This window comes from Aspergillus fijiensis (assembly GCF_003184825.1).
Source record: "Aspergillus fijiensis CBS 313.89 unplaced genomic scaffold BO72scaffold_57, whole genome shotgun sequence".
NCBI classification, from domain to species: Eukaryota; Fungi; Ascomycota; class Eurotiomycetes; order Eurotiales; family Aspergillaceae; genus Aspergillus; species Aspergillus fijiensis.
The window spans coordinates 1-128,735 of NW_024469033.1; the positions used below are offsets into that span (position 1 = coordinate 1).

The 128,735-nt window shown below is 53.1% G+C and overlaps 36 protein-coding genes and 1 non-coding gene across 37 annotated transcripts in view; 22 read left to right on the plus strand and 15 right to left on the minus strand.

Annotated features, from left to right (window-relative positions):
- The first annotated feature begins 669 nt into the window (after positions 1–669).
- On the plus strand, positions 670–2,964 carry BO72DRAFT_228977 (SH3 domain protein). Its single transcript, XM_040939836.1, has one exon. The coding sequence runs from the start codon at positions 774–776 to the stop codon at positions 2,847–2,849; it is 2,076 nt and encodes a 691-aa protein (XP_040797636.1). The 5' UTR covers positions 670–773; the 3' UTR covers positions 2,850–2,964.
- BO72DRAFT_228994 (uncharacterized protein) lies at positions 2,965–3,642 on the plus strand. Its single transcript, XM_040939837.1, has one exon. The coding sequence runs from the start codon at positions 3,080–3,082 to the stop codon at positions 3,422–3,424; it is 345 nt and encodes a 114-aa protein (XP_040797637.1). The 5' UTR covers positions 2,965–3,079; the 3' UTR covers positions 3,425–3,642.
- On the minus strand, positions 3,643–6,490 carry BO72DRAFT_451452 (OPT family oligopeptide transporter). Its single transcript, XM_040945487.1, has 2 exons — positions 5,478–6,490; positions 3,643–5,419 (listed from the first exon to the last, which is right to left on the minus strand). Exons 1-2 carry the CDS (start codon positions 6,342–6,344, stop codon positions 3,860–3,862), a joined length of 2,427 nt encoding a protein of 808 aa, XP_040797638.1. The 5' UTR covers positions 6,345–6,490; the 3' UTR covers positions 3,643–3,859.
- Positions 6,491–7,477: 987 nt separating this feature from the next.
- Positions 7,478–8,707, plus strand: BO72DRAFT_480044 (putative oxidoreductase,short chain dehydrogenase; the record flags this gene model as incomplete). The annotated part of the gene is made up of 3 exons (XM_040947608.1): positions 7,478–7,586; positions 7,668–7,798; positions 7,878–8,707. 3 exons carry the CDS (start codon positions 7,478–7,480, stop codon positions 8,703–8,705), a joined length of 1,068 nt encoding a protein of 355 aa, XP_040797639.1.
- Positions 8,708–9,024: 317 nt separating this feature from the next.
- BO72DRAFT_499791 (uncharacterized protein) lies at positions 9,025–9,382 on the plus strand (the record flags this gene model as incomplete). Its single annotated transcript, XM_040948864.1, has 2 exons — positions 9,025–9,250; positions 9,303–9,382. The coding sequence occupies 2 exons, from the start codon at positions 9,025–9,027 to the stop codon at positions 9,380–9,382; spliced, it is 306 nt and encodes a 101-aa protein (XP_040797640.1).
- A 103-nt stretch (positions 9,383–9,485) lies between these two features.
- Positions 9,486–12,181, minus strand: BO72DRAFT_488789 (ankyrin). The gene has a single exon (XM_040948056.1). The coding sequence runs from the start codon at positions 11,967–11,969 to the stop codon at positions 9,822–9,824; it is 2,148 nt and encodes a 715-aa protein (XP_040797641.1). The 5' UTR covers positions 11,970–12,181; the 3' UTR covers positions 9,486–9,821.
- A 424-nt stretch (positions 12,182–12,605) lies between these two features.
- Positions 12,606–13,200, minus strand: BO72DRAFT_530818 (uncharacterized protein; the record flags this gene model as incomplete). Its single annotated transcript, XM_040950320.1, has 2 exons — positions 12,606–12,692; positions 12,763–13,200. 2 exons carry the CDS (start codon positions 13,198–13,200, stop codon positions 12,606–12,608), a joined length of 525 nt encoding a protein of 174 aa, XP_040797642.1.
- Positions 13,201–15,242: 2,042 nt separating this feature from the next.
- BO72DRAFT_347611 (putative alpha-1,3-glucanase) lies at positions 15,243–17,048 on the plus strand (the record flags this gene model as incomplete). Its single annotated transcript, XM_040940675.1, has 1 exon — positions 15,243–17,048. A coding segment is annotated over one exon (1,806 nt), but the record flags the coding sequence as incomplete, so codon positions are not given.
- Positions 17,049–18,936: 1,888 nt separating this feature from the next.
- On the plus strand, positions 18,937–20,175 carry BO72DRAFT_451456 (uncharacterized protein). The gene is made up of 2 exons (XM_040945488.1): positions 18,937–19,268; positions 19,356–20,175. Exons 1-2 carry the CDS (start codon positions 19,111–19,113, stop codon positions 20,155–20,157), a joined length of 960 nt encoding a protein of 319 aa, XP_040797644.1. The 5' UTR covers positions 18,937–19,110; the 3' UTR covers positions 20,158–20,175.
- A 934-nt stretch (positions 20,176–21,109) lies between these two features.
- Positions 21,110–22,211, minus strand: BO72DRAFT_386580 (D-isomer specific 2-hydroxyacid dehydrogenase family protein; the record flags this gene model as incomplete). Its single annotated transcript, XM_040941641.1, has 2 exons — positions 21,110–21,624; positions 21,695–22,211. The coding sequence occupies 2 exons, from the start codon at positions 22,209–22,211 to the stop codon at positions 21,110–21,112; spliced, it is 1,032 nt and encodes a 343-aa protein (XP_040797645.1).
- Positions 22,212–22,411: 200 nt separating this feature from the next.
- Positions 22,412–24,857, minus strand: BO72DRAFT_229048 (putative phenol 2-monooxygenase). The gene is made up of 6 exons (XM_040939838.1): positions 24,726–24,857; positions 24,461–24,674; positions 23,943–24,406; positions 23,840–23,874; positions 23,555–23,784; positions 22,412–23,487 (listed from the first exon to the last, which is right to left on the minus strand). The coding sequence occupies exons 1-6, from the start codon at positions 24,755–24,757 to the stop codon at positions 22,531–22,533; spliced, it is 1,932 nt and encodes a 643-aa protein (XP_040797646.1). The 5' UTR covers positions 24,758–24,857; the 3' UTR covers positions 22,412–22,530.
- Positions 24,858–25,876: 1,019 nt separating this feature from the next.
- Positions 25,877–27,154, plus strand: BO72DRAFT_530822 (uncharacterized protein). The gene is made up of 2 exons (XM_040950321.1): positions 25,877–26,056; positions 26,137–27,154. Exons 1-2 carry the CDS (start codon positions 26,042–26,044, stop codon positions 27,013–27,015), a joined length of 894 nt encoding a protein of 297 aa, XP_040797647.1. The 5' UTR covers positions 25,877–26,041; the 3' UTR covers positions 27,016–27,154.
- Positions 27,155–27,216: 62 nt separating this feature from the next.
- Positions 27,217–32,029, minus strand: BO72DRAFT_451460 (WD repeat protein). The gene is made up of 7 exons (XM_040945489.1): positions 31,788–32,029; positions 31,504–31,692; positions 29,151–31,406; positions 28,659–29,102; positions 28,358–28,604; positions 28,048–28,298; positions 27,217–27,992 (listed from the first exon to the last, which is right to left on the minus strand). The coding sequence occupies exons 1-7, from the start codon at positions 31,866–31,868 to the stop codon at positions 27,480–27,482; spliced, it is 3,981 nt and encodes a 1,326-aa protein (XP_040797648.1). The 5' UTR covers positions 31,869–32,029; the 3' UTR covers positions 27,217–27,479.
- Positions 32,030–32,394: 365 nt separating this feature from the next.
- On the minus strand, positions 32,395–35,945 carry BO72DRAFT_229117 (Sfi1 family protein). Its single transcript, XM_040939839.1, has 2 exons — positions 35,739–35,945; positions 32,395–35,663 (listed from the first exon to the last, which is right to left on the minus strand). The coding sequence occupies exons 1-2, from the start codon at positions 35,800–35,802 to the stop codon at positions 32,470–32,472; spliced, it is 3,258 nt and encodes a 1,085-aa protein (XP_040797649.1). The 5' UTR covers positions 35,803–35,945; the 3' UTR covers positions 32,395–32,469.
- Positions 35,946–36,157: 212 nt separating this feature from the next.
- Positions 36,158–36,450, plus strand: BO72DRAFT_436890 (uncharacterized protein; the record flags this gene model as incomplete). The annotated part of the gene is made up of 2 exons (XM_040943334.1): positions 36,158–36,259; positions 36,346–36,450. Exons 1-2 carry the CDS (start codon positions 36,194–36,196, stop codon positions 36,448–36,450), a joined length of 171 nt encoding a protein of 56 aa, XP_040797650.1. The 5' UTR covers positions 36,158–36,193.
- Positions 36,451–36,571: 121 nt separating this feature from the next.
- On the minus strand, positions 36,572–40,186 carry BO72DRAFT_451462 (isoleucine--tRNA ligase ILS1). Its single transcript, XM_040945490.1, has 2 exons — positions 39,652–40,186; positions 36,572–39,543 (listed from the first exon to the last, which is right to left on the minus strand). The coding sequence occupies exons 1-2, from the start codon at positions 40,078–40,080 to the stop codon at positions 36,739–36,741; spliced, it is 3,234 nt and encodes a 1,077-aa protein (XP_040797651.1). The 5' UTR covers positions 40,081–40,186; the 3' UTR covers positions 36,572–36,738.
- A 9,505-nt stretch (positions 40,187–49,691) lies between these two features.
- BO72DRAFT_517922 (pentafunctional protein ARO1) lies at positions 49,692–54,841 on the plus strand (the record flags this gene model as incomplete). Its single annotated transcript, XM_040949633.1, has 2 exons — positions 49,692–54,368; positions 54,440–54,841. The coding sequence occupies 2 exons, from the start codon at positions 49,692–49,694 to the stop codon at positions 54,560–54,562; spliced, it is 4,800 nt and encodes a 1,599-aa protein (XP_040797652.1). The 3' UTR covers positions 54,563–54,841.
- A 7,264-nt stretch (positions 54,842–62,105) lies between these two features.
- On the plus strand, positions 62,106–64,301 carry BO72DRAFT_386665 (stress-regulated transcription factor RPN4; the record flags this gene model as incomplete). Its single annotated transcript, XM_040941644.1, has 2 exons — positions 62,106–62,997; positions 63,064–64,301. 2 exons carry the CDS (start codon positions 62,106–62,108, stop codon positions 64,299–64,301), a joined length of 2,130 nt encoding a protein of 709 aa, XP_040797653.1.
- Positions 64,302–68,318: 4,017 nt separating this feature from the next.
- On the plus strand, positions 68,319–68,425 carry BO72DRAFT_t244. The gene has a single exon. It is a non-coding gene; the product is annotated as a tRNA-Met (tRNA).
- A 3,910-nt stretch (positions 68,426–72,335) lies between these two features.
- Positions 72,336–72,669, minus strand: BO72DRAFT_386662 (histone H4; the record flags this gene model as incomplete). Its single annotated transcript, XM_040941643.1, has 2 exons — positions 72,336–72,361; positions 72,426–72,669. Coding segments are annotated over 2 exons (270 nt in total), but the record flags the coding sequence as incomplete, so codon positions are not given.
- A 686-nt stretch (positions 72,670–73,355) lies between these two features.
- Positions 73,356–74,709, plus strand: hhtA (histone H3). Its single transcript, XM_040939842.1, has 3 exons — positions 73,356–73,700; positions 73,841–73,948; positions 74,011–74,709. The coding sequence occupies exons 1-3, from the start codon at positions 73,676–73,678 to the stop codon at positions 74,286–74,288; spliced, it is 411 nt and encodes a 136-aa protein (XP_040797655.1). The 5' UTR covers positions 73,356–73,675; the 3' UTR covers positions 74,289–74,709.
- Positions 74,710–78,686: 3,977 nt separating this feature from the next.
- BO72DRAFT_229447 (MFS transporter) lies at positions 78,687–81,078 on the plus strand. The gene is made up of 3 exons (XM_040939841.1): positions 78,687–79,437; positions 79,508–79,762; positions 79,828–81,078. The coding sequence occupies exons 1-3, from the start codon at positions 79,068–79,070 to the stop codon at positions 81,030–81,032; spliced, it is 1,830 nt and encodes a 609-aa protein (XP_040797656.1). The 5' UTR covers positions 78,687–79,067; the 3' UTR covers positions 81,033–81,078.
- Positions 81,079–81,579: 501 nt separating this feature from the next.
- BO72DRAFT_451474 (Mpv17/PMP22 family protein) lies at positions 81,580–82,903 on the plus strand. The gene is made up of 2 exons (XM_040945491.1): positions 81,580–82,391; positions 82,476–82,903. Exons 1-2 carry the CDS (start codon positions 81,868–81,870, stop codon positions 82,879–82,881), a joined length of 930 nt encoding a protein of 309 aa, XP_040797657.1. The 5' UTR covers positions 81,580–81,867; the 3' UTR covers positions 82,882–82,903.
- Positions 82,904–83,219: 316 nt separating this feature from the next.
- On the plus strand, positions 83,220–85,488 carry BO72DRAFT_451477 (exonuclease V). The gene is made up of 2 exons (XM_040945492.1): positions 83,220–83,679; positions 83,768–85,488. The coding sequence occupies exons 1-2, from the start codon at positions 83,548–83,550 to the stop codon at positions 85,274–85,276; spliced, it is 1,641 nt and encodes a 546-aa protein (XP_040797658.1). The 5' UTR covers positions 83,220–83,547; the 3' UTR covers positions 85,277–85,488.
- A 105-nt stretch (positions 85,489–85,593) lies between these two features.
- On the minus strand, positions 85,594–89,637 carry BO72DRAFT_517950 (uncharacterized protein; the record flags this gene model as incomplete). The annotated part of the gene is made up of 7 exons (XM_040949634.1): positions 85,594–86,362; positions 86,439–86,562; positions 86,645–86,697; positions 86,772–86,874; positions 87,805–88,042; positions 88,102–88,896; positions 88,945–89,637. The coding sequence occupies 7 exons, from the start codon at positions 89,635–89,637 to the stop codon at positions 85,594–85,596; spliced, it is 2,775 nt and encodes a 924-aa protein (XP_040797659.1).
- A 347-nt stretch (positions 89,638–89,984) lies between these two features.
- BO72DRAFT_451479 (RNA-binding snoRNP assembly protein NAF1) lies at positions 89,985–92,244 on the plus strand. The gene has a single exon (XM_040945493.1). The coding sequence runs from the start codon at positions 90,053–90,055 to the stop codon at positions 92,042–92,044; it is 1,992 nt and encodes a 663-aa protein (XP_040797660.1). The 5' UTR covers positions 89,985–90,052; the 3' UTR covers positions 92,045–92,244.
- Positions 92,245–92,364: 120 nt separating this feature from the next.
- On the minus strand, positions 92,365–94,161 carry BO72DRAFT_386565 (U4/U6-U5 snRNP complex subunit PRP3; the record flags this gene model as incomplete). Its single annotated transcript, XM_040941640.1, has 1 exon — positions 92,365–94,161. The coding sequence occupies one exon, from the start codon at positions 94,159–94,161 to the stop codon at positions 92,365–92,367; it is 1,797 nt and encodes a 598-aa protein (XP_040797661.1).
- Positions 94,162–94,342: 181 nt separating this feature from the next.
- On the plus strand, positions 94,343–100,023 carry BO72DRAFT_451480 (DNA-directed RNA polymerase I core subunit RPA190). Its single transcript, XM_040945494.1, has 4 exons — positions 94,343–94,692; positions 94,815–95,306; positions 95,382–98,151; positions 98,212–100,023. Exons 1-4 carry the CDS (start codon positions 94,508–94,510, stop codon positions 99,796–99,798), a joined length of 5,034 nt encoding a protein of 1,677 aa, XP_040797662.1. The 5' UTR covers positions 94,343–94,507; the 3' UTR covers positions 99,799–100,023.
- A 32-nt stretch (positions 100,024–100,055) lies between these two features.
- Positions 100,056–102,951, minus strand: BO72DRAFT_480062 (TFIIH/NER complex ATP-dependent 5'-3' DNA helicase subunit RAD3). The gene is made up of 4 exons (XM_040947609.1): positions 102,868–102,951; positions 102,331–102,787; positions 102,165–102,281; positions 100,056–102,102 (listed from the first exon to the last, which is right to left on the minus strand). Exons 1-4 carry the CDS (start codon positions 102,882–102,884, stop codon positions 100,276–100,278), a joined length of 2,418 nt encoding a protein of 805 aa, XP_040797663.1. The 5' UTR covers positions 102,885–102,951; the 3' UTR covers positions 100,056–100,275.
- Positions 102,952–103,104: 153 nt separating this feature from the next.
- Positions 103,105–108,631, plus strand: BO72DRAFT_436937 (ubiquitin-protein ligase RKR1). The gene is made up of 8 exons (XM_040943335.1): positions 103,105–103,588; positions 103,657–104,050; positions 104,106–105,837; positions 105,892–106,739; positions 106,787–107,203; positions 107,257–107,630; positions 107,690–107,989; positions 108,042–108,631. The coding sequence occupies exons 1-8, from the start codon at positions 103,286–103,288 to the stop codon at positions 108,561–108,563; spliced, it is 4,890 nt and encodes a 1,629-aa protein (XP_040797664.1). The 5' UTR covers positions 103,105–103,285; the 3' UTR covers positions 108,564–108,631.
- Positions 108,632–108,784: 153 nt separating this feature from the next.
- On the plus strand, positions 108,785–110,513 carry ppm1 (protein C-terminal leucine carboxyl O-methyltransferase ppm1). The gene is made up of 2 exons (XM_040950322.1): positions 108,785–109,086; positions 109,161–110,513. The coding sequence occupies exons 1-2, from the start codon at positions 108,816–108,818 to the stop codon at positions 110,243–110,245; spliced, it is 1,356 nt and encodes a 451-aa protein (XP_040797665.1). The 5' UTR covers positions 108,785–108,815; the 3' UTR covers positions 110,246–110,513.
- Positions 110,514–110,540: 27 nt separating this feature from the next.
- Positions 110,541–113,923, minus strand: BO72DRAFT_386520 (DUF1446-domain-containing protein; the record flags this gene model as incomplete). The annotated part of the gene is made up of 5 exons (XM_040941638.1): positions 110,541–112,112; positions 112,175–112,545; positions 112,733–112,767; positions 113,034–113,374; positions 113,531–113,923. The coding sequence occupies 5 exons, from the start codon at positions 113,921–113,923 to the stop codon at positions 110,541–110,543; spliced, it is 2,712 nt and encodes a 903-aa protein (XP_040797666.1).
- A 2,100-nt stretch (positions 113,924–116,023) lies between these two features.
- Positions 116,024–118,132, plus strand: BO72DRAFT_451487 (aldehyde dehydrogenase family protein). Its single transcript, XM_040945495.1, has 4 exons — positions 116,024–116,387; positions 116,459–117,660; positions 117,715–117,784; positions 117,842–118,132. Exons 1-4 carry the CDS (start codon positions 116,326–116,328, stop codon positions 117,999–118,001), a joined length of 1,494 nt encoding a protein of 497 aa, XP_040797667.1. The 5' UTR covers positions 116,024–116,325; the 3' UTR covers positions 118,002–118,132.
- Positions 118,133–118,831: 699 nt separating this feature from the next.
- Positions 118,832–120,558, plus strand: BO72DRAFT_451489 (wax synthase family protein). The gene is made up of 3 exons (XM_040945496.1): positions 118,832–118,979; positions 119,081–119,700; positions 119,821–120,558. Exons 2-3 carry the CDS (start codon positions 119,114–119,116, stop codon positions 120,422–120,424), a joined length of 1,191 nt encoding a protein of 396 aa, XP_040797668.1. The 5' UTR covers positions 118,832–118,979; positions 119,081–119,113; the 3' UTR covers positions 120,425–120,558.
- A 248-nt stretch (positions 120,559–120,806) lies between these two features.
- BO72DRAFT_386687 (uncharacterized protein) lies at positions 120,807–123,569 on the minus strand (the record flags this gene model as incomplete). Its single annotated transcript, XM_040941645.1, has 4 exons — positions 120,807–122,146; positions 122,291–123,005; positions 123,124–123,270; positions 123,297–123,569. The coding sequence occupies 4 exons, from the start codon at positions 123,567–123,569 to the stop codon at positions 120,807–120,809; spliced, it is 2,475 nt and encodes an 824-aa protein (XP_040797669.1).
- A 3,270-nt stretch (positions 123,570–126,839) lies between these two features.
- Positions 126,840–128,077, minus strand: BO72DRAFT_451493 (uncharacterized protein). The gene has a single exon (XM_040945497.1). The coding sequence runs from the start codon at positions 127,629–127,631 to the stop codon at positions 127,149–127,151; it is 483 nt and encodes a 160-aa protein (XP_040797670.1). The 5' UTR covers positions 127,632–128,077; the 3' UTR covers positions 126,840–127,148.
- A 262-nt stretch (positions 128,078–128,339) lies between these two features.
- The window catches only part of BO72DRAFT_451494 (blue light-inducible protein Bli-3), a 1,315-nt gene continuing 919 nt past the window's right edge, over positions 128,340–128,735 (plus strand). The window contains exon 1 of the mRNA XM_040945498.1: positions 128,340–128,735. This exon is cut by the window's right edge and continues 255 nt beyond it. The gene's annotated coding sequence lies outside the window, so the exon portion shown is untranslated.

Consider the following 128,735-nt stretch of genomic DNA (forward strand, 5'->3'; position numbering starts at 1 on the left):
GGGTAAAGGAAGAGATTACCGTCACGAAACCAGGGACGGTAATCTGCTCTTACCAATGAGACACCAGATGTGCCTGAGTGCAGCGGGGATCCCGCATCAAATTGCACCATGAAAGGTTAGTTGAAAGTTAAGCAGTACTGGGTGATACACGGGCTGATTGGGCCATCCCCCACTCAATTTATACTTTGGCCTTCATTTCGGTTCTTTTGGTTTGTCCCGCCGCTCGTCTGCGCCGATTGTAATTAGATTAGCCTCGTATCTCGCTCAAACCCGTGGTTGCCAATGTCCTCGGACTCTTTTCTCTCTTTCCTCTTCTTCTGTTTTCATACCTTCAATCATCTTCTTTAGTCTCTCCTTTCTTCTTCTTTTCACCTTCCCCCCTGTACACTCTGCGGCCTGGAAGCTGTCTGTCCTTCGTTTTGTCCATTTTGACCGGGTGTGGCCCAGCCCCGCTCCCGAGTATACTGTACATCGGCTGTTTCTCAGCCTTCCATTCCTTCCAATCCACACATTCCTGAACGCGCTTTGTCTTCCTTCTCTGCATTCCGTGGCTGGATTTGAGTGATCTGGCTGACGAACTGAAGAAGCAATTCGCGATTCTTTTTGGTCTGGCACCTGTTTTCGGGCTAGTACCCTTTCACTCTTTTCTCTTAGTTTGACATTGATCAAACCCCGCCATCTTTGCATAGGACGATATTTCCAGCAAGTCGCGACAATCATTATCATCACAACACTACACACACCCAAGCCACAGCATAACAACACCTTCCATCATGGTGCATGCGCATGCGCATGCGCATCGTGACCATGTCGCCAATCTCCACGCGCGAAACCCCGACAACGATGTCACCGTGGTCTATGTCACTCTATCTGCAGACTTCGATGGGCCTATTGGAGGGTATGTGACCATGTCACAAACTTCCTCGGACAAAAGCGACAAGGCAACCGCCGGTCTAGGTGCCCCGATTCAGCAGACTCGGTCCTCTTCGAAGGAGGAAACAACCACGATCCAGACAAGCGAGAAGACGAAGGTCGAAGCCACAGCAACCGCCACGAAGGACTCTGATCGCCAATCCACCACCACACAGAAGGCAGAGCAGACGACTCACGCATCGGAGACAGCGATTACTGAACAGGTTCACACATCGACGGCCCAAACTACATTTCAAACCAGCTCCTCTTCCTCGACTTCGGCTATTACTGGATTAGAGGATGCTGCTGTCACTGCATCGTCCACAAGTGTTCCCGCAGCATCGGCCTCTCCCACGGCTATGCCTGCTTCGCAAGGCCTTACTGGTGGTGCGAAGGCAGGAATCGCTATCGGTGTGATAGTAGCAGTCGGTGCGATTGCAGTTTTCATCCTCCTCTGGCTCCGCAAGAAAAAGCAAGGTCAGCACATTCAGGAAGTCGAACGTGAGAATGAGAAGTACGTGCGCCAGGATGATATCGCACCCCCTCCCCCTCCGAAGCCGGAATCTGTGACCTCGCCCAGTCCGCCCCAGCTCAACATTCGCCCTGTGACTCAATTTGCACCCTTCGCATCGGATTTCGCGTCGAACAGTGGTGCGGCTGGACTCTCTGTGGGTGGCAGTCTCGCACCCGTTGCTGAATCTGCTGTTGTCAGTCGCTCTCTCACGGATCATCCTTCGCCGCCCCAAACACCAAAGTCCAGCTCTCATGGTTCAGATCCATTTGGCGACCCTGTCAACCCCTTCAGCAATGGTGCGGAAGCCCCATCTCCTCTCGCCTCGAGCACTGCACTTAGCATTGCATCTGCACCTGTCCCACAAGCTACCGAGGAGGCCGCTTCTACTCCAGAAGAGACAGCTGCTACTGCGGAGACCGAGCAGATTTCACCAGTTGTGAGTGCCGCTGAGTCGGAACCGGTTGCTGAAGACGCCATCGTTACTGGGGTTGCGGCCGCAGCTGCTGTCGTTGGCGTTGCAGCTGTAGCTACTTCTACGTCGAAAACACAAGAAGAGCAACTGCCCGTGTCTCTTGAAGACTCCGAAACAGGTCCCCAAGCTATTTCCCAAGAGGCCGTCCTAGATGGTACTCCCACCGCTGCTACTCCAAGCACACCCGTCACTGTTCCTGTCGCCGCCCCTGGACCACGCCCTCCGCCTTCCGGGCCTGCTCCTCCTCCACCAGGAAACGTGCATCGCGTGCAAATGGACTTCAACCCTTCAATGGAGGATGAGTTGGAACTTCATTTCGGTCAGCTTGTCAGACTTTTGCACGAATATGACGACGGGTGGGCTCTATGCACTAGACTTGATCGATCGCAACAGGGTGTTGTCCCTCGATCATGTCTATCTTCGCGGCCTCTGAAGCCCAGACCCCCTCCAGGTCCTGGAGCTCGTGGCCCGCCGATGGCAGCGCCCAATCGTCCTATGCCCCCTAGGCCCACCACGCCATCGTCCAACTTCAATCCTCCGGTGCCTCGGCCACAGTCGCCTGCTCGTCCGATGTCGCCTGGCCAGCCCAGCTACGCCGGTCCCGGTCCTATGCCACTGCGTCTCCCCAACCAGCGTCCCATGTCCCCTGCTCAGGGACCACCTGCTCCCAGATCATTCTCGCCGGGGCCAGGCCCTAGACCGATGGCACCCAGATCAATGAGCCCTGGACCTTACGGTCTTCCAGGGATGCAGAAGCCTTCCATGCCGGCAAGCCAGCGGTCACGAAGCAACAGTACGGGTGCTGCTATGGGGCCCAACCCTCGCCAAGGCGGGTTTCCGGGTCCGAGTCCCTTAGGAGGTCCGATGATGCCACCAGTGTCCACCATTCCCAGGGCCACACCGACCGTTGTCGAAAGCCCGATCTCGGAGACTGGCAACCGCGAGTGGTGATTGCCTTGCTCAACTCGGCCTGAACAAACGGAGTCACAGCTTGGTTGACTTCTGCGATACGCGCATAATACACGCCACTATGCTGGAAGCCTGGACATAGCTTCAGCTGCAGTACACATCCCCTTTACCTTTTCACCTTGTCACTTATTTTCTATTCTTGAACCCCCACTTTTTTTTACCTTTCTCCTGAACAGATATGTCATCATGATTTCTTCCCCAGGTACGCTTCTATGGAGATGATACAAGATACCCACCCCACCCCCCCGGTTGCCGTCCACACTCACAAAGACTACTGCGTACTCTTTTTTTCTTTTCGAGAAAGGACATGGGAATCTGGAGTGATTCGATGTGTGAAATGCGTGATACGATATGTCTGGATACCATTTTGGATTCAAACCCGGGCTGTCCAACGCTTCTCGGTTCTAATCTTTTCTACTTTTTTTCTCGCTATGCTATTCCAATATACCACTTGCTTCTCGATTCAGCCTCTCTCAACCCGTACAGTCTTTTCTATCTTTGACTCTCACAAGTATATCGAGACGAATTTATCTAACTTCCCGCTATTCTGGCCTTAAGTTTGATGTCTGCTGCTCTGCACGAATAATGGTCTTCCTTTCGAGTTTATTGCCGTGCGTGCTGCATGAGACAAAACGGGGGTAGAGGCACCACGACGAGCAAAATATGGAGGAAAAGGTACAATCTAATCACACTACTTTTTTTCCCGAAGAAAATGTCCTCCTGTAAGTGAATGTTTAGTGTGTGTTGACATGTATGTAATGTTTGAAGTGGATGTGTACAAGTACAGTTCAACCCGGAGCGGAGTTGCAGCTGATGCTGAACCTAGCTTAGAAAAGATCAAGTCTGAGAATTGCCATTTCTCTCGTTCCAAGAAGAACTCTTCACGGTCAAAGTAGGAAAATTCTCTTGTCTATAGGTAGTTGTATGTACCAGAGAAAACCGAGCCCGGCGGGGCTCGGCTTGTCTATAGTTCTCCGATTTATAATCTAATTTTAAAGATGAGGCACCTTGCCGCTCGCGAGCAGGAGGTTCACAATGCTGATGATACCTTCCCCGAGGATCAGGCCGGATGCCAGAACGACGACGGTCGAGGACGCCGCGTCCGCATCCGCGTCCTTGCTGGCTTGTTCAGCAGATCTTGTTCCTGGCACGCCGGGGGGTCCGCCATCCGCAGCATCCGGGGCGGTCGAGTGATCCGCGTCAGGATGGCTGACAGCAGCAGCAGCAGCAGCGTGGCGACGGGCCCACCACCAGGCGATCAGGCCTCCGATGGCGCGCGCCAGGGTGAAGGAGGGGACATTGAAGATGCCGACGGCGACGGCGATGCCGCCGGGGATCCAGTCGCGCCAGGGCGTGGTGACGCCGCGTTGGCCGGCGTTGGCGACGGGGGAGGCGGCGACGATGCGCAGGATGGTCACGGCGACAAAGACGACGCCGGCGACCAGAGAGGCCTGCCAGGCCATCGGCGGGAGGCCCTGGCCGGTGACCAGGCGGGCCGTGAAGATCCAGACGTAGGCGGTCGGCGTCTGGAACATGGGGCCGGGGACCTCGTAGACGCTCACGTACATCTTGTAGACCGCGGTGGAGAGCACCGCACCGATCAGGCTGCCGATCATCTGGCCGTAGAACTGCGCCTTGGGGCTGGCGCCCAGGAGGTGGCCGGTCTTGAGGTCCTGCATCATGTCTCCGGCCTGCAGGGCGCCGGACTCGGAGACGGCGCCGGCGAGGAGATTGGTGACGAGGGCGGTGCGGCGGGAGAAGTGCGAGGCCGGGGTCGCGAGCGAGAAGATGAGCTGGGTCAGCTTGCTGATGCCGGAGACCGGGTTCAGATCGGTCTCGCCCAGAGCGCGAACACCCATGATGGAAAGAAGGACTGCCAGTAGTGTGGCAAGACTTGATAGGAGGGGCGACATCAAGTCGCCGAACACGATGTGCATGCAAACCACGTTCAGGATCAACGTCAACGGTAGTAATATAAGTACCGTGCGGGTGGAGATAAGCTGCGAGGGCGGCGCATCTTCTTCGTTGTCGTCGCTGGTTTTCGGGCGACTCTCGAGGGGCGGAAAGAGACGGCTTTGGTAGGATGATTCTTCGGTGATAGGGCTTAGGGCAGAATAACTGACATACGAATGCTGATGCGAGCGGGATGTTGCTGCTTCAAGAAATAGGCAACGTGCGACACGACTGGAAAGCACTTTGTCTTTCACTTGGGGAGCGTACGACAAGAGTGGCCGAACCACCAGCCAGCCGAGACTGACGATGGAATCTGCAAGCATGATAGCCAACGATATCCACACAATCCACGCCTTGCTTCCGTCTTCCCAGCTGTCCACAGGGCCGGGAGCCCAGCCACGAGCTTTCGCAAGCGGCGACAGTATACCCCAGCCCAAGACAGCCCCGAAGAGCATGTGCATGCAGGTGGAAGGACCCATAATGATGCCCTGGCCAACGTAGGCGGGCGATGGGTTGAGGGTCCACAGCCAGTTCCGTGCGAGGTAGAGACCAAGAATAGGAATGTCGCGGACTTGAGGAACAAAGTATGAAAACAAAGTCTGGGGATAACTGTGTCAGCTGGAAGATCGAATCGCACACGGAAGGCTAAACCCTTACATATACGCCGGACACGACAAACGCACCCACCAAGAGACGCATCTTCGCTCTCCAATCTTCCCTATCTCTTGCTAGATCGGCCGGGTCATCTTTTGCGAGAATGTCGTCATTCTCCGATTGTTGCGCCAACAAAGGCGCCTCGGATTCCTCTCGGAACCTTTGTGCCTCACCCGCTTCACTAGCTTGGGCCTCTGTTTTCTCACTGCGCCAGCCGCCACCGTGCAGCACCTTAAGCATCAGTGCCGATGCTGTACCGCTGGGGAACTTCAACTTCTCCCGCACGATGACTTCTTTCCTCAAGGGGACGGCGAAGACAACGCCAAACAGGCAGACCCCGAGACTCCAGAGCACCAGTTTTCCGAAACCAAGCTTGAGCGGACCCCCCTCTCCTGTACCACCGTCCCCCGATGGACCATCTGGTCCGTCCTTGATCAGGAATTCCAACGCAGGAACCACACCCACAAAGCCGCACCCGAGTGGCATGGTACCGACCGCGCCCGCAACCGTTTGTATGAGGACATTTTCGATGGGGGTGAACGGGTAGGACAGGTATTTCGAGAAGACTTTGAAGACCGAGAAGCCGATCAGGGCCGAGGGCATGGCCATTGTACTGATCCATCCCGTCTGCAGGCCGAAGTAGGTGTTCGAGAATGTGATCAAGACGCCAATGAGGATCCCGACCAGCAAGGAGCGGATTGTGAAGCTCTCCGCGAAAATCTCAGACGACTGTTGTCGGTGAAGTTTGGGATTCGAGCTATCAGCCCCAAATCTGCTGGGATCACCATCGGCATTCGTGGATGGGATCGACGAGACCTCTGGGGCCTGGCGATATGGGCCGGAGGCATTGGGGGAGGCATCGCCCGCCATGTTGATGGTTTGGTAGTTCATGCGGTGCAAGCACGCCCAAAGTTCATTCCCAAGTCCAACACGCTGTATTCAACCTTCTTCCATGACCGTTAAACAGGAGAGAAGCCGCTGGCCATGTTGCGAACGAGGAAAAAAAATGGATGATGGGATGGATGGAAGGGAAGGAGGAGATAAGGCGCGAGGATTGGATTGATAATCGGGGTAAAGAAGCACAGACCGCCACTTGCAATGACGCGATATGACTAAGCCACGATAAGGTAAGATAACTAGGCTCTTCTTCTCTCCTTTGGGAAAGCAACTGAAGCGACTAACTGCTTCACTACAAATCCCGGACTTAATACGCACAATCTGCCCTTACTGCGCGTGTGTGCTCTTGATCTGGAAATGCTTGCCCGCTCTCTTAGGGATCAGAACGAAGTACCCCCATCAAGCGCCATCAGGGCGGCCAGCTGAGGACCGGGGAACTTGGCAATAGGGCTGAAACAGAGCCGGTAGATCCCCACCCAGACCATATGGCTCAGGAGGAGGAAAGGGATTCTGGTTAAGAGCGAGCTAGCATACAACAAAGTTGAACACTAAAGACGACCTAGAACTAATCGAATATGTCCTCCTACCCATCTAGCAATACCTGTCATCGAGGTAGCAGGGTGGCGCCAGCTAGAAAGGCCACCATAACTAAGCCTTAGACCAACCCTAATATCTGTCTCTGTTAGCTTGTCCTGTGCACAGCAGTAAGTACCCTGTAGTACTGTACCAAGCCACAAGATACTGACCGTACAGTCAGCACTTTAACAGTTCTTTGACATAGCTTTCACCTCACCATTCTTTCTGATCGTATGCAAACAAGCAAACGAAGCCCTTACTCGGTTTATTTATACCCATCAACAACCCCAGAGCTCTAAGTTAAAACATAGTGGTGCAAGATCCTTTCCATGGCACATCTCACACCTGCCCCGGGTTTAAACCAACAGTGGGGAGCTTATCCCCGCATCTCATCACACCACACCCAGCCAAGCAACCGGAGATAAGTCTACGCAACCGACTCAGACAGATTGCATGCGTGTCTTTCTGCCTAGCGCTTAGAAATCGTCTCGCCTGACTTACAAATCCATCTGAAGCTCGAGCTCCCCAAAATGGGGGAGCTATCACCTAGCCCTAGCTGGCTTTCCCCAGTTTCTTCCTCCACATTAGACCAAACACTTGATCTAGAGATTCAACCCCTAGCCACATATAGTGTAGAAAGTACTCAGCGATGGCACCTTTTACCGGCCTACGGGCCGCATTGACCCAGATTTACCCCCCAAAGCCCGTTTTTCACCGAAGCCGATGTCCCCGCCGGCTCGTTACAGGGCCGGGTGTATATCGTGACCGGTGGCAATGTGGGGATCGGTCTGGAGCTGGTCAAGATCCTCTATGCCGGTGGCGCTACAATCTACATAGCCTCTCGTTCCAAAGTGAGCATGCGCAAAGCTATCCCGTTGCATACCTACAAAACAAACTCTGATTGTCTCTCTCATCAACTGCCGTGCACAGGCCAAAGTCGAGGCCGCCATTCAAGCCATCACAAGCCCGTCATCCAACACCCCAACCACCAGCGGCAAACTCAAGTTCCTGCATCTGGACCTCAACGATCCAAAGACCGTGACAGCCGCGGCCGCTAGCTTCGCGGAGCAGGAGTCCAAGCTGGATGTGCTGTGGAACAACGCCGGCACGGGCGCCAACACGGTCCCTCTCGGCGAACGCACCGCGCAGGACTTCGAGCTGTTCATCGGCCGCCACTGCATCGCGACCCTGCTCTTCACCCACTTGCTTCTCCCGCAACTCCGCGCCGCCGCTGCGGTCGCCTCCCCCGACAAGGGCCAAACGCGCGTGATCTGGACGTCGAGTGCGCTGGCGGAGGTGGGCTCGCCGCCCAACGGCATCGACTGGGCGGTCATCGACCAGGGGACCAACAAGCTAGCGCAGAACTACGGGGTGTCGAAAGCGGGCACCTGGTTCCTCAGCCGGGAGTTCGCGCGGCGGTACAAGAAGGATGGGATTGTCAGTGTGTGCTTGAACCCGGGCTACCTGAAGACGGCATCGTTCAACGGGACCCCGGCCCTCGTCATGTTCATCATCAACCGGCTCATGCTCTCGGAGTCTATCTACGGGGCGTATACGGAGCTGTTTGCGGGGCTGTCGCCTGAGGTCACGCTCGAGAACAGCGGGGCGTATATCATCCCATGGGGACGCGTTCGACCGGACTCGGCCACGGGGCGGCAGGATCTGATCAAGGCGGGTGCCTCCACGGAGGAAGGGGGATTGGGGTATGGAGCGAAGCTTTGGGAGTGGTGCGAGAAGCAGTGGGCTCCGTATGTCTGAGGACGGGGGGCGGCGGCGAGGGAGGGAGGGAGCTACTCCGTAGGCGTGCTGGCCATTTGAACGCGGAGTTACCAAGTTTATAATATTCATCCAACCTTCTACTGTTGATAGAGAAAGAACAAAAGCACAGGTACCCTCACCACGTCAGTCCATAAAGTGACATAGTTCTATTTCCGAATGATAATTCATCAACCTAGAGTCGAATGGACTCGACTCTAATAAGATCCTGCAACAAACATCCATCATACCACCGAAACCCAACCCTGCAACGCATCAAAAGCACCGCGAGAGCAGAATCAAGCAGACCCTAACCATCAACATGTTGATTCTCCTTCTTCTTTTGAGCCGCCATTTCCGCGATCTCCCCTTCATCAAGGTTGCAAATGACATCCAGGGCATCCTCCTTAAGGACCTCGAGGACTGTCGCATTACCGTTGGAGCCATCAACGATGTCATCCTCCACATCACCGCCGATGTGATATCGCGCCCACACTGCATCGCCACACCTCCCATCGCGGATGGCATCCCAGAACCGCAGATAAGCCGTAGGCTCGTGTTTCTTCTTTCCTGTTTCCTCTTCTTCTCATGGTTCGATAGTTTACGTCTTTAGCACCGCGCTGGTAGGAATATCGTCATATTGCCTCTTTCTAATCTATCAACGGGACAAATATAAGTAGCCTATTTGTGTATAGGTAAACTGGTTTACTGTTATTCCTATTTACTTACCCTATGAGGGTACCACCACTTTTTTAAGGACAGCACGTAAATCATCTGTGTATACTCTAGAATACTTCTAAATTACTTATAGAAGATATATCTGGGAATGCTAGTTAGTTTTAGATTATACCACATTGCCTCGATTACATCTCGCAAATTGACCTCTGGGCCAACTTGGTCACCTCTTTGGATGTTCGGGTTCTGGATTATGTCAATGATGGACGTCATTGCCATGACAACTGTGTGCCACAGTTCAGCGGGGGACTCCGTCCACCCGCAACCAGGCGTTTCTTTCCATCGTGATGGTGAGTCATTCATTCAGTTATCCATATCCTGGGTACCTTTCTCACTGTTACCACCAATGTGAGGCAGAGCCTCCAGCACATACAGGAAGCGAGTTCAAACAGGGTACCGCACTCGCCACGAGTGCTGTGTGATGACCCGGACATGCTTCCAATTCTGGCGCTCGCGCGCACGATGGTCCGCCCACCTGAACAGATGTTTTACCACCGACCACGGCTCACGGCGTGCCTCCAACTCCTGAAAGATCATGACGTCAAGCTCAGGGTGCTGACCGATGAGGCGGATGTTAAATCCCGAGAGGGTGTCGTAGCGCGTGGCCTGCGGGAGGCTTTGGGGCGGCAACAGAGTGGCACCGCGCTCGAGCAGCATGCGCGAGCGCACGCGAAAGCGTTCCGACTCGCCATACAGGTGATAATGCCGGGCCACACTCTGCAGCGCGGTTGTGTAGGCGATCGTCTCATCGATGTCTAGACCGGCCTGCAGAAGGAGATCCAGAGTGGCCGCGGCGTCCTCATCGGCCGCCTTTGTGAGTGCCGCAAGGCTCAGGAGATGGACCTTGGGCGGCGGCGACTGGGCACCTCGGACTGGCAAAAACCCTCGATCCAGCAGCCACTGCAGAGCCTCGACCTGCGCGGTCTCCGCGGCAATCCCGAGAGCTTTCTCGCAGATGGAAGGGTCCAGATGGCCGGGCGAGAGCAAGGAATCCCATTTACCGGTATTGAGGAGAAGCTCGAGAACCGCGCGGCCGCCGCGGACGGCTTCGTGCAACAGGTTGGAGCGAGTCAAGTGGAGCGAGAGATCCAGATCCTCATCGATAAGCATCTGGACGACGACCGTCCGGCCGGATCTTAGGACATGGGCAATGACTGAGTACTTCATGCTGTCAGCAGCGGTAGGGTCAGCCCCGGCGACGAGCAGGCGGCGGAAGATGCTCTCGAATGGGATGGCATGCTTCAGCGCCGGAGCTACAAGGTGATCCAAGTTGTGACTTCGATCCTGGTCGTTTGGGTTTACCCCGGCGCGCAGAAAGAGAGAGACCATGGTATCTGAACCGTGGACAATGGCCTGGATGAAAGGATTCCGGTACTCCCGTGTCTGCGCCGGCAAAACCTCAGCACTATGCGCGAGGAGTACCTCGACCACCTCGACGCGAGCTCGGGCGGCAGCCCAGCAAAGAGCCGTCGGTAGTTCGTCCCACCGCGTTCGAATCAGACTCAATCGAGCATTGGGATCGTACTCATGGTTCTCAAGCAGGTCCCGAATTAGGGACGTATATCCAAGGCCCGCAGCCACGCATAAGAGTACACCCTTATCGGATGGGTGACTCGTCCTCGCTGCATAGTCCCATTTCTTTAGAAGCAGGGCGACTACCTCGTCGTGCCTTAACCATCCGCTCCACCCGAGGGGACAGATGGCCGCGTGATGCCGCGCCGACGGCCCCAAAGTGTGGCAAGTCAACCGTGTAATCACATCCTCCTCGAGCAGGCAGCGAACGCTCTCGACGTGCCCCCTCCCCGCTGCCCAACACAGGGCAGAGCAGCCGTTCGGTTGGGTCACGGTGGGGTCAGCGCCCTGTTGCATCAAGAACTGTAGAACCTGCAGATGACCGTGCGCCGCGGCTAACATGAGCGGGGTCATTTGACTGCGATTCTGGACCTCGAGATTCGCTCCCGCCTCGACTAGCAGGTGTACGATGGCTAGATGCCCCCCTTTGGCAGCCGCCATCAACGGCGTTCCTTCACCCGGATCCGCTGGATGATCGACATGGTACGGCCGCGGGAGGTGATTCACGAAGAAGCGAACGAGGCTCTCATGACCATTCTGGGCGGCCAGCAGCAGCAGACTGCCGGGATATTTGCCATATCTCTCATGACAAGGATTCATCCATCCCCACGTGCGACGAATATTGACCCTACAGTGTTCATACAAGTACCACACAATGTCCTCGTGGCCTTCGACCACCGCCAGCGCCATCGGTCGCCATTCAATCTCGGCATCGCCGCACTTTTCTGCCGAGGCGCCGGCCTCAAAAGCTCGTTGCACGGTCGCCAGGATTCCATGTTGGACCCCCCAGCCTAACGCCGAGCCTTTCCCATGGCGCACATTGTGTCGGTACAGCATCGGGTTCCCAAAATGGTAGAAAGCCCTATGGGTACGAGCGAGAGCATTTATGTCACTCTCATATTCAAGCCAGCTCGCAATCTGCTCAAAAATCTCAAGAGGTAAGATTGAACTTGAAGCCATCAGAATTGTTGTTGAATCAAATTTCGAAGGGTTCGAATGGCCCGGTGGAGCTGAGGTTGAAGAGCACGCCACGCCTTTGGTGCTAGAGACGCTCGGGATGGAAGCGGGACGGGATTAATTCAATAGGTACTACCTTAGTTTTAACATTGAAATACCGAAAGAAACTACGTGGTTGGTTGGTCGGTCGGTCGGTCGCTTGCTGACTAAAGAACATTGTGCTTTGTTCATCCCTGCCAAGGTTTTGATTGAGGGCAGGTAGGAGTTAGGGTTAGAATACTTAGAAAGCTCATAGGAGAAAACACACGAGTCCCCAATGTGTACTGAATTACATATTTGGAGAATCACTGCCCTACACAAGGGAATTTACTGCTTGCTGGAGCTTAAGCAATGTGACGTATTCTCCCCTTGATGAGCAGGATTTCTCACCACAGTAGCATTTTACCAACACACGGCCAACACTTATGTACAGCACATACATGAAAGAATTCCCCATGTCATTGCTAAGACCAATATCCCAGCTCCATCTGACTAGGGTCGCTGTTTTTTGGGGCTTTCCTGGCTTGACAACTTGACTAGACCCCGTGCTTCGGACGAGTGTCCATGATGGACCTGCAACCTCCCCCCCCCCCCAGATATCTACCTTGCATGCCCATGTTGGTGGTGACTGCCGGCATAGCGCTTATGCTTTCTGAGATGTTCAGCATCGATAGTAGCACCAGGTGTCTAGAAGTTAGGATCGGATCAGATTAGCAATGACCACTAATGCTTCAAGCCCAAGAGAGATAGAACTTACTACTGATGCCTCGTGTGATGAAGGAACTGCCGCATGGGATCCCGAGAGACTTGCCATGGGCGAGCTGGACGACGGATTCATCGAGACCGAGGTCAGTCGGGATGCCGCTGCGTTGATCGTGGAGCTCAGGGGATCAGTATCTCCGCACACGCCGTAGGAAAAAGTCGGGTTGCTCGCGGTAGCCAGTGCGGGCCGGCGATACAGCTGACATTCGCCGGGCTCAGTGAACAGCCACGCCTGGCAACGCTCCCACTGACTGCACCGCGTAGCACAGTCAGACATCGACGGGAAGTTATAGCCAAATGTCAGGGGAGCGCTACTGAAAAAGGCAATGGTATCGTTCTGCACATTTTGGTCGCACGAGGAGGCCGCGGCAGAGACCGTGGGGAATCCGGTCGAGAGAAGTAGCCAGACGGTGCTGATGAGAGGGAACAACATCACGCCAGTGCTGAAGAGACACAATAGGGAAGAAAGAAGGATGGTCAACAGGGGCTTCGTCTCTGATAAGTTTCGTGTGATCTCAGGGGTCAGGCTAAGGAGCTGCGAAATTCCAGTCAACACGGAAGCGATGGTCTGCTGAGGTTTGGCCCCGAAGCCGAATCGGAATCATTTCCATCGGATTGTTGAACACTAACTTCAGATTAATCTGTTCTTTCGAGGACTGTAAAGCATGGACGCAGGCTAAGCTTGTGAGATGTCTCAATTGCCCGATGTCCGACCAAACCACTAGCTCACCTCACGATCTCGCTTGGAGATATGTGCCTCGGATCCTAAGCTTGTGACGCGGAGATCAAGCCACATCCGTAACTGATGAGATGCCATCCAGAGTTTCCCTGGAAGGGTGTTGGTGGGGAAAGGGCTGTTACTAGAACCGCTAACCATGGTCGGAAAGTCGGATAAGGTCTCTGATTCCTGGAAGAGACGGAGGTGATTCAGGAGACCCTTGTGATTAGGTCAGTGGATCAGATACAGATCAAGTCAACTGACTATGATTAATTAGCTTTACCCTTTCTCAAGTGATTGGTTTGCCTGAGAGAGCAAGATTCCTCCTTCTCCTGCTGCTGCTGCTGCTGCTGCTGTGGTTGCTATTTTTGATATTCTCCCTATTTTTCCATTTCTTATTGTTCTTTTTGTTAGAGTTCAACTCTCAACTTTTGGTCGAGAGTATCTGTCGGAAAATCCAGGCTTCTACTCCGTACATTCTTTGGATAATGCAACAGATTTAGGCACCAGTTTCATATCAGACGCCAAATTGCTTGTCTGCCGTCGGATGGGGACCCTTTAGCGAGGAGTCTAGTGACTACTAAGAAGCCTTGACCCATGGAAACCCTACCCAGAAGGCTAGAAAGTTATTTGAGCGACTCAAATTGGATAGGCGTTCGAATCTCATATTTCCTCTTTGAGGCTCGTTCAGCAAAAATCCCTCGCTGCGGTGGGTCAACTAACCCTAAAAAGAACAACCGCAGGTCAGTGTCCGGCAAATGTCTCCTCCGCCTATTATCACAAACTCTTAGTTTCAACTTGCTGAAATATGTCGATAGTGCGCACATGTATGATTATCAACCATAGATACAGCACGATTTCTGCTCTAATAAAAGTCAACTTTGTCTTCAATTGCTCAGATCCAGTCCGTTTCTTTCAACCGATCAGGCTTCAAGTCATCCCATCCCAGCCCTTTACCCTCGCTAGTGCGGTGAATGCAGGCGGAACAGGGCGAGCAGCCTACCAGTATGCTAACAATCCACTTGCTGACAGAACTAATTTAAGGTTAAATAGTTGCAGCAATTTGAGCCACTCTGTCTGGTCATCATAGTAGGCTTCCCTTTGCGAAGTGGATTTGTGTCATATCCGACGTAACTAGTATGTGGGCTTTTGGCCTCGTCCCGGACTTCGTCCTCGATATAGCTCCAGAGGCTGTGGTAATTTCGGACCATATGGAGTACCTGCCAAGGATATCGTTCGTTCAATTGCTTTTATCTCTGGGCTCAACGGACGAAATGGGCCCCGCGACCATCTTAGCTGGGCATGTGGCCCACTAGACTGATGATCCGAATGGTCGACTTTTTCAGAACTAGAGCAGGCACAACTAAGGGGTAAGAAGGCAATGAGGAAGATGACTGGGGTCGGTAGAGATATTTTGGTTTCAATCGAAAAGGGGGACACAACGGCAGGGAGGCCATAGAAGATGGAGGTGGTCGTTCAGCGCCGACAGCACATGTATAAAGGAAACGCCACAAGACCGAAGAAAGCTTCGTTGCAGTTCATTGCTCCCTCTCACACAGTGACCTAAACCATATGTCTAGCCATTCGCAATGAGGGTTATTCACCTGATTCTGGGGTGCCTCTGTGCATCCCAGGTGAGTGCCTATGCTGTCTTTGCCCACTTCATGGTAGGTTTTACCACTCACACCCCCCCACCCCTTCTTGATTGGTACATGATCACTTCAACCACCGAATAGCCATGATTGACTCGCTTCTAGGTGACAAACACGGCCAATTACACGCTAGAGGATTGGGAAGAGGACATCAGACTGGCCCGAGATGCATCAATCGACGCCTTTGCACTCAACATGGCATACGAGGATCCCACCAATGACATTGCCTTACCGCTAGCATTTCAAGCTGCGGCTAATGTAGAAGGCTCCTTTCAACTCTTCTTCTCATTCGATTATGCGGGGAATGGTCCCTGGTCCAAGGCCGTGGTGGCTGCACTGATCCTCCAATACAGCAGCCACTCGTCATACTATCTATACAACTCTCAGCCTTTCGTCTCAACCTTTGAGGGACCTGCAAATGCAGAGGACTGGACCACAATCAAAGAGCAAACAGGCTGTTTCTTTGTCCCAGACTGGTCCTCTCTCGGAGCCAAAGAGGCCCTAGAGGCCGGCGGGGGAGGCATCGTCGACGCCCTCTTTAGCTGGGCGGCGTGGCCCTGGGGACCACAAGACATGGACACCTATACGGATGCATCCTACCTGCAGTATCTCAACGAGAGTGGGCAGGCTCTTCCCTACATGATGCCGGTTTCTCCGTGGTTCTACACAAATCTACCGGGCTATAAGAAGAACTGGCTGTGGCGCGGTGACCATCTCTGGCATGACCGATGGTTGGAAGCCTGGTACCTGAGGCCGGACTTCATTGAAATTATTAGTTGGAATGATTATGGCGAGTCTCACTACATTGGCCCACTCCGAGATAATGCCATGGCAGCGTTTCAAATTGGTGAAGCGTCCTACAACTATGTGGCTGGAATGCCCCATGATGCCTGGCGTGACCTCCTGCCGTACGTGGCTGACACCTACAAGGACTCAATCGCCACGGTTTACACCGAAACCCTAGTGGTGTGGTATCGTGTGCAGCCGGTCTCGGCGTGTGGCACCGGGGGCACCACTGCCAACACAGCCAGCGAGCTGCAGCTTGAGTTCACCCCAGCCGAAGTACTGACGGATATGGTGTTCTTCTCTGCGCTCTTAGAAGATACGGCGGACATCGCGGTGACAATCGGTGGGGTGTCAGTGGAGGCCGTCTGGCGGAACGTTCCCAACGAGAAAGGTCCTCAGACGGGCCTGTACCATGGACAAGCTCCATTTGGTGGGCATACTGGGGAAGTGGTTGTTACCATTTCCAGGGATGGAACGACAATTGCCCAGGTGGCTGGTGAGACTATTAGCACCAGTTGCACTGACGGCCTCGCGAACTACAATGTGTGGACAGGCTCGGCCAAGGCGTCCACCAGCGTGAACGCCATCACCCCGGTTCTCCTAGACAATCAGGTGTGCATCAATGGCACCGGGGCAAACAACTTTGCTGGCCTGTGCGAGTTTGCTTGTATGTACGGTTACTGCCCCGTCAGTGCATGTACGTGCTTGGATATGGGGGTCCAAAAAACGCTACCCAATGCCACCGGTGTGCAGGGCTATCCACTCGAGGGTCTGGACGCCAGTTATAGTGGTCTCTGCAGTTTCGACTGTAACTACGGATTCTGTCCTGACACAGCCTGTGCCACCGTCTCGGCACCGCTGTCCGTGCCCACCGTCTCTGACTTTGATCCTCCGGCTTGCGTGTCAGGGACAGGGAGCGGCAACCTGGCGGGACTGTGCAGTTTCAGCTGTGCCTTCGGCTTCTGCCCTATCAACGCCTGTACATGTACCGGCCAAGGTGCTTTGACGGTCAAAAACCCAACCTCGTCGGACGTGGGAGTGGCCATTGACCCGGAAGATGAAGCTATCTATGGTCCACTGTGTGAATTCGCCTGCCAGCGCGGCTACTGTCCCGAAGGCGCCTGCAAAATCGCCTCAAGCTCTTCCTCTTCGTCCTCTTCTTCTTCGTCGTCATCATCATCGTCGGACACGGCCAGCGATGATGATGGCAACAACATAGTCTACATCGATCCCACTATCTGGGGAAGTCCATCACCCACTGTGAGCTGCGTACCCCCCTGTACCTTCATTTTGCCTCCCTACCCTATCAATCCCACAACCATTCATTGGCCGCCTGTCACCACGACATTCTACTCCAAGAATCCCGAGGACAATCAAACCTCTACTGTGACCTCGACCATTACCATTAGCGATTTCCCGGAGAGCGCAATACCATGGTGGCCAGTGACTGTTGGCGCAAACGATCCTAACACTACCACCTTTACTCCTGAGCAAAGCGTTACACCCCCAGCGACTGTGATAACTCTTGGACCCTGGGAAGCTCCCATTCCCCCCAGTGTGACCCCATACCCGACCTCAAATCCCTCCGCCACCAACAATCCTTCCTCCAGCAAGTCGTCTTCAACCTCGCACACGCCGGCCCTCATTGTCTTCCCCAGCACCTCTCATCCAGTGATCGTTCAGCCGCAGCCTACCGTCTCAATCGACTACCCACGCGTAACCCCACCAACCGTGCACTATACTCATGGCAGTGACAACGGACCCGCAGTCACGCCCTCATGTGCTGGGTGCGGGACCTACGACTGCGGGCCCTTTGGCTGCCCTGGTCAAGGATGCGGCTCGTTCGGCTGCAATGGCGGTTGTGGGACCTATGGGTGCCCGGGGTCCAGCGGATCGGCTGGCTGTGGGCTCAGTGGATGCAAAGGCGATTGTCCTCTGGAGGTGTGCGGCGGCCTGGGCTGTGAGGATGGCTCTTGTGGGGATACCGGTTGCCCTAACGGCGACTGCTCGATCTCCTCATGTGAGCCCACCACCGCGACCAATTGCGTCAAATACTGCACGGTGACTACCAATGCGGTGGCACTGGCAACAACGTCGTGCACATCATCTACGTGCTATCCCTTCGTCGGGTGCGACGCCACAGCGACTACCAGGACCGTGACCTCTACCAGCGACGCTGCCTGTCCGGCCTTCACTACCACCCCGCCTGCTACCGTTGGTGAGGACCGTTTCGAAGGCTGCAGCCCGTGTGCCTGGGCTGAAATGCCCCTGACGACCGATGAGACGGACTATAATCTGGAAAAGCGATATGCAGAGCCTACCGCTTACCGTGCCATGATGGAGCCCCCCTCACCCGAAAAGCGAGCAGCAAAGCCCAAATTCAATCCAATTACGTCCGCTACTATAGGCGGCTGCGCCTTGCCTACTCCCCTGACGCTGACATGGCTAGGGGGGCCCTCATTCCTGAAGAGTGCACTCAACAACAGACTTCAACCCAACCAGGAGAATATGCCCCGGTGGTACTCAAAAACAGTCGAGAATTGTGTCCCGACTGTGACACAGATCAGTGACCAGCTTATGAGTACCAACAGCAAGAATAGCCCGGGCAAAGCCCAGCAACCCACTAATGACCATGTTTGTGAGTTTTTCGAAGCAGTGCCACACTCAATTCCCTCTGCTCGATCTTTTCGCGCGTATTCCCTCGGTGGCGGTTGCTTTTTTCCTTGTGGACGCAACTCATGGTACTTGCAAGATTTCTAACCGCATTGCGCCACAACAGGGGAGCGTAATTGGTTCAATGCTTTCTGGACTTCCATCATCGCCCAGGAGAAATGGAACTGCGACCTAATGAACAGCGTGATGTTCGGCGAAGGGTGCTCGACCAATCTCCTACAGAAAGTCTTCAACGCGGTGGCGAACAATAAGGAATGGGACTTCATCGGTATGACTCATGAGGTCAATAGCGACTACAAAGGCTTGGTAAGTACCTTTCGATTACAACCGTCCGCCAACTCTCCCATTGTTGGTATCGAAGCGAGTGGCCGATAGAGCGGCAAAGAGGCGATTTGACGCGGACTTTTAAGTCCACCGAAAGCAGAGAGTTAACAAAATCCACCAGATCGGGAGCTACGAGTCCATCCCCGGCGTCAAAGACAATATACTCAAGAGGAACAGGATCTCGGCTACGATGCCGTGGGGTCCGGACAAAAATGAGATCGGGGTTCGACAAAAGCTAGCCACGAAGCTGAACTTCCTGGAAACGTTGGCGATGAGCTGTTATGTCTGGACGGAGCCGTGGCTGACCCCCGTGCTCGACTCGACCAACAACAAAGTCTATACTGAGCTGTAAGTTCGCGCCACACTTACCGTCCTACCTCGAGTCAAGTGAAAAAAGAAAAAAGAAGCTAAGGAATGTTCGCAACCCGAATCCAGTCTTGCAGTCGACGAGTATACCGCGGACAATAAAGAACTGGAAAATACTAACCTAGCTACCCTGTATCGAGACTTTATGACTGCTCGTATGGTGGACATGATGGAAGAGGGACTGAATACGGCGAACCTCATGGTCCAAAACCTGGACACGAGCTTCATCACTGCTGCGAGTGTTGCCACAGGGGCCGGGGATGATGGCATCTCAGAGCTCACCGCGTTACAGAAAGCATTCAACACTTTGGTCACGCAATTCGAGCTAAAATCCACGTCAGAACACGTATGTTCCAAATCCATCACCTTGAGTTGGACGAAGCTGGACAGCGCCAAACGCGACCTGGGCGATGAGATTTGCGAATTACCTACCACCACCACTTCATCGTCCAGCACGTCGAGAGCCACCACCACAACTACTACCACTGCCGCGCCGTCTCCCGACCCCACGGCACAAGTGGTGATCGCACTTGCCGAAGACGCCAGTTCCCTCACCCCTTTCAGTTGGCAGTTCTTCGATGTCGCAATTGGGGCAACTCTGGAAGCGTGCGACGGCACTGGTGAGATCTTCGCGCCCAACGACGAGGATAGCGACGGATATCCGTATCCGGATGGGGACTGGACGCTGGGCTTCAACGTCGACGGCATGAGTGGCTGCAGCTACTCCGGCACGAGCGACGGGCCTGGCACGTTGACCTGCCCCGCTCTGTCGGCCCCCGTGCAGTGCCAGACTGCAGGCAACAAGGACACCGTCTACTGTTATGGCGTGGACGTCACATCCATCACTCCGATGGTCGTGTGTTTGTGGTGATGAGGCGGCGCTCTCGATGGTGTGCATGTGCGTGTGGGTTTGTGTTTGTAAGGTACATAGATGTGCATAAAGTTTTGATGTTGTCGTATTATTTAGATGGAAAATCCAGTACCCCCTCGTTTTGTTTTAACAGGTTGTCCGCAACCGTACCGTTAGAGCCAGGCCCATACCGCCTACTACTAAGTTCTGGGCACCAGGCAGTCAGTCTGTTTGGATCAACACCATCTCCTTGGGAAGAAAATCCTAAGTAGCAGACCTTGATGGCTGGGGAAAACGTAACTATGGAGCAAGTAGCAAGGCATTTCGGAAAATACTGCACCGATAATAGGGTCAAGTCATGCAAACTGGCATTTATACGTGTAATCTACTAGATAAAATACTTTGCATACGAATTGCAGCCGACTGTGGGTCTCTGATGTAAATCTGGTTCTGCTCGTGCCAATATCTTGTATACATTGAACAAGCTACTGAGCGCAGAATTTGTTCCAATAAAATGATTGATTATTGGTACAACAGCACAAAACAAAATCTGTAACAAGGAAAGATACTGATGGTCAAGATTATGTGGATATTGGTGGAATAAGCAGCTAAGATATTTGGAGTTTGGTTGCAGCTAACTGCTCCGGTCCTAGATTAAAGATAGGTTGGGATCTAGAAAAGACTGCGACGGAAAACTACTTTCTCCGGCTTTAACTATTACTGGATGTTATTAAATATATCCAGGTGACTTTTGAATAATATAAGCCAACTACTATCCGACCGTGCTATTCAATCATTTATAGAAGCTTCCGTAGATTAAACAGCTAGTAACAGTCTACCAGTATTAGTCGACTCAAGCCACATTCCGCTACTGACTATTTGTATACTTATCTTATACTTCAGGCTAATTAGTGAATAACAGGCATCACTAAGTGCAATCTCTATGGTCATGTCGAGTGAATTATAAGCAGAGCTAAGTAACCACATTCAAAGGCCTCCCCCTGCACCACTCCTCCACCGACAGCTTCAGCCGCTGCGAGTAGTTCGCCATCGTCCTCTGGGCCAACCACGCCAGATGCGGCGTCACGATCAGATTCAGCCCCTCGGTCCCCTCCGCCAGCAAAGGCGAGTTGTCCGGCCCCGCGGGCTCCTGGAAGAAGACATCCGTCGCTGCGCCGGAGATGCGATCGTCCGTCAACGCGCGGACCAGCGCAGGCTCGTCGATGACGCCCCCGCGCGACACGTTGACCAGCACCGCATGGGGCGACATGGCCTCGAACTCGGCCGTCGAGATGAGATTCCGCGTCGAGTCCAGGAGGGGCACCGCCACGAAGAGGACCGTGCTCTGCCTGACGACGGTCTCGAACGGAACCCGTTCGAGCCCATCCTTGCCGATAGTTGTAGATGTCGTTCCGCCACCCAGTGGCTTGCGGTCGGAGATGATCACTTTCATCCCCATGCCGCGGGCGAGATGAGCGATTCGCTTGCCTGTTTCTCGACTGTCAGGAAAATCACATGAAAGAATAAACAATTATTCCTGGGTCAAAGAGGATCTCACCAACGGCCCCATTGCCGATAATGCCCGCCACCTCCTCCTGACAAGTCAAGGGGGGCGCGCCCGCCTTGTCGAGGAAATCGAACATCAGCGTCTTCCGCCGCGGCCATTCGCCGGCGCGCGTCAGGGCGTTCATCCCCAGGATCTTCCGGCGCGCGGCCAGGTGCAGTGCGATGGCGTGCTCCGAGACGGATTCGGTGTTGGCTCCCGGGATGTAGGAGACGACGATGCCGCGGTTGCGACACGCCTCCAGGTCGATGCAGTCGGTGCCCACCGCCACGACCATCACCAGCTTGAGATTCGGGCTGACCTCGGCAGCGAGGGCATTGGCGTCGACGCGTAATGCGGAGAGGACGATCACTGATGCATCGTGGATGCGCTCGTGGAGCTCTGAGGGAGAGGTCTGCGGGTAGACGGTCTTGGTGTAGGTGTGAGGGGCGGGAAGGTCGAAGTCGAGGATCTCCACGAAATCACCCTGGAGGTAGACGATGTGATGTTGGGTGGGAGAGATTTGTGTCATTCTTGCGGCTGAGTCACTCAGAGATGTGTACAGTAAGACGGACTACTTCGTCGGTGGTTGAGGGACAGTGTCAAACTTCTTATACTGACTCGAATTTCTTCCCCTCTTCGATCTTCCTTCCGCGCCTTATCAGTGACATCTGACCCACCGTGTTCGGGCGAAGCGCTTCGGGTCTCATCGCCTCCACGTCTCGAGTCAATTACACACAGGTGCATTAGTTATCACGAGCTTCATCGAATGACTATAATTAGAAGATCGCATGCATGAGCCCGGATTCAAGCCGTCTGGTCAAGCAATCGAACGACTTCATGAAAACTGCTTACAGCATGGGGCGGGCCTCCCTCTTCACAAATATCCCCTGGAGGTAGCGAGCCAAATCAGCAACATCCTCCAGCTCACCCATCCATCCGATATATTGATCGGGCCGCATAGCGATCAATCCTCCCCTCAATCGATCTACTCCCCAGGTTTCGTATCCTTTACCGTCGGATTGTTGGCCCCAACTACATGCACTATCACTCCATACCTTGGTAAGGTCGCAGCCCTCATTCTCATCGAAGTGGTACACAACACTGGGAAACATATCCAACTCTACATCCGCGAAGGGTGCGCTGTGAATTGCTCTGACATCGATGAGTGAGTCCAGCTTGTCTTTGGCCGGGGTGAATTGCCTGAGCAGACGAGCCAATCCATCGCCGCATACCCATACACGACTTGCTTGTTCCCTTGATCGCACGTCTCCAGCTAGAAGCAGGATCCGGAAGCGTCCGTCACTCTCCAGCATCTTCGTGGTCCATGAAGGCAGACCATTGGCTTGACTTCGAAGTCTCACCGGAACAAGTTTCTCGCCGGGGGTAAGGTGTTGGGCTACTGCCTTTGACTGCTTGCAGACTAATGGACTCTCGCGGTAATACGAAGTGTGGCCCTGAGAGAAGTGCTCTGTCTTGCGCAGAACGTCCCTCATCGCTATCAATGTCTCTTGTGCCACCGGGGCTGCGTGACTCTTTTGCTGTTCCTGCTGTAAGAAAAGTGCAGACCATTGACGGTCAAAATCAAGGAGCATTTCGGCCAGGGGGTAGCGTTCGGACTTGTACGTATCGAGGATCGAGGGCTTTGCGAGACCCTTTGCAACAAGGGCGACCTTCCAGCCAATGTTGAATCCGTCCTGCATGCTCATATTCAAGCCCATGCCCACCTTAGGCGAGTGAGTATGAACTGCATCTCCAGCCAAGTACACGCGACCCTTAGCGTTCGTTTGTGCAATTCTCCGACCAACCTGAAGGCACAGGCCCAGAAGACACAAGTTATTGATGAGTCCAGGTATGGGCTAGGGTTGAACATGCCTGGTATACGGTCCACCAATCACAAACATCGAAGTCGAAATAGAAAGGACTCATTATCTTCTTCACCCTTTGTCGGACTGATTCTAGGGTCACTGCCAACCGATCAAATTTCTGAGAAACCTCTAGTTCCTCCTGCAATGGGACATAAAAGCGGACCAGGTTCTTTTCTCTCGGGACGATGAGCACTGTGCCTGATGCATTGGTTAGGCTTCCAATCCGACGCATGTCCGCTGTAAATCATATTAGCATCGTAGTTATCCTTCTTGCCTGGAATCGGACACTGACGGTAGTTTGTGATGGGAACGATGTCAATAACTCCCCTGGAGCACAAGTACAATGTTAGTTCCCAGCAGCAAGCTTTGTAAACGACAGCGCTTCGCTCACCCACCATATGTGATCTGTGGTCGAGCCTTCGAAGGGGATATTGAGCTGTTTCCTAGTCCAGCTGTGCGCTCCATCGCAGCCAATCACATATTTGGCCTTGAGCGTCTCAACCGTCCCAACCTTGTGCTTGCGACGCTGAATCGTGTCCTTCTGATCATCAACATCCACCGCATGATTGAGAGACCTGTCCGAGACACCGTGAGCCGGCGCCGGAGAGGCTTCTTCTTCACTAAGTGTCCTCAGCTTGAGCGTAATAGGATACGCATGTGGATCGCTCTCAAGTCCTTCATCATATTCCAACGACTCGCCGATGACGCCCCTCTCCACTTCGAGGTTGGAATGTTCTGCGATGGCGTCTAAGAGGAAACGCTCGATACGACCCTGGCTCAGCGCAGCGATAGCGTATGGTGGACTAGGTTCCAGGTCCGTGGTAACTTGGCGGCACAGCTTTCCGTTCTCATCAGGCCCCTACATCCAAGGGTCAGTTATGTGGTCTGAGTCCTGCGTTTGTAAGATACTGACCCAAGACGTCATACTAAACACTTCATGGCCTTCTTGAAGGACCCGCTGGGCAACGCCAATACTGTCGAGCAATTCCAGGGTTCGGCTCCTGAGTCCATCTGCATGGCCTTTGAAGACCTTGGTCCCTTTCTTGTCGATGACGCGAGCATTAACACCACAGCGCGCCATCCAGTAGGCAGCCATCAGCCCCGATGGGCCTGCCCCGATGATCAGCCTGCGCAACAGTAAGTGACAGACTTTCAAAAGCGAATTGAAGAGAACGTACACATCGGTATAAGACTCGATTGTCTTGGCCATGATAGAGAATCAACAGTTTCAGAGACTTCTGTCGCCCAGAAAGCAACGTAGAGCAAAATTGGCGTTGGTTTCGAAGGTGAAGTCGGGGGAAATTGAGCTATTGTAGCGTCGGAGGGAGGTGGACAGCACGTACATATAGTGCCCGAACAACTCAAGAGGTGACCTGGATCATACGTCGTGTCGGCGGAGGGTTTAACTCGTCCACTAGCGATTCACGAGGTTGGCGCCGACCAATAGTTCACGGATGAGCAAGGACACTCCTGATCGACATCATCTTTCTCATAGTTTGTGGCACCCTAAATCGCCGATAGGCTCTTCGGCTCCAGCATAAAGGACAGCATTCGTGGTGTGCGTGTGTGGTTGTGTGTATGTATGTGTCTTTCTCTCCGATCGTCATAGATGGGCAGGAGGCAGGCAAGGGCTGTGAGTTAGTGGGCCAGCGACGTACATTAGTCGAGCTGAGGTAGGCGATAGTATGCAAGTAAGTGGCTTGGGCGCAAAACAGTGCTGACTGACTGACACATTGGGAAGGGAGGCCGAAGCTGGCCTCAGGCAGTGCGGAACTATGGTTGGACTAAAGACTAAACTATAGTTACACACCCACCACCTTAACACCTTAACCATGTGAGTATCTCAGTATCCTACCTCCCAACACACTGCTGTCTACTTATTTCTCACCTACCTGAAATCTCAGAAGCTTCCTTCTCCCACATTCACACACTCTCCATCTCCCACAGACGCGCTGCGCCTGAATATGTGGCTGGCAACCCGCGCGCCACCACGATCTCGAATGCCACGACACGACTAACCCTGCCGAAGAATTTGCGGTGCAGATTCGCACCAGATGAAAACGTCAAGATCGTCAGGGCCGTTACTTGATCCGGAATGATGATCGGACGCGCCTTGATGGCAAATCGCCGGAGAATGTGGGAGCGCGGCGTTTGAATGGACGATGAACCGATTGCCCCGGAATGCTGGGCGTGCAGATGATGCACTTGACAGATTCCTTCTCGTGGAGGTGGAAAGTCTTCTGTCGCATAAACATAGAGGCTGGTATACGGGCCAGAAGGCTATAAAATGATGGTCAAATTCGTGGTTCGAAGAGAAGAAACAATCAGATCTTATTCAGCATCTTCACCAGACAGAACTACTATATCTTCCTTCGCTGGCTTGAGCTCAAGCTCTTTGTCTTTGCAAACCATCTCCACAGTTCTTTGAACTGCTCATCCTCCCTCGTCTTGAGAATAAAAAAATAAACAAAAACCACCCCCCACAACTATCAACATGCAGTGGTCAACCGTGAGCACCCCACCATCCTCCCTCCAACCAACCCAAACCACATTCCCCAAGTACTAAGCTAACCCCCACCTTCTCAACAGATCACCACAATCCTCACCCTCCTCCTCCTCAACACCACCCAAAGCTCAGCCTTCAGCATCGCCCGCGTCTGGGCAAGCTTCTACACCGAATGTCCCGCCGACGACTCATCCTCCGACACCCCGGCCCCATCATCACCATCCGATGACCCCAGCACCAAAAGCACCAGCAACACCAACAGCGTCCTCGCCAACTTCTTCGCCTCCTTCTTCCAGCGCACGGACGACCAATCGGCCACCGTCGTCATCGACGTCTACTCCGGCACCTGCCAGGCCTTCCCCGTGGGCCGGCGCTACAACGCCGACGCCATCTCCTTCAACGCCGAGGCCGTCTACACGGGGCCCTACGACCGGTGCAACGTGACCGTGCACGAGGTGCCGGGCTGCGTCGACGCGCCCTTGATCGAGGTCCCCATCCAGGCGGACGGCAGCGCCGCCGCCACCTGCACCGAGCGCGAGTTCCACTCCCTCTCGCAGATGTGGATCATGCTGCACTGCGAGACCGACAAGAAGTCCTCCTCCACCGGCACAAGCATCGGAAAAAGCAGCACCACCACCACCACCAGCAGTGGCGGCGGTAGTGGTCAGCAGAAGCCCTCGCAACAGGCGCAACCTCACGGTGATGATGATGATGATGATGATGATGATGACGAGTCTCAGTCACAATCGTCCTCGTCCACGGATCCCAAAATCCCCGAGATCCCCGCCATCCCTGACATCCCCAAGCTGCAACCCACGATCTTTTCGAAGTTGCACGCCGCGCTAGAAAATGTCACCGCCGCCACCAATGCCGGTGCTGGGAAGGCGAACTCGACGGCTCCGGTTCTGTCGCGGTCAATGCGCCTGCGGCGCGCGGCGCGCACTCGCTTGTCGAATCTGTGAATCGATTTCTGCACTTTTTCCTGTTGTTGATGTTCTTGATTTGAGTTTTTGTATATTCTGGGCCTCGTGTATCTTGTATATTTGTCAGCCTTTCAGCGATTGGGTGATTGATTTTTGTGGCGTCTGGAGAGTACAGTACAAGTGTGCACAGATCTATAGAAGTGTTATGTATCATACAACAATATAATAAAGCTTTATGTTCAACAACGAAAACCATAATTATCATCTTACATGACAACCGCTTATTCACATACCGGGCTCTGAACCGAACTTTAATATACACGAGGGTCCGCAGACGCAACTTTGCCCATATCACCCTTATCTTTTGGGCAAGTAACCTCGACAAAAGACTACGAACGAGGTACTCAGAAGAGAAGCCACAGGTCAACCGATCTGAACAATTAGGACGCATAAACGCACAATAGAACGCCGTATAACTGCCGCCGCTGAAGACCTAGGATGAATCAAAAGCCAAAGCTGTCAAGTAGGGAGTTCGCATCAGGCTCATGGAACATCGTGGGCGGCGGTTTCGGCGTCTTCTGTGATGCATCAGCCGGGGTATGCGGTTTAGGGGCCAGGCGCTCCTTGGCCGGCAAATCTGCCACCACGAGACTACTCCGGCGTCGGAGCAGCTTCCGGTAATCAGGCTCCTCTTCTTGCAGGTCCAATGGAATCTCTTTCGTCTGTTTGGGGATTGGCAGCCCACCGAGGAACTCCCAGTGTCGAACGAGATCCAGTGCAAGAAGGTCACAGCCCATACGATCGTATAGACGAGCGTTGCGGGTGACAAAACTCCATTCCGCCTGCGGGGAGATTTTCGATGCTCCCTTAAGTGTTTGCAAGGTCTTTTCACGGAGCTGCTTGTAGAGGACGACCAATGCAGGATCGTTGGAGAGGTATGACTTGGCCTGCAGGGGAATCATCCCCGGTGGCCCAGGTGAAGATGGCGTAGGAGGTATGAGCGACTCGACGGGAGACTTCTCATTATTAGTATATCTCGCCACGTTAGGGTGGCAGGAGTGAGTGACTCACGATCAACGATTGGACGGCCATCCCGCGACGTCCTAGCATCCAGAACGCCCAAGAAGCCATCCATCGATTGCCATCGGCAGCAGCCTCAGGAAGCACCCTTTCCTCGAGAAGCTCCTTCAGAACAGGCCCATCATCGCCTTCATATGCACGGGTGATGGCAATGGCAAGCTGAAGATCGCCCACCTGATTCACACATACGAGAGCAGCGTCGCGTATATGCCCAGCAAGTAGGAAAAATGTGGCAGCGTATTCTACCGAGAGTCAATCAGGCACAGCTCCCGAAAACATCGGCGGGTAGAGGTAAACTCACCAAACCTCCGCTTCCCGAGTAAAGCATAAGCGTTCTTCAGTGCTGCTGTCTTCCATCGCGGTTCGTCGAAATTGTTTGACAGCAAACGTTGCGTCATCGCTTGCTCACGATGCCAATGCGCCATGCGCCAAAGTCCTTGGAGAATATTTTTCTTCCGGAGAGCAAGATAGTACAATGAGCAGTCGACCGGATTCTTCTCCTCGGTCTTGGTGTACTCATTTCGAGCAACCACCTCGAGTTGGGCCCGCTGGTACCTGTTAGTCTTATGCGGGAAATCGGTCGGTATGATATCTAGACTTACCACGGCAGCAGGGTTCGACAGCCACATAAAAATGCCGCTCTCACGAGCTGACTTCCAACCCACTTTTCCACCATACTGTCGCGAAACCAGATCGACCAGAATATCCTGGCTACCGCTATGAAACGCCCACACGATTTCTCTCCATGACACTGTATCGCTGGTGGCGACTCCCTGAGTTCTGCGCAGCAGATGTTGTCGGAAAAAGAGGAGATACCGAGCAGCATTGTCATCCATTGAGCGCCGGTGCTTCTCAACGGTGGCCACACATTCAACGGTGTCAACAAGCCGGAATTGTTCCTGGCTGGACAGCTGCGGTAGGGCAAATCGTGCCAGATTCTCATTGAGCGCAACAGCTATATTCTCATCCACCACGGTCACCTCATCCTCCAAGGAAAGGTCGGCATACGATGAATTGAGCTCTTTTGAAGTCGCTTTCTGTGGGGTCTGGGCTCGTTAGTGACACGGTATCGCGGTTAATGATTCAAAACATACATCATGCTCGAGATAGAAGTCCTCCAGAGACATTTCCAGGAATCCATCGATGTCGTCCCCTTCCGTGTAGAATTTGAGTTTCCGATGAAGGTTCAATAGTATGGAGTGCACCAAATTTGTTTTTCCGCTAAGGATGCACTGTGCCAGAAATTGTGGATGGAAAACAGGTAATGGTCCATTGAGTCTGCTCACGACATCAAACAGGTCAACTGTAGAAAGGCCACGAGCAGGTATACGGAGTTGAGATATCAGGTGATCAGCAGCACTGATCTCATTTTCATATATGAATAATTGGTTTCCAGCTCCGATGGCGAGATGGCCATTGCTAAGCCAGCAGGAGTCTCCAATGGGATGTGGTGTGAGATCACGGATCCAGATCTCTCGGATCTGTGTCCAGGACGGACGCGAATCAAGATAATCGTAGCGCAGTTGAGAGAGAAGAATGACTTTGTGTGGAAATCCAACTGCAAGGATAGACTGCATATCCGGGGTAGATGTCCAATCCAGGTCACGAATGGAGTCTTGCTGCGAAAAGTGCTCCTCGAATTCTAGCTGCGCATCGTTCGTATCCCATATCGTCAGATGTGTACGATCTTCGTCGACCAGGGCAGCTTTCCGAATGGAGCTACCGCTAGCCAGTGACAAGTTCGTGATGCCTGTTTCGACTGTAGATGTCAGGAGCCAATCGACGCGATTGTTGTCCCTATCAACCTTGGCCGTCCACGTTCTGACGGTGCCAGTCTTGGTGTATGACAGTGCAATATCCGGCGAGAAGAGATCGAAAAAGCCGGTCATTTCAGCTTTGCGCCCAGCTGGATCAACAGGTAAAATGTAGGCGATGTCCTCTTGGATGCCAAGGTGAAATGTGCAGAACTTGCGTAGACTGCACTCGGGCTTTCCCAGTTTCGAGTTCGGCAGCTGTATCTCCCAAGCTATTCCATCCATGCCACTCGCAATGGTTGCTATATACACGACACCATTCAATTCCGCAGCAGGAATCGGTAAGACACAGAGTGGTTTGCTGGAGAGCTTGAATTTTGCTGCTGCAAGCTTTGTCGCATGGAATGAACGAATATCCCAGACGGAAATCCCATCATGATGAAGATTCACAAGGAAGTCCCCGTCGCCGACAACACAGCTGCGATGGATATGCTCTTCTGCTATCAGTGCACACTGCCGGAGCAGCGCTGATCCACTATCTCTCTGTTTCTGCCTCCAAATCAATGCTTTGCTGTCATCCGTACGAGAGGCGAGTGTATCTCCAATGGCATTACGAACAATCTTCTTGATTGGCCCATTGTGTCCTGTCCATGATGCTCTCATGACAACTCGGTTCTTGCGGGGTGCTGGGTCGAATAGTACGTCGACCGGCGAGTCGAACCACTCAATCCGACCGTCGAAGTGGTGAACTAGGACGGCGATTGAGTCGCCCGGCTCTGTGCCCTGGAAAGCGCACAGCTGCGCATAGTCCTCTTCAATCGTCAACCCAGGCATGAACGCAAAATTCAAGCCCTCGACATGGAGAATGTTGAACACGTTCAATTCCGCCTTGGCCTTCGACCCAACATCTTGCAACGCCCAGGCCGACATGTGTCCCTCGCCGTCTATTACAACGCAGATTTCCGGGCTCTTGTTTGCCACTTCAATTATATGCTCCAAGGCGTGATTATCCGTGTTGCCTGTGCCACGCAGGACGGCCTTCTCGGTCGCGACGCAGAAATCCCGGCTGTCAACTATGAAGCCGTACCGACGAGAGGTATCCGTATCCTTTGTTGCATGTCTCGGCTGAACCGATGCGCCCATGTCGATCTGCGTCCAAAGTTGCAAGGCAGTCGAAGCATGATTGTCTATCGTCGCCCAAACCCTGATTTTATTGTCCGCGCACAGCGTGTAGAAGACATTGCCCATCGACTGCTCCCTATGGTAGGGTCTGCGCCAATGAATCCCAGTGACGACCGTCGGATGTGGAAGATAAGACACTTCAAACCGAATGTTATTCCCGAAGTTCAGCCTTCGCCAGACCTTCACCATGCGATCATAATGTCCGGCGGTCACCAAAAGCGTCGCATCGGGGGAGAACTGGGCGAACTTGACCGTGCTTGCCAGTGCTTGCTTCCACACCGGTCGCGGCTGATCGTTCAAAAACCAGAGGGTAAGGTGGGAATTTCCCAGAAGCAATTCATCGGGCGAGCCCCACGAAAGGGTACGGATCGTCTCGTCGTCATTATCGCTGCGGAACGTTTGCACTAGGGACCACTATACAAAGAGAAGCATTTTCAGTATCACTGTCCTCGGCCTTGTTCTTGTCCGACTGTACCAATTTCCACTCTGTGTCATCTTAGCAGGAACCGACCTTGAGCGTTTCGTTTTGGATTCCATATGGTTGGTAAATAAAGACATCGGGTCCACCACACGTGGCAATCTTGCCGGAGACTTCATCAATCGTCACTGCCTCTAAGACATCGGTATCGTCGACGTAGATGGTTTGTAGGAGCTTGTGTGGACCGCCGAGGATAACCAGTGCTTGGCCGGAAATGTACACCTAATACGAGACGACGCGCGAGGGCAATAGGTCAGCGAAACCGCAGAGAAGTAACAACGAGGAATGTCGCATGGAGGTTCAGTAGGGAGCCTTACAATAACGCGAAGACCATCCCACAGCGCAGTGCTGAACGACTGGAGCTTCGTCGGGGGCCTCCCCGGCAGTACCGCTCGCATAGAGGCGGTGGTTGTTGGGGGTTGGACGCGTGTTGCGCACAAGATGAGGTTACACCATTGCCAGGTGCAGAGTCACGAAGCGTCTATCAAGAGGATAGGTAGTAAGAGACAAGTCAGCAAGAAAGGTCGATGTGGCGACAGGGAAACCGAGGGGGTGGAAGTTCACTGGAGGAGGGGAGGTCATCCCCGATTGAACAAGCTAAGCTGTTGCTCTCCGCTGCTCCTCCCGCCTTCCGCCGTGTGACCATCGGCCGATCACTTGCAATCCGCTTGAGTGTCCCTGTTGCTCCACTGTCCCAAAGCGAACATACAACGAACAAAGCAGGTAAGCCTAGCAATCCTGGAAGAGGGCATGTATATGTGGTGTTTAATATCTCAAGTGAAGTCATTATACAGTACATCGAATCCAAGTGTCTATGCATATGGTACGTCATTCATGACCGATATATAGGCCCAAAGTATATGTAAAAGGAAGTGAAAAACCAGAGTCTACACGCTATCATAACAACGCAAACGGGTATCATGATCTTAATCAAGAAATTCAAGCAAGCCAACAAAGAAAGCCATCATCACAACTTGAAGATGATAACAAGCAGGGTGCTCATGTTCGTCGACCAGATGACCGCCGCCCGTCCGTTGGCGACTCGGGCTCTTCATCCACGAATCGAACACTTGTGCCAAGCGCACTACCTTGTCCAGCACGACGTCGACTAGATAATGTTCGAGGTAAGGCGCCCGCGCGTAGTAGTCGGCTAGCAAAGGGCGTATACAAAGGTGTAGCCGGTGTGGTAGAACCCTGGGCCAATGGCGGCGCCGCCCGCTTGGTCGGCGATGTGAGGAAGTTAGGGGTCGCTAGAGGTGTTGTTGAAGTAGCCTGGGGTTCTGTAACATAGGTCTTGAACGGAGTCTCGACCTGATAGTAAGGATCGAAGAGGCGCCGGTTCGTATCGAGTCCGAGGGGAGCATCAAGGTTCCTCCGCGGACTAAGCAATGGCCCTGCGGTATCTCGCGCTTCGAGTTTCGCTCTTGCTTGGTCAAGCCAGTTGCGGAACATGCCACGTGTATGTTTTCTGAGGTTGCGGTCCTTCATCGCGTCGGCCATTTCAGAGAAGCGCCTGACTTGGAAGATGCGGAAGCTCAGCTTGCGAAGCTGTGAGCTGGCCTGTGATAAAGCATGGAGATGGTGTATAGCGTTGGCTTGTTCCTCCTGGCGACGAACCTCAGCCAGATTGTCAGCCCAGCGAGTCAATTGTTCTTGCACGTTCTGACGCGCATAATGATTGTCAGCATAACCACACTCTTGTATCCGAGTGATTGTCCTGTCTTGCCATCGGCCCAGAAGCTCAGCTGCGGTAACCAATACTTTCTGTCGCGAGAATTGTATGGCTTGATGCTCTAGGTCAGCCACAGTACGAGCTTTCGATAACCAGTGCAGAAGAGCATCGGTTGCAAGCTTGATTTTATGCTTCCTCCGAGTCTTGATGTAGGCTTCCTGGCGACGCCGTTTGGCTGATTCTGTCGCAGCGGCACGCCACTGTTTGGTATACTTAGTGGCTAGGAAGTAGAACCTAGCTTTTTGTGCCCATTCCTCGATCTTCGTCACATGCTGAAGCTTTGAGCGCCAGGCCACAAGCGATTCCTGAGCGAGACGTGGTGCATAGAACTCAAACGCAATGTTGTCTCGTTCATGTTGTACGGCAAGTTGATTCCGCCAACACAGGAGCTTAGAACGAAGTAAGTCTTTGGTTTGCCGTCGTTCATAGGCTTCTGCACGATCAAGAAGTACTGAGTACGTCCCGCGCACATTCGTCACAAACTTGAAGAAGGTTTCATGCTTGATTCGTTGTTCCCGGATCCGCTGCATCAATCGAAGTCGTTCGGCCAGAATCCACTTATACATAGCTTCTAGCTTCAGGCGTTCATCAATGCGGGCATGAAGAGCCTGGCAACGAAGCAGATCATTCCACGCTGTCCAGGCATTACGGACAATGCGGTGTCGATCCATTTCTCTCGCCTGCTGTAACATCTGAACCCTGTGAATCCATTGTTGATACGTTGATCGGAGAATTCGGTTGTCCACCATGTGTGAGATATGGGCAGCGACCGGCGCTAGATGAGTCTGAGCCTTCCATTCTCTGAAAGTCTCACCTAGAAGCTGACGTCTTTGTATCAGAGACGCTTCCTCTTCAATAACATTTACGTCTTCAGTCCTGTGACGCCAGCTTTGCCAAGCAGATGTGAGGAGATTGTGCCGACTTCTGACTTCAATATCATGAATTTGCTCCCTGTTTGTTCGAAATTTGCGCAGCCAATACAGTAAAGACCGTCTCTTTAGACAATGGTCATACCACTGAGGGGCACGCTGCTCGCAGAATTGCCAGAACCACTGCCAGTAAGCAGCATTGGTCAACTTCTCGTCATGCATGGCCGTCGCTGCCGCCTCCGCCTGCTTGAGCTGTCTCGTCCTTTTCCTCCAGGCATTGAAGGGTCGCCGCAAGGCAAAGCGATGAGCTTTCAATTCGTTCACTGCAGTGATTTCTCGCCACGCGTTGAAGTATTTGACACCGAGAATATGTCGGCGAGCGGCGGAGGTTCTTGCAACCTCCTCTGAGGTAAATTGCGCCCAATGAGAGAACGCTTTCGTCAACAAGTAGAGATCCCGAGCCCGTCCAGCGCGCTCCTCAAGATGATTGAAGAACCTTTCTGTTCGTTCCGCCCGACGCTTTTCGAGGATTTTCCCATGCCATGTCTCAAAAGCTTGGCGCAACAATGTGCCTCTGTCTCGATTGGAAGCGACAACCTCCATATGCTGATGGGTCTGTCTTCTTTCCACAGCCTTCTTTAGCCACTGGGTCAGTATTCGGCGGTGAATCGCTCGTTGGCGATACATATTGAAAGTCGAGGCGTCGCGCAGCAGGTCTGAAAGTGATGGCCGATACAGGAGTTCTGGAGGGGCTTCGGGTCGCCCAAAGGAGCCGCTAGCCTCATCTTGAGAAGAAGAATACTGATCCTCCCCATCATCGGAGCTGTTCGAAGACTTTGATGGTTGCGAACGCGATGCCTCGGCTATTCTCTCGGAGCGGTCTCTGTCAACAGCAGCACGAGCATACAAGCCATTTGGCATGGGCTTCTCCTCCGGTGCCGACTCTGATTGCGCTGCAGCCAGGAGATCAAACCGATTCATGAGCCGACGACCCACATCAAGGAATTGGGCGATCAGTTGTGTTCTGTCTGGAGAGTCGGTGCCCCCCTTTGAGGTGATCGCGCGCTTTGTGTGTGGGGTGGAATCCGGAAAGGGATACTCGGGTTTGCCGATTTGGAGTCGCGACATCGAGGACCGTGAGCTCGGTCGGTTAATGAAGCTCCGTTGAGTGGGATCGTCACCGACGTCGTACATGGAATTGAACGAGGCGCGTCTCCGCAGAGGCGTTTGCATTTCGGAGTAGGTCGGTTCAGTAGATTCCCCGGTAGCGTCGTGTCTCCTTTTCCTAACCCGGCTTTCAACTGAAGGCACAGTGTCAACGTATGTGTCCTCCTGCCCATCATCGTCCCCGATTTCAATCACGATTCCCATCCGTTCTAGCAAGCTTTCGAATTTCTCGAAGAGCGACTCCCCCGCGATGTCCTTGCTCCCCATCTTAAGCAAGAACCGCATGCAGGCGTAGCCCGGATCCGCGTCCACGCCATGTTCTGCAATGACCTGATCGTAAGCATTGAAGAGCACTCTGTATGGGAGGCGCTCGACTTCTGGATCGCGCTCGGCGCGAGTGATGACTTGGTAGAGGAGGCCGACATCTGGTGTGCAACACACGAGCCCATGTTAGCATCCCTTAAGGGTTCGAGCAAAATTGCAATAGTCAAGTCACATACCGTCGTCTGAGAGCAACGGGTCTTCAAAGGACAAAGGTCTTCGCTGGAGAGGAATGGGAGGCATCGAAAACTTCGCGGCCTAGGGCGCGTTTTGTCGCATATAGGTCATGGAGGCGGGAAAGGATATCAACCATTGCGAGGCCCTTGGTTGGGAAGTGACCTTGGAGTCCCAGAGTGCTCAAGTCTGAGAGGTATGATAATCGAACGCGATCCCGATGGACCTGCAGACCCAATGGCTACTACGGCCAGTGAACAAGCATTGACTTCGGCGGAGGGAACCACTTAATTGTTTTGGCCTCGTGTCGCGCCGGGCGATGGAATGCATTTTGGTCATGTGATACGTTACGTAATATGGGTCCCTTTGCCTGCGTCGTCGCCATCGTCGATAATGCTGCCAATCACTTACTGACTGAGGCCCTCTGTCAAGTGCCAGGCTGTAAGAGAATAATAAGCAAATGCCTTCAACAAGGACAAGACCTATCGAAAAGTTTGCCAAGGCCACGGCCAAATGCTCTGCAGAGGTATCCCTCACGTCCCTCCTGCTTGTCTCACACGACTGTTCCGTCAGGCATCATGTACACCCAACTGACTGGTGACTGGATCCTAGGCGGCTGCATATGGCAAATGTGTTGTTGCTGACTATAATGCGGTACACAAAGACATGTGTGCCAGAGAATTTATGAAGCTCAAAGACTGTTTTCTGGTAGAGTGAAATACCGACATTCTCGGATGAATAGATGACTGATTTGTGTGCTACAGGCGGCCTCAAAGAAGGTTTAATTTAACTGAACTGTATTGGGCGGCAGAACAGAGGGTTTACTAGGCGTATTGGATTGGCCAGGCATGCATTATGTCTAAATGATAAAAGACAAAAATTTTCGTGTAATAAATTGGGATAGCGAAGAACTCATTTTATCTCATAACGGGGGAAAAAAACAACCACTGGGAATTGTATGAATCTAACTGTTGTCGTTGCACATCTTAACTTGGCCAAAAGTTTCTACAGCTTCAGCAACCGCAACAAGAAGGTGGCCTTCTGGACTTCTTGTTCTTCCTGAATGATCATCTGAGGCTCATCGCCACTTGGCAGCTTGCCGTCAACAAGCTCGTGGCGCTCAAGCGGTCTGCGCACAACCTTTTCGATAGCCTTGGCCTGCGTCTCAAACGCCTTGTTGATACCAATGTCTTCAGGGTCGGACAGAACCACGTACTCCATTTTCACGTCGTCGGTGGGCACCAGACCGGCCTTCTTGCGGAGACGCTGCAGGCGGTTGATAATCTCACGGCCCAAGCCTTGCTCGGCCAGGTCGGGGTACAAATTCGCATCAAGGATGGTCACGAGCTCATTATCGGTATTCGATTCCATGTTAACCGACGAAGAATCCTCCTTTAGACCCTTCTTCACAACAAGATCGCCCTCGATAAGCTCAATGCCATCCACGAGCATCTTCTTTTCAGCGACGAACTTCTTGACGTCTTCACTGGTCAGCGAGGGCAATGCCTTCTTGACCTTCTGGACGTCCTTCTTCAACTTCTTGCCGAGGGTGGGCCAGTCAGCCGAAACACTGTACTGAACATTGTATTTGGCCTCATCAGAAGAAAGAACAAGCTCAAGAACGTTCAGTTCTTCCAGAATGTAGCTCTGTAGAGACCTGACATCTTCAAGGTACTGCTCGTCCTGGTGAATGACGACAAGCGTTTTCAAAGGAGTCTTCAGACCGATGTTGCGTCGCTCACGGGAGGTACGGGCCATTTCGATGACCTTCTGCATCCGGCCGACTCTTCTCTCAACGACCTCGTCGAAAAGCTCCTCGCGCACCTCAGGGAAGGGGAGGAAGTGGACACTACGGCTATCCTCAGCCCGGAGCGCCTCGGGAATGTGGGGCAGGAGCTTCAAGTAGATAGTGTCGGTGAGGAAAGGGGTGAAAGGAGCCAACCCCCTGACCAGAGTGTACAAGACCTCGAAGAGGGTGTTCAGGGCGTGCTGGGTGTCGTCGACACCGTTCTCACCCTTCAAACGTCTACGGTTGAAGCGGATGTACCAGTTGGTGGTGTTATCAATCAAGCCAAGCAGACGAGGGACCACAGTGTACAAACGGTATCCTGCCATCTCTTCGTTCACGAACTTGAGAAGACTCTGACAGCTGGCCAGGATCCAGCGATCCATGACATTGGTGTTGGTAGCTTCCGCCTTGGGGTCGAATACGTAGTCGAAGCCCTGGGTCTTCTTGAAGAGAGCAGCTTGTCCCTCGAAGAACTTGTAACTGTTCCACAAGGGAAGAAGAACCTTGGCAACAATCTCCTTGACACCGGATTCCTTAAACCGGAGGGGCTCTGCTCGCACGACGGGAGAGTTGATCAAATACAATCTCAGGGCGTCGGAACCATATTTGTCCATGACCAGGGCCGGATCAGGGTAGTTCTTCAGACGCTTCGACATCTTCTTTCCATCTTCCGCAAGAACAATACCATTGACGACACAGTTCTTGAAGGGAAGCTTACCGAAGAGGTGGGTTCCCAACACCGTGAGAGTGTAGAACCAACCTCGGGTTTGGTCTAGACCTTCCGCAATGAAATCACCAGGGAAGCTCTTCTCGAATTGGTCCTTGTTCTCGAAGGGATAGTGTTGAGAAGCGTAGGGCATGCTACCTGACTCGAACCAGCAGTCAAACACTTCGCTCACACGGCGAAGGACACCCTTGCCCTGCTTGCTTGGAATAGTGATGTGGTCAACCTTATCACGGTGAAGATCGGTGAGCTCTCCCTCGTAGCCGCTAAGCTGCTTCAACTCTTCGACGCTACCAACCGCAACGACTTCCTTGAAGTCCTCGCTGACCCACAGCGGAAGGGGAGTACCCCAGAAGCGATTGCGGGAGATGTTCCAGTCACGGGCATTCTGGATCCAGCTAGAGAATCGGCGTTCCTTCACGAAACTAGGCACCCAGTGGGATTCCTCGATACCTTGAAGCATCTGTGGGATGATAGGGCCGATCTTGACAAACCATGCAGGAACGGCTCTGTAGATCAAGGGAGTATCGGAGCGCCAGCAGAAGGGGTAGCTGTGAGTGATCTGGCTGTCAACGATCAAGCGACCAGCTGCTTTCAGGTGCTTGATGATAGCCCTATCAGCGGCCTTCACATGTTGCCCTTCGAAATCCTTAACCTCGGCGGTGTAGCAACCAGTTTCATCGACAGGGTTGGGAGGGCTGCGATCTTCATTGATGACACCATGTTCCACAGAAACCTTGTAATCGTCCTCACCAAAAGCGGGAGCTTGGTGAACGATACCAGTACCATCCTCGGCAGTGACATACTCGGCGGTCAAGACACGGAAGCCGAATTCCTTGAATTCTTCGTAGAAGTAGTCGAAGAGAGGCTGGTACTTCCAGTCCTTCATGTGTTCACCCTTGAAACGGTCGACAATCTTGAATTTGGCCTTCTTAGGGTCCTTGTACAGTGTACGGAGCAGGGATTCGAGGAGGACATAGTGCTTTCCGGAGGCTTCGTCAAGGATCTTGATGTATTCGAAGTTGGGGTTGACTGCGAGAGCGATGTTGGAAGGAAGAGTCCACGGCGTGGTCGTCCAGGCAAGGAGGGCAGTCTCAGGGTCGTTCACGAGGGGGAATGTGACCACAACGGCGGGATCCTGAACATCCTTGTAGTTCTGCTGGGCCTCAAAGTTACTGAGGGGGGTGTTGAGGGCAGTCGAGTAAGGCATAACACGGTAGCCGCGGTAGACAAGACCCTTGTCGAACAGCTGCTTGAACACCCACCAGATAGACTCCATGAAGCTAGCATTCATGGTCTATGATACTTGATTAGAAAACACTCTTGAAGCTGAATGATACTTTGAAATGACGGGGTGTTCAGGCGACACGAAGACATGAAACTAATATAGCGCAGAGAGACCTACCTTGTAGTCATTGTCGAAGTCAATCCAGCGACCTAGTCGTTCGATAGTCTCCCGCCATTCCGAGGCGAATCTCATGACAATGGCTCGGCACTCCTCGTTGTATTTCTCGATTCCAATCTTCTGAACGGCCTCCAGACCCGACATTCCCAGCTTCTTGTCAATCTCATACTCGATGGGAACACCGTGGGTATCCCAGCCAAACCGACGCTCGACATAGTGACCCTTCATAGACCAATAACGGGGGATGATATCCTTGATGGTCGAGGCGAGCAAGTGACCGTAGTGAGGAAGACCAGTCGCAAATGGAGGGCCATCGTAGAAGGTGTAAGGCTCGCGGCCCTCGGAGAGTTCGACCTGTCTCCGGAAAGCGTTGATCTCCCTCCACCTCTTGAGGATGGCCTCCTCTTCACGAGGAAAATCAATGGACATGACGAGCAGGTGAGTGCGGTCGTCGAAAAAGGGAAGGGGGGGGAGGCTGCAATCGATACGATCTGCGCAGAGAGTGGATGGCCGCGGGGTAGAAATAGAGTCGTGCGCACGATAAAGTCGTGAGTCACCCCGCGGTTGGAATTTTAGCCAAGCTGCACAAAGGAACCAACCTAGTGCGTGCCCCGCCTGCCGCCGGAATGAGGCGCGCCAGGACTCAAGGTTCCTAGTACGTAGCCACAATACTTAATATTATCCACACGTGTCTAGCTCTCCTACACATGGACCCTGAACCAGCTGGACCATAATTGTTCATGGATATCTACGGGGTCTTATTTTGTCTATCATCCAACGACAGTGAGGGCTGATGCATAGTCCAGCTTTCTCGACGCTGCAACCTACTCATCCTCTTCATCATCCTCTTCTTCCTCATCTTCCGCTTCAGATACTTCTTGTCCGAGATCCTTCAGGCGTTGCTGGAGAAATCAATGAGTCACTTACATGCACGTCAGAGTTTGGGTAAAAGGGTAAAGGGGTGACTCACCTTGTCCTGGTTTCTCTTGGCTTCGAGATCCCCAAAGACAATGAGAAGATCTTCTAGTTCGGACTGTGCCGCCTGGCGTGCTTCTTCCTTCTCGCTGGCCTCAGATCGGGCCTTCTCAAGCTCTTTTCGTACAGCTTCCAGGGCTGCTGCCGTCTTCTGAGCTTCTGCTTTAGCCTGCTCGACCTCGCTCTCCGCCTTCTCAATCCTCTTTTCTAGCGCAGCGTGTTTGTCTGAGCTGTCATGGCGCACGGATTGCAGATCTTGCGTAGATTTTTCTATGGTCGACTGCAACTCGGACTGTAACCCTTGCTTGGTGGTCTCATGCTCGGCAATTTCGGCCTTGTGTTGCTGCTTGATCTTGTCAATATCCGACTTCAGAGTCTGAATTGTGTCATTGAGGCCGGACACTTCATGCGCGTGCTTCTCAGTGTTCGCACCGCTGCCCGACTGGAGGTCCTCAATTGTTTTCTGCAGCTCGGACACTGAGCTTGCATGCTTCTCTCTATCCGCATCGAGCTTGGATTGAAGGTCGTCGATCGTTTTTTGCAGCTCAGACAGTGATTTTGTATGTTTCTCTTCATCCGCACCGTGCTTGGATCGTAGATCCTCAATCGTTTTGTTCAAGTCAGACAATTTCTCGGCATGCTTGGCCTTCTGCGTATCAAGTTCAGATTGGAGCGTAGTTGAAGTCGAGCTCTGAGCGGACAACTCTGCCGCATGCTTCTCTTCGCTGGTTTGCAGTGCGGATTGAAGGTCATTGATCGTCTTTTTCAAAGAAGATAGCTCCTCGGCGTGTTTTCCTTTCTGTGCGTCGATTTCGGACTGGAGAGTACTAATCTTCTCGCTCTGCGCTGACAATTCTGCGTGCTTGTCGTTGCTAGCTTCTAGCTGAGACCGCAGGTCTTCGATTGTCTTGTTCAGGTCAGACAACTCCGATGCATGCTTTTGCTTATTCGACTCGAGCTCGGACTGAAGTTTGCTGGCTGTCTTTTGTAACTCAGACACTTCAGCGGTGTGTTGTTCTTTGTTGGACTCGAGTCCCGCCTGCAGAGATTGGATTGTGCTGTTGAGGTCCAGAACCTCAGCCACATGCTGTCCCTTGATCTTTTCGGCCTCGGAACTCAATTTCTGAATCGTTGCCTTCAATTTGGCAATTTCGCCTACGTGCTGATCTCGAACTCGAGTAAGATCGGTTTCCAGAGACCGAATATGCTTCCGTAGATCAGCTGCCTCGCCGTCATGATGCTTCTTGGCGTGATAGAGCTGCCTTTCGTAATCAGCTGCAGTTTCCTTAAGGCGTTTTTCACAAGCTCGAATCTGCTCCTCATGCTTCCTTGAGAGTTCGTTTTGATCGCGCTTCTGCTGCTCCTTCAACGCCGCGATATCCTTTTCGTGACTTCTTTTGAGCGATTCGGTAACTTGCTGTAATTTGGTGGACTCTACAGCAGTAGAATCTCGTGTCTTTCGGTGTTCTGCTTGCTCTTGCTCAAACTTTGACTGCAAAGCAAGCAGATCCTCTTCCAGCTTCTGTACTACATTGCCTTTCTCTTCGATTTCCGCTCGAAGAGTATCAACTAGCTCACGTGATACACCTCTTTCCACTCCGTTGGTGATGATGGATATTTCCAGTTCGGGCTCTCGGTCGATTGCACGAGTCAAACGACTGAAATTGTCCTTCAAGAATTCGATGAAGGCCCGATCAAAATAAATCTCCGGCAGCCCGCCATCGGATTGTGCTCCAACTGTTTGTGGTAGGACCTCGAAGTCACGTACCAAGGAAGCTTCTCTAAACCGAGTGATCCGGTCAATGTATTGTTCTCTCCCCAATTGATCGAGAATCAACTTGTGCAATGTCTTGCGAGGTATAGGCGAGTCTTTGGAGGAGAATTCATATATAATTCCCAGTAGGATAGTGCAGAGGCCAGGCACAAGCACATTGGAGACCCCACGATGTTTGACCTCCTGGAGTAAACTCTGAATGCTGCTGCCCTCGCCCAGAAAATCATTCACGGCATCTGGCTCCTCATATAGCCAACCACAAAGCAACATCAAATACCCAAGGGTGATACGCTCATCGTCGCCGCGCTGCAAACCGGTGATCAGGTTGCCCACTATAGTCTGAATACAGGTGATCACTTCTTCGCCTTGTTCAGCATCACCCTCGGTCACTCCCATGGCGATTTCCTTTGCTTCGGCATTCTCCCAAAGCAACTGGTACATGAGTACAGCCGCCATCCAGGTTTGATAAGGATCAGCGTTGCCACGAGACTCTGGTGGCGTGAGTAGAACGGATAGAATGTTCGGGATCTGGTCTTCGCCGCTGACATGGCCTTGAATCGCCCGACCCAATACATGAACGCGGATTCCAGAATGGTTCGCGAAGAATGCCTTTACACACTCACAGGCAGCTAGACGTGCGTCTAGGAGCGAAATAGGTGCAGGCTCTAGTGTCAGTTTGAGCAAGGCTTCGATCACATTGATCGGCTGAGTCTGCTTGGCCTCCGTGGTGCCATTCGCAGCAACATTATCGGCCAGTTGTGGGCCCCAGACTACCTCCACATCACCGAATTTTTCCTGTAGTGGTTTGTTTGCACGGATAAGGTCTGCGCATGTTGCAAGTGCCTAGGAAAGTAAGCATCGTGCTGAAGGCAATGGAAATTGAAGAGATCCAACCTTAGCCGTCACGTTGACATTGAATCTTTGACCGAAAGCTGTGCTTAACACTTGCTCCATAACGCCATGGTTCCAGAAAGCCATCTGGTTTGCAGGAGTGTTGACTCCTCCCTTTACAAGAAAAAGCTGGATAATGACCAACAGTCCCCAGATGTTCTTATCACGGTGAGCGAAGGTCCATTGCAGTGTCTGGTCTTCGGGCTCCTGGTCTTGATTTGCGTCGGCAAGAAGCTTCGCTAGTCGCTTGACACAACCCGTTTCACGGAAGTATGACTGGTTCGAGATGTTGAGCCGTAGAAGATTGGCCAGTAAAGAGAGGCAATCTTCAACGACTTCCGACCCATGAATCAATGCGCCTTCAGCGTCTATCAGGGAGAATATAAGATCGAAGGCATTCTCGAAGGCAACAAGTTTCTGGAATTCCTCCGATGCTGGCGTGAGCGCGATGAGAAGAAGCAACGCCTCTAAGGATAGCAACTATGCATTAGCGCGGGAATACAAAAATAGTTCTCGATTTTGCAGGGAGCGTACCATTGCGCACCGGTTCTCGAGAATCTCCCAATGCGCTGACGAGTCTCGGGATACCCAGAGGCGCAGTCAGAATACACTCCTGTGTCCTTTCCGGCCGCGCACTAGAAATTTGAAACATCAATTGCAAGGAGTAGAGGCGAGAGTAGAAGTCGCGTGTATCTAGCAGATCGAGGAGCGCGGTGATATTGTCTTGTCGCTTCCGCCCAGTCAGCAATGCCTTACGGAACACGTAGCGAACACCGAACCTGGGTGAATTCATCTGACAACCAGAGAGCGATTTCATCGGACGCTTCGGGCTGGATCAAGACTATGTTAGAGCCTCTAGTTCATCAGAGCTGTCAGAGAGAAGAAGACCAACACTATTCTCGTCGGGAGTGAACAGCATCAACAAGGTCTCCAGGACCACCTTAATTGTGTCCACATCCTCGCGGTCATTTCTCAAACAACTGATCAACGGTCGCAGTGCGCCCGAAGCAACAGAAGCTGGGTAAGTTTTTGAAAAGCTTCTGAGTCCTTGAATGGCCGCTCTTCGATCTTCCAACAAAGTGGCACTCTGGAGTCGACTACTGAGAGTATTAATGGTGTCCGTAGCCGTTTGTTTGGCCGGAGCCTGCGATTCGAGGATTCGGAACATCGCAATCGATAACTCGTAATTTCATGGTCACCGCCGGCCGTGGGCGTAGAAGTGCAGAAGCATTGAGTGGTCTTGAGGGTGTGAGTGTAAAAGAGATTGATAGCGTTGGAGTCCTCGATCGGCTGAGTTGTTCTCTCCGTTAGTTATGGAGCTGCAGCTGGACTAGTCCCGACAGCTAAGTTTAAACTAGCCTAACCCAGAGGCGGAGGCGGCGGCGGCGGCGACGCTGCATAGGATGATAGGAATGACCCGAAGCCAAGGGCTCGCGCTAAGCATCCGGAACCGCGACAAAAGAAGCGCCGGCTCCCCGGTTCTTTCAAAAGTCAACGGCTGACTGTCGCAGAGACTTTCAAAGACCCTTGCCGTCGTCGCCTTTCGCACTCCTTTCACCGGCCCCATTTCTTTGTCTTGCTGGCTCAGGCTGGGTGAAGTGGGAATTGTCGCTGAAACATAATCTCGCGCGACCGCGGACCTTGTCCCCAACACGAATCCCCAGTTACTTTTGCCGATCTGAGGCCTCGAGACAGCCGATGCAGCGCATCCGCGAAACAATTTGAAACTACATATTTCGTTTGCGAACTTTTCTACCTTTGTGTTTGATATATAACAGCAGCCATGGGTGTCCCAGCGCTTTTCCGATGGTTATCCAACAAGTACCCAAAGATCATCTCTCCTGTCATCGAGGAAACTCCCTATGAAGTCAACGGCGAAGAGGTCCCGGTTGATACCACGCGCCCCAATCCAAATGGCGATGAAATGGACAACCTGTATCTGGACATGAACGGTATCGTCCATCCCTGTACTCATCCCGAAGGAAAGCCTCCTCCGGCGAATGAACAGGAGATGATGGTCGAGATCTTCAAGTATACTGATAGGGTGGTCAACATGGTCCGCCCCAGAAAACTTCTCATGATCGCTGTCGGTAAGTGAATCGCGGTCACCTTGATTCTACAGCGAAATTCGGCCTCGTGTTAACACTTATCGCAAATTCAGATGGAGTCGCGCCACGAGCGAAAATGAACCAGCAACGAGCACGTCGTTTCCGTTCGGCTCAAGAAGCTAGAGAGGCGGATGAGAAGAAGGAGGAGTTCCGGAAGATGCTTGCGAAGCAGAACGGTAACAAGCAGGACGAGGATCTTTCGGAACAAGTCATCCAGAAGACTTGGGACAGCAATGTCATCACACCCGGAACTCCTTTCATGGATATTCTTGCTGCCGCTTTGCGCTACTGGATTGCTTACAAGCTCAACACCGACCCGGCTTGGGAGAAGGTATGAGTCAGGTTTCTTTATTTGCTTGAGTGCGGATCCGCTAATCATAATAGCTCAAAATCATTATCTCCGATGCGACTGTACCAGGTGAAGGAGAACACAAGATCATGGAGTTCGTCCGGTCTCAGCGGGCGGATCCCGAGCATGATCCTAACACTCGCCACGTCATTTACGGTCTGGATGCAGACTTAATTATGCTGGGTCTTGCTACTCATGAGCCTTATTTCCGAGTTCTGCGCGAGGATGTGTTTTTCCAGGAGTCCAAGCCACGGACATGTCGCCTGTGCGGTCAGCCCGGCCATAAAGCGGACGAGTGCAGAGGGCAGGCAAAGGAGAAGAGTGGAGAGTTTGATGAGAAGCAGAAAGGATCCTCCCTCAAACCATTCATTTGGCTCAATGTTGGTATTCTACGAGAGTATCTTGCTGCCGAGCTGTATGTTCCGCAGCAGCCTTTTCCCTTCGACTTGGAGCGTGCTTTGGATGATTGGGTCTTCATGTGTTTCTTCGTAGGAAATGACTTCCTTCCGCACTTACCATCATTAGACATTCGCGAAAATGGCATCGACACGCTAATCGCAATCTGGCGCGACAATATCCCCGTCATGGGCGGATATTTGACCCAAGATGGGCATGTCGACCTGAAGAGAGCTCAGCTTATTCTTCAAGGACTGGCGAAGCAGGAAGATGCTATTTTCCGCCGTCGTAGACAAGCTGAAGAGAGGAAGCTTGCAAACGAGAAGAGGCGCAAGCAGGAAGACCAAGCGCGTCGCGAAGAGCAGGCGAAAAGACAGCGAAGAGGCTCCCCTAGCTATGACACTCACGAATCACCCACTCCGAACCGAGCCCGCGGTAGCGCAGACGCAGCACCTCCAAGTGGAGTGGAGCTAATCACACCTGCTCGCGGAGAACTAACGCGGGAGGCGAGGGAATTGACTCACAGCATGGTGGTCAACCGTGGAGCAGTGTATAAGGCTAATATGGCCAACAAGAGCGCCGCCGCTATACTCAAGAGCAAGATGATGCAAGGCTCGCAGGAGGGATCGGCTTCGAACGAGACCGAGGAATCTACACCGGGGGATTCTGAAGCAGCAGACGACAAGATGGATCAGGATCAAACCTCACCTTCGGTACTTGGTAAGAGAAAGGCCGAAGCAGATGCTGCGGCGACTCCAAGCAAGGACTCCCCGAACACACCCAAGGACGATGAGATGCCCCCGGACAATGTTCGTCTCTGGGAGGAGGGATATGCTGATCGATACTATGAGCAAAAGTTCGGGGTCGATCCGCAAGACAAGGAGTTCCGTCACAAGGTCGCGCGGGCGTATGCTGAAGGCTTGGCCTGGGTCCTTCTGTATTATTTCCAAGGATGTCCTTCATGGACGTGGTATTACCCATATCACTACGCACCCTTTGCGGCCGATTTCGTGGACATTGGTGAAATGGAGTTGTCGTTTGAGAAGGGAACGCCCTTCAAACCTTTCGAGCAACTGATGGGTGTGCTGCCAGCTTCATCTAATCATGCCATTCCTGAGGTCTTCCACCCGCTGATGAGCGATCCCGAGAGTGAAATCATCGACTTCTACCCGGAAGATTTCCCTCTTGACTTGAACGGCAAGAAATTCGCTTGGCAGGGCGTTGTCTTGCTGCCGTTTATCGATGAAAAGCGGTTGCTGGATGCCATGGCCAAAAAATATCCTTTGTTGTCGGATGATGAGAAAGCTAGAAACACCCCTGGTCAGGAAGTACTGATGATAGCTGACAGTCATCCTGTATACCAAGACCTCGTTGCCAATTTCTATTCGAAGAAGCAGGGCGCCTCCAAGTACAAACTCAACATGCGGGCAAGTGAAGGACTGGCCGGCGAGGTTGAGCGCAACGAGACATATATCCCACACAGCTCGCTAGTGTCGTCCCTTGAGGAATATGGCATGCCGTCTCTCGAGCAGGATCGATCTCTAACGTGAGTACCATCTTCACTTCTAACCAGTATATTATTCCTGGTGTCGTTAAAAGTACTGATCTGACGTTTTCTAGTGTCAATTACGAAATTCCCAAGTCAAAGAACATTCACAAGTCCATGCTTCTCCGAGGTGTTAAGCTCCCGCAACCGGCACTTGACAATGGGGACATCCAGGCCGTTAAATCCAGAGCTCAGCATTCGGGTCGATCATTTGGTGGTGCACCGTTCCGCAATGGCAGAGGCGGTCGCATGAACTATGCCAGCAACCGAAACGATAGCGACCGCCCGAACCCGTTTGCAGCACACCTTGACCCTAAATTTGCGCCCCCTGGCAGTTCTAGTGCGCCGATGGGCATGTCTTCCGGCTGGGCTCCTCCTGGCTCAGGACATGGAGGCTATTCTCGAGGACCGCCCCCTCCTCCCCGTGGTGGCTCTTACCACCGGGGCGGGCACTACTCGGGCCAGCAGCACCAGAACGCGCCCGGGAATAACTATGATTATTACGGACGAAGCCAGCAGGGTTACTACCAGCAAGGGTCCTATGGTAACAACTCTGGTAATCAGTACCAGGGTAGACATGGCGGCGGCGGTGGTAATGGTGGGTATGGCCGGGGAGGGTATCAAGGCCGGGACCATTACTCTTCGCGAGGCTCTGGTGGTGGATACGGTCGCTATTAGTGTTTCACGGCCATGGTCAGATCCGCTCGGGTTTGTGTCTCAGGTGCCGATCGTACCTGATCTAGTTTATGCTATGTAAGACCCTTGGTTTGGGGGTTTTGTTTTTGGTTTATTTTTTTTTTGTCGTTTGGTTGCGGTTTTCTCCATTTGCATGAACAGTCCTGCGATTGCAACTATGCGGAATAAGAACTATGATGGGATTGAAAGAACTGGGACACTTGGGATAGGCGTTGAAAGGGACAACATTCAGCTGGTGGCCTCTTATCATGAATTTACTCTGTGGTTAGAAACTGGGACAAACGAACAATGATGTAGATCTGAGCAATTCTGGGCTAAGATTCTCTCCACTCTAGGACCCGATCGGCTTGAGCTCATCTGGTTGACGATCGTAGTTCGATACTCATACCCACTTACGGCAGCTGTGAAAGGCAATCAGCTTGCGTTCAGCTGAATTGTGGGGGTTCGGGGGTTTGTACAGTACGAGTAGTACAGCACACAGTCAGTGCGTGCGGACAATGAGCATTTGGGCCAAAGGATGAGTTGAGTGTAGTGCAGCCAGAGAATGCTGTAGTGGGATGAAAGCCAAGGCATTATTGGAGCTGCACTAGACTAGATTGACTACCGGTACGTAGTTTTAGTGTCCGGTAGGGACGACGGCAGGACAGCGGCAGGACAGCGGCAGGACGACATCGGAGGCGGTCACCTTTTTCTTTCCTTTTCTCTGTGTAATAGAGGTAAGTGTATGGCACACACACCACAGTGCACTGTGAGTCAGTCATTCATTTCTACCGTGTCTGGATTGGGTGGAGCTGCAGACTTCCCCCTTCTCCTCATTCCAGTCCCTTATTATTCCTTCCAGTTTCTTGGTAGAAGTTCCCTTTCCTTCTTCTCTCCAATTCCTCCATCTTATCTTTTCCATTCTCTTGTGTCCGCTGCCTCTTCCATCCCCTCCATCCCGCCTTCTTCGGTCTCTCTCCGCCGAGCCCCGCCGCCGAGGGGAATTTGTCCGCTTTGCCGGAGTCATTGGGCTCGAGAGGTACGTACGATTAAAGTCTTTTTTGCCCTCGCTCTCTATTTCCTTTCCTTCTCTTCTATCTTCTCGCTGCGATTTCGTCTCAATTCATCCGGCTCAAGCGCCTCTATTTCTCGTCTCTCCGATTGCATCTTACCTTCTCGCCCGCGAGAAAAGTCGCCATCGGTCAAGTCCGCGTCGGACCTGCGCCTGAGGGGCATTTGCAATTCTATTTCCACAGCATGAATTGAGCACAAATACAGTCTGTTCTCTCGAATTAACATTGACTTCTATGCCCAACAGTCCTCAAAATGCCCGAACCTACGAAAATCAGCATTCTCGGTCAGGAGAGCATCATTGCTGACTTCGGCCTCTGGCGCAACTATGTCGCGCAAGACCTGGTCAGCAATTGCTCCTCCACCACCTATGTTCTCATCACAGATACGAATATTGGTTCTATCTACACTCCAGAGTTTCAAAAAGCTTTCGATGCTGTCGCTGCTACCGTTACTCCCTCCCCGCGTCTGTTGATCTACCAGGTCGCCCCCGGTGAAGTGTCCAAATCCAGACAGACGAAAGCCGCCATCGAGGACTGGATGTTGAGCCAGAGCCCACCATGTGGCCGGGATACAGTAGTCATTGCTCTTGGCGGAGGTGTCATTGGAGACCTGACTGGATTTGTCGCTTCCACCTACATGCGCGGGGTCCGTTATGTACAAGTACCCACGACGTTGCTCGCCATGGTGGATTCCTCCATCGGTGGGAAGACTGCGATCGATACACCGCTAGGAAAGAACTTGATTGGCACGATCTGGCAACCGACCAGGATCTACATTGACCTCGAATTTCTGGAGACCCTCCCTGTGCGCGAGTTCATCAATGGCATGGCGGAAGTGATCAAGACGGCAGCAATCTCGAGTGAGGAAGAATTCACTGCGCTGGAAGCCAACGCAGAAGTGATTCTTTCTGCTGTTCGTCAGGAGGTCAAACCTGGCCAGCGTCGCTTCCAGGGAATCGAAGATATCATGAAGGCTCGTATTCTGGCGTCTGCTCGTCACAAGGCCTATGTCGTGTCCGCTGACGAGCGTGAGGGTGGTCTCCGCAATCTGTTGAACTGGGGTCACTCCATTGGTCATGCCATCGAGGCTATCCTGACCCCTCAGGTCCTCCACGGTGAGTGTGTCGCCATTGGTATGGTCAAGGAGGCCGAATTGGCCCGCCATCTTGGCATCTTGAAGGGTGTTGCGGTCGCTCGTATCGTCAAGTGCCTTACCGCCTACGGATTGCCTACGTCTCTGAAGGATGCGCGCATCCGGAAGCTTACTGCTGGAAAGCACTGCTCCGTTGAGCAGCTCCTCTTCAACATGGCCCTGGATAAGAAGAACGATGGTCCCAAGAAGAAGGTCGTTCTTTTGTCTGCGATCGGGCGCACATACGAACCCAAGGCTAGCGTTGTTCCGAACGAGGACATCAGCGTCGTTCTCGCTCCGAGTATCGAGGTGTACCCCGGTGTCGCACCAGCTTCAAATGTTGTCTGTACTCCCCCAGGCTCGAAGAGTATCTCGAACCGAGCATTGATCCTGGCTGCTCTCGGTTCGGGTACCTGTCGCATCAAGAACCTGCTTCACTCGGACGACACTGAAGTCATGTTGAACGCATTGGAGCGACTGGGAGCTTGTACCTTCTCCTGGGAGGAGGAGGGTGAGGTTCTTGTGGTGAACGGCAAGGGAGGTGATCTCCAAGCGACCTCTACGCCGCTTTACCTTGGTAATGCGGGAACGGCTTCGCGCTTCCTCACTACGGCCGCTACCCTTGCTACGCCTGGCGATGTTGACTACAACATCCTTACGGGTAACAACCGCATGAAGCAGAGACCTATCGGCGACTTGGTTGATGCGTTGACCGCCAACGGTGCATCCGTTGAATACGTGGAGAGCAAGGGCAGTCTCCCTCTTAAGATTGCCGCCTCTGGTGGTTTCGCTGGAGGCAGAATCAACCTTGCTGCCAAGGTTTCATCGCAATATGTGTCTTCGTTGCTTATGTGCGCTCCTTACGCCAAGGAGCCGGTTACCCTTAAGCTGGTGGGCGGAAAGCCCATTTCGCAGCCTTACATTGATATGACCACGGCGATGATGAGATCCTTCGGCATTGACGTCCAGAAGTCCACCACTGAGGAACACACCTACCACATCCCTCAGGGACGTTATGTTAACCCTGATGAGTATGTGGTGGAGAGTGATGCTAGCTCTGCTACCTACCCTCTGGCCATTGCTGCCCTGACTGGCACCACCTGTACTGTTCCCAACATTGGTTCGAAGTCCCTACAGGGTGACGCCCGCTTCGCAGTGGAAGTTTTGCGCCCGATGGGCTGTACTGTTGTGCAAACTGATACCTCGACTACTGTCACGGGTGCTCCCGGTGGTGCTCTGCGTCCGTTGCCTAATGTGGACATGGAGCCCATGACTGATGCGTTCCTCGGAGCATCAGTGCTGGCAGCCGTTGCTCGTGGTGAGGGATCGAACCACACCACTCGCATCTACGGTATCGCAAACCAACGTGTGAAGGAATGCAACCGCATCAAGGCCATGAAGGATGAACTTGCCAAGTTCGGTGTCGTCTGTCGTGAGCATGATGATGGACTTGAAATCGATGGTATTGACCGTTCGACTCTCCGCCAGCCTGCTGGTGGTATCTTCTGTTATGACGACCACCGTGTGGCTTACAGTTTCAGTGTCCTTTCTCTTGTGACCCCTCAGTCGACTCTGATCCTGGAGCGTGAGTGCGTCGGTAAGACCTGGCCCGGCTGGTGGGATGCCTTGAAGCAGTTGTTCGGTGTTAAGCTTGAGGGTAAAGAGCTCAAGGAAGAAGAGGTCTTGGCTCTCACGCAAGCCGAGAAGTCCAGCGCATCTGTTTTCATCATCGGCATGCGTGGTGCCGGTAAGACTACCAGTGGACAGTGGGTTGCGAAGACTTTGAAGCGACCCTTCGTGGATCTGGATACCGAGCTTGAGAAGACGGAAGGCATGACAATTCCCGAGCTTATCAAGCAACGCGGCTGGCAGGGCTTCAGAGACGCCGAGCTCAATCTTCTGCAGCGCACCCTGAAAGAACGCGCGACCGGATACGTGTTCGCGTGCGGTGGTGGCATTGTCGAGATTCCAGAGGCTAGGAAGTTGCTTACTGACTACCACAAGACCAAGGGTAATGTCCTGCTCATTCTGCGTGACATCAAGCAGGTTATGGACTTCCTTCAAATCGATCGTACCCGCCCGGCCTATGTTGAAGATATGATGGGTGTCTGGTTGCGTCGCAAGCCCTGGTTCCAGGAGTGCAGCAACTTGCAGTACTTCAGTCAGACGGCGAGCACTGGAGGTCTCGCTCGGGCATCTGAAGATTTCAGACGTTTCTTGAAGACCGTTACCGGGGAGATTGACAGTCTCGATATCATTAAGCGTAAAGAGCACTCATTCTTTGTCTCTCTCACTCTTCCTGATCTGCGATCGGCGAGCGACATCCTGAAAGAAGTCTGCGTCGGCTCTGATGCAGTAGAATTACGTGTTGATCTGCTGAAGGACCCGGCCTCGGATGACGAGATTCCCTCAGTCGACTACGTGGCCGAGCAGATGTCGTTCCTCCGTAGTCAGACCTCACTTCCTTTGATTTTCACTATCCGTACCCAGAGTCAAGGTGGTCGCTTCCCCGATAACGCCTATGATGAGGCGAGAGAGCTCTACCGTCTTGCGATCCGGTCTGGTACCGAGTTCGTAGACCTGGAGATCGCTTTCCCCGATGATTTGCTGCGCTCGGTCACGGAATCGAAGGGCTATTCCAAGATCATTGCCTCTCACCACGACCCCAAGGGAGAGCTTGCATGGGGCAACATGTCCTGGATGAAGTACTACAACCGCGCGCTCGAGTACGGCGACGTGATCAAGCTTGTTGGTGTTGCCAAGACCCTTGACGACAACACTGCTTTGAGAAAATTCAAGCAGTGGGCTGCAGAGGCACATGATGTTCCTGTGATTGCCATCAACATGGGTGACAATGGACAACTCAGCCGTATCTTGAACGGTTTTATGACTCCGGTGTCTCACCCCAGTCTCCCATTCAAGGCTGCTCCGGGCCAGCTCTCTGCGACCGAAATCCGCAAAGGGCTATCCCTGATGGGTGAGCTCAAACCTAAGAAGTTCGCACTCTTTGGAACTCCAATCTCTCAGTCCCGATCTCCGGCTCTTCACAATACGCTTTTTGCCCAGACGGGTCTCCCTTACGAGTATGGCCGTCTCGAGACGGCCAACGCTGAGGACGTCAAGGACTTCATCCGCTCTCCTGATTTCGGAGGTGCCTCAGTCACGATCCCTCTGAAGCTGGACATTATGCCATTGCTGGACGAGATTTCCTCTGACGCCGAGATCATCGGCGCAGTGAACACTATTGTGCCCGTCCTCGCTGGTCAAGACAAGCCTGCCCGTTTGATTGGTTACAACACGGATTGGCAGGGGATGACGCTGTCCCTTCGCAACGCTGGTGTGTACGGCTCCAACGGAGATGCTAGTGCCGTGGTCATCGGTGGTGGAGGTACGGCTCGGGCGGCCATCTACGCCCTTCACAACATGGGCTTCTCCCCCATCTACATTGTCGGACGGTCTCCGGCCAAGCTCGAAACCATGGTGTCCACCTTCCCCACTAGCTACAACATTCGCATTGTGGAGTCTGCCGAGTCGCTAGACACGATTCCTAAGGTGGCCATTGGCACTATCCCCGCCGACAAGCCCATCGACACTGGCATGCGCGAGATCCTGTGCCACATGTTCACACGTGCTCAAGAGGCTGACGCCGACATCGCCAAGTCCGTGGAGAAGGTTCCCCGGGTGCTCCTCGAGATGGCCTACAAGCCTTCTGTGACGACCCTGATGCAGCTGGCGTCCGACGCCGGTTGGCACACAGTCCCCGGCCTGGAGGTTCTTGTTGGCCAAGGCTGGTACCAGGTATGATTGACCTTAAGGGATCCCTGTTTTTAATTGTTTGCCATGCGGCTGACTAGATTTTGCGTGCTTAGTTCCAACACTGGACCGGTATCTCGCCACTCTACCAAAATGCAAGGGTATGTTCTAATCACAATGCCATCGGAGCTGAAATCAAAGGTACATTGTGGCTGACACTTCATGGCAGGAAGCCGTGATTGGATCGCCCAGCGCCGATTCTGCATGAAGCACTCTATCTTAGTTCCGAACTACTGGGAGGGGGGGGGCGACAAGCCGTCGCTTATCCCCGGAGATCTGGTGCATCTTGCGAGGATGGACATATTGGGATGGACGGATCTCACTCGAAAGTAAAAGCCTGCATTGTTTGTTCGGGGATGGGGTTTATACCAAAACAGATACAGTTTTGATTATCTCTAGATGCCAGTAATATAGATCAATGACCAATTCCAGTCTGTCACATGGTCCTTGGCCATTCTTCTCTTCTTAACCACCGTTCAACGCTAAACAAGCGCACTGCGGACTATTGTGTTTCTTTACCTTGGAAATTGCTGCGCCCATCTGTTCCATCAGCACTAGCCCACCTGCCCCCCGATGGTATCGAGTAGAACAGACAAGGCCATGAGTCACGTTGACACCTACGCTTCTCACGACGGTCACGAGACATATAACGTGACTAAATTGGTTGGACTTAGCGTGATACAGAGTGTACAGTACTATGGTCCACTCCTCAGTGTTAGAGAGGAGACAAGTCGACCCACAACTGGAAGCGGGGTAAGAAGTTGGATGGGATAGTACTGTACCAATATCTGCGACACGTGTCCTTGCTACGTTTGAGTCTTCTCGCAATTTCGAACTAACTACTCGTAAAAAACCAACTGAGACCCATCATGTTTGAGACAATCCACGCAGCAGCATGGCAATGACAATGTCCATTCACATGAGTAAAAGAAGTAGATAACTAATATCACGGGTAGATAGATACTGTAGTACTCCGTCGTGGAAAAACATGTACTGCACGTACTGTATTACTATTAATAGCACCCACCCATTGGGTAAGTAGCCGGAAGTTAAGTTACGGCCTCGTAATCGGTACCATCACTTTCTGTAGGTACTTCGAGGGGTCACGATCAGACGACCAGTCCTTCTTTTCTAAGCGAACAGAAAAACAACATCCTATTACCTTGGTTTGATGGAATTCTTACTCCGTGGAGAAATTTTAGATCATTCTTGTGAAAATAGATTGCGTGCGAGTTTCTCTCGACGTGCTAGCCGGTCAACAGTAAGTAAAAGGTCTAGATGTTTGGATTTTGAAGAGGGTCCGTCCGTCCGTTCGTGGCCCCAAGAATCTAGACCGCGACCGCGAACCGGTCGGGAGAATGGGTTCGAGTCCAGACCCTTTCACTCGGTAGATTAGATGCATGATCTGATTTTCTGATTTCTGCGCGGAGAATTCAGGTGGGTGATGTGCTGCGCACTTCCTTGTTGCATGGTATGGTGTGGTGGTCTAGATTTATGTGGTTTTTTTGTTGAGGAGGGTCTCGTGAGTGAGTATGTACTTACTGTACATGAGTAAGTGGGTGGTATGTACTAAAATGTATGTTAGGTGTGCTAACGTTATACAGTTGAGGTCTGCGTTCGGGTTTGAAAGAAGAAAGCTGAGTGAGAATGGCAAGACCGGTCGGGCTTGCTGATATCTAGGGCTCCGTAGAACACTGACTCGATTTAAATGCTCGGGATGGTTGGATGGAACGTTGGATTTAGCCTTCATATACCGTACGCTGTAGGTCTAGTATGACAAGTTTATCAAACGCCACCACCATAACCACCACCACAGACACACTTTATCTGATTGCGATCGTTGTGAGACATTAGCATAGGCAGGCACAGTATACAGAGATAGGGACGATAAGAAAATCCAGCCCGACCGAACAATTGGCGGGGTAAAGTCTCCCTCCATCGGGGACAATCTTCCGTTGCACCCTATTTTTGTCTCATGGTTACGAGGTATTACGAGACCTGATTCAGTTTACTGTTGAGGTATCGTGATCGGTATCAGAAACGTCTGAGTGGGATCTGGATCATATCTGACATTGTTTTGTCGTATCACCTGAGACATTCTTTCCCGTCTCGTTGGGTAGGGATGGACTATCAAAAGACATTGACTGCAGTTGTTAGTACTTACTAGGTTGGAGGAGACTAGCATCTTCGAAATCGATCGGTCGGTCGGTCGGTCGGATGGTCGGTCGAGAACGTCTCCGCCCCCATGAATTACTCAATATACTCAAGTACAACGCAAGATCAGCTACACTACGCTAGTAGTGGTAGTAGTCTGCGAGCGACAGATTGCTCAGCCTCTCAGGTGAGATAGATCTAGATGCCAATATGTTTTCCCTTGTGTATATTGTACAACATATCGGAAAAAAAAAATTTTGGTGGGGATGGGGGACAGTGCAATAGTGCTGTGCAACCCTCTACATCGGCAAGGAAGCGCGTGCCGTGATGCCGAAGATGGGGGGAGCCACGGACTGTGCCCGCCAGGACTCCCAGGAGCCTGGGTCTTGTGCTTGATCTGCCGGGCCGATGATGACCCAACGACTACGTGAGACCACCGATTGACTTTGATAGAAACACTGGCTCGCGGAAGGACAACTACCATCGTAGGGAAACTATCTCCCAGGTTATCTGGATCCGCGGGGTGAAGTATTGACGAGCAGACTGCCTCGTACTCCCAAAAACTATACACTTCTACCTGCTATCGGAGACGTGGAATGGGAAACCGCGACTTTCCGACGAAAAGTTTCTCAGCATCGCATAATGATGATTCGATGCTGGAAAAACCATCGAGGTAGAAAGAGAGGGGCTTAGATCCTGCTTTCTCGCGCATGGCAGCTGAAGGATCTCCTTGGAGCTAACGAAGAAAATTTTTTTCTTTCCCTTCTCATGTCGCTAGCTGGATGAGGGAAAAGTTCCTCGGAGGTATGAGTACTCAGGAGCTCGTTTGATCTATACCTGTGATAGGCGATGCAAGATACAAAACGGTTTTCCTCCGTCTGGGCCGAGCAGCCAGCCAATGGACTGGCGAGATTGCTGCGACAGCACTCATGGGGGGGGAAGGGCAGACCACACCACTGCAGCAAGAAATTATTTTTCAGCTGCACGGACCCCGATTCAGCCATCGTGGCCCAATTTTAGCAGGATTCTAGAAAGACACCAGAAAAACTCTAAGCGCGCGCCGGAGGGGCCGACTGCCCACTAGTCCTGTTTTGGGATGGAGGGTGGAAAAAAAACCGCCTGTATGAGCCGAAAAGCCCTTCCTCGGATTCGGAGGCTTGGTAGGGTAGGGTTGCGTGTACGGATAGTACGGCGTACGGTGGTCCGTTAGGCCTAAAACTTACACCTCAGGCTGCCGCAACCCCGGACCAGGTAATGCATTATTCATCATGGGTCATTGGAATCCACTTTTAGGGACAATCCGTTTGAGAAAGGCAACGAATCCTTTTTCCTTACCGCGGAGATCGGCACCATCCCTCCCCCCCTACCCTACCGAGGCCCCACGAATAAGCTGCCATTTCATCGGTGGCTGTGGCTGTGTCTGGCCGCATGACCAATCATGTCTATCGTTCTACACCCATTGCTGCAGGGGTGCGAGGAATTGGGGGAGGGATGATGGAAGGAAAAAATCTCTGCTTCTCTGCATTAGTGTAGTGTCCGTTCGCCCTACTGGGTGCGCGCACTAATGTCGAAACAGGACAAAGGAACATGTGGCAGGCAGGGGGGGGAGTGATGTGAAAGGGAAGAGTTTGCCAACCCGATGAGTATAAGGTGCTGACTCTTATGATAATTCCGCACCAATAAGAATTTTTCTTTACGTAGTCCCTCCAGGGGCATACATGCTCTCCTTGATGAAATTCCCAGTTTGTATTGTTAATGTTTTGTAGTTCTGAGTTTTTTATTCTCGTCCATGCAGTTTGAGTTTTCTCGTCGCTGTCGCAAAACAAATGCGCATGCGCATGGGAACTTATCCGGTGCTCTGGGATTTTTGACTTTTGCTTTGCCTTTTCGGCTCATCTGTCCGGCAACGTGGGCTCATTCTGATTTATACTTTTTTGATATCAGCTTTTAGACTCTCGTGCAAAGTCCCGAACTTGGGGGAGGGGAGGGGATGAAAGGGCTCAGCTGGGTTTTGTGGCTTGCGGCCGCTAAGTTGGACCATCTACCGGACCTACACTAACTACTGTAGCTACACTACTTACTCACGGGCTCTCTTTTCCCCAGAGAGAAAGAGAGAGCAAGACCCGGTGGTATGTACCGCCCACCACTGGTACCCGTTCTCCAGACCCGCCGGGTCCCATCATCCTTTCCCCCATTGCCCAGAGACTCCAGACCAGCACTGTGCACTATCCAGCCAGGGCTAGATACCTTAGTACTATGTAGAATACTCGTAGTATCGAATACGATCGGGATTCTTCCCCTTCCTGGAAAGCCTGCCTGCAGGCTTTTACGAGGGGATTACGCGGCGGTACTGGGGGGTATGTAATGCGCAATCGAGGGCTGAGCCCCCAGGCAGACGGGTTTCCCTGCTCGATGAATGGCTTTCTTATGAGGATATACCGGTGCTCGCATTGGGACGGTGTGTGTTTGCCACCGCAGTTCAGCTGTCTCGGTACGGAGCAAGCAGCACGCGGTGGGTCGAATGGCTGGCTCCGTGCCCCCGGGGAATGGGAGATCTTGACATTGGACAAGCAGGAAGCTAGCTCTCTGACAGCCAGCAGCAGCAGCATTGGACGTGCTTCGAGCATGAGTGGAGCTCCGGACGGCTTTGACTCTTAAATCGTAGCGGCTTGCAGCAGTGCACGAATCACAAAGCAAGGCTTGTGTCTTATGTCCTACAGTGTGGAGTGATGTCTTGTCTCTCGCATGGAGGTCTATGGGGCTGCCACGAGCTGGAGCAGCCAAAATACGTTGAATAGTGAGATGCAGACCACCAAAAACACGAGACGTGTCCACTTCCTTGTTTTGCCTTTTCTGCTTATCGATTGATCCCAGAAGGCATGTGAATGTTGCGGATTGAGAAAGCCATCGAAGTTGTTTTTGAGTCAGGAACAGCTAACCCATGCGCCACATCATGTCATGTCACCTCACACTTCGACGCACATGACGAGCTCTAGTAACATCCTATTTCCAGACAATATCTCGTTGTAAAGAATTGTATTTATAATCGTACGACGTCCCTGGTAGCGATACATGATTCTGTTTGCGATGAATCCCATTCATGACTCATATGTAGACTGTAGAACTTGGAAAGGGACTGAGAGTGACCCATTGGGACTGTGGCTTATCTCCGAAGGGCCGATATAGGAGATCTGATTCATTTGTGACCACCTCAGTAAGACTAGCATCTCGATAGAACCACGGTAAGCAAATACAGGTGATACTATCAGACAATGGACGAAAAGACAAAAAAAAGAAAAAAACCCACCCCAAAGAAGTTATCAGCTGACCTGATCACGCATAGGACAGAGGAAGTTCTAGTTGCATAGCCCGACTTGCATTGCACCGGCCGAGAAAGTGCAGGTTCGGGTCAGAGATGCCGCAAGAATCAGGCTACTAACGCAGGCAGGGCGAGAAGACCCGAGGCCGGGGTAACATTCTGGTCTTGGTGGTATTGTGCAACATCAAATCAGTTAGTAAGCCATTATTGACCGGCTGCGGCCTGTATTTCGTCCGAGTCTCCGCCGACCTGCAGGACTCAAAACTACTCAAACCGAAAGACCGAACAGGGTGGAATACTCATCAGCCATTATAAATGATGCATTAGCAGCAGAAAGAGAATGCAGTAGCGCTCACTGGAAAAAGCGCCCTGATGACCAAGATCGTATCCCCGGTCAAATCCGTCTCCGTGGAGTTACGAGTTTACTCCGGTTGACTCTTGAAAGAACTAGAGACCACCTATTAGTGATATTACTAATAATGAAGAAATTGACTAATACCGAGAATACACACTAGCCACAAGCATTTGTGGCGCAGCTAAGGTGTGGCTCTCTCGGATTCCCCATTGCGAGTCAATACCTACCTGATCATAGTGGAGATCGACTTTCCTTGGGCATCTACTGGCTGCAACCAGCTAAGCAAGGCGCTGATGATAGGACATGGATCTTCGCCCATTGACATGCACTGTAATCTTCATCTGTCGAACATGTCATCTGTAAGGGTCGGCTCAAAGAGATACACGAGATCGGATCGACCACGGCATTTTCGGTGGGTTGGTTGTTGTCACTGAGGAATGCGTGTGGCTTAGCCATGACAACTTGAGCGTTGATTGGTTGCCCTAGCGTCCTCCTCGGTTGCTATTATCAGGCGCAAGCAGAGAAAAAAATTTGAAACAGACACATTGTTGTTCCCTACGCTAGCCGAAGAGGAGGGTGGAAAAATCCTCCATGATTGTCTTTGTCTTTTTTTTTTCACTTCCAGGCTGAGAGTCATCGCACTAGCAGCCTGACTCAATGTTAATCATTCACTAGAGCGTGGATTCTGGTATGATCTGGACTCTACCCTCCCCCGAAGAGGATCCGGTCACCCGGTCTAGCTCCTGAGTCGAGTCGAGTCAAATTGCAGCGTAGGTTAGTTAGATGGTCTTAGAATGTCAGTCAATTGTGGCTTGAATGCAACTACTCAGTAACTAAGGTACTAAGGTACTAAGGTACTAAGTTAGTAGTGTCAAGAAACGCGCGAGTCGTGAGAAAAATGGGAAAAGTTTGGGTCGACTGGGGGTGGGAACTGCCTAAGGCCGGACTGGCCAGTGAGTCCCCCGGACAGCCATGCAGATCGAGTCCGACTAAGTGGAAAAAGTGGATGCATTCGTTTCGGCCGCATGACGGTAATTAAACGTAATATTACCATACATTAATACCAGACCCAATCCTGAGGATCGGCGGGCGGCCGGGATAAGCGTGCGAAGGATGACTGTCGGCGATTGCCGTATGTAGTCTCTACCTTAGTCTCCTCTCCTTCCTGCAGGGCTAAACGTCATTCTCATACATAAGGAATGAACCCTCCACCACACCCCCCCCCCTCCTCCTCTAAGCTATGAGTATTATTCACCCACCCATCATCTTATACATCGATCAGATATTTATTATCCCCTCAAGTCGCCTCCCATATCTTCTCTGAATTTCAACTTTGATCTATTACTCTCTCAATCAATCATCTTAGCATCTCATACTTCCCTCAATACTTATCTGCTATTCATACAGAGTAAGTTTACCCGCATACTTACGTCGACTATTCTCTCTCCCTCTATCCTCCTACCTCTCTTCCTCTCATACTTCCTTGACCAGATCTTTGCATCATTGGATTAGATTCATCTAACCGTCCATTCTGTGAACCTTAGGACTTTGATCTCAACCACGGTTCCCCACTCAACTGAGCCTCCCGATCGGTTTCTCTCAGCCTGAATCGGTCTCCCTCTGCCCGACGTTTCCAGACGCTTCGACCTGTTTAACATCTACTTTGACTCTGGACCATCCGCTCAAACTTCCAACTCTCTTGTTGACTCATTCTTCTGGTTGCAATTGCTCAGCAAGTCTTTTCAACACCTACGATCTTGGCCCCTTCGAGACTTTTGGGGGCCCTTGTGCCAACTTATCTTCATTAAACTCTCGACCTCTCCGGGTGGCAAACCCACCGTCTCCAGTCGGCGTCATCTCTACTCTGACGTCCAACCACGACACAAGCAACATTATGTTCATGCACCCTGCCGTACGTAAGGGTTTTATCACTGAACCAACTTCTGTCCCGTTCTACAACCACCAAGACCCCGTTTGCATACAAGACGACCAGTTCCTGCCTGAGTACTCACAAGAGGCCGTGTATCATCAGCCACGACTTCAGACTCCTTTCCAGTATCACCCGGACTTGCAGTTCGTCTCTCCGCCGTCTTCCGCCCCATCCTCTCCCACCTCCTCTCCCGCCTCGATCGCCTCTCACTACCCAACCACGGCGGTGGCCGCGGATTACTCTTCTGCTGTCTTCGACAGCAAGTCCTTCGAGGCTCCTTCGATGACCCCTTCCTCCTCGTATAACCCCTCGATCAGCTACCAGCACTCAGCTTCACCACAATCTCAGCCCTACTTCTTCCAACCATACTACGACGACAACGCTCAAATGTTGGCGCAACACTCCGCTCCGAACAACCACGGCTGGGATGGCAACTTGCAATTGTTGAACCCTGCTCGTATGCAGAACAACCTGTCGCGCATGCCCCAGTTCAACAACGACTCCCAAATGAAAATTGCCTCCAGTCCGTCCTCCAGTCGATCAGCCCCAGCAGGCGGCTCTTACCAGAGGCCGAATGGCCAGTCGAAGCCACTTCCAACCCCATCCCAAACACCTGTGCAGAACTCGATTCTTGCAGGGTCGTTTCAGGATGGCAACACAGCTGACGCAGAGTTCGCTATGAGGCGGGCTGTTATGGAGCAGCAGCAGAAGCACCAGCACCAGCAACAGCAGCAATATCAGCCTCGCCACCAGCACCAGTCCAGTGACTACTCGGTGTCGACTGCGAGCCAGAACTCACCAGTTACCCCCCAAACAGGCTTCGAAGAACTCGATGAGTCCTCGAAGACCACCAATGGTGAGAACCGGTTTCCTGGTGTGGACAAGTGGATGGATGATTACTTACATCTCGATTCACTTTCAGACTACACGCACCATAATCCAAACAATCTGACCATTGGCATCCCTAAGTTCAACCGTACCATCTCTGATATCTACCAGGATGAGCTGTACAACCCAACTTTGATGCCCACGCCACAGGTTCCTAAGCAGTCCACTAATCAGCAAAACATGCTTACTCCGACATACCGCAACGTGATTGCTGATAGACTGCAAGCCGCTAACCAGGGTCACCTCTCTGCACGGTCACAGTCGCCTATGGGGAGCATGCAGCGGGATCGCTCTCCGTTCCGGCAGAACTCCCCCATGGCTGCAGAGTATAACAGCGCTGGCTTGCAACACCCGCAGATGGCGACCAGCGTGCCTGGGGCACAGAGTGGCGTGAGCATCGCCCCCTCATCTCAGAATGAGCCCAAGACGATGTCTCCCAAGGATGCGCTGCTGGATTACAATGAAGGCGACGACTCCGAGTTGCATGCCCCTGGAATGCCGCTGTTTCCCCCCTCATCTCAGCCCGATTTCAATTTGGGCGATGCGCTGGGTGGATTGCGCCGTGAAAGCTCTTCTTCCTACCAACCTACCCAGAACTTCACTTCCATGGAGGCTTTCCCCGCACAATATGCCACTCACATGGCTGGACAGCAATATCCTTTCGGTCAGCAGCACCAGAGTTCCCGTCAGGCACAATCCCAACAAAACAGCCTCCTGCACCAGACTCCTGAATTCCCAGCCTCGTTGCCCCGCTTTGAGTCCACTGGAAGCGAGATTCTTCCCACGACCGAAATGACATCTCCTCAGGGTCAGCCAAGAGTGGCCCTCCAGCCTGTCAAGGCGGAGATCCCTCGACCTGAGAACACCTCGTCTGACAGTGGGACTTACACCTGCACCTATCACGGTTGCACCCTACGGTTTGAAACACCTGCCAAGCTCCAGAAGCACAAGCGGGAGGCGCATCGCCAGACCACTCCTGGTGGACATCTGATCGGGCGTGACAACTCGGCCCGGAACTCTCAGGCTGGCCCTCACAAGTGCGAACGCATCAACCCGTCCACAGGCAAGCCGTGCAACTCAATTTTCTCTCGCCCCTACGATTTGACCCGCCACGAGGACACGATCCACAATGCTCGCAAGCAGAAGGTTCGGTGTCATCTGTGCACGGAGGAGAAGACCTTCTCCCGCAACGATGCGCTCACCCGGCATATGCGCGTGGTGCATCCCGAGATTGATTGGCCCGGCAAACAACGTCGCAGAGGCAGAGAGTGAAGCTCTAGTGGATCCGCTCTCTACAGCGCTAGTGGATATGATCCATTCCCCACGATCGTGCCAAACAGCGAACAGCAAATCCCCTGGCTCTGGGAGGGGGGAAGCTGTTCCACCGTCCCGAATCGTGGGCGACGGGGCTTGAGTCAAAATGACGCGCGAAAGCCGTCGACGTCATAAACTAGACCCGAACTGGTAACGACTCGCTAACGGGTCCGGATCGACGGAACAGATTTCCGCTTTGGGCGACAGTCCTCCAGGCCTTGCAGCCTGAAGCATTGGCCATGACATCATCGGCTTCTGAATTGGACCGATACACCGCGATGCTGAACTCATCCAATTGTTCTTTTCTATCTATCGCTTTCAACCGTTTGATGACGTACATGCTTCTCTTTTCTGTGTTCATGAGCCAGCCTTTTGATTTTTTCTGCATCTTTAGATTTCTGTTTATTGTCATTGGGTCATAGGGGAAATGGTTGCATCAAAAGAAGCAATTTGTTCATATGGGATGATGATACTGTGATTATACTCGTCACGCTTGCGCAGCTGGATCTGTTCAAATTTTGTTTTTGTTTTATACATGCGTGGGATTCGAATCCTTCTGGCATGCTGTACTATATTCGACTGTGTACGATTGTTACGTTTATGATGTGTCGCACGTCTTTTTGTTACTGATTGCGAGGTTCTTGCATTGGGATGGCATGGTGTGGGTTCTTTGGGCTTGGGGTGCAAAAATGTCCATACACACGAATGGCTTGTACAATAGCTTTGTTTGATTGCTTGGTGGAAAATGTACAAATATCATCACCATGATTGAGATTCCACGAAAATCGTTCGCTTGTTGTGTAGAGAGTGGATTATACTCGTAGTATGAGTCGATGAATACGAGAGCCACCCCATGACTCGTCAATCCACTTGATCTAGGATAGATGACCCATCCATGCCTCATTCTACCAGGTCAGGTCGAACTGTACTCGTACCTTGGAGCACCCGGAGTCGGAGTCACTACCTAATCATTCCTGCCGGTGTCATGAGCAGGAGGGAAAGCTATGAAACCCGAGTGCTCCATGCACTCACGCCCCTCCGTCACTACAGTAACTGACTGCTAGGTACCTAGTACATACCTAATCCCCCCCCTCGGCCGGGACCTGCATTTGGGTAGGGTTACACAATCGCAACAAAGAACAACACACAAAAGATAAAAACAAAAGATAAAAAAAAAAAAATTCCGGGAGAATTTCGGTGATGCAGCAGGTAGGCAGGCAGGATGCATGCTAACTAAGCTGTCTTGTGTTTTGGTAAGTGTGTCTGGTGGTCTGGTCTGTGATGTATGAGTTACCTACCCCAGTAAGTACTTGCTTTACTTGTACCCCGGTGACACCTGTGTGTATGTGTACGTTTACCTCCCCAGCGATACAGCGTAGAGAAAGGTATAGTAAGGTAAGGTAGGTATATCATCATTCCGTTTATATCATACAGTACCTATCGTTTTGGAGGTTGGGGTTGGGGTTGGACGTGGGGCTATCGATACATGGGATTCGAGGGGTCGTAGCAAGCAAGCAAGCAGGGCAGGATTGCTTCGAATTTCAAGGCAAGGTATTCTACGGTACGGGTTGAACGATGAAAGCAAGATTGAGGATTGAATACCTCAGATAGGTTTGGGGATTGATTGGGGGGGGACATGGGTGAGGACGTATGGGGGCCAGCGGGCAGCGGGCAGCGGGCAGCGGGCAACGGGCAGATGATTCTGAATCTACATCATACCTACATAACACCACATTTTCAGGGTAATGCTATGTGGTGGTTCTTGATCTTTCTTGATTTTTTGACGAGACGTGCGTGTGGTTCTTGCTTGGACGAGTTAGAGGGGTTTGGAGGGGTCTTGGCTTTGATAATTATGATGAAGATGGATGATATGTGATGTTCGTGCTTGGGTTTGGTGATGGGGATGGGGATGGGGGTGTTTGTTGGTTGTAGGTTTTGGTGGTGTTTTGGTGGTGTTTTGGGGGCTACTGTACAGTCCAGGTGGGTGGGATTGGAATTGCTGCTTTTGCTCAGTTGGCTTCTGGTGCGCCGTTGCGGAGTTCCTTACACTTACATTGCGCTTGCGCTTTCACTGCAGTGGTTTGTGGGCTGTGGACTGAGACTGTGGATGTAGGTAAATTATGGGTTGAGTACCTACCGAGGTAGGCCATTCCTCAACACTTACTCGTACCATAAGTTATAACGCAATCTGGCATGTACTTTGTGTACACTCATCCAATAGTGCTGGCGCTATGTACGGTGCAGTGGGCTTTAACTCGTCTAGGTTAATAGTGAGGTGGGTTTTTCCGTCGTCCCGACTTCCTGGACAAAAGACGTTGGAGGAGAATGCTCGAGCTAGATTTTTACGAGATAGGCGTTCCTCCTGTGGGGAATGTTCGTTCGATGGTGGGTGGATGGTATGTACTGTATGTACTTTTTGTCTGACGTGCCGTCACGATGGAGCAATCGTTGCGTCCTCGCCTCTCTTTTCCACCACCCTTGTTGTATCCCCCCTCCCATTGACGAATAGGATGAGATCCATTGTGTAAGTAAGGAGGGACCATTGCGATGTACAATCCATAGGCGGGGTTACTCGGCGGTCTTTTTTTTACGGTGATCCTACTGACATGAGTCAGTGCGGTGGGTTCTGTTGCTCATTGAGTGAGGAAGGGTAGTTAGTAGTCGAGTATTCTCGACATCGGACGGGACGGGACGGGGGGGAGGGAAGGAGGTGGAGGATAGTCAAGGGTAGGGAGGGAGGTAAGGGTAGCTGTGGATGCAAGTCAAATCATTTCGAACTAATATGTACATCATCATGGAGTGGAGAGGTGGACAAACGAACGAACCATCTTCCCTCCCTCAAGAAGCTTTGGTCAGGGTGGATTTCGGTGGAGTGGGGATGCATGGGTGGGTGGGTTGTTGCATGGTCGATTGCCGCGTTTACTTACTCGTTCGGGGTCGGGATCATCGCGGATGATGGAGATATGACCTTATTTCCCCGTGTCTGACGCTATTATTGCATTTTGGGAGCTTTGGAGGGGGGAGGGGGGAGGGGGGGCGCGTGTTTTGTTTGGGATGGGCGGTTCTAGGAGCCAAGATGGGTAGTAGAGAGAGAAGTAGTTTCAATGGTGCCTGGACTGCTGAGTATCTTGGGCTGGGAATTTGGCCGCACTACTGGGAGGTCATGCATTATACGGATATATGGTTTGTAGGTCGGTGAGGTGCAAAGTACGTACTCAACTCAAATGAACAGACAAGACAAGGTTCGATTTTGTAACTGTCTCGCCATGAGGTGCTCTGAAACCCGCTCTCTCCACGTTGGGGGAGTCAGTGATTGGAGGAACCAGGAACTGTATTTCCGGGGCCGTTTCTCTGGAGAACGTGCACTTCATCATACCTAATCATATGGTACAATACATAGTCACGCCTGGGAGGTCGTGAGGCCTATGGTCGTCCGAATTGAGTCATCCCAGGGTTAGTATCAACTTCAATCCCATAGAACAATTGGTAGAACACCACAAAGCCCAGCACCCAAGTACTGTCCAGCAATGCCATAACTCTGGCCTGCATGCATGCATACTTATATCCTCCTCACCACCGACCCGGATACCCAACCACCACCATGACATATACAACGAGAAGAAACACCACCCACCAGGGAGCAAAGCCTTACGCCATGCAATATGAACCTCCCACAAGCCACAAATCGCATGATGATATACGGATCATGTTGATCTCGTCCGTCCGTCAACCGATTACACGTACAGTAATGGCCTTACCAGGTATGAATGAGGAGTGTAAGGGTGCCCCGTTCTCTGTGTGATCGGGTCTACCCATCCGGGACCATACATAATTCAAATTCATCATTATTCGGACTGCAATGTCGATCATGACACCATGGCGCATTGTTGGCTGACCCGCCCATGATGGATGCGGTCGGTATGTCATGAGGGATGCGGTCTTCAAACATAACTTCAATGGTCATTTCAACAAGTCGTCTCGATGGTGTAGTTGGTTATCACGTGGGTCTCATACATCAGTATGACTCGGAAGATCACTTCTGGGCGATCCCAAGGCCGGGAGTTCGAACCTCCCTCGGGACATCTCTTTTTTGCACCTTTTTTCTTCGCTTTATTTGATCTTTTTTGCTCCGTCACACAGATGATTGATATCCTCGTGTTGGTTTTTGAGTTCGACTTCCAGGGTCTTGGTGGACCGCGCAAATTGCATCGTATAAGCATCTACAAACCTCTGCAGTCTGCAAACCAGACTGTATAATGCAGGGCTAATTCAGATCCGAGCATCCCCACGGCCTTCAACAAGGCATAAACCACTACGATATCGATACAAAAGCATGACAGGCAGGCGCTGATCGGCCACTGCCATCCTTGTCCTCTCCGTTGTAGACTTACAAAACATAAGCACAGAGGACAGTGGGCTGTCTACCCGAAATTGGGTCTTTAGCCCACGCAGGAAGCATCAACAACAGAAGCTGGATGCCGACCTGGCCACTTTGTATACTGAGGCTACTCTGTTGTCCATCATCCCGGTGTGTCTCGGGCATATGCCGCAGCACCTATTGGGGGTAGACGACTGTAGCCTCCCTCGGCAGCTCATAGGGCGCCTCGGGATATGCATGTTCTGGCTCGGAGCTCTATAATGCGATTAGTAGCTGAACCGAAGGGCTCTCGCCAGCATCGTCCGCCATTTCCACGATCACCATGGAGGCAGTCCCGTGGGAGGAAAGCCGACGTATCTGTAGACAGTTCCCTCCTACCTGTTGTGCTTGCTCGCGTCAAATGATCTGTAGCAACAAGTCTTCATCCAAAGTTTCATGGTTCTCGCATTTCTCACTCAGTCGGTATCTGATCATGGCTGATCATATGGTGCCATGATTCAGACGGTGTAGCTTACAGCGAGCACCGTAAGCACCTGCATGCGCAGCAGCTACGCACACTCGCCGTCGCGCGAGTCGAATAGCCCCCACGAACTTTACCCTTGATTGTGATGCAGGCAGGAGTATGTCATCCAGCCCAGCATTGAGTGTCATCGGCAGATGTACCTCGATGTTTCTGGTCCATATACTCCCGTAGCATGGCGCTGCATCGTCTCGTTTCGGAATGAGCACTGTCGGCATTCTGTGCAGACAGGGCGACTTGCCGGAGCCATACGCCGCTCCCAACGGGTGTGAGTCATGTAGTGACTAACCGATAGGCCGAACTGTCTTTGCGTAACTGCTTGTGGCTTTGCTCATGATGCTCAGCAGGTGGACTGTACACTGGGCATTGTGAACTTTTAACCAGCATCTGGTCGACGGGTTCCAAGTTCCTCGGCCCGTTTTGTCTTTTGCTTTGTGAGTGCCCCTTGTCCCAGACTTGATCGCGTCCGTCGCATGTCTGTCCTGAAGCGGGGTTTTTCCACTGGGATTCGTCGAGGTAGTGGAAGGAGGGGCTGGATACGCTGGTCTACGATCTCTCCTCGTTGCCGTCGCGGAAAACATCTGTGTTCAGAATATCGATGGCAGGACCTATAGTAGCCTTGCGAGATGACAAGTCAGCTAGGAATCCCGCGTGATCAATCGCGTCACTTCCTGGTATCTCCGTGTCTCGGTGTACATTGTCCTGCCGTCGCCACCCCAGTTCAGACAATGGTCATTGACCAGAGCTCCGCAAACGACTCAGACCCGGGCTGATCGTATTCTGCTGGGCTTCGTATTATGGAGCACTTCTCATCGAGTCACAAACTGTCTGACCTTGGGCGCATCGGTGTCGGATCTAGGGCGAGCCGGTGGGTTAACCTGTGGCAGAGCAGGGTGTTGCGATCCTTGTTAGCAGTAATTGAAGTTGACTTTCCACAGCGATCGTATATTGCTTGAGTTGATTGCTCTAGTCTTCTGCTGTGCTTGCCATCGCCCTGGTCGGACTGGGTTGATTGATATTGATCCAGCTCCGTGGAGTGCCATGTTGAAGCTTAACCGTCTCTGGTCATCTCAGTCTTCTGCTCGTCCTCCCTTTTGTCCTGGCTCCCGGCTCTCGTTCGGTGGTGTAGAACGCGTCATCTTTCGGATCTGCCGTGTGGTTGCTGTCCGTCTGATCTCGGGTTCAACCTGAGCGGTTGGAATGGGTTGAACCCGGGTTGAACCTGTTGGCGATGCGGTCGCTCTTTTCGTTGGGGTCGGGAAGTTTTGTCCGCGTGCCTTTCTGTGGGGTTGTTTGTCGGTCATTGCGATCGTAGCTGTGAATGCATCTGATCTCTTGATGCAATCCGATCATATTGGCGCGTCGTGTTTCTTCGCCGCGTCATGGACAAGACTTGATATGTGTAACTTCCGCGTGTGTTGTGAATAGTGTCTGTGACGCGTAGTATTTATGCTCAGGCCTACTCCGTCTTAGTTCAGAGTTGCCAGAATGTGTGTTCACGATGGATTCCTCTGCGACAATATGGTGAATCCTTGTTGTACCGAACCTCGCCATACCGGATTCCTCGATATAACGACCTTTTTTCGCGTTTTTCGGCCAGTTTCACGTGAATCGATCTCAGTGTGGAGAGTTCCTTGGTACGATGGACCAAGTTGGCTTTCCATATCGTTCGTCATAGCGAGTGTCTACTGTACGTATCACGCGTTTCATGCTGGAGCCGGGGCCGCGGCGTGGTACGGGGAAGCATATACTGTACGTTATGAGCTCCGTGTGGTTGCGATGGTGCTCTGTTTTGCATCCGAGTATGTATTGGCCTCGCGCCAGAAGTTTTCTGGTGAGTATTCTAGTCATCGCTGGCTTTTTGCTTTCGAGCGTTTTTTTTTCGTGGTTGTGAAGAGCATGGTTTGGCGACGCCTCGGGCGGATTAACCTCCACTGTATGTATGTGGAATCGGTGCCAGGTCCCTCGAGCTTGGGTTGAACCCCGGCGGGTTTTCCGCGGGTTCGGGTCGGTGTCGAGTTGAACCCCCCAGCTATCACTATTTGATGTGCATGATTACACTCTTGATATCGGTGCTATGATGTCGAGTTTGTTTCTGATGGCTCTGTGGCCTGTATTTTTTGAGATTCTGCCTTTATTTTGGTGTGTTATTGCAGTGCTGTCCTGATTTAGTAGAGTGTAGGATGGTGTTGGGGTCTGCTCGGAAGGTGCTATGATATATATTGCAGCATTCACCACAGTCTTGGTATTAAGTCTCAGCATTATCCCTGATCTTCCACCATAACATACGATATTCACAGTGCAAGGACCACACAATCAAAAGTGACCAGTTTCATTACCGACAAAGCCCATCAAAAGTAAAATACCTGGGAAGATCGGCGTGGAAAAGGGACATTAATATTGACGTCGCGTAGAACATCCAGACTACAGACCAAGAATCGGATGAACATGACTACATCAAAACAGCGTAAAATGCACAAGAGCGATGCATTGCTCCTACATATACAACGACATACGAAGAGGCATTCGGAAGCTACGATCATACTAGAACAATCAAATCAACACAGGAGAGGGGGGATGATGCCTGAGGAGTCAAATTAACGAGTTGACGGAGGCCCGCAATCACGCCGCGAAGCGACACGCGTCGCAGCACAACCGAACAAGGCAAACGCACAATAAAGGCGAAAACTAAAGGACAGCGACCAGAAGCAAGCCACGCAAAGAGACACAGAGAAAATTGTTTTGAGTTCTTTCGACCGTTTGTATTCATATTCGACCGCGTCTTAGGTAGGTCGCGCGATCGTGTTTAGCCTATGGCACCAGCCGGAAGCATAAAGGCCGCTATGATACAGAAAATTCAAGCGCGCGCACTAGCAGACCAGTAGTGGACGCGTAAAAGTAAAATAAAGTGCGATAAAGCAAACCCAGACCCATGGATACTTGTAATAAAAAGATCAAGAACACCCCAACGTCCCAGTCATACCATGAACCAACCCGAAAAAGCAACCCGTCGCGTCACTGCTGCGGAAGGACAACTGACGCGCCGACCGCGCAGGATGGCTAAAAAGAAAAGAGCAGGAAAAGAAGAACGCGTTTAACCACCGAAACCGTAGAGGGTGCCTGAGGGAGAAAAACGAATTAGAATGCGTTGCTTGGAGTGGACGCGTTCTAGGAGCAAACTTACGGCCTTGACGCTTGAGAGCGTAGACGACATCGAGGGAGGTGACGGTCTTGCGCTTAGCGTGCTCAGTGTAGGTGACGGCGTCACGGATGACACCCTCGAGGAAGGTCTTGAGGACACCACGGGTCTCCTCGTAGATCATGGCAGAGATACGCTTGACACCACCACGACGAGCGAGACGGCGGATAGCGGGCTTGGTGATACCCTGGATGTTGTCACGCAAAATCTTGCGGTGACGCTTGGCACCACCCTTTCCGAGACCCTTTCCACCTTTGCCACCTATTGGAAACGCGTCATGTCAGTTTACATGATGCATGAGATGGGAGAGTTGATTCCGATGGAGGAATCAGGTCTAAGTGGAAGCAATAGACTTACGTCCAGTCATGTTGACGGTTTGTTGTGAAACGGAATTAGAGTTGAATTAAAGTTGGTGAGGTGATAAGAGGTGGAGATAGAATGGGCGATTAAAGCTGGTGATAGATGTTAAGGGAAGAAGGAGGAGAGGCTTCCATGGGACGGGGGATTATTTGTATAGCGAAAGGCAGAGGGCGGGGAGGGCGTTGGAATCACACGCTAAGACCCGAATCAACCAATCAGCGGACAGGATCCCGGACGGCGGGCTTGATCTGGCCGGCAACGTGACCGAGCAGTGGTGATTCCGCTGCCTCAGACTTGATCTGCCCCGGAATGTCCCCAACCACCGAGATCAACGATCAAAGAAGATCAGAGACATTCTGGCCGATGGCTGGCATTCTACCAAGCATTCTGATGGCCCTTCATCCCTTCCCTGAGGTTGAGATCAAAGAGGTGGCAGGGGGGCATTCTAGATGCGTGATCCTGTGATCCTATTGGCTGACGGGCGGGAAGAAACTCGCTTAGCGCAGGACCGCCTTTTCCCTTCCCGCCCGAAACTGCCTGCTGGCCCTTTGATTTTGCCCGCCAAAAGTGAGACCCGAAATCAGAGCTTATGGTGTACTGCTTTCCGATCGATTTTTGGATCAAAGGAAACGGGCGCTAAGGCCACCCTCCATTACTGCCAATTCACTCACCCACCCGCCCCCCTCACACTTCACCACCCAGATCACTACCCACCCCTCTCGCTTACTACAAATACTGCCCCCCACCCACCTCCTCCATCCTTCTTACATCTCCCCAATCCCGTCGACACCTTACTACTTCTATCATCGACAACCATCCACAACTTTATCTTTCCATCTCAAGTCGACTTAATTCATCAAACCTAAACATCTAAAATGGCTAGAACCAAGCAGACTGCCCGTAAGTTCCACTTCACCTCACTGTCCCTGTCGTTCCTCTTCAAGGGGGTTCTTCATCTCGCGTCATGGTCGCGACACGTCTCACTCCTTGAACGCGCCTCACCTCACCCGAACCATCATGCTAACCACTTTGCTTTACAGGTAAGTCCACTGGTGGCAAGGCTCCCCGTAAGCAGCTCGCTTCCAAGGCTGCCCGCAAGGCCGCTCCCTCCACCGGCGGTGTCAAGAAGCCTCACCGTTACAAGCCCGGTATGTTCCTTCCCTATCAAAGTGGTCACTGGATCATCTCTTCTAATACCTTCCCCCCACAGGTACCGTCGCTCTCCGTGAGATCCGTCGCTACCAGAAGAGCACTGAGCTCCTCATCCGCAAGCTCCCCTTCCAGCGTCTGGTCCGTGAAATCGCCCAGGACTTCAAGTCCGACCTCCGCTTCCAGTCCTCTGCCATCGGTGCTCTCCAGGAGTCCGTTGAGGCCTACCTCGTCTCCCTCTTCGAGGACACCAACTTGTGCGCCATCCACGCCAAGCGTGTCACCATCCAGTCCAAGGACATCCAGCTTGCCCGCCGTCTCCGCGGTGAGCGCTCCTAGATTCATTTAATCTTCGGATGAGTCTATCTCTGCAACTGGTTGGCTCTTTTATGGGATGGCGATAACGGGGTTTCTTTCTTTGCTTATTTCATGACTACTGGCGATACATGATGGGTTTCTTCTTTTGCGAATTTCACAACGGGTCTCTCGGCAAATGGGTTTTGTGATTTCTCTTGCTACGCAATAAATAGTAGGCTGCCGAGTTTGTTTCTCTCGAGCGGCTCTGGGGTGGATTGATGATCGTGGCGATGCATCCGTCCGAATATGTACATTACAGATGATTTGATTCGAGAAGCGACTTCCATCGGAAGCGCCATCGGATGGCATAGACGCGAAATGCAGGATCTATGACGATGCAATCCAATCCAGCTTTGTGATTCGCCTAGTGATGATGTTCTATCTCTTTAGTGGTGGACTAAATCCTGGTCTGATGACATATGCTTTGTAGTCTGATTCCTTGTGTAGGTTCTGTTCCTTGCCCCATGGTCGGGAGGAAAGAGTCTGGCGAGCCGCGACGCGCCGCGATACCGAGAATGTAAACGTATTAGAAAATCCTTATGACGTGTCTTTCAGTATCGTCTGCCCTCTCCTGCAGCATCCCGATTCTACTTTTACTCGTTTGTAGAGAATCTACGCTGGCATGAAGGGACCCAGCCCCCCTTTCCTGACTCATAGGGGCTCATCCTTCGCTCACCTGGCGAGGTGGCGAAATGGGCCAAAAATACCCTGGCAAATTAGACGAACAGTGGGCGACCGACCCCTGGGGAGCCGGCCAGCCAGCCAGCCGTTTGAGTCTTTCCGTCATTTCTCGAAGATTATCGAACCAGGAACAACTTCGCCATTCTAGGTTTGGTTTTCCTTCTATCAATGTATGCCTGCGGCTTTCGACTTTTATGTTCTAGGAAGAAAAGTCGAATTGTTTTACAGGGTATTTGGACGGTGCTTTGTAGGTAGATCGGTCACGGTCTCTGTCGCTGCAATGGCGATGGCGATGGCAAAGGCCGGTTCGGGCGGAAGCGGACGGACGGGTTCAAATTCTTTTGGACAAGACGAGTCTGGAAATGACGAATGGCGGAGGGAAAGGGGGGGGTCATGATGGGATTAAGACAAGACGGCGTTGGTGTGAGAGGGAGCCTGTATATAGGACTGTGAAAGAAGTTAGTGTTGTCAAGGAGTACTGCGACCGCGACAAGGGTTCACCTGAAGGAGTATCGCCTCGAGAAACGATAGTAGGTCGTCGTGGCTGTTAGTAGTACTGTACAGGGAGGCCACCGGTCGGGAGAATTCTGCGGGTTTGGGAACTGCGACCGTCTGGTCTGGGTGTACGTCCATAATGTCGATGATCTCCAGCGTTGATGGATCAAGAATATACGCGTTCTTATTGTGTCAAGGTGAGAACCCAGAGACCTTACTTTATCATGCGAAGAGAGTGTAAGTTAAGAAGATTGCTGTATCTATAGGCCCTTGGTCCAAGCGTCGGCTGAGCTGCCCTGGGCAAGTTAGGCTTACTGCATAAGTATGGACTACAGAGTGACTAGAGCCTGCGGGCGCATTCTCCCCACTCACTCCCGCCAGCGCCTCTTATCGATAGTCGATCCTGAATCGTCTCAGCCTCAGAAGACTTCTTCATCATACAGAGGGGACTGTCTCATTCTGGGGTCTTTGCAGCAAATGAGCAATTCTAATATCTGAGTCACAGTAGCACTTGGGTCAGATTCATACCGTCTTGATGGAGGAAGATATGAGGCGTACCCGGTTTGTTCTCGACGCCCTAGCCACTCAAAGCACTCAGCCACAGAATGAATCTCTATGACGATGTTGCAATCGACGGCCTAGCCTCGTCATAGTCTCAACTCTGGAAATGCAGGGCGATCGGAACCAGGTTTCCGATCTTGGCTTGCAGTTGAGACAAAAGAGAACGAAAGAACCGGTGAGGGAAGGCAGTCTTCCTAAGTATGAGTGTGTCAACATTTGAGGACTTGCACGGAATCAGTCGACCAAAGAGGTGGCCGCCGTTCGGACCAGATGACTCGAGGCGAAGTCTTCCGACTGCAATCTGCCAAGGGGATCAATTGTCATCCTGCACTCTCCATGCTTGTGGAGGTATGGAAACGTTACATTGTGCATAAAGCATAAAACCTTGCGCTATACAATGGCTGCCTCAAGTCGGAAAAGCTTACGTGCACTTGCCACGTCGTTATGTCGCGTGTTGTGTCTGAATAGCCCAAAAGTCACAAGACCTTTGGCGCGATCTGCTCGGAAAATTTTGTTTCTTTTGTTTGTGGATGTTGCTCCATGATGGAGCTTCAGCTAACGATGGCAGCGAGGAGCCAGATGATTTTCGTAAGCCCGACTAGGCCCGGGCAAAGAGTCATGGTGATACGACCCGGCAGCGCAGCATGCACCGGCTAAGTAAGTCATCCCCGATTGGTAAAGGATTTGGCCCGAGAGAAAAGAGCACGGACGCGAGGCTTGAGGCTCGGCTCAGATATCATAAGGACGAAATCGAGACAGTCACCTGTAGCCCACCTACTCGTAGGTACCAGGTGTCACTTCCCTGATCTGGATTGCGATCAGTCCATCCCCATCCGCATGCCCCCTCCCCCCTCTCTCCGGATCGACGGGGCCCGGGACAAAGGGAACAGGTCGAATGCGAGTCAGACCGCCGGGTGCGCGTTCTGCTCTTCAATTCGTATTTCTCCAGTGTTAGTTGGTAGCACGGTCGGGGGATGCGGTGTGACCTCCCTTCGCTTACACTCCTCAATGAACCACTGAGTAAGAGGGCAGGGGGGCAATCAAGCCACTGGCGCCTGCGGAAGATTCCTCGAGAGAAGGACAAGACCGCCAACTCACAGCTTGCTTCTCCGGAACAGACTTTGCATTATGGACTTTTTTTGATGCCAATGTTGATTGAATGCCGATCACAAAGCTTTTATGAACCTTTATAAAATCCAAGCGTCTGATATAACGTTTAGATCATGAGTACGGAGTAGAAATGATTAAGATGAAGTAGTCCAACAGGCAGTCGACTAGCCGGTCAGCGATGTGCGAGGGGTGGGGCGGCGGCGTAATCCGACAATCATCTATTTATATTGGGGTTGATTTGTTCCTGCAAAAGTGCTGAGGCGTGAGTATCATCCCCCTCTCAACCCCTGCAAAATGGCCAGTAGCTGCATGTTGATACTGACGGGCCTGTGACATAGTTGACTCGTCTTTACCCCGTACACTCAGGCTACTTAACCGAGCCATTATCTCTGGGCTGCGTTATAGTTGCTGATATGACCGCACGAGATCGTGACTGCAGTGTTGTTGACTATGCTGTGAAAGGCCACGCAAGGCCTGTTATGCAAGAAACGATCTTTAGTCAATAGTCGGATATTGCGCTTGATTCGGCCCACTTTGAGCAGGAAGATGATTGTTAATCATGTTGTTTATGAAGTGGGATTATCGTCGGGATCCCGTAGCCCGCTTGGCGTGTCTGAATCATTTCTTCCGTACCGTAGGAAGGAGAGGTCCTCGCGCTGATGTTCTAGTTCGACTCATCATATCCATCCATGGAACTGCCCGTTCTAGAAAACGCTAAGCCTGTCTCGGGACTTCTATGCGACTCGATGCAGCATAAGGTTCTGAACAGGCTGCATGTCACAATGATGATATCTCTTTCTCTCACCCCCCCGATCAGCCATCATCGTCGAGCAGGGTTTTTGGCATTGTTCTCATGATCAGTCCAGTCCCATCATCCAATATCCCGCTCAGATCCTTCGACGGTGGGCTGTCCATAATTTTCTGCTAAGCAATCTGAAACGGCCATATCTGGGCTAGGACCGTGGGTTATGTAAGGCAGCTGTCTGCCTGATCTCCTGGACCTCGGTAAGTTCCCCTGTCGAAAGATAAAATTTCCACCACACAGGATCCCCCCACATCAGCACTTTTCTCTTCATCACCGACTAATCATATCGAGCCCTCGCAGACGCCATCGGGATTGCCGTCCACGAGGTGTGCGGATTTGCCCATGGAACCAGAATTTCGAGCCTCCTGGGTGGGTTCGTCGGCCCACATTGGCTGAGGCCATGCAGTCTCGCCCGCCCCAGTGATGAATTTGTGCCCTGCATAAGCCGGCCTCTGTGCACGAATGTCGGCAGAAAGCCCCCGTTTTGGGAATCGCTGGACTGGTGTGTCCCTGGGTTCCTCGCTTTGGTCTCAGACCGGCGAAGATCCGAGGCTAAAGTCCCCAAAAGTCCCTACAACGATTAGTCGTTCCCGTCTGTAGCGCCAGGGCAAGATGACGCCGTGGTGGCCGTGGTGGGACAATGCCAGGTGGTGCAGACATTAGCAGAAATTTCTAGCCCCTCTCCTTAGTCGCTAGGCCGCTGTATATATCCGATGCCATGTCCCTCGATCGTACGTAGGTTGTTTCGGTTTCAAGCTGAAGATTATCCATTGATAGATCATACCTACGTGATTTGATCGTCTTTTTAAGACGTCGGCTAGAGTGATTTACCAAGCAGCTGGTTACACTGACTACATTTTAGTCTCCTAGCCTGCTACTATACATCTCGGGTTGACTCGGTCACTACTAACGACGGTTGTTTGTTTGGACCCTTGGTGGTTACCTTAACCGGTATCTTATCGGTCGAGCAAGGCTTGAACCTCACACTCAACCTACCTAATCTGTACTTCAACCAACAACTTACATTCCACGATCATCCAACTCTGTCAGCTACCTGATCGACTGTCGACTACCAGTCCTCACCAACAACTCGCCCTTCTCCCTCCGCGATGGCCAACGACAAGGGGGACAGTGGGCCTTCGGCCATCGCTATTGCCAGCAACAAGATCCCATTCTGGCGTCTGTTGACCGACCAAGGCGTGTTAACTCAGGAAATTATCGATCATCACTATCCTGGATCCGGTACCGATGAGGATCCGTATGCAGTCACCTGGCTCCCCCAGGATCCCCGCAACCCCATGCAGTTCAGCGAGACGAAGAAGTGGACTTTCACCATGATGATGGCGCTCGCGACCTTGGCCGTCGCCCTTGTGTCATCAGCCTACACTGGTGGTATTGTCGAAATTGAAGAAGACTTTGGAATCGGTACCGAGGTTGCGACCCTCGGTGTCTCTCTTTTCGTTCTTGGTTTCGCTATTGGTACGCTCCGCAATCCGTCTCCTTGTTTTCGCACGTGTGTTTTCACCAGTTCATCCTAACAAAGATGCAGGTCCGCTCCTGTGGGCACCGCTGTCGGAAATGTTTGGCCGTCAAATTGTGTATTGTGTCACTTACATGGCGCTCACGGCGTTCACTGCCGGCGCTGCTGGTTCCAAGAACGCCTGGACCCTCATCATCCTTCGTTTCTTCGCAGGTTCTTTCGGATCGTCGCCCATGACCAACGCTGGTGGTGTCATCGCCGATATGTTCCCTGCCAGTCAAAGAGGTGTTGCGACAAGTTTGTTCGCCGCTGCTCCTTTCCTGGGTATGTTACATTCTCTCTACGTCTTGCCATCTCGACCTGCTGCTAACCACCATTCTGTGATACAGGTCCCGTGCTCGGCCCTATTATTGGCGGTTTCCTGGGTATGAATGCCGGATGGAAATGGGTGATGGGTTTCCTGGGTGCCTTCACGGGCGTTGTCTGGATTCTTGGATCGTTGACTGTCCCGGAAACCTACGCACCAGTCCTGCTTCGTCGCCGTGCAGAGAAACTGACCAAGCTTACCGGAAAGATCTATCGCAGCAAGACCGACATCGATCAGGGCAAGACCACCCTTGGACAGGCCTTCAAGACTGCGCTGTCCCGCCCCTGGATCCTGCTCTTCAAGGAGCCGATCGTGTTCCTGCTTTCTCTCTACATCGCCATCGTTTACGGAACCCTCTACATGCTGTTCGCTGCCTATCCTATTGTCTACGAGCTGCACCGTGGCTGGAACCAGGGAGTTGGCAGTCTTCCATTCTTAGGCATCATGGTGGGTATGATCGGGGCTGTGGTTTACAACATCCTCGATAACAAGCGGTACATTCGTGTTTCTCAGAAGCACGGCGGCTTCGCGCCCCCAGAGGCTCGCCTGCCCCCATGTCTGATTGCCTCTGTTGCGATTCCAGTTGGTCTCTTCTGGTTTGCCTGGACAGACTACGTGTCTATTCACTGGATGGCTAGTGTGGCCGCTGGAGTTCCCTTCGGCTTTGGCCTCGTCCTGGTATTCTTGAGCAACCTTTCTTATCTCATTGACACCTACACCATCTTCGCCGCTTCGGTCCTGGCCGCCAACTCCGTTCTGAGATCTATCTTCGGTGCCGTGTTTCCTCTTTTCACGACCTATATGTACGAGGATCTTGGTATTCACTGGGCTACCTGTATCCCGGCTTTCTTGGCACTGGCCTGTGTGCCTTTCCCCTTCATGTTCTACAAGTATGGACCCGCCATTCGCAAGCGCTGCAAGTATGCTGCCGAATCCGACGCTTTCATGCGACAGATGCTGGCGCAGCACATGAAGAAGGCCGAGGTCGCACCCGAAGAACCCCAGGAGGAAACCAAGGAGGAGCATGGATTCGACCGCACCGAAGCCCCGGCTGCCGAGACCCTTAGCGCTGATTCCGACTCGAGCCACAAGGAGAGATTGACGGACCTGCACCGCACTCGCAGCAAGGCCTCGACTCATACGGTGAACTCCGTTCGCCAGTCGCTTTACGAGGGTAACCCCTATGACATCGACCGGGTCCACACTCGCGAGTCCTTCAAAGCTTGATTCCGCATCGCACACGCAGTTTTGAAGGTCGAACTCCTACCTGCGACTTGATTTGGTTCGAGCGCCTTTCAAAACGCCCTCAAAACGCCTCTCAAAAAGCACCTACCCACTCCCCGATTACTATATAATTTTTAGTATCTATTACCTTTTTTTGAAGATGTCGATGTGAGCCGTGGATGGCTGCGTCGAGTGAAATGAAACAATCAGCCTCATTTTCTGGGCAGTGATTGTTCGATGATTTGCATGTTGATATACCCCGTGCTTCTATGTATATGCCACTTACTGTTTGTTGATAGAGGGTGGAGTTTCTGTTTGTTTCAGGCATTTCTATAGAGATTCTCCGATCTGAATAATGATATTAATTGAATGCAATCTATGAAAATACCGTAGCTAGCTAAATGCTATACATATCTTATGGGTCGTTCGGAGATAAGCGAATTCCCAGCGATCGGATCGCTTCGCCGACCCTCGGCACCGGCTGTTGCTTATGCGCTCCCGACATTTGCCTTCCGGAGTTTCTTTCCCCCCTCCCAAAATGATTCATAATCATGTTTTCTCTTTTTGTTGCTGACGGACTATAGCTCGCTGTGCCTAGTTCGCCCTCTGACAGCATTTCTCACGCCGTGAAAACGCTTGCATGCTTGACTGAACAAACCTATCGTTGTGAGACTCGTGGTCTGCGCTCATTGATGTGGCCGGTCGCCCAACCCAATACTAGGAGTCTTTCTCGCGACCTTAATTGACCTGGCCCTCGCCGACACATTCACTATTGTACGATCTATACATGCAAATAATGATATAGGAATTTCTTTCGATACGCCATATATCCTACACCATGAGCACCATCATCTTCGCCAGACCACCGATCCCCCGATCGCTGCAACTCTCCCGCCCGCTCCGACCACGGAGATATCAATCCTCCTCCCCAGCATCCAAACCAGACCCCTCCCCAAAAGTCTCCTCCTCACCACCCAATGCACAAACAGCCGCCTCAGCCTCGGGCGCCCCGGTCGTCCCGACGCCGACCGCCGCACAGACGGGCTCGCGATCACTGCTTCAAATCATCCAGGCTGGCCCTGTGGGAAGAGTGGCGCGGGCATACTCGCGGGTCCAGGAGCGCCGGCCGTATGCGACGCAGCTTTGGAGCTCGGTCATCGTCTATCTCTGCGGCGATCTGAGTGCACAACTACTGTTCCCCGCGGATCCTGCCCCGGCGACGGCGACGGCACAGTCTTCGGAGGGAGAAAAGGCGGGTAGCGAAGAAAAGAAGGAAGAAAGGGCCGGTGGAGGATACGATCCGCTGAGAACGCTGCGGCATCTGACGGTCGGGGTGGGATCGAGCATTCCGACTTTCAAATGGTATGACACATTCTGCATTCACTGAAAAAAACACACACTATAGCATGTAAGAGCTGACTTGATTATTGCGGGCGCACCAAACAGGTTCATGTTCCTCCACAACAACTTCAACTACTCGTCCAAGTTTCTCTCGATCCTGACCAAAGTCTGCGTGCAGCAGGCGGTTTTCACCCCGGTCTTCAATACCTATTTCTTCAGTCTCCAGTCGCTGTTGACGGGCAAGTCGTTGGAGGAGACCTTTGAACGGCTCAAGCTGGCTCTGCCAGTCAGTATTTCAAACAGCGTGAAGCTGTGGCCGGCCGTCACGGCCTTCAGCTTCATGTACGTGTCACCGCAGTTCCGCAGCATCTTCTCGGGTGTCATTGCGGTGGGATGGCAGACGTATCTGAGCTGGTTGAATCAGAAGGCGGCGCGAGAGGTCGAGGCAGAGATGGCCGAGGCAAGTGCGCCCGTGAGCATTGGCGCTGGTGCGGCGACGATCAAGGCATGATGGGGCCGTGATTGGCCCACTATATTTCATTTTCTTTTGTTTCTGTTATCTGGCTTTGCATCGGGATATCCTAGATTAGACGTTTTCATGGCGTGCGGCATTTTGTCTATAGATTAGCATAAAGTGAAAAAGCGATAGAATATATATAGACTTCGAACAGCAGCATTGTCTGCTCGGTATACTCGATGCGAACGGAGTGAGATTTAATAGTGACTCGGTCAAATTAACCCATTTGATGGAGGAATGGAGGGTACAGTAGCATTGGGGTTGGTAAAAGTGGAAGGATGACGTGAGGGATGCTTCACAATCGGCCCGCTCTCATTCGCCTCTTCCTCTCGGTGGTCTCGCCCGCCTGCCTCTCGAAACGCAGCGCAAACCACATCGCATGGCATGAACGCTCCCCACGCATTGCAGGCATGCCCTGCCACACACAGTCTCCGATACTAATTCCCGGTGGCTTTGCGGATAGCGACAGCAGCAGTAGCAGCGATTACGGCTCCGACTTTTCGCCCGAGGAAGAGGCGCTGCTGGACGAATTGCTCGCCAAAGTCGCCCCGAACCACGCGACAGTCCCCGACCCTGTAGTCGCAGCACCCGCACTGTCACCTCCACTCTTGCCAGTACCCATCGAAGCCTCTGCGACTATCGCAGATATCGAGGATCAATATGCAGGCTCGTCGTCTCGCCCGTTGCCTCGGGTGTTTGGGAGGGAGAAGCCTGCCTGGCAAACTCGCCGAACTTGGCCGTACGGCGCACGTCGGCCAGCGTCGATTCCAGGTCACCGTGGTCCCTCGTCTGGTAATGCTCTCTTCTCCTCTTGCCGCCCCCCGGATGATTGTTTCGCCCGTATTGTGATCGCGACGCTGACCTGTGGCCCTCCTCGAAGCGTTTAGTTGAGCATCCGAATTCCTCTGAAGGCAGAGAAAAGGAACGCGAGCGCCAGGCCGCTCGCCACCTCGAGACTACCACCAATGCAGTGAATACAGAGGAGGATACGCGATCTCCCGTGGAGCGATTCCGACGGCCCCCCAATAAGGCCTTCTCCGTCACGGACCTGATCTCCCCGGCATGGTGTGAGCTGCAGTATTGGTACTCGCTTACGAAACATGGCCGGAAGCGTCGAACCGCGGCGATGAAGCTCGGCAGTACGATACACAAGACGTTGGAGGATGAGATCTACACGACGGTGCCGGTCGAGATCACGACCAAGGAGGACGCGCTCGCCTTGCGTATTTGGAATATCATCCAGGGCCTGCGGCTGTTACGAGAGTATGGCATCACGCGCGAGCTGGAGATATGGGGCTTGGTGGATGGCGAGCTTGTCACTGGCGTCATCGATCAACTGTCTATCGAATGTCCGGATCCAGCTCTCGAGGCCACGGCCGCCTCGTATTATGCCGACATCGAGGCATCGAGGGCTATCTTGCCGGAGTATCAGATGTCCCTGACGGACTACCTGCTTGCACCATCACGTGGCGGGAAGAGGCTCTCCGATGTCTATGGGAGGGAAGAGGAAGAACCGGAAGCTAGCACTGTCGAAGCAACCAGTAGTCAGGGGTCTTCCGAGCTCCCTAGTATACCCCGGGTTTACCTGACCGACGTTAAGACGCGAGGCAGTGCTTCCGTGCCAGCGGTCAAGAGTTCCTCGTTCCGTCCCACGCAGCTCCAACTCCAGCTATACTATCACATGCTGAACCGCCTCATCACCAGTGACGATGTGACCATTGACGTCCTCGCCGCGCGGTACAACCTTGACGCGCAGCGTACCTTTACCGACGCCTTCATCCACGAAGTGGGCGGTCTCAACGACCAGTACTTCGACGCGCTCTCGTCGCAGGAGTTCGACCCGGACTTCATCCCGACGCAAGAAGACGCAGACGCCGAGGACGTCTCGTCATCACCGAAATCTTCATCCGCCCCACCTGCCAGTGAAGATTCCACTAGCATTCTTACCTCCCACAACAACCTGGCCGCCCTCTGGAACCTGATGAAGGAGAACCTCCGTCTGACCTTCCTTCCCCAATCACAACCATCCGTCTCCGTGGCCCCATCCATCCCCTCCGAGTTCCAGCCCGCCACGCTCGAATCTTACCCTACCGTCGTCTCCCCGCTGCTCACGGCGAAGTACATCTCCTCGAAGCCGACGACCGAGATGGAGAAACGCGTCCTGGGCAGTCGATCCTTCCTCTTCGATCCGAACTCCTTGACCTCCTACGTGGCGGACCAGATGGAGTGGTGGCGCGGCGAGCGGGCACCGCGCGGGGTGGAGGTCATGGATGCGTGGAAATGCCGCATCTGTGAGTTCCGGGATGAGTGCGAGTGGCGACAGGAGCGCGAGTGGGATTACTCGCATCGCCGGCGGCAGAAGCTGGACATTGAGATGAACGCTACCTGAGCTGTCTGGATGTGTCTTTATGCCTTTTAGACCCAGTATGTGTCTTTGAAGGATACAATTGGTCGGTGTTCTCAACATGGATAGACGTACTGTTTTTGGCTCCAGTGATTGATTGCATAATTGCATAGGTGGGCAGGTTTACCAGGTATACGGATAGGAAAGAGATATAACTTAGTATGTACTGGGACCCTAATAATGAACTGAAACCAAAGACAAACCCATACTTAACAATCTCATCCTATATAAAAGAAACCTATATACAAATCCCATGCACACAATATATCCCCGAACCACCCCCCAAGAATTATCTCGAAGACTCAGAAAGGATACTTCCTCCCCTCCTCCTCCTCCTTCTCCAAATCCCACCCCCGGGCCACCTGCTCAGCATGCTTCCGATCCAAGAACTCCAACAACACTTCCTCATACTTCTCCTTCCCCTTATACCGGGACACATCCTCCCCCCAACTCCGTACCGCGGACGCCAACCGCCCCGGAACCCCCGGCTCCTCCGCAATCTTGGTGATGGGCTCAAAATACGTGCGGATCGTAAACACCACGCCCCCGGACTTGGGGAGGCGGCGGAGCGACTGCCGCTCCGAGCGGAAAAAATGATGCTCGATCGCCTTGTTCTTCTGCGCGGTATTCCACGACACCTCGGGGCTGTCCTCGTCGCCGATGCTGTGCGACCAGGCCAACGCGTCGTCCACCTGGATGAAGTAGTTGTTGCGCACGACGGGGTCCTGCGGCCGCAGCCGCCGGAAGAAGTTCATCATCCCGCGCTCCAGCTTCTCGGCGTACTGGGGCACGGCGCCGTGCGTGTGGATCTCCGAGAGGCGCATGCCGTATTTGTCCTCCAGGCGCCAGAAGCCCGCGAGCAGGACGGCGCCGGCGAGCAGGTAGTATTCGCCGTCGGGCCGCTCGAGCATGATGGCGAGGTCGTCTTGCACTAACCGGGCGCAGGTTTGCATGGGGTCCTCCGGGAGGGGCCGCTGGGTTGTGTTGAAGGTTTCGTGCGTGGCGAGGTTGGTGAGGCCCGTGGCGGTTTTGCGGAAGAGGGTTGGGTAGCGTTCGGGGAGGTAGGTTGTTCTTTTTTGCGCCGGGGTTAATGAGGGGGTGGTTTGGGGGATGGGAGGGAGGGGGTAAGGTGGAGGGGAAAACGTACAGCTCTTCCAGCAGCTCGATGGCGGCGTCCATTGCGTCCGGGTGCGTGCGGCAGCATTTCGAGCCCCGTTCTTCGATGCGCTTGGCTTTGTCGGCGTGGTAGCGGAGGTAGTGGTTGTCCAGTTCTGTATGTCGATTTCCCCTCGGGGGTATGGGGTTAGTTTTTGGTTTGTGTCTGTGTGTACAGGTGGGAAAAAGCAGACGGACCGATCCATTCGTCCCATTTCATGCTGCGGAGTCCCATTGTCACGAAGTATTTTCTGCGTCCGTTTGACTTGGGTCAGTTTTACTTCTGTGTAGCACAAAGGGTGATATCGCTGATGCAGTGACTCACGGTCCGTATCGGAATGGACGGTAGGGAATCGGCTTCGTCTTGTGCACGTCCCAGTCGGGGAACGGTGTCGCAGGCGGTCGTTGGAAGTCTGAAGGCGTCCATACTGTTCGTTGTGCGGTGTCGCTGTCAGCGTTGGGGGTTGCAACTATACATGCGTTCGTTGTAGCTCACCGCCAGGAGTTCGCTTGACATCCTCATTCTTGTTCTTGGGCGCTTCGAGACTCGGAGTCGATTGTCTGGCGCGACTCGACCCCAAAGCCAACGTCTTCCATGCTTCGAGAAGTTTATTCAGCAGGTAGACCCCGATTGTGGTTGCGAGGCAGATGATGGCCACGTTGGGGGCGTGGTGTTGGATCGTCTCTATAAGTTCGGATGACATCATGTCGATATGTTCCATGAAAGTGGTTGTTGATTGTTCACCATGGTAGGAAATTCAGAGTTTATTCAATCTGGGACAGTCATATTTATACAGAATGCGTATGTACATCGAGTTAAGGCGTCGAGCCCGTCAATGCAGGCAAGACTTCAACCAGCCAGCAGTTGTTACCGTTTTGGTTAATGGAACGCGACTGATAAAACCGAAGATAGGCTTCAGCGATAAGATCCGTTGTCTGGTGGTTGGGTTGACCCCCTCACATAGTCTCATGCCCCGGTGCATCCACAAACCCCCGAATCTGTGATCGGCCTGGCCTGGTAGTTGCAGTAGCGGTCCAACGGTCTTATCTCTCCCCGTCTCTCTTTCTCCCTCGCTATCGTGTCACTCACTTCAGCCCCCCCCCGGCACCGGGGGATATCTTTTCCCAATCAGGCAAAGACTCGTGTTGCCCACAGAGGAGGGCGAGACAAGCCTGTGTGGCTCCTCCTCCTGCAGGGTCGCATATGACTTACTAACATGGGCAAACCGGGGAGAATCGATGCAGTGATGATGTGTTTTGTTTGTTCATCTACAGTAACTGATCTACTACTAGTTCTGGGGAGTCACCGCCTCCTCTGCACGCTCATGCGCTTCAGTACTGGGGCTCTGCATCCGCACTGCGTCGTCGAAGCAGACAGTACTGTCCCCAGTGGCGTCGCAGAGATGGCGGCACTATTGGCAGATCCGGAGTCCAGATGAGACGGCCCAGAAGACCTGTTTGAGAGGCATCGAGGAAGTCGTGACAAGCCACCTTCTCCCAGTGCGTTTCATCCTGGATGTAGTCCGGCTCCAGTTCGGTAGTCTCTCTGCTGGGAAATTGGGAATCAACCAGGAAGGAGCACTGCGAAATATCCACCTAACCTTCCGCGTTAGCACCTGCAGTAGAATGCGGGGAAAGATCTGGAGTAGTCTTACGTATTTTCCAAGGTCTTCCTCGTTCCGATCATTCATCCCCGCCGGGATCGTCGAGGTGCCCTGCAAAAGAGAAGCCAAGTCCTTGGCCTCGGGAAACTGGCCAGGAAGCAGTCCGCGGAACTCGCTGCGAATGAACTTGGCTTGCATACCACCAGGCAAAAAGAAGGACGAAGGGAACCTGTACCACTCTTTGCCCAGACACAGCGAATCACCAGGTTGAGCCACTCCTGGCTGCTCCAAGGGCTCGAAGATTTTTAGTGGAGCATTATAAGCGGTAATCATGCCCAGGGTTCGCAGGAAGCCTGCGCCGATGGCCACGAGGAAGATTGACGCCACGGCTGCGAGCTTGAGCTTGGGTGCGAAGCGCCCTGCCAATTTTTTGGAATCGCTGGTGCCCAGATACGACAGAATCATATGCACTGAGATAGATGCGTTCAGGGCAAGGAAAGGATACGCTGGATACATGAACCTCTCTTCCTTGTGAGGTTGCGCCGTGAAGATCGCAAACCACATGTAGAAGGGCGTGATGAGAGCCAGGCGTCTCAACAGCGTCTGCTTGTCGCCTGTTTGAGAAGGGAGAACCGCCTGAAGAGCCAGCAATGGCGCCGCAGCCATCGCAAACACAAACCAGATATTGAAGTTCAGCAGCAGATTCCTGATATAGAATGTCCACGGCTCAGTTCCGAAGATGTCGGGCCCGCGACCCTCTCCGCCAAAAACATTGTATGCGACGATGTTCCATGGCACGATCACGAGCTTACGCAAAAATACATGATCGACCATAACTTCAGCAACCTGAGAAGTGTTAGCGCGCTTTGGACACTTCGTGATTTTCAAGCATACCAGAATTGTGAGGCACCTGATAGCCCCGTCAAAAACCCCACGAAACAATCTGGGCAAATTTCCGCTAGAGAAGCCAATTACCACCTCCCTCAACAACAGCGGGACAATAAGAGCTCCAGCAAATGGCCAGCCGACGACCGCGCCGATTCCGAACCACATGATCCCTTGGGCTGTTTTCTGACCACCTCTTGAATCCAAGAAGGCTGTCAACCCGAGCATAGACATGTACATCGTGAAGCTCGACGGGAGAAAAGCTGTGGATGCGTGGAAAATACCGGGGCTGAAGAGAATGACCATCAGGAAGACGAGGCCGATCCGTGGGCTAAGCGTGCGGCAGATGGCGGAGTACAGTCGCGTTTGACAGGCGGCGCAAACGATAGCAAGGAAGAACCGGACCGCATAGAACTCGGAAGATTTATTTTTGAGAGCAAACGAGCTTATTTTACCGACGAATGCATGAGCAGAGACATAGAGCCAGCTGCGGATGGAATAGACTGGAGAGTATTCCCACGTCTGCAGTCCATGACCGTGAGCCAGGTAGTGGGTTGGCTCCCAAAAATTGAAGACCTCATCGCAGTCCTGGATTGGAGCATATAAAGCAGCAAGCACGTTTGATATGAGACACAAATAAAGAGTGACGTTCAAGGGCAGGTAAAACGGAGACGGCGGGGGCCTGTCGAGTGCGTTTGTCATATTAGCGCAGCTTTCGAGCGATGGGAAGATGATGCCAGCTGGTGGGACGGTACCTTTTTTTGGTGCGCGGAGTATTTGTTGCGCCTGTCAACGCCGAAGCAGCATCAACTTCCCTCGTAGGTGCCATGGTATGGCAAGTGCTACATCCAGGAGCAGAATTGGGCGATGGGGAAAGGTTCCACCTTCAAGAAGGGGAATGACAGTGGTAGATTATTGTTTGTGGTCTATAGAGTATAGATATCCGATGCATTTGGGGCGCGGGAAGAAAGATCCGCCAGCGCCGGGAGCCTTATCGATAAGCGACTGTTCGGCTCGCCTGGGCGATTCCGTCGAAAAAAAGTTCCTGCTGCTCAGAGCATCCCCATATGCGACACAGATTCTCTCATTCCTGGATCATATCCTCGCAGACATCAGAATGAGTGACTCTCAGCCTCCTTCTCACCCTCTGGGACTTACTGAGGACCATAGTGAAGGTCCCCAAGTCAAAAAGCCTTGCATGAATGACACGCCACCCATTGCTTTGACACCGGCAGATGATGGGAGTGATTTCTACAACACACCCTTGAATGCAAGCACCCCAGTGACGAGCAGCGACCTCAACGACAAGCAAGACGCTGTCAACGGTCCTACGAGCGATCCGACAGCATCAGCCACATCACATCTCCCAATTCCAGGATTGAGCCTTGTTAACGACAATGTCCCGGAGACTTCTTCAGAAACCCAGCCTGATCAACCACAACACACCAGCACCGGTCAAAATATCGGTGCTACGGTCGCGCCTACTCCCGTAGTAGAGCAGAATGCCCAGGAGACTACCGGAATGCACCATGAAGCCATGGAATTGGACAAGGAGGTTCCCGGGGACGCGGCCCCCGATCGGGAAGAAGGATCTGCTGCGAATGCTACCCAGGAGGCAGAGGAGGAACAAGAGGATGAGCATCCCGAATGGGAGATTGACTCCTCGCCGTATGAATCTTCCGATGATTCTTCGACCGATTCCTCCGACGACAGCGATGGCGACGAAGACTATCCGATTCTGAGCCCGGAAGAGCAGGCGCGAATTTTGATGCAGGCGGAGCTGGGCTCGGACGATGAAGGTGATGGGAAGGGTAGATCGGGCAGCCAGCTGAAGACCGCGAACGAACTTCCGGAAGAGGTTCTGCCCATTCCCGACATAACCATCTCCCCGGAAATGAAAATCGTGTATCTCGGAAAGGTGGAAACCATGGTCGAAAATACCATCCTGATCGTGGCCAACACCTCCGGCGAATATCAGGTGCTCGAGTCTGGCTCCTTGCTATGTCTGGAGGACCGCACGATCGCTGGTGTAGTCGCCGAGACGCTGGGCAGAGTCGAGAACCCGCTTTATGCGGTGCGCTTCCCCACGGTAGCCGCGATTGAGGAGCGGGGGATCACGCAAGGCAAGCCGATCTACTACGTTGAGTCGCATTCGACCTTTGTCTTCACCCAGCCCCTCAAGGGTATCAAGGGAAGCGATGCTTCGAACTATCACGACGAGGAGGTCGGCGAGGACGAAGTCGAGTTCTCCGACGATGAGGCGGAAGCCGAGTACAAGCGCAAGGTGAAGCAGGAGCGCCAGAAGAACAAGGAGGGCAAGAGCGGCGACTCTGTCAGAGCGGCGAAGCGAGGACCCCCAGGCCCCTCGAAACTCAGCCACAGCGAACTGAACTACGACGACAGCCCGGCGGACGATGGCTATACGCCCCTGGCCCGCCCGAAGAACCTACACGAGATGATGCGCCAGCAGGAGGCCCCCGTCGAAGCGGATGGTCTCTCTGGTCACAGCAGGAACAACTCTGGTTTCCGTGGTGGTCGAGGCCGAGGCCGAGGATCTGATCGCGGTCGCGCTGGTCGTGGCCGCGGAGGAGCCGGAGCCGGATCTCGCGATGCTCACCACGAGCGTCCCGACCGTTCTTCCTATTATCAGCAACAGACGCAGGGCACTCAACCCCAGCATCAACCCCAGCCTCAACCCCAAGCTCAGCATCAACACGCTGCCTACCTCCAGCAGTTGATGAGCGTTGGCCAGCAGCCCAGTGCCTACCCTCCCCAGCAATACCCGTTTGCATTCCCACAGCAGCAGCAGCAGCCCTACCAACAGGGAGGAGCCATGTCGGCCCCATTCAACTTCCAGGTCCCATTCCAACAGGCCTACCAACAACAACCGAACCCTTACCCACAGCTTCCCCCCAATATGCAAATCAATCCTTTGCTCATCGCTGCCCTCCAGCAACAGCAACAATTACAGCAACAGCAGCAGCAGCAACACGCCCCTGGACAACAACCACAGGCGCAAGCCCCCACCATGAACTTCGATCAGGTCAAGGCTCAGTTGGATCTGCTGCGGCATCTGAGCAACAATCAACAAGGCCCTCCTCGTCAATGATTGTGTCTCATAATTCCGTTCGCTTTTTGGCAACTTGTTCATCAAAATAAATCTACGGTGTTGGGTTTAGCTGCACTTTAAGGATTTCTGGGCATTCTTTTTCATGGCATGGGTAATCAAAAGTTTTTACATCCCGTTTACCGTTTCAACATGTAGCGTCTCTGAATATGTACAGTGTGCAGACTGGCGCAGTCCGAATATCATGAGTAGGTTATGAGTTCTAATTATACACGTCACTGGCGTAGCATCTTATGGTAAAGCACCCCCGATCCCGTAATGATCATGGGCATAGTGCTTCTCTCTAAAACCACAGCAATACTTTATGCCTCGCTCTGCTTGGCACTCTTTGCTAACGCCCAAAAGCTCTCCAGCTTCGCTCGAGCCAAGACATCCTTTGCTTGGGAATCAGTCTCGCAAACGCGCGCCCCCAACCACTTCCGGAATGCTCGGGCTTTGACCTGACCCTCCCACAGCAGCTCGCAAGTATTATGGCTTAGATCTTTCAGCTCGCCGGTCTGCTCGTCCTCGGCGGCTAACCACGCTGCCTGAGCTTCGCGATTGCCCTCTCGCACCGCCCCGGGGCCCGCATTCTCCGTCCAGTCGATGCGGTTCATCATCAGTTTTCTGTAGTTGTTGATCGAATGAGCACCGCCCTCGACAATAACCAGATTGAATCGAGGATGCATGACGCAGACCCCGGTGAGGGCATTCTGTTCAGCATTCTTGCTGATTTTGAATCGGTGTCGTCCGTTGGCGAGCGTGTCGATACGATATACCGTCATCAGCACACCACGCTCCGCATCAGCCTCTTGCTGCCGCGCGAGCTTCTCGCGTCGCTCGTCCTTGGTCAATTTGCGCTCAGCGTTGGCAGCCTCGTGCTTGTCCTTGCGCTCCGCAATCTCCCGGTTGACGCGTGCTTCCACGGCGGTGGGGTCTTTAACCGCCTGCTCACCCAATACCCGCATCAGGTTCGATTTCTTAACCTTGGGGGGCGGCGCCGGCTCCAGACCCAGTCTGATCTTCGCCTGTTGCTCCTTGAGATCTGCCATTCGTCGCTGGCGACGGATCTTGGCCTGCTCCTTCGGTGTGAGGTACATGGGTTTTTGTTGTGGTAGAAATTTCTCCTGGGGAGGGTCGAGAAGGACGGGATGTTGGACGTATTGCGTGATGATCGTATCGGGGGTGTCGATCTTGAGCTTCTGCTCGTCCTCGATAGCCGAGTAGTCCTCGCCATCGACCAACCCTTCATCCCACCATTCGATCGCTGGAGGCGCTGGTACCAGGAAGCCCTTCTCAACGTCCAAGTCTTCGTCGATACCGGCCTGTCGCGCTCTTTCCGCGATCCGCTTCTTCATGGCCTCCAGCTGAGCCTGTCGCCGTAGCGCGGCCGCCTGCTGGATGTACTTGCCCTTCTGGTTGAAGATGAGCTGCCGGGATTGTCGGGGCTTTGCGATTGTGGCCTTGGGACCGAGGCTCGGATCAAAGTATGGGTTGTTCTTGATCTCCTCCAGAGACGGACCCGAGAGATCAAGGCCGGCTCGATCAGGCCGGCCTGCCGTAGCCGGAGACTCGGTCCTGCGGCTTTTCGACTGCATGGATTGCCGTCCTTTACCACCTCTGAACTCAAGGGTATCTGATAGCAGGGCGGGGTGAAGACCGACATCGAGACCACCGCGAGCCCGTGACGAGCCATCATCTTCGTCTTCGAAAGGAGGCGGCGGCGGCGGAGGAGGTGGAGTAGGAGCTTGGGGAGCTGGCGTAGGGACAATTCGTTGCTGGGCTGTCGCGTTGGCTCGTCCGGTCGCAGCAGCGACTCGGGCCTTCATCTGTTCTAGCCTGGACATCGCAGGGCTGGCCGCTGGGGGTGTTGGACTAGGACTGGAGGCGGCTGGCGAAGGAGACGGGACGATGCCCTTCGCGGCTTGCAGTCGAGCACGTACTGCCTCTGCTTTCGCCCTGGCCTCTGCGACCATCTTCTCAATGTCAAGCTTGCCCGCGGCAGGCGCTGCTTTGGCGGGCGCGGGAGAGCCATGATTGGAACGAGGTCTTTTTTGGATGTTATCTTGATCATCTTCGGGGTGAGGGCGCTTCAGCGCATTTCCTGACGCGTCAGCCATGATAGGGCGGAATGAGGTGTCACCCTGAATACAGCCGGCGAGAAGCGGTGGGGGGAGCTGAGAGGGAGAGAGAAGGCACGAATGGAGTAGATAGAGAGAAGCGAAGCTCTTTGGGGCGGGCGGACCTGCAAGACAGACAGACAGACAGACAGACAGAGGGACGGAGGAATCACGGGGTGGGCCTTCCGCCGGGCGGTGCCGCATGGCAGAAAAAAAGTTGGGTGCAACTTTTTCGCATCGTCGCGGCCGACGAACCCGCTTTTTCGATCGATCTCCCCAGGCCAGCAGCCATTCAAGGACGAAGGCATCGCACCACCCGTTGCTCCAAGAGCTGCACGGGGACATCATGGCGACCTTCGCACGACCGGTGGCCTCCACCATTGCGGGGATTGACTTTGGCGTCTACACCGATGAAGACATCAAAGCTCTCTCTGTAAAGCGAATCCAGAACACCCCGGCGCTGGATTCCTTCAACAACCCTGTTCCCGGTGGTCTCTATGACCCAGCTCTGGGTGCCTGGGGTGATCATGTGTAAGTTCAAGATCCTCTCTACATTTCTTACTTGGGATATCGACTTCGTCGTGTCATTTCGCTCTTCTCCAAGATCCCGGAAATGTATGCCAATAGCGGGGTCCTGAACTGACGGAAACCAGCTGCACAACATGTCGGCAGTCTTCCTGGTCTTGCACTGGCCATTCTGGTCATGTTGAGCTGCCAGTCCGTGTGTACAATCCCACCCATTTCGAACAGATGTACCGTCTCTTGAAGGCGCAATGTGTCTACTGCCATCGCTTCCAAATGTCTCGCTTCGAAATCAACACTTATGCCTGCAAATTGCGACTCCTGCAGTATGGCTTGGTCGAGGAGGTTGCTGTTATTGATACGATGGCTCATTCGACGGGCAACAAGAGAAAGGCCGCCAAAGACGGCGAAGGATCCAGCGATGAGGATGAGGATGATGACGACAAGATGGCTCGCAGAACCTCCTACGTCAAGAAATGCATCCGACAAGCGCAAGCAGATGGAAGACTGAAGGGTCTTATGGCTGGTGCGAAGAACCCCTTGGCTGCGGAGCAGCGCCGGTTCCTCGTGAGAGAGTTCATGAAAGCCATCGGCACTCCAGGCAAGTGTGCCAGCTGCAGTGGGTACGTTATCACTTCCATATCTTCCATACGTCCTTCTTTCTAGTCAGCTCTCGGCTGACCGAAATCGCTCTGCAGTATCTCGCCGTCCTATCGGAAAGATAAGTTCTCGAAGGTTTTCCGCAAGGCACTACCTGAGAAGTCCAAACACGCTATGCTGCAGGCTGGATTCCAAGCGCCCAACTCTTTGATCCTCCTCCAGGAGGCTCAGAAGTTCAACAGCAAGGATAAGGAGGCACAGGCGGACGGAGCCTCGGACACCGCATCTCAGGTTCATGGAGCCGAGGAGGAAGTTGCCCGTGGAAATGCTGTTGTCACTGAGCTCGAGAACAAGAAACAGACCGCCGGTGAAGGCCAGCAATACATGCCTTCTCCCGAAGTTCATGCCGCATTGACCTTGCTTTTTGAGAAGGAAGCGGAAATCCTGACTCTCGTGTACAATTCTCGACCATTACCGAAGAAGGAATCCCGAGTTAGCGCAGACATGTTCTTCATCAAGAACATCTTGGTGCCGCCCAACAGATATCGTCCCGCCGCACAGCAAGGAGCTGGCGCTATTTTGGAGGCTCAGCAAAACACCATCTTTACGAGTATTTTGAAGAACTGCGACATCATCAACCAGATCAGCAAGGAAAGACAAAGCAGCAGCTCTAGTGCTGCTATGCGTGTTCGCGATTACCGTGACCTGCTTCACTCCATTGTTCAGCTCCAGGATACTGTGAACGGACTTATCGACCGTGACCGAAATGCCTCCGCTGGACCAGCTGCCGCCGCCGGCCCCAACGGTATCAAGCAGATTTTGGAAAAAAAGGAGGGTCTCTTCCGGAAGAACATGATGGGAAAGCGTGTCAACTTTGCCGCTCGCAGTGTCATCTCCCCCGACCCGAACATTGAGACCAATGAAATTGGTGTACCCATGGTTTTCGCTAAGAAGTTGACTTACCCCGAGCCCGTGACCAACCACAACTTCTGGGAAATGAAACAGGCGGTCATCAACGGTCCCGACAAATACCCGGGTGCTTCTGCCATTGAGAATGAATTGGGACAGGTCACCAACCTCAAGTTCAAGAGCTTGGACGAGCGTACCGCTCTGGCTAACCAACTGCTTGCGCCGTCGAACTGGCGCATGAAGGGGTCTCGCAACAAGAAAGTCTACCGTCATCTCACCACTGGTGATGTTGTGTTGATGAACCGTCAGCCTACCCTCCACAAGCCGTCTATCATGGGTCACAAGGCCCGTGTTCTCCCCAACGAGAGAACCATTCGCATGCACTACGCTAACTGTAATACCTACAATGCGGATTTCGATGGTGACGAGATGAACATGCACTTCCCTCAGAACGAACTCGCCCGATCAGAGGCCATGATGCTTGCGGATGCGGACCATCAGTATCTTGTCGCAACGTCCGGCAAGCCTCTGCGTGGTTTGATTCAGGATCACATCTCCATGAGCACCTGGTTCACCTGCCGAGACAGTTTCTTCGATGAGGAGGACTATCATGAGCTCTTGTACAGCTGTCTTAGACCCGAGAACTCTCACACCATTACCGACCGGATTCAACTCATCGGCCCGGCGGTCATTCGACCCAAGCCTCTTTGGACCGGCAAACAAGTTATCACCACTATTCTCAAGAACATCATGCCCCCGGGTAGAGCTGGTCTTAACTTGAAGAGCAAGTCCTCGACGCCCGGTGACCGCTGGGGTGAGGGCAACGAAGAAGGCACAGTCATTTTCAAGGATGGAGAGTTGCTTTGCGGTATTCTCGACAAGAAGCAAATCGGTCCCACTGCTGGCGGTTTGGTTGATGCCATCCACGAAATTTACGGACACACCATTGCGGGTCGCTTGATCAGTATCTTGGGTCGTCTTCTGACCAGGTTCCTCAACATGCGCGCTTTCACTTGCGGTATCGATGATCTTCGTTTGACTAAGGAAGGTGATCGCGTACGCAGAGAAAAGATCAGCGAGGCTGCCGCCATGGGTCGTGAGGTCGCGCTCAAGTATGTCACTCTCGACGAGACTACAGGCGCCGACCAGGACGCCGAGCTGACCCGGCGTCTGGAGGAAGTTCTTCGCGACGATGAGAAGCAGAGTGGTCTCGATAGCGTTTCCAACGCCCGTAACGCGAAGCTGTCTACTGAGATCACCCAAGCCTGTCTTCCTAATGGTCTTGTTAAGCCATTCCCGTGGAACCAGATGCAGTCGATGACAATCTCCGGAGCCAAGGGATCTAGCGTCAACGCCAACCTGATTTCCTGCAACCTTGGACAGCAGGTTTTGGAAGGTCGCCGTGTACCTGTCATGGTGAGCGGTAAGACGCTGCCCTCTTTCCGGGCGTATGACACGAATCCCATGGCTGGTGGTTACGTGTGTGGCCGTTTCTTGACTGGTATTAAGCCCCAGGAATATTACTTCCACGCCATGGCTGGTCGTGAGGGTCTGATTGATACTGCCGTCAAGACTTCCAGATCCGGTTATCTGCAGCGTTGTTTGATCAAGGGAATGGAGGGCTTGAGGGCGGAGTATGATACTTCGGTCCGTGAGGCTTCCGATGGATCCATTGTCCAGTTTTTGTACGGTGAGGATGGTTTGGATATCACGAAGCAGGTTCACCTCAAGAACTTCGACTTCTTGGCATCCAATTACCTCTCCATCATGTCGCAGGTCAATCTGACCAGCGACTTCCACGGTCTGGAGAAGGAAGAGGTCGTCAACTGGCACAAGGATGCTATCAAGAAGGTTCGCAAGACGGGCAAGGTCGATGCTATGGATCCTGTCCTTTCTCTCTATCACCCTGGAGGTAATCTGGGCAGTATTTCCGAAGCGTTCTCGCAAGCACTCAAGAAGGTAAGCGTGCATTGAGAATCAATCAGCTGTCCAGCATAACTGACACATTTATCATAATAGTACGAGGATGCCAACCCCGATGGACTGCTCAGGGATAAGAAGAAGAGCATCGAGGGTGTTATCACCAAGAAGTCATTCAACACTCTGATGAACATGAAGTACATGAAGTCGGTTGTGGACCCTGGTGAGGCCGTTGGTATTGTGGCCGGTCAGTCTATTGGTGAACCTTCCACTCAGATGACTCTGAACACCTTCCACTTGGCTGGTCACTCCGCGAAGAACGTCACGCTGGGTATTCCCCGTCTTCGTGAAATTGTCATGACAGCTAGTGCCCACATCATGACCCCTACCATGACCCTTTATCTGAACGAAGAGCTCTCTAAGGAGCACTCTGAAAGATTCGCCAAGGCCATCAGCAAGCTCAGCATTGCAGAGGTTGTTGACAAGGTCCAGATCAAGGAGAGAGTTTCTTCCGGCAGCATGAAGGCCAAGATCTACGACATCGAGATCGCGTTCTTCCCTCCTGATGAGTACACCGCCGAGTATGCTATCACGACCAAGGATGTGCAAAATGCTCTGCAGAACAAGCTCATCCCGAGACTCGTGAAGCTTACCAAGGCCGAGCTCAAGAAGCGTAATGACGAGAAGACATTGAAGAAGTTCTCGACCGCTCAGCCTGAGATTGGTGTCTCCGTTGGTACGGTCCAGGATGCCCCCAGCGGTCGGGATGCCGAAGAAGAGCCCATGGATGACGATGTCGAAGACGATGAGGACGACGCCAAGCGGTCCCGGGGCAACCAGAACCGCAACAACCAGGTCTCCTACGAAGGCCCTGAGGATGAAGAGGAGAGCATGGTGCGCCAGCAAGATGCCATGGACGAGGACGAGGATGACGAGGGTGACAACACGCGCCAGAAGCGTGATGTCGAGATGGATGACGCCTCCGACTCCGACTCCGAGGAGCAAGGCAAGGACGCCAAGCTGCGTGAGGAGGACATCAAGAACAAGTACGGCGAGGTCACTCAATTCAAGTTCAACCCCAAGAAGGGCGGATCCTGCACTATCCAGCTGCAGTACGATATTGACACCCCCAAGCTTCTGCTCTTGCCTCTGGTCGAAGACGCTGCCCGCACTGCGGTCATCCAATCCATCCCTGGCCTGGGCAACTGCACGTTCGTCGCGGCGGATCCTGTCAAGGGCGAGCCCGCCTATGTCATCACGGAAGGTGTCAACCTGCTCGCCATGCGCGACTACCAGGACATCATCAAGCCCCACTCCCTCTACACCAACTCGATTCACCACATGCTCACCCTCTATGGCGTGGAGGCCGCGCGTGCCGCCATCGTCAAGGAAATGTCCGACGTCTTCGAGGGTCACAGCATCTCCGTCGACAACCGCCATCTGAACCTGATCGGTGACGTGATGACCCAGTCCGGTGGCTTCCGTCCCTTCAACCGCAACGGTCTGGTGAAGGACAGCTCCTCGCCCCTGGCCAAGATGAGTTTCGAGACGACCGTCGGCTACCTCAAGGAGGCGGTGGTCGAGAGAGACTTCGACAACCTCAAGAGTCCCAGTGCCCGCATCGTTGTCGGCCGTACCGGCATCGTGGGTACAGGTGCGTTCGATGTCCTTGCCCCCGTGGCATAGACCAACACCTCCTCGCCCCTCGCCCCTCGCACTGTGTATGCATTTCTTCTCGTTGTATATGCTTGCCTGTCTGATTTTGCATGTAACTCTACGCACTTCCCTTCTGTCTTCCCATTTCGTCGTGTCTATGACGTGTCCAACGATTTCTGTGGAGTTGTCTTTCAGCGGAATAAGAAAAAGTCCTTCTTATTAGTTCCTTAAGATATAGCATTCAATAAAGAGTATGAACCTTTTTTGACCTGAACAATAAACAAGAAGACTCGGCAAGTACGTTGAGATTTTTTCTTTCGAGTAAGTAGCTGCGCTGTAATGTACTGTACATATTATCAACCCTTTCCAACACCGAACCATCCGTGGTATCATGCAATCTATGCAAGCATTTTTTCCCCTTGACCGTGATAAAAAACAAAATGGGTAAAACAAGTCAAGGTTGTAAAGGTGGGCGGGAAAAAGGAAACCCATGGACGCGCCTGCAGGTCACTGAGCATCCAACATCATTAGATCTTCATCAATGTCATCGTCGAACTCATCGTCCGGCGGGGCCGCGGCACCGCCGCCACCGCCGCCGCCACCATAATAAGCACCAGCACCATTGGGGGCCCGTGCATTGGCGAGCTCTTCTTCCCGCCGCAACCTCTCTTCCTCGAGCATCTGCTTCTCGCGATGCTTCTCCAAGTCCGCCAGGCTCCACGTGGAGATGCCCTCCTGGTCGCGCGCCTTGAACGGTTGGGCCATGGTGCGCAGGAAGTTCTTGGCGGTAGCCACGGCCATGTCGGTGCTGAGGTTGGTCTCGCTCTCGAGCATGGCCTGGCTGATCCACTTGGGGAGCTGGTTGCGCTTCTTCTGGAAGCGCCGGTCCGCCAGGACCATGACCCCGTAGTCGTCCTTGCCGCGGAGCACGCGGCCCAGGCACTGGGCGGCGTGCCGCATGGCGTCGAAGGAGAGGAAGTCATTCTCGCGGATGCGGTAGTTCTCGCGGAGGAACTCGAGGCGGGCCTTCAGAATGCGGGATTCGGTGTATTGGAAGGGCACGCCGATGTTGATCACCGCGCGGCCGTAGTGGTGGTCGAAATCGATGCCCTCGGAGACCTTGCCGCGCGCGACGCAGAAGAGGAGCGCCCCGCGGCCGTTGCAGCACGCCGTGCGGTAGGTTTCCAGCGCCAGCGAGGACTCCTGCGCGTCCGGGGTCTCGACGAGGATCAGCTTGTAGTTCCAGATGGAATCCAGGATGCCCATGCCCTGCCACATGCTGATGATGGATTCCATGTAGAGGTAGGACGGGAAGAAGACGACGATCCCGTCGGGGGTGATGCGGGAGAACTCCAGGACCATGTTGCCGTAGTTGCGCACGACGCCGGGGTCGTTACGGATCTGGAACGAAGAGGAAATCTGGGCTTGGTCGGATCCGCGCGTGACGATCATGGGCAGGAAGGATCGGCGGGCAAGGGTCATGCTGTATGATTCTTGGAGGACGGTTTCGAAGCCTAGCATCTTAGGGTACATTTCAAGGGGTGACAGGGTACCCGATGTGATGATGACGGAGCTGAATCGGTCGAAGACAGGTTTGATCGCTATCGCGGCATCTAAACAGGTAAAATGCAGCACCGGATTGGGTACTGTAGCTGCCTCCGACTCGAATGGCTCTAAGATCAACAAAAAGCCCTTTTCGTATGTGGCAACTAAGGTCGCAAAGGTTGCAACCTCTTGCAGCGGTTGGTAGTCCTCTATGTTGATGAGTTCGAGTGTGCGCACGAGTGACGTCAAACGCTCAGCGCAGAATCGTAATGGCTTTCGCTCGATGTATGTGAGATCCTTGACGTGCGTCAAGAATGATAATGGTGTTTCGGAGATAGTGTGTGTGACCTTCATTCGGGTCTTCAGGTATTCAATGAACCGTTTGAGGAAGGTGACGAAGTGTTCGGCGCGACGGATATTTCCTGGTACAGCTTCCTTGAGCAAGTCATCTGGAAGGACTGGATTTGAGATGAATTGATCCTCCTCTCTAGCTTGCTCGGCCTCTCGAAGGCCTTCAACCAGCTTGGTATATTCGTTTTGGAGCTTCTCAGCATCCGAGCTCTTCATCTCGCTGATTTTGCGTTCGAGGTTGTTCGCACCGCGTGTGGCCTTCCGCAACGAATCCTCAGTCAAGTCGATACTCAGAGATTCAATACAGACGTTGTCGATGTTATGCGCTTCGTCGAAGACAACTATACAGTCCTTGGATAGCTCTTTCGACACTCTTTCGGCGATCTTCGGATCGAGGAGGTAGTGGTAGGAATAGATAATGACGTTGCAGAAAGGCATCTATGGGGGAGGCGGGCAACATTAGCATAGAATCCACCCTACCAGATACTGTGAGAACATACCATGCGACGGGCCGAGAAGTATGGACATTGCTTGTGTTCTTCGCCATATCTACTTAACCCATCAAGGGTGAAGACACCCGGAGGTACGAGGTTGTGCGGTTCGAGAAGGTCAAGGTTCTGTAGAGCGTCAGTTAATCGTCACGAACCTGTGAGAAACTCTCCATACCTCATGGTAAACGCACAACTCAACATCTTCGCCCCGCTCCTTCTTTTCCTTCACGAATCCCGCAGTTAAACTCCGACATCTTGCGTCGACCACTGTACCACTCTTTTCTCGCTTGACCGACGGATGCAGACACAGATTCTTTCGACTAGTTAGCCCGAGCGCGCGGAAATCTTCAGTGTATCCCAGCTCCTTGGCGCGGAAACTCATCAAGCCCTTCAGCTCGGCCAGCGCCTTCTCGATCTCGGACATCGTTCGAGAGCAGTAGATGAGCTTCCTATGCTCGGGATAATGCTGCTGATATGCTACGATCAACGACAGCAGCGAGACAGTCTTTCCGGTACCCGAAGGCATCTCCAAGACGCAGTGACCCCCGGCATCGAGGGTCTTCTTGAGATCGCACATGTAGGCATATTGTTCGGGATAGATGCGAGGATAAGGGAAGAGCACGGGGAGATCACTAGACGCCGGATGAGATTAGAAGCTTGTTTCTGCCGAGTACGCTGAGCGGGGGAAGGCAGGAATGCCAGTGAGACTTACTCAATGAAGAATTTCATTGTGACGGGATGAGCGCGGTGCTCGCGACGAGGAAGAGGAAGCTGACCAGAGCTCTTTTCTCCGTCGCTTCTATCTTTTTGCCTCTTCTTCTAGACCGCGCCGGCTTTTGCCCGATCGGGGGATCGATGACACCAGGTCACGTGAAATGCCCGATAGGGACGCCGATAATGGAGTCCATGCCGCCGGATTTGAGATGAGGACAATTACAACTAACTTACAGCCCGATCGATGGGGTATTCTGGAGTGCAGGACTGTCCGGCGTGAACTACTCTCTGTTTGTACCCAGCGGACTGGACCGAATCCCCCCTGGAGTGCACCTGCTGGTCAATATCTCGAGTCAATCACCTTCCAGTAACCGATTTCGTCATTTTCTTTACACCCCGCCATCCCCCACTTTACTATGAGCAGCAAAAAGTACAAGTCTCAGGCCTCAAGCAGCCGGGCTGCTGCTAGCACATTTGGCTCATTTGGAGGATTCTCCAGCGCATTCTCCAGTCAGGGAAGGGAACCATCATCGCTTACATACGTCACAGAGCCTCCGGATCTATCTCGCATATCGGAGGCGCAGTTGACAATCGCATTCAAGAATTTCCTCAAGAAGGATGAGGTTACCCGCACAAAGGCTCTGGACGACTTGCGCGACCACGTTTTGGCTGTCGAGAGTCGCAATGGGACCCTTGATGATGGGTTCCTGGAAGCTTGGGTAGGTTTACATTGACTTCTCACGCCGCACTAGAGCAATCGGTTGATCATGGTTCGGTATCTCGGCAGGTCAGGATCTACCCACGCGCCTCGATAGATCTTTCTCGGAGGGTGAGACAAACAGCGCACTCGACCCAGGGATCTATTGCGTCTCTTGTCGGAAAGCGCATTGCTCGCTTCTTGCCCAAGGTCATTGGAGCATGGCTTGCGGGACTTTACGACAACGATCGGCCAGTCCATCGCGCTGCGCTGGAATCATTCACGCGCGTATTCTCGACCGACGAGAAGAGGAACGGTGTATGGAAAGTCTACCAGTCCTCCATTCTGGATTTCGTAGATGATGTCATTCTCCAACAGACCCCTCAAACGTTGAGCGATGAGAGGACTGTGAAGGCAGATGACGCCACAGCCAAATATGCACGAGTGGCTGGAACTGCCCTCTTGCTGTTCAACAGGATACTCGGTATGAATGTTCTTTTGTGGTTTGCTCACACTTCATCTGACGAGCTTCAATGCAGGAAACTCCGCACAAGAGGACCTTGAGAAGGCAACACCCACGATAGAGACACTTCTAGGAAGTAAGTCCCTGTGGGCTCTATCGTATCATGAAGATGCTTTCGTGCGCCGGTCACTCTATGTTCTTGCGCGCACTGCAGTCTCCAAGCAGCCGGAGGAACTGGATTGGAAACTCATCAGTGCTGCTTTGATTGGCAAGTCACTGCACTGTAGCCAATTGGGCTCCGCATCGGAACTCTCCGAGACTATCCTGCATGTGACCTCCGCAAGGCCTCAATTGTGGACTGAAGATCACTCCGGAAAGTCCTCGTCTTCCAAGAGATTACTTCAATATCTTCAGAAAGGTTCTCAGGGTGGCGCAAGCTCCTTCTGGACCAATTTTTACGAGCTGCTGCAGATCATTCCAATCAAGACTCTTGCACAGGTTGATTCGAAATCAACCGATGAGAACAACGTCGGAGTGACGAGTGCCCGTGCTCTGACAGAGTCTTTCCAGGAGGGACTAAACTCCAGAGACGAGCCTCGGCAAAACCGAGCTGTTGGCTGGAAAGCTTACATTGATACTGTTATGTGGCTTGCAGGTCGGCTTGGTCAGGATGAGGGAACGAACTTGTTGCGCGAAAGGCTCCGACCTTTGATTGTACAATATGTGAAACCCGAGTCAGACCAGGCTCAATGGGGTCTACCTCCTCAGTCAGCAGAGCCTATCTGCACAGATGCCCTTTTTGTGCTGACCACGCTAGGCTACAAGCATGTATTGGAGCAAACGTGGAGAGAGCTGTCAGACAGCTTGCTCGAAGCTGTCAAGTTGTCTTCCCCGGAACAATCGAAGGACTTCAAAACCTCCCAGGACGCTGTCTGCGCGCAAGCAGAGCGTTTTCTTGCTTTGGAAGCCTCATTACTTTCTCGAGTAAAAGATACAGACCATGAAGCCGAGGTTTCGGATGTGTTCAATGCTACTAGCCTTTCGTTGCTTGATAGCTGTCTGGAGGTTTTGCGCTTGAGGAATGGCAAGCCGTATGGAGCGGCTGCTGTTGTCGAACAAACTGTACTCAAAGTTGCGCCGATTGCCAAAGCCTCGCAGTCACTGTTGAGCTTTGTCCAAGATGACGCACCGGAGCTCCTGTCGTCGCCTTCCGCTGACAGGCTCATCTCGATTATCCTGTCCTGCCGATCCTGGGATGGGTTTGGCTCCAGCTTCGAGAAAGTTTTGGAGAGAGTTGCCCAGTTCGACCCGGAGACTTCGAACGCTCACACTGTACAAAAGCTACTTTCCACCCTCGATTTCCAAGAATTGGACGAAAAGAGTGGTCTCATTTCTCTGATCATGCGAGCCCTTGATAGGGCCTGCAATGGGAGTGATTTACACTGGTCAATTGTGATCGCAGTGCTTCAGAACGAAACCTCCCACGGAGGACTGTCAGACACGATCTTCCTAGCAATCATCGATGCCTTGTCAGATGATACCAAGGTTTTCGACACCTTGCATGGTCTCTCTCAAGTCGCGCGGGCTGTTCCCCTGGCATTCAAAACTTTCCAGAATGGGCCCCACGGGTCCAAACTAACTGGAAAGCTACTTTTCCTTTCTGAGTTTTCATCAGAAGATGTTTCAAGCGTAGCAGAATCGTTGGCCAAGACCTTGAAGGAGTCGATCGTTAGCGAGACGAGTGCGAACAAATCGAGCTTTGAGATTCTACAGCACAGTTTTGACAATGTCAATGACCAATCGCTATCGTGAGTGTTAACCGAGAAAGAGACAAAAGGACGATCAGAATTAACTGTTTCTAGGGTTGAGTCACTTGTAACTATCGCCGAAGAACTGCTGCACAATGCCAAGGCAGAAGAGGTTGGGAAGGTTGCAAAGGATATTCTGCCCTCTCGCGAGTCCTGGGCGAAAGCTTTGGGTCCATTCCTCGAACTCCCTCCAAGACCTTCAACTGCCATCACAAGCCCACTCAGTGGTACTGTGCATTTAGTCAATCGTGATTTGTCGGACACACTACAGCAACGTTATGAAAGTCTTCCTAGGGATTCAAACAACTCCTCCTCAGCATTCCGATTGGCCTATTTCACTGTCAGAATCCTTTCTTCTTTCGGTTTAATCCAAAACCTGGACAAGGCTGAGATGGAGACATTGTTCTACAACATCCCTCTAGCACTGCAGCTCATTGATGATGATTTGAGTATCGAGAACTGTAATGGCATCAGCGGGATCTCGCTTCCTGAACAAAGGGATGAGTATATGGATGTTGTCAACGACGGTTGGAAGGTCGTCAGTGGCTGGGCTCGGTCCCACGAAAAGGGTGCAACCGAGGCCGAAGCGACTATATCCTCTATGCTCTCTGCATTCTGGAAAGACAAGCTCGAAGGGCTAGAAGATCTTGCTCCACTCGACTATCATATCGGAGTCGCTTTTGTGAAGATCATGGACACCGCCGACTCTTCCAACAGCGCCAAGTCGCCGGAAGAGGTCACCCAGATTTGCAGGGATATGCGCAAAGCGAATGCCATCCGCTCGGCTGCTTGGGTAGCTACATTGCGCCATGCCATTCTATCGAATCCTACGGGTACGCGGCTGTGCAACGAGTTTGTCGCAGACTCGACTGGACTGAAACCTCAGGATGAGAATAAAGACGGTCAGTAAGGGCTTCTCGTATGTCTTGACTATGCTGATAATTGGTAGGGTTGCGAAAGCTGGTTCTCCTTAACCTCCTGCTCGCTGGGGACCAGGACGTCGCGGCGTCCATACCCACCCAGCGTTTGATGTTCCTGATCAAGCATCTCACCCAATGCCTTCAATCTGATGCTGTATCCCTTAGCCTCAAGGCCGAGATTCTTCAGACTCTAGTATTCGTACTCCCATGCATTCAAGAGATGTACGGCTCTCACTGGGAAGATTGCTTGGAGATTCTTGACGCGACCTGGAAGAGGACTAGTGGTGGCGACGAGGCTCTTCCTGTGCTCTTGTCATCTTACAGACTTTTCGCTAAATTACAATCGATCGTCAGTGACGAAGAGAGTAATGATGATGTGAAGGATGCGTGGTCGGATCGGAAATCGAAGCTATTTAACAGTTTGACCTCGACTTTGCGAAAATTTGGTAAGTCTATCACGTTTCGCAATCTGAGAACATTGTTAATGATTATCATGTAGATTCGTCAACGATCTTCGATCAACCCCGGGACATCACGGTCGACCTGCTCTGTCGGTTTGTCAAGACCATTCCGGTCGAGAATCTAGAGGACGTTAGCAGTGTCTTCTCGCTTCTGACGGCGCAGAGCCGAGCTATCCAACGCACTGCCTACACTCTGCTGCACCGGTACATTCCCAGCGTGCAGGAACAGGTATCTTTCGATGTGGCTTTGTCGAAGACGACGGTCCGACTACCTGACGAACTCGTGTCTCTGTTGCTTGGCGCACCGACGATGGACTCGATCAATAGATCTTATGGCAATGAGAGGACCTGGACTGAGCTCCGCTCCTATTTGCTGAGTTGGAAGATCGTCTTCGATCACTTTGTCAATGCGGTAAGTTTCCACATCCGAAGACGTCACCCATAGCAGGCAGCATCTAACTGATTCAATAGTCTCTCACTGTCCAAGAGAACTATGTTGCTAGTATCCGAGAGAATGAGAGTTTGGACTCATTGCTGGAGCTCACGTTCGACTTTCTCCAGCAGTCCCACGGCAAGATGATTGATGCGTCCAAGTTTGACATCCGCTCCTTTGAACCGGATCAGTCTGAAACCCCTGAAAAGGAGATCCAATGGCTTCTTGTGCACTTGTACTTCCTGTGCCTGAAGCATTTGGCCAACATGACCAAAGGATGGTGGATTGACACGAAAAAGCGCATCAAGGGACCAGTAGAAGCCTGGACTGAGAAATACGTATGTCTTACCGGATGCAATCATGCAGCAGATTACTGACTCCCCCTTTTAGATCTCTCCATTGGTTATTGAAGAGTCATTGCAAGGAGTCTCTGAGTGGACTCAGACGCAAGATCCCAACGAAGAACGTGCGCTGCAGGTGAAGATTGCGCCGAAGACCGCGGAGATCATCGCCAGTATCCCGGTCGACGAGGATTCGCCGCCAGTCTCGCTGTCGATCTCGCTGCCACCTGCCTACCCGCTTCAGCCCGCGTTGGTAGTCGGGCGGAGTCGTGTTCTGGTGGACGAGAGGAAGTGGAAGAACTGGCTGACGACCATTCAGGGTGTCATCATGTTTGCCAATGGCAACATGATAGATGGACTGCTAGCATTCCGGAAGAACGTGCAGGGGGCGCTCAAGGGCCAGAGCGAGTGCGCTATCTGCTACAGTGTCATCTCGACGGACATGCAGACGCCGAACAAGCGCTGCGCGACGTGTAAGAACACGTTCCATTCGGTGTGTCTGTTCCGGTGGTTCAAGAGCAGTAACCAGAGCACGTGTCCGCTGTGCCGGAACAACTTTGTTTATGTTTGAGGTGGTGCTTAGTATACACTGTACATAGAATTGTCTATCGTGATAAAAGTGGTATAGATAGAATTGATTACCATACATGTCTCCATATGAACAGCCAGTTTCTCCGCATTTAGAATGCATGCCTGACAAACCAGGCAGGATCAACTCCGCTTCCGCCGGGGACGAAACGAACAACCGCGGAACCTCCGCCCGCCTTTCCATCCCAAGTTTCCCCTCCTTCCCCTCCTTCCACTCCGCTCTCCCCCTCATCTCATGTCAGCTTCACAGATCCCCAATCTCAACACCTTACGTCGCGGCGGCGCTCGTCTTCGCGGTCGCGGCCGTGGCGGAGGCGAGTTAGGTTCTGATGCTCCCTCTCGACGAGGAGGCTCCAGCACCAAAGACCGAGTGGTACAAGGCACAGACAATGACGCCAGCGTCTCTCGTCTCAGTGCCGTGAACCTAGGCTATCTCGACGACCCATTTGCATCAGCCTTGACCCCTCCAGGCCAAGAAACCCGACGCCTGCCCATCATCAATCGAGGTACGCAACCCTCTGCCCTCCAAATCCTGTCCCTTAACCTCGTCCCGTAACTAACAACCCTCTACACAAAAAAGGCACCTACGTCCGCACCACAACAATCGACCACCTGCTCACGCAATTCCTCCACCCTTCCACAACCCCCCATCGACCAGACACAGACACCCCCCAACGAACCCCCACAACACCAACAAAGTCCACCATCCCCACCCTCCCCCAACCAAAGCCAAAACAAATCATCTCCCTCGGCGCCGGCTCCGACACCCGCATCTTCCGCCTCCTCGCCCAGACCCAGACCCAGACCCAGACCCAACCCCACCCCGAACAAACAATCATCTACCACGAACTCGACTTCCCCAGCAACACCGCCTCTAAAATCCGGGCCATCCGCGCCGCCCCCCACCTGCAGCGCGCGTTAGGCGACCCGCAAACCGTCACCATCTCCCCCGCCGCCGACGCTCTGCATACCCCGCACTACCACCTCCACCCGATCGATCTCCGCCAGCTGGCTGCTTTAGCGTCATCACCACCTTCGAGGAAGGGGGATCTAGGGAATGAGGGCGCGGACCTCCGACCGGACACCCTCCTCCCGGGCCTCGACCCGACTCTGCCGACGGTGTTGATTTCCGAATGCTGTCTGATTTATTTGGAGCCCGAGGAGGCGCGGCGGGTGGTCGAGTTCTTTGTTGGGGTTTTCGATGCTTCCGTCGGTGAAGGAAAAGCTGAAGCTGGAGCTGGAGCTGGGTCTGGGGCTGGAGCAGACGGCCCGCCCCCAACCCCCCCGCTGGGCATCATCCTCTACGAGCCGATCCGGCCGGACGACGCGTTCGGGCGCACGATGGTGGCCAACCTGGCGACGCGCGGCATCCAGCTGCAGACGCTGCACCGGTACGCGAGCCTGGCGGCGCAGCGGGCGCGGCTGCGGGCGCACGGGTTCGTGGACGGGCAGGCGGCGGCGGATGTGGATTTCCTGTGGGAGCGGTGGGTGGCGGAGGGGGAGAAGGAGCGCGTGGCCGGGCTGGAGATGTTGGATGAGATGGAGGAGTGGCGGTTGTTGGCGCGGCATTATTGCGTGGCGTGGGGGTGGAGGGAGGGTGGAGGACGGCAGCAGCACGTGTTTGAGGGGTGGAGGGGGTTGGAGACGCAGCAGGGCGAGGATTAATCCTTGAGGTTAGCTGGATGGGTCGTCAAGTTAGGTATACAGTAGGTATGGAGTTCAGGCGAAGATGCAAAGGGTTTGTGTGAGCTGTGCTGTGGTTGTGTTTGACTGAGATGCACTGCACCACATTCTACGTTGCTGGAGGCATTACCTCCCCTGATATGACTAGGTCACCGTCACTAAACTGCAGTGCAATCCACGATGTACAGTACCTACTATATTCCAGCCCAGCTATATATAAACACCAATCAACCATCTTACCCCCAACCCTAACCCCAGGTCCCGACCGATTAGAAGACTACAACTTCCCCCTTTCCAAAAACCGCACCGGCAAATCCACAAACCGCGCCCGCAGGAACTCGGCGACATTCTTCCCCAAAAAGTCCACCGTCACCGTCGCGCACACCCCGCGATCCAACAGGTTCCTAAACAGGAAGTGCACCGCCCGGAGATTAGGCAGCTCGAACCGCTCCACCCGCAGGGAAGCAGCACCGGCGGCGGCGGTGTCAGTGTCAGTAGACGTGTACTGCGGCCCCAATAGCTCCTGGACCGTCGACACGGTCAGCACCCGTCGCAGCCACTGGAACTCGTCCGCATGGCGCACCCAGAAGCCGCAGTTGGCGTCGGGGCCCTTGTCGCCGGAGCGGGCGTGGACGATCCAGCCTAGGGGGCCGCGGATGGTGGGGCCGTAGTTTGTGGTTGAGGGGATGGGGGGCGCGGGGGGAGCGGAATGGCCAGGGAGTGGGGGAGTGGGGGTTAGTTCCGCTTGCGCGGCGGGAGGAGGGGCGATGTCTACGGTTTGAGGACCAGTACCAGCAGCGCCCGTCTTCCAGGGCAGGTGCACGCGGTGCTGGACGGCGGTCTGCGGCAAGAGACAGACGAAGTATTCGAAGATCGGCCGGGGAAAGCCCTGGCGGGTGTCGAGGTGCCAGGTTGCGCCGGGGTAGCCTTGCATGATGTTGTCGGTGATGGGCCGCAGGAAGCGGGGGGGCGCGAGGGCGGCGGCGGTGCGGGCCTGCGCGACGATGCGGAAGGTCACGGTGGCGCTGTCCTGGGTGCGCGGGTCGTCGGGCGCGGACCCCAGGGTCGAGAAGGTCAGCGCCGTGAAGGCGTCGGAGTACGGGGCGAGGACGTGGCGGATCTGCGCCTCTAGCATGCGCACCTTGGCGGCGATGTCCAGCCCGACCAAGAAGTAAACCGCCTCGGCTTGGAACCCCCCACGCGCGGAGATGCCCACCTTGGTCGTTGGAGGCGGGGGTGCGGACCGCACGCCGCGCAGGGCCACGCGGTTTGTGCCGCGTTGCTCGAAGGAGATGTCACCGAGCAGGGCGGTGACGTCCGAGTTGAGGTAGCGGGGGCCCTGGATCTCGTACAGCAGCTGCGCGGAGCAGGTGTCGACGGTGACGGCGCCCCCGGTTGCGTAGGTTTGCATCGTGATGATCACTTGCCCCTCCGGGGAGATCTCCGCGATGGGGTATCCGATGTTGGTCCATCCGTCCCGGCCGAGAGATTCGAGCATCTTGAAGCCGGTGAAGTTGCCGCCGCAGACGTAGTTGCTGCATTCAATCAGGTGGCCGGCTACGAGGGCGTTGGCGAGGCGGTCGAGGTCGCTGCGTTGCCAGCCGTGGAACCAATATGCTGCTCCAATGACGGCGGATGCGTCGGAGACTCGTCCGCACAGGACGATATCGGCGCCATTGGCTAGCGCGGCTGCAATCCCCAGTCCCCCGAGGTAGCACTGCGCGAAAATCGGCTCGAAGGGCCACTCAGACAACGGCTGGCCAGTATAGATGCTCTTGAAGTCAGACTTGCCCGACGAAAGTGCCTCTTGGACGGTCGACAGGACCTGGTCACCCGATACCCAAGCGACCTGCAGCCGAATGTGAGCACATTCCCTCGAAGACAGCAGCCACTGCAAGTGGAGGTAGTAACCTTGAGGTCTAGTCCTTTCGCCTGCACCATCTGCACAACCGCGTCGTGGAGGCCCTCCGTATCGGCGTTCCCTGCATTGACCGCCAGTTTGATCCTATGCTTGGCAAGGTCCACCAAGGCCGGCTCGAGGGCAAGCAAAAATGACGCCTCGTATGCAGGTGCCGGCGTAGTGGTAGCCGATCCTCGGCCGGGTTGCACCTGTTCATACCGCGCCCGGATCTGGTCGACTCGCCGGGCTGCCCCAGCGGACATGTTGGCCTCGCTCAAGAAATCGGCGGTGATAACGTCCACCGGGTCTCGGGGAAAGTTGCGTGCAAACTCAGCTATGGCATAGTGTCGATCCGAAGCGGAACCTGACGCCCCTGGGGTAACTTAGTATACAGCGGAAAGGACGGTCTCTCTCATGGCTCACCAGCGATGCGAACGGAACGCGAAGCCATAATCACGGTAAATTGACAGTGGTGGCGGTGGTGGTGGTACTGGTCACGGGTACAGTAGACAATTCCTTTGGCTGGAAGTGAGCTCCGAGTAATTTATCACAAAAATGTGAGGCGAGACAAAGCAAGGGCGCCCCGGTGTGACTGTGACACCATCTGGGTTGAGCCGAGGAGATTCGGTCGAACGAAGGGCGGGGTCGACAAGGATTCAGGCGGTCACTTCAATCTAATGAAACAAAGAATGGATGATGAGTTACCGAAAAGTCCCGCTACAGGGCAGAAGGCAATTTCCCAGTTACCTGAACCTAATTAACGGTCAAACCGTCAGAAGCATAACCCACGCTGGAAGTTAAAGCCAGGATCGTGGGCAAGATGATGTCACCCGCAACGTGGTGATGTACTGCGAACCAGGGTATATCTACACATATCCGATCCAGTGCATAATCCCCATAGCCATGAACAGCACCAAGACTGTTGTTTTGGCGGTTTCGATATCATCCCGATGGCGACGAGCCCAGTTTCCCAGTTGTGCCACCCCGGTAAACTTGTTGTTATCCTTCACAGCGGTCCAGAGTGCCGGCAGCCCATCAAGACTTCGGTAATTCCACTCCTTTTGGTAGGCCCGCATCTTGTTCGCCTGCACCTGTTTGCCTGCCCAGTGGCCCAGTGTGTCGCGGTCTTTGAGATATGGTTTGGATTCGTTGGTGTCGGGATCAAGCTTCACGGACAGCCGCGGAACTCCATAACCGCATGACGATTGGACCTGTATCCGGTATGACCATTGACATTAGTGATGAGCTTTTGTGTCAACCGAGTTCTGCACAAGAATGCCTAGACTATATACTGCAGGCGACTCCGACAGGTGCAAGGTTACAGATATCTTGAAATAGGCAAAGAAGAACGAGGCGGGAGATCCAACCTTAAACACGTCCAGATGGATGATCGCCCGTGCTCCAACCACGGCCTTGCCCCCCATACGGTCAAGATATTGTGGAAACTCAGGCTGGTCCCATTCAATCACCGAACCATTGCAGAAGAAACGCACAATCCCGGGTGCTGTGTCGAATGAGCAGAACATGACCGTTATGCGACCATTTTCACGCACGTGGCTAATGGTCTCACTTCCGGACCCAGTCGCATCTATGTAAGCAGCCTCATTCGGGCCAAGTATGGCCAACGAGGCATCAGGCAGTCCTTTGGGGGATAGATTGATATGGCGACCTTGCAGCGGGGCCGAAGCGACGAAGAAGACGCTTTGACGCAGGACCCAATCCCGTAGGTCGTCTGAGATGGAGGGATAGAATTTCGGCATGGTTTGGCTTGGAAGTGAGGATCTGATCAGCTCGATTGACGCTTGAGGTGACACTCTTGCAAATCGAAGGTGGGATGGATGCAGAGACAAAGGGGGATGGAGGTGCTTCGAAGGAATGCGCGGAGGTGTGGTGCAACTCCGTCAGCCGCGCCGCCCTCTTACTGGCACGACAGGGATTTGTATCTGCCACGGGATTGTTCGAGTCTTTCGGCATGAATGCCGCTTGAAGACTTGTGAAGATATTTCGTATGCTGCGTGCTCATTTTGTACACTCTGACACAAAGATACCTATTGGTATTCAAGTCATTGATGATGCAGTTATTTGCGGATGTAGGATGTCAGTCCAAGTCATCGCATCATGTCGGATTGCAATCAAGAACAAGGTACGGTCCACATTTGACGGTACAAGTTCTGGATTTCAGACAATATGGATGATAACAAGTGACAAGAAAATCAGTTTGCTCTGCTCAGATAAGAAGCCCATCACAATGTATCGAGTCCTCTTATCGCAACTAGGGCAGCTGTAGTTCAAGTGTTGTGACATGGTGAGTGGAAACTGTGGGGTTAAGGTCAGGAAATGAGCTCGCGCTGAATACCTTCAATGGTCCAAGGCAGCATCATCATGGATATCTTGAACAACAGCGAGAAAGAGTGACAGAGCCTGCTCGGTACTCGATCACCCATCCATCGCTCTTGTTGCTCGCAAGACCATCAGATGAGAATGGAAACCATCGACCATTCTTGAACCACGCCTAGGCAGGGACAACAGGCCCGGGATGAATCAACCCGAGGCAGCGATCGGGGCACCGGGAGAAAGGTACCGAGGGGTCGGTCCGGGGAAAAGCCCGTCCCGTGACCAGTCCGATTACTAACTACGTACTTGGATTGTGCGTGATCATGGAGTGGAGGGGATAGGCCAGAATCATTCTATGCACGGTAAGTGGGGGAAGGAGGGGCTAGCAGGGGCTAAGTTAGCAGTGGCAAGCTCTGATCTTCAATACGAGTTGGATGACGAGACATTTTAGTGTTTGGGGAGTTCTCGATAGCTTATCTCTGGGTAGACCAGAGTACTCGTTAGTACCTAGTTCTCAGAGCCAGGTAGAGGGCCCCTATCTCTAGATATACTGGGGATCACGATGCATGTAGGGACGGAGTACGGACTACGGAGTAGATAAAAAGGTGGTGAAGACGCGGCACGTGTTTGGGTTCTGGAACTCGGCCGACAGGAAGCCAAGCCTCTTGGTGTGTCAGTTTGAATGAGTTCGAGTCCATGGTTGGTCTGCTTGGTTTGGTTGCCGTAGCCCGCTTGGCATTGGTTCATGTCTCATTTCTTTCAATCCTTCGGGAGGGCACTTTTTCATCCATTGGCAGAGGAGTAGTTATAAGTTCCCTTGATCCGGTTGATCTGCTTGCTCATTCATTCATTCAAATATTGGACCAGGTTGATCTCCTGCAGGATTGGGGCAATAAGTTAGTCGAGTCTGGTCCAGATAGCTGCAACTGGCTGACGGAGCCTGGAGCTGAGGGGTTGCCCGGGGATAAGAATGGCAGACTAATTTAGTGAGCAAGCGCGAGTTATACCGCATTGAGTCCCATTGACTGGTTGTTGAGGGGACGAGAGGGTGAGATCCCCACCACCGAGGCTAAGCGGGGAGATTCCGCGCCACTATGGCTTTTAGTCTAGTGACAGACAGCACTGGATAAGAATAAGCTGCAGGGCAGGATGGATGGAGTGGGTAAACCGGTCTCTTTCGGGAATTCTCTGATAGAAAAGTCAGAAGGATGAAGAAAATAAGAAACCAGCAGAAAATGTTGTATTTAGTAACCTGGTACCTTGCCAGTAAGTAGATGGGTTAGTAGCTTAGTATAACTATTAAGATGGAGGAGGGTGGGCGAGATGAGAATCTGCTGCGGAAACCCCGCACGATCTGAAAAAACCCACCCACGGAACTGGCAAACCAGCCAGCGAGAGGTTCAGTAACGCTCAGTAACGTTCAGTAACGGAGCAAAGCGGGGCGCGCAAGGCGTGGGCCATGAAGTAATTTGAATCCATCCCCTCTGGTCTCCCCGGTTCGGTCGACGAAACAGCGATGAGCAATACTAAAAGCCATTGTGCTGTTACATACTGAGTACTGCACTGCATTAACCGTACTGGGAGAGCTTCGCCTCCTCCACCCCTCCTTCGGCGACATCTTTCCCCCCCCTCCATCATTTTCCCTTTGAATGTTCCTCCGTTTCCTCCGTCCCCACCTCGGCGATCCTAGCTATGGTTCACCATGTTCGTTACTTTATTAACACTGGAGCTTCCCCTCCCCCTCCCCTCATTCTCTCTTCCTCTTCCTCTTCCTCTTCTCCTCTCATCTCGCCTCTCCTTTCCCTCCTTATTATCCTAATTTCACACCATGGCTGATCTTTTCACCACCATCGAGACCCCTCTCGCCAAGTACGAACAGCCTCTGGGCTTGTATGTGTCTCCCTATCGTGGACTCGTTCTCATGCTTCATCCCCACCACTAACTATCTGCTTTACGATCAGGTTCATCAACAACGAGTGGGTCAAGGGTGTCGAAGGCAAGACCTTCGAGACCATCAACCCCACCAACGAGAAGCCTATTGTTTCCGTTCACGAAGCTACGGAGAAGGATGTCGATATTGCCGTTGCGGCTGCCCGCAAGGCCTTCGAGGGCTCCTGGGGTCACGTCACTCCTCACCAGCGCGGCCGCTTCCTGACCAAGCTGGCTGACCTGTTCGAGCGCGATGCTGACATCCTGACCGCCATCGAGGCCCTGGACAACGGCAAGTCGATCTCCATGGCCAAGGGGGATGTTGGCGCTGCTGCCAAGTGCTTGCGCTACTATGGTGGCTGGGCCGACAAGATCCACGGTCAGACCATTGACACCAACAACGAGACCTTCGCCTACACCCGCCACGAGCCCATTGGTGTTTGCGGTCAGATCATCCCCTGGAACTTCCCTCTCCTCATGTGGTCTTGGAAGATCGGCCCCGCTCTGGCCACCGGTAACACCGTCGTCCTCAAGTCGGCAGAACAGACTCCCCTGTCTGCCCTCTATGCCGCTAAGTTGGTGCTCGAGGCGGGCATCCCCGCTGGTGTCGTCAACGTCATCTCCGGTTTCGGTCGTGTGGCCGGTGCCGCCATCTCCAGCCACATGGACATTGACAAGGTTGCCTTCACTGGTTCTACCCTGGTTGGCCGCACCATCATGCAGGCCGCTGCCAAGAGTAACCTGAAGAAGGTGACTCTCGAGCTGGGTGGCAAGTCCCCCAACATCGTCTTCAACGACGCTGACATTGACAACGCCATCACCTGGGCCAACTTCGGTATCTTCTACAACCACGGTCAGTGCTGCTGCGCCGGTTCCCGTCTTCTGGTTCAGGAGGGTATCTACGACAAGTTCGTCGCTCGCCTGAAGGAGCGTAGCGCCCAGAACAAGGTGGGCAACCCCTTCGAGAAGGACACCTTCCAGGGTCCCCAGGTCTCCAAGCTCCAGTTCGATCGCATCATGGAGTACATCGACCACGGCAAGCAGGCTGGTGCCACCGTTGCCGTTGGTGGCGAGCGCCACGGCGATGAGGGCTACTTCATCCAGCCCACTGTCTTCACTGATGTGACCGAGGACATGAAGATTGTCCAGGAGGAGATCTTCGGCCCCGTCATCACCGTTCAGAAGTTCAAGGATGTCGAGGACGCCATCAAGATCGGTAACAACACTTCCTACGGTACGTCTTTCACTTCTCAATGCCTTGTACCTTCATACTGACGAACGCCTACAGGTCTTGCCGCTGGTATTCACACCAAGGACATCAACACCGCCCTCCGCGTGGCCAACCAGATGCGTGCTGGGTATGTATCCATCATCGCTTGTAGATTCGACCGAACAAACACTGACAGTGAAAATAGTACCGTCTGGGTCAACAGCTACAACATGCTCGACACTCAAGTGCCGTTCGGTGGTTTCAAGGAGTCCGGTATCGGTCGCGAGCTTGGCTCGTACGCCCTGGAGAACTACACTCAGATCAAGGCTGTGCACTTCCGCCTGACCGATGCTCCTTTTGCTTAAATGGATGAGACTGTGGAGTGACTCGCTACGGTGACGGGTCATTGAAGTTCTAAGCTTTGGTTGCACGTAGCCATGACTGATTCATGTAAAACAATTTCTAGGATACGAATTTACGAGATTTTCATAATTCATGCCCTCTCATCGGTTCATCATGTCATACAAGCGTGCTTCGTAGCTGATTACACCACGAAATATCCTTTGGTAGGAGGTAAAGCGGAAGATCTCAAGGGCGAACGAACACTCGGGGCAAAATCGACCCGAGTAACATCGGGGTGAAGATAGCCCGAGCACTAGCTCCATCCGGGGGCAGTCACCTGCCTTCAAGGTTGTTTCGCTTGCTCTCGACCTCGAGAAAAAGCCTCCTCTTTACCAACCACTGATAGGGCTGTCGGCAGCAGGAGAGAGTCGCTGTATGCAGCCAAAGCACTCGCTCTGAGCTTCGTGCATCCATCGTGGCACAAGGACATGGATGGATACACAATGGCATGACTCTTATCCAGTCATGAAGCGAGGCTTCATCTAGACCGGTCTGCACTAAACTCTGGAGTCTATCCATCCAACTCTTATCTCTGCTTACATGCACCCATATGGGCTTTGTTATCGCGACCAGTCGTTCCTGCCTCAGGTCGATGTCCACCAGCTCTAATTCGAATTCCCCTGAAGGCTCAAAACAGGGACGATGATATAGCCTGACACCAGGGTTGTGGACCCAGAGGTAAGGTAGCACACAAAAAGCCTTCTTCTCGTGGGTTCCCTGTTTGTTAGCATTCTATTGGGCTTTCGCTGCTGCTGTAGACTGACGAGCTGACAGCGTCTGCTTGGGTTGCTACTTCCTGGTGTCGCACAGTTCCCTGCATTGAAACCCCAAACGGCAACAGTCCCAAAATGCTTGTCCTTCGAGCAAGGGAACAAGCTAGATATATCATGCCCTAGGCGTCTCCGAGAGCCTGGCTTGCACCAGGGCCGATCAGAGTCCAGGTAAGCGAACCAAAATGGCGATCTCAGCGGATCTTTGCTGCGGTGTGGTCATGGCTCTGCAGAATTTGATTATGATCACACTGCTCACTCGGACACCCAAGGGCTCCTTCATGCGATGGATCTGTTTTCCCTCGATGGTCTACCTGGCCTACCTCGAGGGGGTGCTCAATAGCCTCAGTGCGTCGACGTTTATGTTCAAGATGCGGACCGGCGGCCACTCCTTCACCTTCCTCATCCAACTGATGAATCTCCTTTATATCTCCAACGTCGACCTGACCACACTGCCAAACCGGTCCAAGGCCGCCTTCCAGCTCCTGCTCACCATCCGGGGCATCGGAACACCATGGCAGCCCAAGAACATCCCTCCTTTTCCAGCCGTGATGCAAACCGATCCTCCTCCCGGACGCACGCAGTACGTCGTCCGCCAACTCGCCATCATCATTTGGCAGGGTCTCTTCCTTCGTCTCCTCGAGCACCCGCGTCTCCACCCCGACCAATCGTTCTACAGACCCGGACAGGAGTTCTCATATCGACTGGACCAATGGCCCGGCCGACTGGCATGCACCTACATCATCGGGTTGATCCCTTCCTATCTGTTCCTGGATATGATGTACCGCGGCACGGCTATCCTCTTCGTCGGCTCGGGTGACCATTCTGTGTCTCAGTGGCCGCCATTATTTGGGAGTCTTGCCAATTCCTACACGTGCCGCGGATTCTGGGGGTAGGTCTCCATTCTATTTGAAAGACCCCAATGTTACACCTTTCCCTGACTCTTTCTTGCCTCTTCTCTTCGAACATCCGAGTATATTCTCGTATCTAACCCTTAATGGTGCCCTCTCAGCAAATTCTGGCACCAATACCTCCGCTGGCCCTTCAGCAGCTTCTCAAAGTGCGTCACCACCCGCATTCTCAAATTACCCCGGTCCTCCCTCGTCGAGCGCTACGTCAACGTCTTCATCGTCTTCAGTCTCTCCATGATCATGCACATGATCGGCAACACCGTCGCCGGAGTAGAGGGCGGGCACTTCGGCTCACTACTGTTCTTCCTGTCGCATGTCGTCGCCATCATGTTCGAGGATGCGGTGCAGTATGTGTGGCGCGCGGCGGCGGCGCGGCGGTCTCGCGCCCCGGTGCGGCTCGAAGATGAACAGAAACAGAAAAATGGAGACGTCAATGCTGATGCTACCCCCGCTGCGATCCGCGGTGGTGGTGGTGTTCCTCCGCTCTGGCAACGCTGCGTCGGCTCTGTCTGGGTGGTGCTCTGGATTGCGTGTTCGTGGTCCTGGTGGTATTATCCCATCATTCGAACCATGATCAAACATGGAGACCTGTCGGCGACTTCGAGTGGAAAGGAAGTTGTTCCGAGCTGGGAGCTGCCGACACTGGTGGGCTTGGTGGCTGGGGGTGCGGTTTTGCTCCGGGTAGTGTTCAAGGCGGAGCCGTGATTGTGATTTTCGGTATGGGCTTGGCTGGGGTTCAGGGGTTATAGGACAGTGGTCTAACAGGGATCAGTTGGTGTTGTCTGGACCAGGAGTATTAATCGAGCTTGCTATATGTCATGCCGATAGGCAGACTAGATTGATCGATCTTCGTTAGTGGGGAGGATTTCGATAGCATATGCATTCAAGGTTTAAGGAAACTTACTGCAACAAGGAACTCTTGTCAAGAATCAAGGCCAGCACTCATTCCATTCATTAAATCCTTCCATTCTATAAATACATGCTCGAAGATAAGAAAAGAGACAGAGAAGACAGAAATTCTCGCTCACTACCCGGAACACCACCGCAGCTTCCCAAATAACCTACATTACTCACCCATCCACACGGTTCACAAATAATTATACCACAGTTCCCTTTGCAACTCCTCCAACCGCCGCAATCCACCAGACACCCGGCCCAACGCATCAGTCAAGAAAGCACTGCGCGTGGCGCCGGGCCGGGGCGCCGACCACGTCGTCCACCCGCGCGACATGGCGCGCTGGAACGTCGTCTCGGCATGGGTATCCGGGCCCAGGGGGGCGAGCTCGACGACCGCCTCTGGGCCCAGGGTCATAAGGTAGTAGATCCACTCGTGCAGCATGATCATGCCCTGATTCCTTTTGTCGGTGTCGGGGGGAGGAGGAGACGAGGCGCTGCCGTCGTCGTCGTCGTCATCGCCGTCACCGCGATTAGCAGTGGCATTGGCGAAGACGCCGAAGCGGCGGGCGCGCTCGGTCTCGCCGCGCAGGAAGCCGAACATGTATTTGAGACAGGTCCAGACCTCGTCCATGTCTTGCATATCGGTCACGGAGAGGCCGCCGGGGTTGTTGCCCTCGCCGAAGCCCGGGGGCGGGTCGAACAAGATGCTGCAGACGTCGTTGGGGTCCGGGCAGGGCTGGAACGGGGAGCGCACCTCGCCGCGCAGCCAGCTGACTTGGCCGTCGATATCGTGGTCGCGGCCCGTCTGCATGCCGAAGAGGTGGCAGAAGGTCCAGACGCGCCAGATCGCGTTGTCAATCTTGCGGGCCGCGGGGCTGGCCGGTCGCGAGAGCGCCGTGTACGAGGCCGAGCGCATCACGGCCCGGCAGTGGGTCATCATCAGGCCCTTCAGCGTGGCGAGCGTGCGATGGTCGCGGGTGTAGTGGCGGTAGTAGATCTCGGCCGTGAAGGGTTCTTCCTCCGACGAGGATTCCTGCGAGTTGATGTCGCTCATCTGGCGGTGTTCCCAGGCGGCGGGTGATTTGAGGCGGATGGTGTTCTGCATCAGGGGCAGTTCGTGGCGCTTGAAGACTTGGTATGTGGCGCGGTTGACCTGGGTGAAGGCGAAGAGGTCGTCCAGATCGTCGATTTGGAGGAGGATTTGGAGGGTCATGTCTTCTAGGCCGGGCTTGGTCAGACTCCAGCGCGTGGGCGGGAATGCTTTGCTTAGGTCGTCCTCAATCTCTGCCATCATTTTTGTGTAGCGTGGGTAGATGCTGGAGGTGTCCGATTCATTGTCGCCGAGGCTGAAGACGTGTATTGATGGACTGTCGTCCTGCATCGTCGCGTCGTCTTCGTAGCCAACATATTCCCAAGCGTCTTCATCCTCGGCGCCGGTCTTGCGGGTCTTGGAGGTAGGAGCGGGAGAAGCAGGGGTAGGGGGAGGATGAGTCTGAGAGAAAGGTAATGGAGGTAGAGGACTGGTAGGCGCTGGCGACGGAGGGGGAACAGAATGGGAGTAAGTATGGGTATTCAAGTGAGGAGGTGGGGGGAGAGCTGGTGAGCTGGGAGGAGGATAAGAATGGGAATGGCTGTGAACATTGGGGCGGGGAGAACCAGGAAGGAAAGAAGGACTGAGCTGAAGAGGTGCAGGAGATGCACAGCGACTTGGTGGTGCTGGTGGAGCAACGTCCAAGCCGAGAAGAGGGTCATTTTGGACTCTCAAGAAGAGGGACCGGAGAAACTTTTGGTTCGCTTCGGCTTGAAGAATCGCGTCCATTGAATAGCCATCCTCTAATAAGCTGGCAAGCACATTCTTCATGCGGCTGACCGCATCTTGATATCGCTCTTCGTCCTGTTTCTCGACATTGTGCATCCAATCATGTTGCTGATCTCCTGACTCTTGTGACTGTTGCGGATTCGTGGACATACGAACGATGATCGATGCTCGCCGATCATTTTGAGACTTGGGTTTCTTCAAATTTGAAGATGAAGCTTTAGTGGTGAGGACGCGTCGCACTCCCGCTTTGAGCGTTCGCCATATAGGCTTCTCCTCACCGTCGTCTTTAGCGGATAGCCTTTGCTCCGACGACTTCTTCGATGGTTGTTTTGAGGGCCCGTCAGGCCGATTTTGAGCTGGTGCGCTAGTATTTGGGTTGTACGGAGGAAAGAGGCCCTTCTCAAAATGGTATGGAGGGAAAAGGCCCGTTGATGGTGGGGGGTCAACCTGCTGTGGCCATGAAGGTTCGTTCGGAAATGCGTTCAACGCCGCAGCAGCGGCCAACGAGAATTCTGGATTCAGTGAACGTTGATCGTTAGGTCGCGGTGTGAAAGACCGAGGAGTCAACGGCTGGGGGGTCATCGGTCGGCCCGTCGAAAGCTGAGGGGTCATGGGCCGAGTGTTCAGTGGCTGGGGAGTCATAGGTCGCATGTTCAAGGGTTGTGGAGTCATCGGCCTGGCCAGTGACGGCTGAGGGGTCATGGGGCGTGGGTTCAGGGGCTGAGGGGTCACTGATCGAGGAGTAAGAGGTCGAGGTGCCATTGGTGGCTGTGGCGTTGTCGATCGCGATGGCATGGAGCCTGGAGTCATAGGTCGAGGTGTCTGAGGTCGCGAGCTGTAGAGCGGCAGAGACTCCCCCACGGGCGAGCCTGACTGGTATGAGGCATGGATATGTTTCTCTTGTGGGTTGGGAACCGGGGGAAGCGGCTTGTTATACTTCCATTCGGTCGTGGAGGATGAGCTCATCGTGGGACTTGCTCGCGAGGTATATGAAGGGCATGGATCGAGCGGTGGTCGATCGTACATGCCGACTTTGGGGATGCTCAGACTCGGCACGGCCAAGCGGTCGGAAGAGTCCCAATTCGTCTCCAATCCTGCCAGAAGAAGCTTGTCGTCAATGTGCTTGCCAGGCATCTTGTTGATGTGGTTGTGTTGGGTTTGGCCTGCCACGTCGTCGATGTGATCTTCGAGTATGTCATTCGGGAGGAAGTATAATGTCGATCGTGATCCGAGACTGTCGGAAGACTTCGAAGCGTAGGGGTTACCGTAGGGCGTATGGCCGAGAGAAATAGGAATCTCGGAGTATTGCGGTGGGTAAGGATCCTGTCTATAGTGAGGCATAGCAGGTAGGGCCATGATGTAGGATCGCCACCCTAAGTTCAGGAGGACCGAAAACAAATAGGCTATATTAAATTGACGGGGACCTGCAGGAGGTGATATACGTCGCCTCCCCCAGACGGGATCCCTCGCCGGAGCCGAACCCGCCCATTACACACTCCTTGTACTCAGCTTTCTCCCATCTCAGCACAGATCTTGGGTCCGTAATGTTTGAACGGGGGCTACAAGTTCCACGGGAGCCATAGAGAGCTGGTAAGCCAAGTAACCAAGTACCTGGCTATGACTCGGCGGGAGCGATCAACTGACCCGCTGGGACACAGGCGCCGCGAATAGCGAACAAATTGCATCATGATAGGCAGCTTGTCCTTGTTGAACGGGTGCCCGCTATGAACGAATGTGGCAGTGAGCTCGAGAAAGGGAGGATCGCAGTCTCTGAGCTCTCATCGCGGGCCTGAAGAGACTAGTTCGTCATGGCGTTGGGGCCAAATCGTGTCAGAGTCTGTAAGGCATTCCTTCATACAACACGACTGGAAGCAATTAGCAAAAGAGCATGTTACATGCAGACCGTCATACCTTAGACTTGATATTTGAGCTCATATCCATAGCCCAGTTGGTGATGGAAGACAAGTGTCTGGCGGTAAGAAACAGAGGGGAGGTTGTCAGAAAGAGGAAGGGGAGAAGCGAGGGGAGTTGTTGTTGTTGCGCATCTCCGCCTGTCCTCCCAACACAATCCTTCAAACAACACAACTTTCGCCCCCAGGCCTCGTTCGCATCCAATTTCCCATCCAACTGATTTCAAAGAATCCAACAATACTTGCGAAGTTTCTACGAGCATCGCCATGTGGCAGTGTCTGACATCAGATACTCCTTCCAGAAGAACTCGCGGGGGCTAAAAATCCCCCTAATCCGCTCGTCTTGACTGCGGTCGATAGGCCTTATGAGTTTTCAGCTTAATCAAACCGTCTCATGCATCTTGCGCTGAAGAGCTCAGGTCATTTAACGGAGAGCTTATCATGACATACCGATTTTACCTCACCAGGTGGAACAGAGATACCGTTGTCGTGAGGCGACACAGCCTTTACAGCCTCTGAAAATGCAATTCTCGCATACAATTCAACATGACTGGGACTATGGAAGAGAGTACAAGAGTACAGCCCTTCACCCAAACGCTCCAGGAGCTAATCAGGCTGGTGGTCAGCTCCACAGGGTCTCCAGGCAGAACAGCAGAGTGGATATCTACCACATGGTAGCGACGAGGGAACCCCACCTACAGAATCTTCCCATCTCGTGGCACAAACATGATCGGCGGTCGAATGATCTCTGCTTCGAGGCTTTGTCGAATGGCCCCCAACGGACGATCACGAACAGTGTTATTGCGCCTTGCACCACGCCGACGTGTCTTAGGAAGCCCTGAAGCCTGGGCTCGTTGCATGAATGGTCTACCTGAAACACGGGCGCAGCAAATGCGGCTCATGGGGGACTCAGACGTAACCTCACACAGAGGCCCCTCTGCCAGACCGGTCTGAATCTCAATCTGTCAGTGTACACGTGGAGAGACCATTTTGGGCCAATTGTGAGATTCATAGCGAACTACCATGGACCAAACCTTGAAGCAATAAATATGTTGTCTACATACTCAAGCTATGTATCTGATTCATGACCTCTCGCGGCTGTCTATCTTTGAGATTTTATTGTGCTCGTTACCCATGCTTGTGCAACAAGCACGGCTGCCTTGATGTTGGCCTGTCTTGTCTGGTCTGTTTGTCTGACTAGGGCATAGTCCATCTCCTGTCTGGCCAAATGCAATTCATTGTTGTTATGCAGAATTTCGCGAAGATTAAAAATTGAGGCAGCCACCAACTATAGCCAAACAGGGTGCTGCTATTGGACACATCGTCTAGCAGCGAATATGAGGTTGATACTATGTGGTGACTGCAATCCAGCTTTCTTATGTCTTGAGATGAAGGCACTCTGCATCTGTGATGTATACACATGCTCACACAGCGGGGAACTATACCATGATCAGTGGATGGCGTACTTCAAGGGTGAAGTCCTGGGGAAATGGTCGCATGAGAACCTGCCAGGAAATCATATACACATTGGTCAACCATAGAGTGAGAGAGGCTTCTCATGAAAGCAGTGAGATTTACTGCTAGTCGAGGAGGAAGCTCATGCGTCAGTTGTTTCCAATTGCCAAATATGACCTAGTAGTATTATGCTGAATTTCCGATGGCAGTTCACTCTAAAGGCACGGTGTAAGCATTCATGCCATGGCTTTGAGATGAACAGCTTTCGATCATGCAGCTCTACCTACTCCTTAATAGCTGAAGGCTCAGGCTTACATAGTAGAAGTCTAAGTTGGGTCAATTGGGTCAGATGACCTGATATCCATGATTGGAGGTTCTACCTGTCGCACTGACTCATCCATCCCCCTCCGCATTCAATGAATCCACAAGCTGGCTTCCACCTCTCCTGGCCCTTTCCCGTTCGAAATTTTAGCGGCGCAATGAATCACAAATGGGCAGGATTCTTCTTGCAAGGCTGTGAGCCGCACGTGATTCCCTTAAGCAATCAACCTGTTCGCGATCCGCTGGACTTCAAGGAATTCCAATGCCACGATGCCTGGGAAATAGGACGACGATTGCGTGATGATATGCCGGGACTGCATAGCATCATGGTGCTGGAATTAGAGGTGAACGGTGTAGCCAACCTGGTGGTGAAGACAGTATGTAGACACAATAAACAACACACAAAAATTGACTCATTAAGAGATAGTTCTTTGGAAAAGAGTATTTCGAGTCAATCAATCAACTAGACCCTTTTCTAGACGAGAGTCGAGCTTACGAGCACATTCTCCTCAACTGCCCGTCCTCCAAATTAACCTATTTCCGAATCAACCTGGTTTCATTATACACCCGGGACAGACAAGCACTTAAAACTGATATCAGGCGTTGAGTGTTTCAAATTGGAGTCAGAAGACATGTCGAACGAAAAGTCCTATTTGCTTCTCTTGATTCCTAGATCTTGGGACTTGAAGGATCATAGGACAAGGCTCCTTACCTGTGCTGGGCTTGTTGTGAATAAAGGATTGGGTCCTATGATCTCAAAGAAGGAATTCAAACAGCTTGACAGCTAGCCGTATATTTAGAACACAGGCCACCAGGTCCGTGCCGAACGCTGTGGCGGGGCGACCAAAACTTGAGATCTTGGAAAGAAGCAGACTATTCAGGTTCACCAGTAATAAGAGGCACTAGTCAAACAGGTCAATGCCCTCTCATGGTCCAATTCGCGCAGATAAGACTTCCCACCAAGCTCAACCACAAAGTGATACCACCAGAGGTCCTCCGGCGTGAGCCTCAACGCTGTCGTGAAATCCTAATACTCGGGATACCAGCCTGCGAATCTCCAGTCCAGAAAGCCCGTGATGCGTCCCTCACGGACCATGATATTGTGGTGTTTCAAATCTCCGGGAGTAAAGACGATACGATGGGGTAGCTCATCCATCTTCCTGGCGCGATTCATCGCCTCTTGATACGCCTCCTCGGACGCAAACCCACCCGACCAGGCAGGTTCCCTCAAATAGTCATTAAGTTCTTGCTCCGACCTAAACGGGCCGGCAAGATGATTGGTAGGCACCAGGACACTTCTAATCGGCGTTCCTACCATCGAGCAGATCCTGCTTTCGCCCCACGGATTCTCCCGGTTCCTAATATACGTTAGAAACCGATCCAGCTGTTGGAACACCATCTCTTTCTCTTCGTCGCTAAGCGTATCGTAAACCTGACCTAATTCCTTGCCAGGAAACCGCGTCATTAGGATTGGAAACCGGCGCATGCGGACTATCAGCATGCTTGCCATAGCAGATAACTCTGGGTACAGGGAGGCCGGCTTGCCTGGCGACTTGCATGGCCAAAACTTCCTCGAGCCAGGTACATTACCATCCGACCACTTCAGAACAAGGCCGAGCGGGAGCTGGGCGATTTGATTATCGTAGGCGATCCCGACCCAGCTGCAATAGGATCGGGAGAACCGTCGGAGGTGTGTGTGGATGATGCCCCAGAATTGACGGACACGTGGGTGAGCTACGCGAGGGATGGGTGGAAGTTGGTCGCTTAGCACTGTTGTTTGCTCTATGATGATCTGACCAGGAGAAATCGGGGAGGAGCAGGCGGGGGAAATAGCCACTGCAGCATTTTGGCTGTATATTGCAGCGCAGCGATACCGTCAATGAGATGCTTAGAGGGGAATATGTATCCAATATATAAGACAATCAGAGACTAATTGTCGACCTGAGTCAATTGTTGGTGTCTATATCCTGCCCAGACAATGTCAACTTGTCACATCGTGTGAGGCGGTGTGACATATAGTTACAGCTTGCGAGTTACCAGTCAGCAGGGTGTTGCTCAAGCCGACCAATGCGGGTGTCCGGACCCTTGCGACGTGATGACTACCGGTTCTCTGTACAAGGCTGATATCAGCCATCGATGGCCGGCGTATCTGTTTGGGATATGAATAACTGCTGAATTCAGGCTACGTGAGGCTATCCTAGCGGGGAAATATAGTAACAATCTGGCTGTGGCGGGCGGTGAGCAGCCTGGCTACTTTCAGGGCCGCAGGGCCGCCGGCGATATCTGTTTATGCCTAAGGTAAGTTAGCGATCGCGGAAAAGGTAAATTAACTTCTTTTACCAAATCTACATATACAAGCTGCCTCTGGTTTACCTCGAATCGATCGATCATCAGACCAGTTGACATCAATCCGCTGCCTAGCGCGATCGCAGAAACAGCGTTCATCGAGGATCAACTGGCGATAGAGTAACGCAAGCAATGACACCCATTGACGTCACATCTACGCCAGCCTTGGCAATCGATCACATCTGATAAATACATCCCATCTCCTGCAGCTCCCTCACCTCTCTCCAATTATTTTCATTTCAAGAACATCGGAATCGCTCAATTAAAT

Coding starts and splice junctions, on each gene's coding strand:
- ppm1 (XM_040950322.1), top strand. CDS start 108,816: ATGTCAGCTTCACAGATCCCCAATCTCAACACCTTACGTCGCGGCGGC. Junction 109,087..109,160: donor CCTGCCCATCATCAATCGAG/GTACGCAACCCT, acceptor TACACAAAAAAG/GCACCTACGTCCGCACCACA.
- BO72DRAFT_451474 (XM_040945491.1), top strand. CDS start 81,868: ATGAGCACCATCATCTTCGCCAGACCACCGATCCCCCGATCGCTGCAA. Junction 82,392..82,475: donor AGCATTCCGACTTTCAAATG/GTATGACACATT, acceptor CGCACCAAACAG/GTTCATGTTCCTCCACAACA.
- BO72DRAFT_480062 (XM_040947609.1), bottom strand. Junction 102,282..102,330: donor AGTTGTGCGTTTACCATGAG/GTATGGAGAGTT, acceptor GACGCTCTACAG/AACCTTGACCTTCTCGAACC. Junction 102,103..102,164: donor ACTTCTCGGCCCGTCGCATG/GTATGTTCTCAC, acceptor CCTCCCCCATAG/ATGCCTTTCTGCAACGTCAT.
- BO72DRAFT_451479 (XM_040945493.1), top strand. CDS start 90,053: ATGAGTGACTCTCAGCCTCCTTCTCACCCTCTGGGACTTACTGAGGAC.
- BO72DRAFT_451493 (XM_040945497.1), bottom strand. CDS start 127,631: ATGGCAAGCATGCTGATAGTCCGCATGCGCCGGTTTCCAATCCTAATG.
- BO72DRAFT_228977 (XM_040939836.1), top strand. CDS start 774: ATGGTGCATGCGCATGCGCATGCGCATCGTGACCATGTCGCCAATCTC.
- BO72DRAFT_451460 (XM_040945489.1), bottom strand. CDS start 31,868: ATGCGAGCGGTACTGCCGGGGAGGCCCCCGACGAAGCTCCAGTCGTTC. Junction 31,407..31,503: donor TCCAAAACGAAACGCTCAAG/GTCGGTTCCTGC, acceptor CTCTTTGTATAG/TGGTCCCTAGTGCAAACGTT. Junction 28,299..28,357: donor ACTCGGGAAGCGGAGGTTTG/GTGAGTTTACCT, acceptor GACTCTCGGTAG/AATACGCTGCCACATTTTTC.
- BO72DRAFT_436937 (XM_040943335.1), top strand. CDS start 103,286: ATGAGCAGCAAAAAGTACAAGTCTCAGGCCTCAAGCAGCCGGGCTGCT. Junction 106,740..106,786: donor TCAGGATGAGAATAAAGACG/GTCAGTAAGGGC, acceptor GATAATTGGTAG/GGTTGCGAAAGCTGGTTCTC. Junction 107,631..107,689: donor TCGATCACTTTGTCAATGCG/GTAAGTTTCCAC, acceptor CTGATTCAATAG/TCTCTCACTGTCCAAGAGAA.
- BO72DRAFT_451452 (XM_040945487.1), bottom strand. CDS start 6,344: ATGGCGGGCGATGCCTCCCCCAATGCCTCCGGCCCATATCGCCAGGCC. Junction 5,420..5,477: donor TTGTCGTGTCCGGCGTATAT/GTAAGGGTTTAG, acceptor AGTTATCCCCAG/ACTTTGTTTTCATACTTTGT.
- BO72DRAFT_451489 (XM_040945496.1), top strand. CDS start 119,114: ATGGTCTACCTGGCCTACCTCGAGGGGGTGCTCAATAGCCTCAGTGCG. Junction 119,701..119,820: donor ACGTGCCGCGGATTCTGGGG/GTAGGTCTCCAT, acceptor GTGCCCTCTCAG/CAAATTCTGGCACCAATACC.
- BO72DRAFT_228994 (XM_040939837.1), top strand. CDS start 3,080: ATGGAGATGATACAAGATACCCACCCCACCCCCCCGGTTGCCGTCCAC.
- BO72DRAFT_451462 (XM_040945490.1), bottom strand. CDS start 40,080: ATGTCCATTGATTTTCCTCGTGAAGAGGAGGCCATCCTCAAGAGGTGG. Junction 39,544..39,651: donor ACTTCGACAATGACTACAAG/GTAGGTCTCTCT, acceptor CAAGTATCATAG/ACCATGAATGCTAGCTTCAT.
- BO72DRAFT_451456 (XM_040945488.1), top strand. CDS start 19,111: ATGCCGTGGGGTCCGGACAAAAATGAGATCGGGGTTCGACAAAAGCTA. Junction 19,269..19,355: donor AACAAAGTCTATACTGAGCT/GTAAGTTCGCGC, acceptor ACCCGAATCCAG/TCTTGCAGTCGACGAGTATA.
- BO72DRAFT_451477 (XM_040945492.1), top strand. CDS start 83,548: ATGCAGGCTCGTCGTCTCGCCCGTTGCCTCGGGTGTTTGGGAGGGAGA. Junction 83,680..83,767: donor TCACCGTGGTCCCTCGTCTG/GTAATGCTCTCT, acceptor CCCTCCTCGAAG/CGTTTAGTTGAGCATCCGAA.
- BO72DRAFT_229117 (XM_040939839.1), bottom strand. CDS start 35,802: ATGCCTCCCATTCCTCTCCAGCGAAGACCTTTGTCCTTTGAAGACCCG. Junction 35,664..35,738: donor CCCGTTGCTCTCAGACGACG/GTATGTGACTTG, acceptor GTTGCACACCAG/ATGTCGGCCTCCTCTACCAA.
- BO72DRAFT_451487 (XM_040945495.1), top strand. CDS start 116,326: ATGGCTGATCTTTTCACCACCATCGAGACCCCTCTCGCCAAGTACGAA. Junction 116,388..116,458: donor TACGAACAGCCTCTGGGCTT/GTATGTGTCTCC, acceptor CTTTACGATCAG/GTTCATCAACAACGAGTGGG. Junction 117,661..117,714: donor CGGTAACAACACTTCCTACG/GTACGTCTTTCA, acceptor GAACGCCTACAG/GTCTTGCCGCTGGTATTCAC.
- BO72DRAFT_488789 (XM_040948056.1), bottom strand. CDS start 11,969: ATGGCTTCAAGTTCAATCTTACCTCTTGAGATTTTTGAGCAGATTGCG.
- hhtA (XM_040939842.1), top strand. CDS start 73,676: ATGGCTAGAACCAAGCAGACTGCCC. Junction 73,701..73,840: donor TAGAACCAAGCAGACTGCCC/GTAAGTTCCACT, acceptor TTTGCTTTACAG/GTAAGTCCACTGGTGGCAAG. Junction 73,949..74,010: donor GCCTCACCGTTACAAGCCCG/GTATGTTCCTTC, acceptor TTCCCCCCACAG/GTACCGTCGCTCTCCGTGAG.
- BO72DRAFT_229447 (XM_040939841.1), top strand. CDS start 79,068: ATGGCCAACGACAAGGGGGACAGTGGGCCTTCGGCCATCGCTATTGCC. Junction 79,438..79,507: donor CGTTCTTGGTTTCGCTATTG/GTACGCTCCGCA, acceptor ACAAAGATGCAG/GTCCGCTCCTGTGGGCACCG. Junction 79,763..79,827: donor CGCCGCTGCTCCTTTCCTGG/GTATGTTACATT, acceptor TCTGTGATACAG/GTCCCGTGCTCGGCCCTATT.
- BO72DRAFT_229048 (XM_040939838.1), bottom strand. CDS start 24,757: ATGGCCAAGACAATCGAGTCTTATACCGATGT. Junction 23,875..23,942: donor TCGACCACAGATCACATATG/GTGGGTGAGCGA, acceptor CTTGTGCTCCAG/GGGAGTTATTGACATCGTTC. Junction 23,488..23,554: donor ATTGGTGGACCGTATACCAG/GCATGTTCAACC, acceptor CTGTGCCTTCAG/GTTGGTCGGAGAATTGCACA.
- BO72DRAFT_451480 (XM_040945494.1), top strand. CDS start 94,508: ATGGCGACCTTCGCACGACCGGTGGCCTCCACCATTGCGGGGATTGAC. Junction 95,307..95,381: donor AAGTGTGCCAGCTGCAGTGG/GTACGTTATCAC, acceptor ATCGCTCTGCAG/TATCTCGCCGTCCTATCGGA. Junction 98,152..98,211: donor TCTCGCAAGCACTCAAGAAG/GTAAGCGTGCAT, acceptor TTATCATAATAG/TACGAGGATGCCAACCCCGA.